This window comes from Molossus molossus, unplaced genomic scaffold, assembly GCF_014108415.1.
Source record: "Molossus molossus isolate mMolMol1 unplaced genomic scaffold, mMolMol1.p scaffold_m16_p_13, whole genome shotgun sequence".
NCBI lineage: Eukaryota > Metazoa > Chordata > Mammalia > Chiroptera > Molossidae > Molossus > Molossus molossus.
The window spans coordinates 52,915,582-53,059,760 of record NW_023425348.1 but is presented as its reverse complement, the minus strand read 5'-3'; the positions used below and the strand labels follow the sequence as shown (position 1 = coordinate 53,059,760).

Below are 144,179 nucleotides of genomic sequence, written 5' to 3'. Positions count from 1 at the left end.
CACATACCAATACCCTGAAACCTGAAAATGTGCAACAAAGGGAAATGATGAAGTGTGTCTGCATTCATTAAATACTAATTATGAATACAGCAAAATGTTATGGTATATTAAGGAAAAGTATTAGATTGTAAAAGAGAGCAGTTCTTAATGTATAATTACTATACCACTATAATCACAGTAATGCAAAAATGTGATTATATATTAAATGACAGCTAATATTAAAAACAAAATTTATAGTCTGGCCGGTGTGGCTCAGTGGTTGAGCATCGACCCATGCACCAAGAGGTTACCAGTTTGATTCCCGGTCAGAACACATGCCCAGGTTGTGCCCAATCCCCAGTGGGGGGCATGCAGGAGGTAGCCAGTCGATGTTCTCTCTGGACAGAAGGAGGCTGGTCAAAGGGGCCCAAAATCCTCCTGTGGGGACAGCACGACACATTCACCCGGGCTCGGAGAAGGTGAGCGCCCCTGGGGGGCTGCCCCACGCTTCCAGATCCTGGGGGACAACGGCCTCCTGCCTGCAGGAGGCAAAATGTTCTTTCCATTCTGCTGGGCTGGGGTGAGACCAGAGCCAAAAATAGAAGCTGAGATCAAGTGAAAGGAATGGGACTGAACAAACATACGCATCTCATCGATGTTTCCATCTCTCTCTCCCTCTCCCTTCCTCTCTCTAAAAAAACAATAAAGAGCCCTGGCTGGTTTGGCTCAGCGGTTGGAACGTCGGCCTGCGGTCCAGAGAGACCCGGGTTCGGTTTCTGCTAAGGGCATGTACCTTGGTTGCAGTTTGTCCCCGGCCCTGGTTGGGTAGTGCAGGTGGCAACCACTCAATGTGTCCCTTTCACATCAATGTTTCTCTCTCTCTCTCTCTCTCTCTCTCTCTCTCTCTCTTTCTCTCTCTCTCTCTTCTTCTCTCTCTCTTCCTCGCTCTCCCTCCCACCCTATCTGAACAAACAAAAAAACCAATAAAGAAAAAAATTTTTTTTAAACAACAAAATTAGTTACTGTGTTAGGCCTATCAGTGGGACTATGGGTAGCTTTGTAATCTATTTTTCTTCACAATTAAAAAAAAAACTTGTTTTTTTTAAATCTTGTATAATTTTTTCTATAAAAGGAACATGTTTTAACTCCCTGGGCACTCTGGCTGAGGAAAATCCCAGCCCAGTGAAGTCAGCACCCAAGTTCCCCCAGAGACTCCCATGGGAGGCAGAGAGTTCCCGGGCCAGGCCTGGTGCACTTGCTGAGTGGTAAGTGAAGCACAAAACGTTTGCATGACTAACCCCAGGGGGGAAGAAAAGAAAAAACCACCAGAGAGTTATTTCTATTTAAGCTCAGAGAAATGCAGAAGTAAATCTAGTTGAGTCTAACTCTAACTTGGCTTTAAAACGAAACCAACCCAACCATGCCAGTGGAGTCTTTGTGATGAGGGCAGGAGGAGGGAAAAGTCTGTAAGGAGGGAGAGTCAAATCCAGGCTCTAATGATACTCACAAAACCAAGCTCTTCCACAGGGGTCCAGATTAGTGTGCCCCGGTTGTTCAGCGGGGCCTCAGTGTTAGTGCAAAGGGTCTGCACCCATAAACCACAGAGCACTGAGACCAACGTTTCTTCACCAAACTGTTATAAATTCTTTGGTGATCGTACAAGCCTTGGAACTTCTTCCCAGAAAAATGCACATCGACCCAACTTTTTAAACAATTTTAGGGTTTCCATGGACCTCCTGAATTCTATCCCTCATACTTGTCCCTGTAACACCCTTAAGAATCTCTGCTGGGCTTCTATAAATACAGTGTCTTACACGTGATGCATACAACGTGCATGCTATTTTTCAAGTCTGTTGATTGGATTGTGGTGAATAGATACAAATTCATTTAAAAGAAACACTGAATTCAGAGACTTGTTGGTGTTGTTATGTATGTTCTCCAGAGAAAAGGTAACCGCCTGTGCAGGTCCAGGAGCATGTTTAGAGGGCTCTCCTACAGAGGGGTCCCCTATCCCCGCAGCAGGGCTGTCTCCCAGTGTCTCTTTCAAAAGAATGGGTTCAGCCCGTTCCTCTGCCCCAGGGCCCAGGCACTGCAGGGCGCAGGGCTCTCGGAGGACCCAAGGGCCCTGCTCAGAACCGACCTCGGCTTTTCGGGGGTTTTGTCACGGAAATGCTGTAGTCACTGGCTGGCTCATGTGTGTTTAAGTTTTATTCTCCATTTATGATTGGGTTTTCCGGACGGAGATTGCCAGCGCGTGTCCAAAGGGTTACCAGTGTGGCCTGGGCACGAGACACAGTCATTCGGGTCGCTCCGGGTGAGCGTCTCAGGATGAAGTCCCAAAGGCCCTGGCGTGGGCGGGTGTCACACGCCGCTGCAACCCGCAGAATGTCCTGCCCTCGAGCTCCCTCGCCTGGGCGCGCCGGGAGCTGAGCCCTGACCTGGGGAGCACACCGCCCGCACAGGAGGCGCGCAGTGCGCGGGCGGCGGCGCAGCGCCTTGGACCTCCACTGCCCACGTGCCCCCGCCTCCGGTTGGGCCATGCGGGACCCCAGGCTGTGTAGTCCCTGGACACCCTCCACTCCGCGGCTCGCAACTTAAAGGGGAGATAGTGGGGTGGAGAGGCGGGCGCATAGCCCAAGGCATCCGCTCCCCGTCACTGACCGCCCCAGGAGCATACCCCTCCCGGCTCTTCATCCCGAGATGCTCAGGCCTGATTTCGACTCTGGCAATCGAACTCGGTCGGTTCTAGGCTCCGGGCAGGCTCTGTATGGGGCTCCTTTGACAACAGTATCTGGCATACACAGTAGGTATGTGTACATCTTTTGAAAAAATAAAATATTTTATTTTCGTGCTTGGTCTGTTTCTGCTCCAACAACACTTCCAACAGTGGACCCTGCGCCGGAAAGAATGGAGGACAGCTGGGGAAGTGGAGGGAAATGCGCGGGCCCAGAGCGCAGCTCTGAGTGAGCTGGACGTGCACCGCCCTTTCTGGGCGCAGCGCCTCGGAATCCCGCGAGTGTCCAAACCCCTGGCCGCGGGCCCTGGGGTCAGGGAAGTGGAAAGGTGCGAGAGGAGAGCCCACAGGGGACAGACCCCACAGCTGGGTACAGGCCCGGCTCTACTGAGTACTAGAGACATAGGATCGGGGAAGCTCGAGGCCCTAGGAGACAGAAGGAGGCTGGTCAAAGGGGCCCGAAATCCTCCTGTGGGGACAGCACGACACATTCACCCGGGCTCGGAGAAGGTGAGCGCCCCTGGGGCTCTGCCCCACGCTTCCAGATCCTGGGGGACAATGGCCTCCTGCGTGCAGGAGGCAAAATGCTCTTTCCGTTCTGCTGGGCTGGAGCCAAAAATAGAAGCTGAGATCAAGTGAAAAGAATGCGACTGAGCAAACATACACGTATAGAATCCTGATGAAACACATAGTTAAGTAGTAGTGTTCCCAAACACAGCGGTAAGGAAAAATGACTTGGTAAGGCATGATCAGATAAATGAATGAAAATTTGGAGAGAGCCCTGGCCGGTTTGGCTCAGCGGTAGAGCGTCAGCCTGCGGTCCAGAGAGACCCAGGTTGGGTTCCCGCTAAGGGCATGTACCTCCGTTGCAGTTTGTCCCAGGCCCTGGTTGGGTCGTGCGGGTGGCAGCCACTCGATGTGTCCCTTTCACGTCGATGCTTCTCTGTCTCTCTCTCCCTCCCCATTCTATCCACATCATACTTCAAAATAAATTCCAAGTGGATCAAAGTACTAATTTTTCTTAAAATAGTCATCGAAAAACTATATAAGTATGATAAACAGTTTTATATTTATGGCTAAATGTGAGCTTTGAAACAACAGAAGAAATTGGAAAAGAAGACTAAAATTCAAAAATATAAAAACTTGACAGTATAAGAAAAAGCAAACGCAAAAACTTGAGAAAACTGTTTGCACCGAATACAAGCAGAAAATACCTCAACTATATAAATTACAATAGCTTGTTTAAATATATAAAAACAACCGACATACCAACAGCTAAATAGACAAAGGTGAGTATAAAATTCACAAGGAGAAATAAAATTATGCATGGGAAATGTTCATTGTCCTTGATAAGTAAAAATGTTAAACTTAACTTTGACATAGCACCTCACATCTAAAGTAGCAAAAGTGTTTTGAAATTGTAATGCATAATGTTAACAAAGTGGTAAAATAATAAAATCACCATAGCTTCATACAATTCTTTTGTTTTTAGTGTGTGTGTGTTTGTTTGTTTTTTCAGAGAGAGGAAAGGAGAGGCAGAGAGAAAACTATCGAAACCTGGGCATGAGCCCTTGATTGGTAATCAAATCAGTGACCTCCCAGTGCACTTGACCTTCAAGCAACTGAGCCACACCAGCCATGCCATACAATTCTTTTTTTTTTTTTTTCCACTTTTTTTCCCCCTTTATTGATTTTTAGAGAGAAAGGAAAGGAGAGGGAGAGATAGAAACATCAATGAGAGAGAACTTCGATTGGCCGCCTCCTGCTTGCCCCCCACTGGGTATTTGGCTCACAACCTGGGCATGTGCCCTGACCGGGAATCGAACCAGTGACCTCTTGGTGCATGGGTCAACACTCAACCACTGAGCCATACCAGCTAGGCATACAATTCTTTTTAACAGCAACCTAGTGCTCTTCATTCATTCAGCAAATAGCTATCAATGAGTTCATTGCAGTGAAGAGGAACAGACAATATACATAGTATAAGGTGGTGATAGTGCTAAGAGGAAAAATAGAACAGCAAGTGACAGGGGGTGCTATTTATTTGAATTGGTTAGGGTAGGCGTCTCTGATAAAATAACATCTGAACAGAGAGACTTGAAAGAATCGAGGGAGCAAATCTTGTTCACATCTGTGGGAAGAGTTCTCCTGGATAGTAGTAGGAACAGAAATTTAATGGCCCTAAAGCAAGAGGAAGTGACCAGTAGAATGCCATTCAATTTTTAAAAATCAGGCATGAAGTAGTACTTTGAATATTTTAAAAACTGATTTATTTTAGCCCTGGTCAGTTTGGCTCAGTGGTTAGAGCGTCGGCCTGCGGATCAAAGAATCCAGGGTTGGATTCCGACTAAGGGCACGTACCTCGGTTGCAGTTCGTCCAGGTCCGGTTTGGGGTCCTGCAGGAGGCAACCAATCAATATGACTCTCTCATATCGATGTTTCTCTCTCTCTCTTTCTCTTCCTCTCTCCCTCCTTCCTAGCCTATCTGAGGATGAGTGGAAAAATACCCTCGGGTGAGGATTTAGAAAAAATTGGTTTATTTTTTATACCTAGGAAGACAACAATGAATTTATTAAGCTAAAGTGATATAGTCAACTATCTGTTCTTTCGTCTTCACTAAACTAGCAAAACTTCAGTCCCGATGGAAGGTGACATTGCAACAAGATTGCTTCACCCCCTCCTCTTCTCAGCGCTGGAGTCAGCCGGACATGAAATGTTGTACTTCTTCCTTTTCAGCGCACTTGGTCCTTCTCTAAATAAAGGATCTAAAGCTATGAATTAAAGCATTGCCCAAGTCAGGGAAAGTGTTTTTCAAACTAATAGCAAAAAGTCTTGAGTGGGTTTATCCAGTTTTGTGGTTTTGAGTACCATCACTATCCTAATGATTCTCAAACAGATCCCTAACAGAACCTCTGCCCTGAACTCCAGACTCAAACATCCCTCTGTCCACTTGACCTGTCAAAATGAGTGTCATACTTAAATGTCCAAAACTGCCCATCTGTTCTCCATCCCTCCTCCCCAACACACACACACACACACACACACACACACACACACCCACAAAGTCGTTCTCTAACAGTCTTCATCTCAGTTCATGTGGCCAGAGAAAAGTCTACACGCAGAGGAGGGCAGAGCTGTCTTAGTCCTTTCCTTGAACCAGTCACTGGGCCAGGGTGATGGGGTTTCTCTAACTTGTTTAGGACACACCCCTGAGGCTGGAAGTGAAGTCAATCCCACCTAAAGAGTGTGGCCCTTCTATAGAGAAGAGAGGGTGGCATGGATGTGGGGACTCAGTCGAAAGAGCCATGGCAAAGGCACATCCACCCAGGTTCTGCAGAAGGTCGCAAACAATGCTACCAAACTTCTGTTGGGAATCTGGTGCAAAGTCCCAAACTGCACACTGGGCTGCAGACATAGCTGAGGGTCTCTGTCAGCACAGCAAGAAGGCCACTTCAATCATGGTCTCCTTTGTCACTGGTCAAACAGTCCCGCTGTGCTCACCTCCCTCTCTGTCCACTTACCGGCCCTTCCTGTGCTCTTGGGCAGATGTTGCACTTTGATCTTCCTGTCACTACTCCTAGCCTCCTGAGCCTGTATCACCTGGAACATTTGTTGACCTATAGAGAGGAGCTCCCTCCACTTTCTGCCTGAACTGAAATCTGGCTAATAACATGGCTTCCCTGGTTGATCTTGAGACACCAACCCATTCCTGTAGCCCACTTACCATGGGACAAGGAGGACGGTGGTCAGCTTCCTTTCACCTCTCATCGCCTCTTTAGGGCCATCTCTCTTCTTTGAGGCCCCCTTCCTCGGCTCTGCTATCTACCCACCTCCCAACATTCACTAAGGACTTGGGCCCCTGACTCACAGTCTCCCTAGGGGAAATAGTGCCAACATCCTGGATGATTAAATATCTCTGTGGATAGCACATTCTACATTTTAATCTTAGAGTCTCTGACTCCCTAGTCTCCAATGACCTTTGCTCTTCTTACCACTTGGGCCACTCAGCCCTTTGGCCACACTGAGCCTTTCATCACCTAGAAGTGCTACACGCTCTGACAAAATCCACTCTCCACACATAACCACCTGCTCTGCAGCTCTCCTTTCCCTACCTCACTTCCTCTTTGTCTCCCTACCCTTCCATCTTGTCCTCAAGAACTGCTGAGCCATGGCAGGGAAAATCCCTGTCCCCTGTGGATTTATGCCAGGGTCTCCGGTCTCAATCCCTTAACACCTGGATTCTCTCTCTACTACACCATTGAAGCTGCCCTTTCCAGGGTCACTGGAGAGTTCCATGTTGCTAAACGACAGGGACACTTCATTCCTTATCTTATTAGTCCTCTTCTCTACAATGACCATTTCCTCATTCTTGAAATTCTCTTCTGCTAGGACCATCAAGACACACACCCCTTTTCTTTTTTTTTTTAAATCCTCACCCGAGAATATTTTTCTATTTATCTTCAGATAGAGTGAGAGGGAAAAAGAGAGAGAAACATCGACATGAGAGGGACACATCAACTGGTTGCCTCCCGCAAGACCCGATCAGAACCAGGGATGAACATAACAAAGGTACATGCCCTTGGCCAGAATCAAATCTGTGACTCACTGGTCCACAGGCCGACACTCTACCGCTGAGCCAAACCAGCTAGGTCACTCTTCACTTTCTTCTATCTCCGTGGATGCCCTTTCTCCATTGTCCTCTCTAATTCCTTTTCCCTCAACCCATAAATAGTGCTGTTCCCAGGGTTCTGCCCTGGGTTTATTTCTCTCGTTTTACAAATTCCTCTCAGGCTATGGCTGGTTTGGCTCAGCGGTTAGAGTGTTGGGCCGCTCTTGGACTGAAGTGTCGTGGATTCAATTCCTGGTGAAGGGCACATACCTGGGTTGCAGGTTCGATCCCTGGCCCCAGTCGGGGTCATGTGAGAGGCAACCAATTGATGTGTCTCTCTCATATCAATGTTTCTTTCTCCCTCTTTCCCTTCCACTCTATTTAAAAACCAATGGAAAACTATCCTCACGTGAGGATTAACAAAACAAAACAAAAATTCCTCTCAGATTATCTGTTTCAATAACCACTCAAATAACAATGGCATACAAATCTAAATCTTGGGCATTGATATACAGCTGATAACCCATTGGATATTGCCACAGTGTGCCCCTCAGGGACCTTAAACCCAGCATGTCGCTTAAACCCAGCTGTGTGGCTCAATGGACTGAGTGTCACCCCATGCACCAAGAGGTCACTGGTTCATTTCCTGGTCAGGGCACATGCCCGGATTTCGGGCTTGATCCCCACTAGGGGGCATGCAGGATGCAGCTGATCTATGTTTATATCTCTCTCTTCCTCTCTCTCTAAAAATCAATAAAAACATATTAAAAACAAAAAACAAGCCCTGGCTGGTTTGGCTCAGTGGTTAGAGCATCGGCCTGCGGTCCTGAGAGACCCGGGTTCGGTTCCCGCTAAGGGCGCGTACCTCGGTTGCAGTTTGTCCCTGGCCCTGGTCGGTCGTGCGGGTGGCAGCCACTCGATGTGTCCCTTTCACATCGATGTTTCTCTCTCTCTCTCTGTTCCTCTCTCTCCCTCCCACTCTACCTGAACAAAAAATGGAAAAATGTCCTTGGTTGAGGATTAAAAAAATAAAAAATAAAAAATAAAAGAAAAACACAGAGTGCCCAAAACTAAACTCTATTCTGTAACCAGAACTCCCATTTCTCTTCATTAAAACATTATATACCCCATGTGAAAACATTGTAAACATTATGTACCTTGTGTGAAAACATCATAAACAGTACGTACCCTGTGTGAAATAGCAGAGTCTATATTAAGACGAGCAGATACCACCTCTCTGGGAAAAAAGGAAACTTAAACAATACTTATTATTATTAATTTAAGATGCATTAAAATGTCCCAAACGTTATTGTCATTCAGCAAGTTGGCGAATGAAAAAATTTATAATACTATTCTGCCCTTTAAGTCCTGAGTTGCTCAACTGTGGATTCTCCTCCTACAGATGGTTTCAGGAGGAAATGCTGGGCTTTGGTCAGCTGCCCAGCTTGGGTTGGCGGTTGACCTGAGTCATGGAGTCTGGAGGGAGTCTAGAAAAGCGGGTGCAGGGCATTTGTCTGCATGTTCAGAAATGAGTTCTGCTTTATTGCAGACATTAGCTTTCTATGAGAAGAGGCTATGTCACATGTAAAGCTAAACTTGATGTCCTCCGGGGATGCTCCAGGAAAATGCCTAGGTTTCTGGGTCTCATATCCTCTCCTGAACGGCAGTTCTCAGAGGCAGGTGCCAGGTCTTACATAAGTGGAGTTTTCTAGAAAGGCAGATGCCAGCTCTGGCAATGGAGCTTCCAAAACTGGCTGGGGGCACAGGAGTCCCCATTGACCCAGCTCTTCTTGGGTACTACTGTGACCAAGGGATGCAGAATAATCTGAGGGCCGAGGATGAACAGGGCTTTGGATAAGATTAATTTAACCTACTCAGCTTGTCATCAGTGTGAGATCTCTTGGTGCATGGTATAAGACATATAAAACTAACCAACTGCTTTCAGAAAGAAAAACAGGAATGGGGCTTATTGGAAGGATAATTGTCTCAAGTAGCCACTGAACTAGAGGAATGAGAGGGAAAACACTGAGTTTGAGCCTCAGTTGGACGTAACTGGAACCAAGAATTCAAAGTCTGGTTCTCTCTGGATGCTGGCTTTAACTTCCCCACTACAGACTGGACTCCTCAGTGTGGCTGAGTGTCAGTAGCTCCCTGGCCTGTCTTCCATCCCACCTGCTCCCAGCACAAAGGGATCAGCTTATTCTCTCTCTGCCCTGAGGGGGGACTCTGGCCTGGCTTGGATTGAGGCTGACCCCCATTCCACTGGTTAGACTGTGAAGAAATCTGATTAGCCCTCTTGATTCAAGTGTCTGCACCAGACCACTCAGCTATGTCATGGGGCAGAGTTACACAGTACAGACCTGGCAGGTGGGCACCCACTCCATGTAACAAAAACTTTCCAGAGTAGAAGGAAGTATTAGAATATTAGAGTTAGAATTACAATTAGAATATTCGAATTAGAATATAAACAGCCACTCCTTGTAGGGATTATCATTGCTAAGTGTTTTTCAATCCTCCCTCAAAACATAATCAAACAGCCTTAGTCCAGTTACCTGTGCTAAGTTCATGAGCCAAAGCTTGTGGGAACATGGCTGAGCCCTCTCTCCCTGCACACTGGAACATGGCCAAGCCCTCTGTCCCTGCACACAGGAACATGGCCGAGCCCTCTGTCCCTGCACACAGGAACATGGCCCAGCCCTCTGTCCCTGCACACGGGAACATGGCCCAGCCCTCTGTCCCTGAACACAGGAACATGGCCCAGCCCTCTGTCCCTGCACACGGGAACATGGCCCAGCCCTCTGTCCCTGCACATGGGAACATGGCCGAGCCCTCTCTCCTTGCCCTGCAGCCCACTCTGGCCCCTCAGCAACCCTCCCTTTGTTTTACCTCTAAGCCTCCGCCCCTCCCCTCTCTCCCAAGCTGCCTGTGTCAACTCACATGCTGCCTTCTGTATTTTCCTCCCTCTCACTCTCCTACCTGAGTTGTTCTCTTTTTATTATGCCCAAAGGAACGCCTTGAAGTTGCCTCCCTGAGAAGGGAAAATGTGTGCTAATCTAAATGCACATGGGCCCTAGTTTTACGTAAGAAGTCTGGTGGTTGAGGAAGGATTTCTTCCCAAGATCAGGTGCAGAAGAAAAGAAAGGGTGAGGGAAAGGAGCATTTGTGTCACAGACTTCCCACATGGGTCTGCGTCGCTCCCTGGGTGAAGCCAGGGTGTTCTCTGCCCTCCCCCATGTGTGAGCCAGTGTGTGCGAGCTCATGTGTGAGCCAGTGTGGCACACTAACCGCATACGGCTGACAACCAGTGAAGCAGCAGGTGGGGGTTGTGCCAGCCCGGTCTCACTGACTCTCCATCCAAGCCAGGATGCACGCCATCTGCTTCTGGCTTGCAAATGAATTTGGTTTGTGCACTGGCCCTTGTAGCTCTCTGAGCTTTTATCTCTCATTTGCCCTCTGGCCACTTTGCTTAGGGTCCCCCACCCCCACCCCCAGCCAACCTGCTTGACAAGCGCTCCAGCCAAGCTCACAGCAGCAACACCTTGGAGGCTCAACAGCAAAAATGCACGAGACTTTAGATGGGGGAGGCAGCTAGATTCTTCCTGGTCCTCTCTGGGCACCGAGGAGTGAGGAAAGAAGAGAAGCAGCTGCCCCTGCCAAAGGAAGAGAAGTTTAGCTTCCAAGTACAGCTCTGCCCTTCACCACTGACCCCTAGTCTTTTCTCTGCTGGGGCTGCTCAGCATTTAGGGACCAGGAGAGAGGAAGGGGCATGGGGGTGGCAATGCCCAAGGCTCAGGCACAAGGGCCCAGACACAGAGGAGGCAGCACCAGAAATACTGGGGCAGGAGGATGGTACAGGGGACAGGAGGGACAGTAACTAGAACTAGCCTGCTAAAGGAGGTCAATGTTGCACTAGGAAAAGATTCTCTGGGCCCTTGACGGGACAAGATGGGGCTTGGAAAAGGCCTACGTTGCAGTGGTGATAGCTCTTCTCTCCTTTTCCTCCCACACTTGTTGCAACTCATATTCCTTGACTGACAAGGCCTAGGACCTCTTATATACTTTTCTTTTCTTTCACTTCATTTGTTCATTCATCACTATTTTCAACTCTTTTCTGAATCAGAATAAAGAAAAGTCCTTATTTCTCAGCAGATTATTGCAAAATCAAAACCTAGAAATGGAAACCATGACAAAGTGAAGTTCTCAATATCATTGTGCAAAACTAGCTCGCTTCCTCTCCTCTAACACACGATATGTCCTCCCCAGCCTAATACCCCGTGCTCTTTCATTTCTGTGCCTTGTTCATGCTAATCACTCTACCTAGGAAACTCTTTACCTTACCCATTTGGCAAACTCTCAGTCATCTGTTAAGACCTTGATGAAGGATCACCTCTCCTGAAAACAGAAACATCCATCCCTCTATCCACTGGATTAATTACTTATCATTTGGTCCCCACAGTGACCTATGATGCCCTAAAACAGCAGACTTACTGTAGTTGTTTCTTTTTTTTTAATCCTCACCCGAGGACATTTTTTTATTTTTTGCACAGATAGAGTGGGAGGGAGAGAGAGGAAGAGAGAAAGAGAGGGAAACATCGATGTGAAAGGGACACATCGAGTGGCTGCCACCCGCACGACCAACCAGGGCCGGGGACAAACTGCAACTGAGGTACATGCCCTTAGCGGGAACCGAACCCGGGTCTCTCCAGACCGCAGGCAGATGCTTTAACCGCTGAACCAAACCGGCCAGGGCTGTAGTTGTTTCTAACACCTCCACATAATTCTGTGCAATGAAGAGGGTATATTTTTATCTAGCTAATAAACCCTAGCACAGTGCAGGTCCTCAAAATACATGTTGATTGAAAAAATGAACCAAGGAATGCAATCAACAAAGTAAACATGGGTGTAATTCCACTCTATACTTCAGTCCATTCAGTGTTGGAGCCAGGAATCTATTTGGGAAGCACATGGTGGAACTAGGTTTTCTGCCTTCCCCAACTTCAATATTCTCTCCACCCCTCAGAATGAAGAGGCTTAAAATACTACCTTTTCCCAAATTCATTTGTCAAATACAAATTCAAGACTCCTCGTTGGCTTTTACCTCCTGCTTCCTTAAGAATAGCATCTTTTGACAGGCGGTGTGGCTCAGTGGTTGAGCATTGACCCATGCACCAAGAGGTAGCTGGTTCAGTTCCTGGACAGGACACATGCCCAGGTGGTAGGCCCGATCCCTAGTGCGGGGCATGCAGGAGGCGGCTAATCAATGTTCTCTCTCATTGATGTTTCTATCTCTCTCCCTGACTTCCTCTCTCTCTAAAATCAATAAAGGAAAAAAATTTTTTGAAGAAAATGTTTTTTTAAAAAAGAATAGCATCTTTCATCCACCAGTGTGGCTCAGTCCGGTGGACTGAGAAGTCCCAGTTGGATTCCCCGCACATGCCTGGGCTGCAGGCTTGATCCCCCATAGGGGGCGTGCAGGCGGCAGCGGATCCATGTATCTATCACATTGATGTTTCTATCTCTCTCTAAAAAAATCAATAAAAACAGGCCGGTTGGTGTGGCTCAGTGGTTGAGCATCAACCCATGCACCAAGAGGTCACTGGTTTGATTCCCAGTCAGGACACATTCCCAGGTTATGGGCCAGATCCCCGTCGGGGGGCATGCAGGAGGTGGCCAGTCGGTGTTCCCTCTCATCAATGTTTCTATCTCTCTCTCCCTCTCCCTTCCTCACTCTCTAAAATCAATGAAGGAAAAAAAAATTTTTTAATCAATAAAAACATATTTTTTAAAAAAAGAAAAAAGAACAGGATCTTTCTCTTGCGTTCTCATGTTCATGGCGGACGGTGACTGCTGTCAGGGATGCAGACAACCGCTGCCCCGCCGGGAAGGCCTCCCCGCCTCTCCCCTTGCCGCTCACCGCCACTACTCGTCAGCAGGTCCATGGTGCCGCCCGATCACTCGCAGACCGCTGGCCCCTGGGGGACAACCTGTCCGGAAACAAGCACATCCGGCAGACCAAGCCCCTCACCTTGAAGCGCACTATTAACCTGTACCCTCTTACCAATTATACTTTTGGTACAAAAGAGCCCCTCTATGAGAAGGACAGCTCTGTGGCAGCCAGATGTCAATGCAGGAGGGAGGAATTTGGTAACATTGGAATGAGGAGGACTGTAGAAGGGGTTCTGATTGCACACGAGCATCGAGCATCGACCATCCCATGTGCTACTGCTACAGCTGGGAACAACTTTCTTCAAACTGCCTGGTGGTGAACTTCACCCAGGAGGAGATGAAGTTAAGGACTAAAGTGCTTAATGGCAGAGATACTCGGTGGTCAGAATGGAGTCCTGCAACACTGGGTCATTGGTGACTGCACTGGTAACTGATGGACATCAAATTTTGAACCTCCTCAGTACCCAAATATTCCTGCACATATTACAAAACTGAAGAAACATAAGGCATTGTTTTTGGTTCAACTTCAAGAGGAAGCCTTGTTTGTGGTCCCTAAAAATTACAAGCTGGTCGCCGCACCATTGTTTGAATTGCATGACAATGCACCAGGGTAGGACCCAGCATTTCTGGTCTCCTTCAGGTTTTGAGCAAGTTCAATTTTATATACAACTGAATTCCTGCACAACGGAGAAGTAAAAGAAAGTTTCTGTGAGCACGGCTTTACATAGCATTGAATAAATATGTTAGAAAAGTGGTGTTTTTTATTGTTGTTCTTTCCCAACCCCTAAATTGCCACCTTTCTATTGTTTGAATAGTAAAGTTGATATGAACAACTAGATGGTGGTGTAAACATGTCATAAGGTTTAATTTGCTTTTGTTTCTACTCATACACTTTTGTACATTAAAGTGGACCTCTAAAAAAAATAATAAAAGAGCACCTTTGACAGTCAGAGCAATAGTATGAGGCAAACAAGAAAATAAACCACATTATTATAATTATTATCCAAGTCACCTGGCTGCACAAGTCGCTTTCACTGTTAATGGAACTATGTGGTCTCTACTCCTGTTCTGCAGAGGTCAAGATCAGCAGAATTCTTTCTGGAACTGCTGTGTGTGGTGCTTTTTACACAAAGTAGTCACCAGTAAACTGATGTAACCAAGAAAATGAGGAGGGCCAGGAGATGCTGGGAAATCTCAGCAGGAGCCCCAACAAAGAAATTAATCCAGGAACCCTAGGATCTTTGGCATACATTTCTCAGATATACAAGACCTAGAATATATAGTTTATGGCTGACAGTTTAGAGAAATATGTTGTACCAGAAACTCACCTCAATATTGCTTAGGCCAAAAAAGAATCTAGTCATGAAAACAAACCAAGATTGGCTTCAGGGGCTAATACACAGTCAGATCATGCTCTTCCCCTTCCTCAAGTCCAGTCGTGTGTTGGCTCCTTCTCTTCTAGACAGGCTTTTTCCAAGCAGTGGAAAGCTTGGCTTCCCCATCTTTGCCAACATAGCAATTGGAGCATCTGCAAGATTCCAGGAAGAACTCTGTTTGGCCCAGGCCAGGACATACAGGGGCTCCTGTATTAAAGGGAGTGGTCTCTCCCCATTACCAGAAATTTGGGGGAGCAGAGGCATGATTACTGGACAAATCTTTGCCAGCCAGATGACTTGCCCAATTTATTTTGACTATATATGTTAATAACTTCAGATATTCTTTAAGTTTATTTTTTCTGATTACAAAATAGACTTGTGGGTAAAATGTAGAAAGTTCAGAAAAGAGCCCTGGCCGGTTTGGCTCAGAGATTAGTGTTGGCCTGTGGTCCATAGAGACCCAAGTTCAGTTCCCCCAAAGAGCACGTACCTCAGTTGCAGTTTGTCACCAGCCCCGGTTGTGTCGTGTGGGTGGCAACCATTCGATGTGTCCCTTTCACGTCGATGTTTCTCTCTTTCTCTCTTCCTCTCTCTCCCTCCCACTCTATCTGAACAAAAAATGGAAAAAAAAAAAAAGTCCTCAAGTGAGGATAAAAAAAAAAAGAAAAAGTAGTAGAAAACAACCCATATCCCACCACTCAAATGACAATCACTGTTAGCTTTCCGTTCTGTTTAATGCTTAAAAAAAAAAAAAATCCTCTATGTACCATTTTGCTTACTTTTCATTTTGATATTGTAACACATGCATTTCTCCAAGTAATAAAAGCTCCTGCAATCGCTTTACAGTGTACTCTGAAACCTTTTTAACCACCTCATTCAAAAGGAAAGAAGGCAGTGGAATGAGACGGCATTTTCAGTTCATAGAACTCAATTCCAGTGTCAGTGAAGAGGCCATCAGACTGGAATTCTCCTCCCCCACTTCCTGCATTCCTCCAAACACTTCCAAACTTGTCTCCTCCACACTCATTTTCCCTCTGCTCCAGAACTGGAGGACTCGCTTGTAAATTTGGCTAGTGGTTCAGCCAAAACTTTAGGTTTGAATCCTGACACTTCGTAGCTATGTAATCTGGGGAATTTGTCTTTTCATAAAATCATGTGCATTGTGGGGGTTTTGTCATAGTTCTTAAAAGGATTAAATTACATTATATATATATAAAACACTTAGCATAAATAGGTGATCAATGAGTGATCGTAATAAAAAAGAATTCCTCCCTTGCCCTTTTCAGCCGTTTCTTGAAAATGACTTATACTCACTCTCTACTTGTGCATCTCATGTTTACACTCCAACTCGGTGTAACCTGGCTTTTGTCCCTCCTCTACTGCCCTTGCTCACCAAAGCTCTCTTAATGAACTCTCGATGCCTTCGCGGAGCTTTGAGACATTCCTTAATCTTTTGTGTATAGTCAGTTAAGCAATTTCTGCTTCAAACGTCTCTCTTGGTCTCCATGACACCAGTCTTCCCAATTTTCCTCTCATTCCTTCTTACTCTTCTTTGCTGTCTAAACTCTAATTAGTATCTGTCCTCAACTTTCGAGTGTCTGGAAAAAGCATGATTCTTTCTTATAAGGTTGAAGTTAGAATTCTGGCTCTCCTACTTACCAAACTGAGTTCCTAAGTTGTTTAACTCACCCAAGCCTCCACCGTCTCATTGGAAGTCCAGGCTGGACATCCATTTCATAGCATAAGAATGTCAAAACTCAAAACAAATAATATACTCTCCAAAATATTTATTAACCATATAAAACTCGATAATATGAACTATGATATAAATGTTCTTTTGAGGTATTTTTCTTCATGGACTGGACTGGCTGAGGTTCCTTAGATTCTTAGTTTAATGAAGTTTGGACAGAACATGCCATCTTTTCCTGGTAAATCTTCCTAGAGTATAGATACTTTTCCTTACTCCAGAGACCTTTGAATTGCATTGAAAATTAGTGTCATCTGCCACAAAGGAAAAGAAAAGGTCAATGATGTTCAGATAAATGCCTCTCAACGTTTTAAGAGCTAAATGTTGGGAGAGGAACAGTTTCAATGATGTCTTACTTTTCCAGTTTTATAAAAATCTACTTTGCTGAGCTTCTGAGAAATTTCTAACAATACAACCAGGTTTGCAGGAGAAACTTCTAGATCCACTTACTCTGAAATGTCAATCAGTTTCAGTGATGCTTTTTACAGTAATACAAATGCCTTCAAAATACTGAATGACGCAGGTTCCTCCAAATTCCTAGTTTCAGGCTTCACTTACAATTTTCACAACATCCAAAACACTTCCCAAATGCCTTTTTCATCCATCCTCCTTCTTGATTGCTTTGACCTTTAAAAATTGCACAATAAAAATATCTTAAGGATGCAACAACTTATTTGATCTGTTGGCTAAAGTCAGTGAGATGCTCTGTGGAGATAAATGGGGAGGAAAAAAAACTGTCAGGATGCTACTGCTTAAGAATTCAAAGCAGGGGAGCAGGGGTGGGAGGAGGGGGGAAAAACAGAATTCAGAGCTGGCTTGAAGCTTTGCCCAAACACAGCTGTTATCAATTTTTTAAATGCCATTATTTCTTGACCTCTAGAACAAAGTAGAGAGAAAAATCAAAGCTTGAGGACTGGTTCAAAAGACATTAGTTCTTTAAAGGGGGCTGCCTTGGATTTTTGGCAAAATAAAGGTAAGGCAACAGTTTTAATTTGCAGTCAATTGTAAAATGTGATTTCTCCTACACAACTGCATAGTCAATATTTAAAAATAATTAGGCTCAAACAGTAACAGGCCTCTGCATTTTAATTAAATTTTCTAGAAAATTCTTCAATGCTTCAATATTAGCACTTGTAGCTTCCGCCAGATGTTATGCTAACAAATTCTCACTGTTACAGAAACAAACAAAAGCTGTTTAATGCACAGCGGTCTCATCTAATGAAATCCCTATCCCCTTGTTCCAGGGTCCTACCTAGTTCAGGCCCTTCTTACTCTTACCAAATTAGTTAGTACACAACAGTGGCTTTAAAACCAGTCTAAACAAAATTCTAAGAATCCAATTTTTAATCTACCACCAGTATCTTCCCAAGATATGTAATTGTCCTTTGAGCCATCACGCCACCTTGCAGAATCCCTCCAACACAGCACTCACCATATTTTATTACCATTTTATTTTTACATGGGTCTCCTCTATTTCATCCTAAGTCCCTGGTGAGCAAAGCCTATTTCTTACTGGTCTTTGTTCTACCAGTGAGCACACAGAAGGCACTCAACCTAAGTATCCTGTGTTGAATATGAACCCAACTCTAATATCAGCTTTCAAATACCTTAAGAATAAATTCCCTCTTTGAAAAATCAGAGCTTTCTAATCTAATATTCTGAGTAATGTGAAAAACACTGCATATTTTGATGAAAAACAACACCTGATTTTTCTTTGAAGCTAGTACACTAGGAAAAATGAACCTTAATGAGTTAAGAATAATCTATAAACAATTTATATTTTGTATAGCAGTCTTCAGTGGCTACTAAAACCTGCTCTAGCCTTCACAGCTTTTTAGGTTCTCTATCACCCACCCCTATCAGTTTTTAAATCTAGCTTACCTATTTACACCAATTCCTCTCACACCTCAAAACTGTACTTTTCAACATGCCATAGTCTAGAAAGCTAAAATAATCAAGCTTGTTAGAAATGTTTATGGCAGGAAGAAACAGCCCTAATCAAGAGAAATCATGTACCCATATTCAAAAAACAAGGATCTTGCGACATCCATTTTATCTGTTCAAAGGTCTGCATTGCTTACTCTCTGGCTCTAATCTATGCCAGAAAATGTCACACAGAATTAGCACTGTGTATCACTTAAATTTGCACTTACTTAAAAGCCAGCCTAGTTTAGTGAGTTAAAACCCTCCCCACTTTAAAACTCTCTTCTGTGTGATTCGGTTCACATTAGAAAGTTGAGTCATATTATATTCACTTAAATAGCTAAAGCTAGCCCAGTCAGTATAGCTCAGTGGACTGAGAGGTCCCAGTTTGATTCCTGGCCAGGGCACATGCCTCGGTTGCGGGCTCAATCCCCAGTGGGGGGTGTGTATGAGGCAACGAATCCATGTTTTTCTCTCACATTGATGTTTCTCTCTCTTTCTCTCGCTCTAAAAATAAATTAATAAAAACATATTTTAAAAAAGCTTAAGCTATTTTAAACTACCTTAATACTACATTTCTAGCAGATCAAAAGCATATTAAAATGACAAATTAAAAATATTCAAGATCGATGTGTAAATTTTTCTTAAATCCAAAAATGTAACTAATATGGACTAAAACACAGTATTAAATAATCAATGTTTCACATTCTATCAAAAATGTAGCCCTGGCCAGTTTGGCTCAGCGGTTAGAGTGTCGGCCTGCAGACCAGAGAGTCCTGGGTTCAGTTCCCACTAGGGGCATGTACAAAAAAAAATAGAAAGTGTCCTCTGCTTTTACTACTCTCTATAAAATGGAGATAAATAGAATATAAGCATCACAAAGATTTAGACAATTTAGGTAAGCTCAGAGTGACTTTTAATATGCCAATCAATGTTAATAAAACACAAGTCAAACAGACAAGTGCAAACATGTTTTAAACCCAAATAGGAAAATAAACAATATAAACAAATTCTTTTTTTTCCAACATGTTAGCCAGTACTATTTATTAGTCACATGGCTAATCACAGATAAAATATATTTTATGAAAAGCTTGCAATAGTCAGAAGTCATTCTGGCATTTCAAACAGCTATGTACAATATCACCAAGATTAGTTTATATACACAAATATTGAAGAGAAACTGGGCAGAACAGTTAAAAAGACTAACAATACAATCAAGTATAAAACTTGGGTGGAGAGAGGAAACATTTTTAAGAAATCAGGGAAGGGCAGTATAAGGAAAAATTACAAAACCAGTAATAATTACACTACATTAATACAGCATTCCAAAGGGGGAAGGGTACATTTCTCCAATGCACTAGCTTCAAAGTTCAAAAGGAAAATAGCTGCTTTTCATCAAGAGCAGCTATGTATTTCACATAATTGTTTTCAAAAGAAAGCCTATTAACAACAATGATTGTTTAATGCTACAATTTTACAGCAAAGACGAAACTAAAATAGCAGCAAATTCACAAGGCAATACTTCCACAGAATTATTCCATGGTTCATACAGTGCCTAAAAGTGCTCCCAGTTGGATATACAAGTATAATTCACAATTAAAAAAAAAGAAATGTTAAGACTGACACACAGGTACATTGAAGGCTGAGTAGTAACTGATTCTCTTACCATTTCCCTTTTCAAAGGAGTAATGTTTGGAATAAAGCCCTTGAGTCCTTTTTACAGGTCACTACAGGGAAGGATACCTTTCATCACATTGCAACAGCAAACTATCAGCAGCACACCACCACAGTGGTTAACCCTGGAAGGCTGATGTAACTTACATCCAACAGTGACTGACATCCTACAGAAGACACTGATAAACTAGACGAAAGCCTGATAGAGCACTGGTCAAAATACAGCTTTTAACTGTAATTCACAAATAAAAGTCCTAAAAAGTATTTCAGTAAAACTACTGACACCGATTTTGAGAAAGTAATTGCAAACTGAATTCTAGCAGTGATTTCAACCTAGCTTAGCTTCCTCTTGTCACAGTTTTTTGAGGGAGGTGGGAAATGAGTAGTTCAGTATATGGTAAGGCTGACAGAGCGGTTCATTTTCTTTCCAATAAGTCGAGATGTTCTATTACTCTGGGTGGTGGACCTAGTGGCCATCCGGTCAGTGAAGAGTGCTCTCTCCTCAGCTGCAGCTTTTGCCATCTGGGCTTTCTTGAGTTCTCTACAAACATAAACATAGAAAACAAGACTTTTCACCTACTGTATTAATCCTAGGAAGGGCCAAACACAAACTATATTATCAGCTGGGAGATCTTTGTATGTTATTATTATTCTAACATGCAATTGAGAAGAGGAAAAGTACAGTATAAAACTGTAGCTCTGCTCAAATAACTTAAATTTACAAAATAATCTTATTTTGTGCTATCAGAATTAAAATATCATATACACTTAGATACAAATAATAAAGATGCCAGCAATGACCAGATTTTAATAAAAACTTCAAAAAGAACTCTAATTAGATTGTGAAATACCTTTACATAACAGAGATGAAGGAAAAATTCTACTTCCTATTTGTATGAACAATGATATCAAACTAGTGGCAAGTAAACTTTTCATATTTCAAGTCAGATTAAGTTATAATCAAAATGGTAGTAATAAATGAATTAGAACTATCATTCCAATCAGTAATGAAAATGTCAAAGGTCATTCATATCAAATATTAAAACCAGCTACTAATCTAATTGACATTAATTTCATCATTTCATAAACATTAGTACAACAGAATGTTTAAAGAAATGTTCATTTATGCTGAGAGTTTGGGCGGGGGAGTATAGGTTCACTTAGCTTTTGATATGATTTAGGGTTTAGGGATTATCAGCACTTGCAAATATATGCCAGTCTTAAATACCTTAAGTCCATAATTTCAAAATTTAGAAACAACACAAATTTATAGGTCAAGTACTAATGTAAGGCAGAAGTCCCCAACTTTAACTGTATAACCTGCTAAAACCACTATAACCTTAACTGACAGAAAGCCTAAATTATCTCATTAAAATGTGTGAATTAATGAACAGAAAAAAGTAAAAACAAAACAAAAAACCCTCACTTACTTCTGCAGAAGTGAATTTTTGAACTTCTCAGCATTCAACTCTATTCGTAATTGTTCTGCGCTTTTTCTAGAAGCAGACAGCAATACTGAATGCTTTACCAGTGCCGTTGCTGAAGGTCTTCTCTCTGGATCTGGATGAATCATAACCTTAAAAAAGAGAAGTAAAATTAAGGTAAAAACATGCTATTTAATAAAATGTTGAACCATGTCAATACATAAAATACTCACTTTTAGCAACTCCATAAATTCTTGGGAAAGCACTTGTGGTATCCGAGGTAATCTACCCTGTCTAATTTCATGCCACTGGTCTCCATTTCTGGGAAGAGGTTCAGCACCAGCAGCACATACCACCGTGAGGGCAAGGGCAAAAATATCTGCTTTTGGTAGATGGGAATAGTTCTGTAAAATAAAAGTTAAAATTTAAGGAAATATAAAAATGGTCAAAATAAAGTAAGATTATGCCCCATAATGATTTAGGTGAGAAGCACCACTAAATTAAAATGTTCAATGCCACGTTTAAGATTTTAAGATCTACTCAGAGGACAAGTAAATTTGGGAAAAGTATCCTAATTACAAAGTAATATACACTCTGAGGTAGAGGGGTGGTAAACAGATTTCTAAAAGTGAATGCCTCATCTGTCACTAGCCCAGTTTAACTCTCAGAAGAAACTCCTATCCCTACTGGGGCTTGCATATGAAAACACAAAACATACATACACTGACAAGTGCACATATAAGATACAAATATACATAAAAGGAACAATGATCATACAATTTATTTGTTCTACTTATTCTATTTTCATTCAAAACTCTCATTGAGAAATATTTCATCACACTCTTTTTGAAAAAATACTATTAATAGGAGTCATAATTTACATAATCATTCCTGTGTTGCTAGGTACTTATTTATATTGTTCTTGGTTTGCACAAGAGTATTTCTGAAGGAGACTCTCAGAAATAGAAATTCTAGGTCAAACAGGACTTAATTTTAAAATGTTGATATCGATACTAATACTTAGCTCTCCAAAACTGCTATGCCATTTTAAAGTCCCACCAAAAGTGTGTGGAAACACCTCTTTTACCACAACTCCACCATGTTAAATATTACAAATCTTTGCCTTTACTGATTTTTGATAAACAATGGCTAATGGTTTAGTCTTTCTATTTTATATTTCTATTCTACTAGTTACTCCCTTAAAAATTTAGCACATCTGCATTTATATTCTATCAAATGGTAAATGCTGCAAAAACAAATGGCATTATTAATGGAGAAAAACTACCTCCTGCAAAACTTCATTTGCAAGAAAACGGCTATCACCCTCTTCAACTTGTGGACTGGAGATTCTTGTTACATGCCCAAGATCACCTAGAAGTATTAAAAAAAATACAGCCAAGAGTTAAAACACAATAGCCCCTCTCTATTTTAAGGTAATAATATGGTTAATCTTTCTTTCTTACCTATTTTAAAAATAACTTTGTTGGATACCCAGTCATCTTCATCTCCATCTTCAGAGGCAGCATTTGGGATTGAGGTTCGAGATATGAAAATATTACCTGTCAAAGAGATATTTATATAAGCCACACTAACAATTAACAGTATAACCAAAGTTCACAAACTGGCATACATCAGAATCATCCAAAAAGCTTTTAAATATATAGATTTTTTTATATGTTCTACCCCAAACCCAATGAGAGTGAGAGTCTCAGGATGGGAATTGGGGCTTTATTTTCTAGGAATATATTTTCTAGCCGAGCATTGGTCCTTGAACACTTAGAAACCACTATATTAGTCCCTTCACATCTACACATTGATCTTCGGCAGTTCTAATCACTTAGAAACAATACAGAAGGCAATAACACAGTAATTTGTAATGATGCCAAAGCACAAATTTTAACTTAGTGCTACAAGGCCGGTGTGAAAAGAACGAGTCACATAGCTATTGAGTTTGGCTGACCATACAGCATCTTTCCCCCAGTGTAGCTTTATGGTTCACTGTCTCAGCTAAATACACATTTTATCTATAAATTCAAGTAAGCTCATGAATAACAAGTTTTAGTAACATATTTCATTTTAATAATTTTATCAATATAGTATTGAATTTATAAATGTTATATTCATTGGAGTCATCTTTCCAGTTTCATTTTATTTATAAGACATCTGATATTTGTAAATTTGAAATTTTAAAAGTTATTATTTTCAACTTCTGTATTTGCAATATAAGGGTCTACTACTTTTGACACTTAATACAAGATGAATATAGGCAAACCTTACTAATTCACATTTATTGCCATCAGTCCAAATATAATTTTTTCTTTTTGCAAATAAAAATTCTGGTGTTGTCAATGTACAGATAAATTCTTCACATACTCTAGAATTAAAACAAACTGTGTAAAATGACTTAAATTCCCAATGATCACACACGTTTCCATAGGTTAAAAAAAAACCACCCAAAACTTATTAAATTCAACTTAAAAACACCTATCCTAAAATGTTTAACATGAATCCATCAACCTTTTAGTTGTAACTTCTAATGTATAAGAAATATAAGGGGAGAAAAAAATAAGCTAAATATTACAAGGAAGCAACCAAATACAAAAGAAACGACATTTTACAAGACAAGGTCTGTATCATTATTTTTAGAAGTAGAAGGTAAAACCTAAAAAATGGATATAACCAGATATAAGGCATAGTCCTGAAATCGATATAAGTTTGTACAAAAAACTGTTAAGAACTTGAGTTAAGACTTTCTTTGGAAGGCTCTAAAAAAAGTCCCAGCAGCCTCAGAGGGTGGCAAAGCAGCCAACAGTTAGAGACAGATTTCAAAGTGCCTTGGGCCTTTTACTGACCTGCCCAGGCTCGGAGCTGGTGAAAGCCAAGTCAACCCTCGTACACAGGTTGGGCCCTCCCACGTGTACTCAGGACCAGTAGAGATAGCCATAAACTACATTATCATTTGGTAGCTCCAGACAGGTAGCCCAAAGTAGTTACAGGCAGAATCTGACATCGACCTGCACTGGAGTCCCTCCCAAGGGGACCCAGAACAAAGCCAGTGGTGGGCTTCAGACAACACCAGAGCATGACCCAACTAGACACACAAGGGCATACCCAAAGGGAGATCCCAGCAGGCATCAGACCCTGTTGGGGCCAACTCTGCTTTGGGAGGAGGCACAGCTTCCACACAGCAGCTTATACACTATGGTGGGGGTCAACCCTCACAGTCAGCCAGCCTGAATAAACCCAACTCACAGACGGACCAATAGCATTCAAAACTCAACTACAACAGGGAGGCTCACATAACCCACACAAGAGACATTCCTGGAGCACCTAGCTTAGGTGATCAGGAAGATTGTGTCACTGAGCCCCACAAGACACCTACTACATTACGACCATTATAACAAGACTGGGAGACATAGAAGATCTACCTAATACACAGAAACAAACACAAAAAGAAAGACAAAATGGGGAGGAAAAAGAAACATGCCTCAAATGAAAAAAAAACAAGAGAATTCCTCCAATGAAATGGAGGCAACCAAAAGCTATCAGATGCAAGTTCAAAACAATGGTTATAAGGGTGCTCAAGGAAGAGAAGGAGTGAATGATCTCAGTGAGAACTTAAAGAGACATGCGGGAGGCAACCAATGTTGTCTCTCTCACATTGATGTTTTTTTTTTTTTCTCTCTCTCTCCTTTCCTCCCACTCTATCTGAAAATCAAAATCAATGGGAAAATATCCTCAGGTGAGGATTAAAAAATAAAGTAAAATTGAAGGCGAAATAAAGAGCTTCCCAGACAACAAAAAGCTAAAGGAGTTCATTACCACCAAACCAGTATTAACAAGAAATGTTAAAGGACCTTTTTTAAGAAGAAAAGAGGAACACAGTTATTAAGAATAAAATGGCGCCCAGCCAGTGTGACTGAACTAAAAATCAATGGAAAAATATCCTCTGGTGAGGATTAACAACAACAATGAAAAAGCTGGGGTAGCAATCTTATATCAGACAAAATAGACTTTAAAACAAAGGCTATATTTGCCCTGGCAGATTGGCCTGGCGGTAGAGTTTCAGCCCATGGACCAATGAGTTGCAGGTTCAATTCCAGCCAAGGGCACGTACCTCAGTTGCGGTTCGTCCCAGGCCCTGGTCAGGGTTCTGCAGGAGGCAACCAGTCGATGTGTCCCTCTCACATCGATGTTTTTCTCGCTCTCTCTCTCTCCCCCTTTCTCTCCCTCCCACTCTGTCTGAAGATAAATAGAAAAGCATCCTCTGGTGAGAATTAAAATAAATAAATAAAAATAAAACAAAGGCTATTGCCCTTGCCAGTGTGGTTCAATTGGTTGGAGTGTTGTCTCGTTCACCAGAAGGTGGCAGGTTTGATTCCCAGTAGGGACCATGCCCAGTTAAAGGTTCAATCCCTGGTTGGGGTGTGTACAGGAGGCAACTGATCGATGTTTCTCCCTCACATCAACATCTCTCTCTCTCTCTCTCTCTCTCTCTCTCTAAGATCAATTAAAAAAAAAAAAAAAACTAAAAAAAACCCAAAAAACTAAAAAGGCTATAATGAGAGTCAAAGAAGGACACTACATAATGATAAAAGGATCACTCCAACAAGAGGACATAACCCACATAAACATTTATACACCCAACACAGGAACACCTAAATATGTAAAACAAATCTTAATGGACATAAATAGAGAGATTGGAAGAAATACATTCATACTAGGGAAGATTTTAACACCCCGCTGACATCAATTGACAGATCTTACACACACACACATACACACCCCAGAAAGGAAACAGTGGCCTTAAACGACACACTAGAGTAGATTTCATTGATATTTTCAAAGCATGTCACCCCAAAGCAGCAGAATACATATTCTTTTCAAGTGTACATGGAACATTTACTAGGAATAGATCACAAGTTGGGTCACAAAACAAGCCTTAATAAATTCAAGACTGAAATCATATCAAGCATCTTCTCCAAAAACAATGAAACTAGACACCAATTACAATAAAAAAAAAATGAAAAAGACACAAACACATGGAGGCTAAATAACATGTTACTAAACAATGAATGGGTTAACAATGAGATCAAGGAAGAAATCAAAAGTTACCTTGAGACAAATGAAAATGAACACAAGTCCGACTGGTGTGGCTCAGTGGTTGAGCGTCGACCCATGCACCAAGAGGTTGTCGGTTCAATTCCCAGTCAGGACACATGCCCAGGTTGTGAGCCGATCCCCGGTGGGGGGCATGTAGGAGGCGACCAATTGATGTTCTCTCTCATTGATGTTTCTATCTCTCTCTTCCCTCCTCTCTCTAAAATCAATAAAGGAAGAAAATTTAAAAAAAAGAAAAGGAAAATGAACTCAAAACACAGAATCTATGGAGCACAGTGAAAGCAGTTCTAAGAGAGAAATCCAGAGCATTACAGGCCTATCTCAAGAAACAGAAAAAATCCAAAATAAACAATCTAACTGTACACTTAAAGGAACCTGAAAAAGAACAACAAACAAAGCCCAAACTGAGAAGTAGAAGGAAAGAAATAAAAGATCAACGAAACCAAGAGTAGGTTCTTTGAAAGGATAAACAAGATTGATAAACCTTTAACCAGATTCATCAAGAATCAAAGAGAGAAGACACAAATAAAATCAGAAATAAAAGGGGAGGAATAACAACTGAAATACAGAGAAACACAGAAAAACAAAGGATTTTAAGAAAGTATTACGAATAACTATATGCTTACAAATTGGACAATATGGAAGAAATGGAGCAACTCCTAGAAATATACAATCTTCCAAAACTGAATCAAGAAGAAAACAGAAAATCTGAACAGATCGATTACAACTAATAAATCAAAGTAGTAATCAAAAAAACTACCAGCAGCCCTAGTCAGTTGAGTTCACCAGTTAGAGGGTCGGCCCTGGAACCCAAGGGTCCCGTGTTCAATTCCAGTCAGGGGTACATAACTGGGTTGCAGGTTCATCCCTGGCCCAGGATGAGGTCATGCAGAAGCAACCAATGGATGTTTCTCTGTCTCTCCCTCCCCCTCTTCCTAAAAATCAACTTGAAAATATCCTCAAGTGAGGATTAACAACAACAAAAACCACCTCCCAGCAAACTAAAGTCCTGAACCAGATGGTTTCACAGGTGAATTTTACCAAACATTCATAATACCTACCCTTCTCAAACTATTCCAAAAAACTCAAGAGGAGGGAAGACTCTACTCCCAAGCTCATTTTACAAGACCAGCATTATCCTAATTCCAAAACCAGATAAGAGACACTACAAAGAAAGAAAATTATAAGCCAGTATCTCTGATGAATATAGACATAAAAATCCTCAACAGTATATTAGTAAACCAAATCCAGTAATACATTAAAAAAATCATATACCATGATCAAGTGGGATTCTGGGGATGCAAAGAATATCTGCAAATCAATTAACATGATACACCACATAACAAAATGAAGGATAAAATTCATCCAATCATATGAAAAATACAGAGAAAGCATTTGACAACATCCAGCACCCATACATGATAAAAACTCTCAGCAAAGTGGAAATACAGGGAACATACTGCAACATAGTAAAGACTATATCTATGACAAACCCACAGCCAATGGACAAAAACTTAAAGCCTTTCCTTTAAGATTGGGAACAAGACAGGGATGCCCACTTTCACCAGTTATTTAACATAGTAATGGAAGTCCCAGCCACAGCAATCAGACAAGAACAAGAAATAAAAGGCATCCAAATTGGAAAGGAAGAAATAAAACTGTCATTATTTGTAGATGACATGATACTGTATATACAGAACCCTAAAGATTCCACCAAAGCCCTGGCCAGTTTAGCTAAGTATTTACAACATGAGCCCACAGACCAAAGGTCACATACCTGGGTTGTACGTTCAATCCCCAGCCCTGGTTCTGTGTGAGGCAACCAATCAATGTGTTTCTCTCACACTGATGTTTCCCTCCCCACCTCCCTCCTGTCCCTTCCACTCTAAAAATCAATGCAGCCTGGCCTGTGTGGCTCAGTGGATTGAGTCGTCCCATGGCCTGAGAGGTCTGGGTCAGGATTGCAGGCTCAATCCCAAGTAGGAAGCAAGCAAGAAGCAGCCCATTGAAGTTTCTCTCTCACATCAATGTTTCTATTTCTCTCTTCCTTCCCTTCTCTGTAAAAATCAATAAAAACAGCCCTGGCCAGTTTGGCTCAGCAATAGAGCATCAGCCTGTGGACCAAAGAGTCACGGGTTTGATCCCAGTCAAGGGCACGTACCTCAGTTTTGGTTAGGGCCCTGGCCCTGGTAAGGGTCATACGGGAGGCAACCAATCAATGTGTCTTTCTCTTTCTCTCTCCCTTCCCATCCCTCCCACACTATCTGAAGATAAACAGAAAAATATCCTCAGGTGAGGACTGGAAAAAAAAACTTAGGTTTTTAGTCTCCCATCAGAGTCCTACTTAGAGACTAGTTTGCCCCAAATTTTTTCCAGCTTTTAATGAAAATGAGTTCATTAAATCAAATCTTTTGGAGTAACATGAGATGAATGGAAATCATAAAACAATATTAGTAAGTTGTCCAAAAGTCTTTTAAACTAATGATGAAAAAACATGCTAAGATGTATGTTTTCAGTGTTTTAATGAAGTCATTTATTCGCTATAATCCTACAGAACATAGGTCAAAGGATTTGTAATACTTACTAGGCTTTATATCCATGTGAACCAAAGACATTGAATGAATATACCTCAAGCCCCGGCCAACTTGCAAAAGGAGATCCTTCAACTCTGCTTCTATAAAGTAACTCATGCTTCTGTAGTTTATACTTATGGCATCAGCTAAACTTCCACCTACAAACACAAAAAATAAAATTAGCATTTTCTTCTTTAAGAAATATTCTTATTTTTCTTCCTTCTATCTTTACTGAATGACCACAGACTTAACCAATATAGTGACATTTTTAGGACCTATTCCCTTTAATCTGCTTGTGAAATAAAAATTTTGTTTGTTCTTTCAATAGGTAATATACTCACATGCGTAGAAAACATAATGTAAAGTCTCTGTAATCCATATACCCCAGAAACCCACCTGATTCTTTCCCCAAGAGTAAATCTATACTATCAGTTTCTTATTCATTCTTTTCAACTTGTTTTTATACAAATGATAATGTAATTTCATTATCTTTAGGATAGTTCGTTACCAGTACACAAAGACTACCCCCTTTATTGCGTCTCTGCTAAATTCCACTGTGTAACTGAATGGTGACGCATTAACTGATCTCCCGTTGGACAGACATTTTAAAATATTTTCTAAGCCTATGCTACTATATATACTATGGTCTAAAAAATAACTTTGTACATTGGTCATTTCACACATATTTAGTATACCTCCTAGAAACCCAATGCTGGGTTCAAAGGTATGTACAATGTAATATATACATGCATAGTGTGTACATAATACTATTTCGTTACATATAACATAAATTTGGGCCATTTCTCTGTTTATCCTCTGCAAAAGAGCTTCATATTGGTATTCATACCATCAGTGCCAAGACTTGATTGCCTCTGAAAGTTAACATAAAGAAATAACAGGCCCTGGCCAGGTAGCTCAGTTGGTTAAAGGGTCGTCCCAATATGCCAAGGTTGCAGGTTCGAACCAATGAGTGCATAAATAAGTGGAACAACAAATCGATGTTTCTTTCTCTTCTTCTCTCTCTAAAATCAATAAATAACAATTTAAAAGAAAGAACAGTATACTCAGTTTCCGATTTCAAAATGGCTAGTACTTAAACTCTATTAGCCGGTGCCTATGTGCATGTACACACACACACACACAGTCCTGATAGAGAAGGCTGTACCAATTTCTATTCCCATCATTAATGTATGAGAATACCTGTTTTCCCACACCCTTGACAGTCTATAAATTTTATAGGTAAAAACCAGTTATCTTGGTAGTTTTAATTTATACTACTCTTACCACAAACGAGAATAAAATCTTTTATAGAATCAGCCAAATCAATCAGCTAATTTGTTATTTTTATAAGTTTATACTTCACAAGTTTTCTTTAAAACTTTGAAGTTTATACTTTATCTCACAGGAAATGAATTATGCTGAAAAAAACTCACCACTTTTTTAAAATTCTTACTCGAGGACATGCTTAGAGAGAGAAACATCAATCGGTTGCCTTCTGTACACTCTCTGACTGGGGATCAAACCCGAAACCCACATACATGCCCTGACTGTGAATCAAACAGGTAGCTTTTAAAGCAAGGACAACACTCAATAGCTGAGCCACTCCGGGCAGGCCCACCACTTCTTTTTAAAGCTTAGTTAGGAAAAATAAAATCAAAACTAGGATAATAAAATCAGGTCAATGAAATATTAGTCAGGAAAAAAGGTAGTACAATTTAAACAAGACTGAATAACAAACAGCAAATGTGTCTTTTAAATAAAAACAAACCACACACCTAAATATCTTAGGCTTAAGTGCATTCTCCATACTTAACTTGTACAAATCTTAACTATGGGGGAATAAAGGGCTCTAAAAAGGAGCAGGTCAATAAGCCTGTCAGACAAGTGAGCTTGAAATCCTAGATCAAGTTTAATAAGAAAGAATATGGCCCGGCCAGCGTGGCTCAGTAGTTGAGCATTGACCCATGCACCAACAGGTCGCCAATTTGATTCCCAGTCAGGGCACATGCCCAGGTTGTGCACCAAATCCCTGGTAGGGGGCATGCAGGAGGTGGCCAATCGATGTTCTCATTCATCAATATTTCTATCTCTCTCTTCCTCTCCCTTCCTCTCTAAAATCAATAAAGGAAAAAATTTTAAAAAGAAAGAATATGGCCCTGGCCAGTTTGGCTCAGGGGTTGGAGCATTGGCCTGTGAACCAGAGTCCCGGGTTTGGTTCCTGCTAGGGGCACATACCAAAAAAAAAAAAGAAAGAAAGAAAGAATATGGCTGCTTTTTAGTCTAGCAACTGTAGCCAAGCCAGTTCTTTGTATCTCACTGTCAAAAGAGCAAGAGAGGTGAGAAGAGCAAAACATTCATCTGATTTTTAGGTTCTCTTCCCTTATCCATCAACATTTTTCTACATTTATTTATCAAGGTAAAAATTTCAATCCATCACCACACTGAAGACAAAAGGTGTAAAATGCAAATGAGACTGTTTGCCTTAATAAGGGATCTTAGTCACTGATAAAGGATATCAGTTCACCAACATATACAAATCCTTTCCCTGAAGATCAGGCTTACTGACAGTCAAAGCTTTTTGAAAGGGGAAACAAAAGATAAGAAAAGCTCAAGTGTATCAGTATAGTCTTATTTTCTTGCATCTAAGCAGAATAAACAACCATACAACAAGGCAGTCCTGTGTCACACAAGTCTACTTATTTTTTAGAGATCTTTAGTCTTTAAGTTTTACACTGCTCCAAAATAATAAACTGTTTCAAAAGGTTATTTTATAGACTAACTTTATTATAGGACAAGGTCTTTGTAATCTGAGAGGGTAGAAAGACCACTCACTCTCCCCTACCCTCCAGGATCAAATGAGTTTTCTCAAAGTCATGTGAATTATACAACCATGTATACTAGGTTGTTACAAATTGTCATCCCTGGACTACCACTGAAATACTTAAGAGAACCAGCCATATCCAAAAAGTGACAGGAAGGAAGGAACTAAAAGGTGATGGTGTCTAGAAGATATGGAGTGGAAAAGACATTATGGCTGAGTTGTACTATATTAAATGCAGTAACTGAAAAATAAAGAAACAGAATAGTCCACAAGTCATGGAAGACAGCTACATAAATATTTTGATGGTATGAATAGAAACATTCAAAAGATTTGTGAAACAAACTAACAGCAATACTATATACTGAGCACTTCCGTTCTTTCAATATAGAGTACTAATAAGATAATGAGAAATGAGGTATGGAAATAGATCTTTTACTTCTGTTTTGTCCAGTTTTGAAATAATGGAAAATCTGAATCCACTACTATACCACTTATTCACAAGCTATGAGATGACTGGTCTTGTTTAAGAAAAAAATGAAAACAATAATATAAAAATAACTCTTTGCTATCACCTCAAGTGTGCACCAAATTCTAAATTAAAAAAAAAAAATGTTTTTTCTTTATTGATTTTAGAGAGAGGGAAAAGGAGAGATAGAAACATCGATGAGAGAGAACATCAATTGGCTGCCTCCTGCATGCCCCCCACTGGGGATTTGGCCCACAACCTGGGCATGTGCCCTGACCAGGTATCAAACCAGCGACCTCTTGGTACATGGGTTGACGCTCAATGACTGAGCCACACCAGCCGGGCCCAAATTCTAAATTTTAATATTCACAGAAGATATACAGAAATAAAAATTATTATAAAGATTTAGATATTTAATAACATGTCTAAGAGAATCACAATTGAGACCGACTGTGGTAGAGGTTTAAGGAAAAAAGGGACCCAAGTTGGTCCTTGAAGGACTTGCTAAAATTGAAAGCTATACACAGGTCCAAAGTTGAACCTCTAAACATGCTTACTTTGTTTGTCTTTGCAGGGGGAGAGTGAGGGAGGCACAGCTAGAGAACAACTTATTTAATTAGAAAGTCTTAGTGGATTCTAGTGGTAAACTCGATTTGATAGATGGGAGGGGGTAAAGATTACAGAATGCCTTGAACAAATGGCTGAGTTTAGATCAATGGAGAGTCACTGTTACAAGTAACCAACATGAGTTTTAGTAGTTCATACAATGAAATGGAAAGGAAAAGCTATATGCGGGGAACCTGTATTTTAACTACTATATTCCACACACACTATAGTAGGTAGAGAATACCAAAATACATATGGCAAGACAAGTATCCTCTCAAGATCAGTTTAATTTGAGTAATTGGCATATACATAATTTGCACTGTTCTACTGAGGCAGAAGGGACATAGTTTCCAATCTTTAACATCAGGTAGGTGTTACTTGCCCTTGAAACGCACGTTAGGCTTCTGATCTTTGATTTTATAAGAGATAAAAGAAACAAACTTTAGATAAAACTAAGTATTGCCACAACGTTCATTCATTTGAGCTCACAAGTTTACAAGAGAATCATTATGTTACTCACCATTACAATACTCATTTTGTATAAGCATATGATCATCTTCTGCCCATGCAGAGAAATATCGAACTACATGAGAATGCTGTCCAAGCACTGCATGAGCATATACTTCTCTCAAAGCGTTCTGCCTAGGAAGAATTTGAGATTAATAGAATAATTTTTATTCATGTCTAAACTGAATTAATTTATCTGAAACTTCATAAAAGAAACTTGACTTCTGTATCTATTTTTTTTTTTTAATCCTCACCCAAGGACATTTTTTTGTCTAGAGTGGGAGGGAGGAAGAGAGAGAGAGAAACATTGACGTGAAAGGGACACCTCGAGTGGCTGACACCCGCAAGACCAACCAGGGCCAGGGACAAACTGCAACTGAGGTACGTGCCCTCAGCGGGAACCAAACCCGGGTCTCTCTGGACCACAGACCAACACTGAGCGAAACGGCCAGGGCTCTGTATCTATTATTATGCTGAAAAACCAACTTGAGAGAGAAGGAGTTAAGACTTTGTGCAGCCCTGGCCGGTTTGGCTCAGCAGTTGGAGCGTCAGCCTGTGGTCCAGAGAGACCGGGTTTGTTCCCACTGAGGGCACGTACCTCGGTTGCAGTTTGTCCCTGTCCCTGTCCCTGGTTGGTCGTGCGGGTGGCAGCCACTTGATGTGTCCCTTTCACGTCAATGTTTCTCTCTCTCTCTTCCTCTCTCTCCCTCCCACTCTATCTGAACAAAAAATGTAAAAATGTCCTCGGGTGAGGATAAAAAAAAACAAAACTTGGCAGATGTTCCCAAAGGCTTCCATTAAAGAATAGCAGTTAGAAAGAAGAAACCGTACTTGGACCTAGAAATCTGGAAAGATGAAACTCCCATTTAACTGTGAATTCATGGATGCTACTAGAAATGAGAAATTTAAGTTAGATTCCAAAATCAGACTGCTCATATTATTTTACCAATCCAATAAGAACTAATGGTACAAAATGAAAAGGATCTGATTATATCGTTATAACTTCTCAAAAGTTAAAGAATTAATTAAATTCAATGCGTGATTATCTAAAACCTTACTGTTTGTAACACCATAGGGAACAAAAGATCAAAAGACAAAATTTTTAATACATACTCATCAACAGAGCCGGCCAATGGCTTTTTTGATCTCTTAATGGCATAAATGCATCCATCCAGCCTCTTCACACATTTAAACACAGAACCAAATTCTCCAGAGCCAATTTTCTCTAGCTCATGAAATTCTGTTGTATACCGTGACTTCATATTGCTTTCAGTAATTGTAATTCTCTGTAATAAAAAGTGTATCCATATGTATAATACAAAGATATCAAAATTATTTTTTGCATGAAGATAGCACAGTGTGTAAAATTTTTAAATCATATGTTTTAATGCCTATTTAACATGTATATTTGGTAACCTGTTACAAAATAGAAAACCACATCTCAGAAACAATAAAAAGAAAATTAAAAGCTATTTACTTTAGCAGGTCTTGTTTCATCTTCAAACTCATAATCACTTGCTTCCATGTCTTCACCACAGGAACTGAAAAATATTATGTATTTTTTATCAATATAACTGAAAAATCAAGTAGAGATCCAAAACTTTGATAGGTGAAATGAAATTTTAACGAATAAAAAAACAGAAAGCATTTAATTTTGTAATCACAAGATACAGCTCAGGTGATGAAAATGTAATCCCTGCTTAAACATGCTCACTAACCAGAAGCAACACCACCAAGCACATCAAAATTAAAGCCTTTCTAAATCAACTCTCTGTGCCTGCCACTTTTTGACACCAGTGGATTTCCTACAAGCTATCTAAATATTTCACTCCTTCCTTTCTCATGGCACTCCTTTTCCACAGAGATTATTTCCCACCTATCTCTGCTGAGAATTAGATGCTAGTAATAGAAAAAAAAAATTCAGAGCATAAACTTCCATGTCATTCAGTTAAAAATTACATTTTGATAAGATACCCAAACAATCTTGGGTAGTTGGGGAACCAAATTATCGAATAACTAACTTACTCATTCCAGTATGTTCTCTTTCTTCTACGACACTGTCCTGAGGAATGAAGTAACAAAGAATCTGGAGTAAAAGGATTAATATTCACTTGAGGAGTCTGTCGAATATCAAATTCTCTTTTTCCTGATTTTTCTGTATCCATGAATAGAGAACCACCTCGGAGTTTAACAGAGCTGGAATCGATTCCTCGAGCTTTGGAGAGCAAACTCTAGGAGAGGAAAAATGTTTTTAGGATCCAAGTCCTAAAGGTCAAAGCAACACACAAGCCTTGAAATAGTACAGTATTTCAAGCAAAATAAAGTGGTTAACTTAGGAGTCTCAAGCTGGATACTAACCACCTTTTCTGAAAAAGTTAGCCAAGTAAAATAGGTCTAGAGCCCAAAAACATGAATGCATAGCAAAATTAAGTTCATTCTAGCTGGGCTGGTATGGCTCAGCGTGAACCCATGCACCAAGAGGTCACCAGTTCGGTTCTGATTGGGGGACCAGTCCATGTTCTCTCATCGATGTTTCTCTCTCTCTCTCCCCCTCTAAAATCAATAAAGAAAAAATACTTATAAAAAAATTAAGTTCATTCTAGAGGCCAGGAGTTAACAAACCCTTTCTAAAAATAGAAAGCAGTAGGGGAGGCCCCACAAAAGCTCCTCTTCCCTTTCCCCCACCCACCTTCATCTAAATAGGGCTTTGAAAGCCACCACCGCTGGGCTCCTCCCCTCACTTCTAGAGGAATCTTGCCTAGGGCAAGTCTGCTAATAACAGTCAAGCTCAAAAGCTTACATCTTCCTGAGGTTCTGAAACTTACTTTAAAAACTACGTCTCCTATATTATTCTTACAAATGCGACACTTGTCTTAATTTCAGGAAGTGTCCATTTATAACTCTGCTGTTAGTTCTAAAGTTCTAAGTGGTAATCGGCATATTTCTTACCATTTAACAAACAAACAAGTGTTGAGCACCTACTTCATGATGCATTAACATGAACACAGAAGGGTCCAAGCAACAATCCCAATGCTGACTTTTTAACAGCTGGATATTCCTAATCATCATACTTAGGTGACCAAACTTGGTCACTGCAAACCCAAAGGTGTAAACACACGCTGACCCAATAAAGATGCCCAGGAAGATTCTTAAGTGCTACCGTGACTTGTAAGTCTTTAAGAGCGTAAAAAGGGCCAGCCTTTTCTCCCTCCCTACCTCAAACGTTCCCCATTCAGAGGACACGACACGAAACGACAAGCGCATGAAAATTATTTTAACCGAACTCTTGAGTGCGCCGCCCAAATTACAGGACCGATCACAGCGTTTAAAAGGCACCGTAAGGCTTCGGCACTCGCGAGTGTCAGGTGGCGGGGCCAGCACCAGCCCAGCATCCTTCCAAACTATGTTATGGGTGCTACACTCCGGCTGACACGCTCCGGGGAGCCCCCATTCGGCGAGCGGTCAATCGTGAGCCACCTAGACGGCACCGACCAGCCCCTGTGAAAGACGAAGAAGTTCCAGACGAGACCCATTGTTCAGTTATATAATCTTAACGGACAACTTCTGGGCAGGGCCAAGAAGAAAGGCTGCCAACTTTTTGCTGCTGCGCAGGCGAGGGAGCCGGGGCGCGGCCGGGCGGTTATGTAACCGAACCCGGGAGGCGCCGCGCTCCACGCAAGGCGCCGTCGCCTTTTTAAAAGGCCGGCCCGGCGCGGGCTCGGGGCGCCCCCGCCGCGTCCTCACCTTGGGGGTGTGCGGGGTGTCAAACAGCCGCAGCTTGCGGAAGGTCTTGTGCGGCGGGGTGCCGGGGTGGTCCCGCAGCGGCGAACACGGGCCCTCGCCAGCCCTCCGCTCCCCGTACCCGCGCGGGGACGCGTCCTCCGGGCCGCCGCAGCGCACCGGCGAGAACGAGCTGCCCAGGAAATAGGCGGCCGCCGGCGACTTGACCGGCGACGAGGAGCCGAAACCCTCCTCCTCCCACGAGTCGCCCTCGGCCCCGCCGCCGGACGCGTCCGCGCCCGGAGAGGCGCCCCGCAGCAGCATGTCCTCTTCCAGCTCCCCGGGGCTGCCGGGGGCAGGGCTGGGCGAGCGGCGGCCCTCGGGCCCGGGCTCGGGGGGGCTCCGTGCGGGCGGCAGCGGCGAGTCAGGCTCTTGAAAGGCCGAGTCCTCCCCGGTGCTGTGGCCGCTGCCCTCCTCCTCCTCTTCCTCCTCCTCCTCCTCACAGTCGCTGCAGGGAGAGAAGATCAGCTTCTGCCGCAAAGTGCAGGAGGCCCCGGAGCGCCGCGGCGGCGGCGGCTGCTGCCGGCTCAGGAAGCTCATCGCGCCCCGGGGGCCGGGACGGAGAACGGGAGAGCCGGGACTCGCGGAGTCCAGGGCACAGCCTGCCCAGGGGGCGGGTCTGCCACGTGCGACTGGGCGCGTCTGTGGCCGCGGCGGCGGGTCTGCGTGGCGGTGGGCTGCGGCTCCCGGGCGCTCGGCGCTGCGGGCGGCGGCGGGGGCCGCGGCCGCGGCGACGTGGACTGTCCGGCGGAGGTGGGGCGGCCCGGGCGCCGAGGGTGAGGTCTCCGCAAGTCCAGCCGCGAGTTCGGGCTCCGCGGCTTCCCGCGACCGTTAACCACGTGACTGTCCAGCCCACCAATCCCCGCCCAGCCCCGGGTTTGAAAAAAAGAAGGGCGCGACGTAGCCCGCGGGGGAGGGATTAGCTACGTGATTTTGGCGCGAACCCGCTGGCTCCGTCCCCCCGTCGGCGCGGGGCCCGGCCTGGGCGGGTGCCGTGCGACCGGCCTATGGGACAGCCGGACCGCCGGGAGCCTGGGAGCCGAGGCGGCACGTCTGGGAGGGGGCGGATGGAGCTGGGCTGACTGGGCGGGACCGAACGCCGTCCTGAACTCGGCCTCCTCGCGGCCCCTCCGGCGCTGCGGGCTCTGAAGTGGGACTGAGGGCTTGGGGCGCCTCGGGGTCCCTGCAGGACCGCCATGGCCCTCGGGCCCTGCCCGGGGAGGCCGGCCTCCTGTGCCCCGTGCCGGGTGTTGTGGGCGTGGCTGAGGGCAGTCACGTTCCCGGGTGGAGGTCAGGGCCGGAAACATCGACCCGGGACTCGGGTCTTCCGGGCTGTGGGAGCTGAGTTCCCAGGTCGGACACCGAAATCGGCGAGAAGACGGAAGCGCGAGTTCTCGAGGCGAGGCCACCGGCTTCGGGGGCGGCCTCTGGGCCTGTTTTACAAAACCCAAGGTGGCCGTTAGGATGGGGTGTGCCTGTAGCGAGGTGAGCTCCCCCCAGACTGTGGTCCGCTCTGCAGCCCACCCCCGACTTGTGCAGAGCAAACATGAACGCGCGCCTGGCCCCAGCACGGAACCGAGCGCCCGCCGGCGGCCGCGGGGCTTGCCCGCACGTGGGCAAGGGTGGCACAGCGCATTGGCCCGGCTCGCTGCGAACTTAAACGCCACTTGAGAAAAAAAGTCCTCTTGTATTCCACCAAATTGTGACTTCATCCGTCTCTTATTGTCGCATATGCAAATTTATTAATTTTCCGGTTGTAAATAACCCCGTGGTGAAAATTGTACCTTCTCTTGTTTTTTCCTCTGTGTTGTGTGTGTGTGTGTGTGTGTGTGTGTGTGTGTGTGTGTTTTATTCTTTAGGATATCGTTTTAGAAGTGAGAATAGCTGGAACAAAGAGAAACTGCCAGATTGCCCTCCAGAAAACACACACACGCACACAATTTAAGTTCTCGGTAACAGTTGATTAGAGTACACTTTTCGTGCCCTGGCCGGTGAGGCTCAGTTGGTTGAGCATCATCTCCAGCGCCCAAAGGTTCAATTCTCAAATTGATATTTATCTCTATCCCTTTCCCTTCCTCTCTCTAAAATCAATAAAAACAATAAAAGTAGAGTACACTCTAAGGGAATTCTAGACATCACTGGGTATTTAAAGTTCATTATGTAGTTTTGTTGTTTTGATTGATTTCTATTGTCTGGTTTTCTTTTGTAGCACTTTCTGAATATTAACACTTTGCTGTATGTGTTGTTCTAACGCTTTTCTTTGTTTTTTGGTACGTGCCCCTAGCGAGAACCGAACCCAGGACTCTGGTCCACAGGCTGACGCTCCAACCACTGAGCAAAAACACTTTTCACAAGCTAAACTCAAGCTGGATTTTTAATAATGGAAACACATTTTAGTACTCATCACATGGGGAATTCACTGAAGACACAGTGAAGGGTGAATCACTGTCTTCTACAAGCATTTGCTAACATGTATAAAATGTCTTTTTTGCATGTTAATCCAAATTCAATTTTAAGCTCTTGGAAGACAGGAAATCTACCCTTTAATATGTTTCAAGAAGATTTACACCTGCCTTCCAATGCCTCCTCTTCTTCACTCCTCCTGATTACAAATAGAATTTTTTTAAGTTAAAATTTCTTTTTACTTTTTGCTAGTATTTTTTTAAACTTTATTTTTATTGTTGACTCTATTAACAGATGTCCTCATTGCCCACCTCCATCCATTCCCTGCTCCCCTTCCTCTGGCCATCACCACACCGTTTTCAGTATCTGGGTTATGCATAAACGTCCTTTGGCTAATCCTTTCACCTTTACTTTTTTATGTGGATAGTTGACAGTTTCCCCATTTCGTGTGAAATTAAGTAAAAATAACTTTAGAAAATTTCTCCTCTTTATTAATCTATAACATGAGTTGTGTATAAAAATAGTGTGCTTGCTTCCTAAGTAAATGGAAAATTTAAGCCCCATAGACACTCTTGCCCACTAGATTGTTGCTCCTAAGCCTCTACCATATAGGAATTCTTTATCCCCTGTTACTATCCATGCAAACTTACATCCCCTCCCCCTTCCCTCTTTCACAGCACCATGCTTTATATCCTCAACAGGCCTATATAGGTCTCAAAGGGTATTATTACTATCCCCTTCTAGAAAATGAAGTCCCTTGAGTGTAGGGACCTTTTCTACTTGCTTAATGCAGTATTCTGATGTAGCTTAAGTGCTCAGTATCTTCCTAGTGATAATAGATCCCTTAAATATTTATTGGTTTATCTTTCTAAATGTAAATTCAAATGGTACAGAAGTCCCACCTACCCCTTCAGCCCCCAGCCCAAGTTCCCTTTCTGGAGGTAAACACTCTTAACATGTATGGTATGTATGGTTTTTTTTTCAAATCTTAATTTGGCCACCTATCTGCTTCCCTAAACTGAGAGGTCCTTGAAGTAGGCTAGGACAAAGGGACTGGGTTCTTAATGGAAAGGGTTCTTGGTCCACAGCCCTAGTACTTTGAATTCTTGGCACCCAGGTCCTCATAACAGAATAGGAGAGAGAAATTCCCAACAAGTGTGTAGAATGACTGGTGGAAAGAGAAATTTCTTTAAAAGTTGAAAACAAGACTCAGTGTAAGAACCATTTCCTCTCTAAAACCTTCCCTTGACTTTCTCCACTTCCAGGTAAAAGGCATATTTTATACAGCAGACTTGCCACCACACCTGTAACAGTTTTTGATTATTTGTCTGGTTTCCCTCCCACCCTGGGCTGAGATCAAGTATTGTCTTTAGAGTTTCAGCAACCAGCAGTGTCCCTTGGCCCCTGAAAAGGTACTTAATAAACATTTCTGGAATAATTTAATAAAAATTTTGTGTTCCTTAAAACAAAAGTGCTAAAATGAGTAAGAAACCCAGGCCCTGCCTCCTCCAGCTAAAAACATGGCACAATGTTATGGTTTAATTGCAGCAGTGTCCTAACTGAAATTACAAATTATTGTTCTGATTTTTAAAATTTCTTGCTTCTGTTTACAGTACTCACTGTACTGGGGAAACAGGGTTACACCCACCTACCCTAGGGCATATCTAATTCAAATTTCCTGTTCTTTTCCTACCCAGTGTTGTTTCTAACTATAATGTTGCTAGGCAACTTTTACAGAATCCACGAGCTTGTGGTAATGTTGTAATAACTGAGTAAAAATCTTGCCTCTAGGTGTTGGCAGAACAAACTTAACCTGTTTATTCCCTTTAAAAGGCAGATGACTTAGCACTTTAATACCACTATTGTCAGCCCATTCACCTTACTTAGCAAAAGCAGCAAGGTTTCTGCCCTAAAGATTTGTGATTGAGATTCCTAAATCACCCTCTCAAATACTTTTTATACAATTACATGAATATATGTGCATATTATTAACATAAGAATGCACTTTTGAATGAAAGATACTTCAGAACTGGGAACTAATTTTTACAGTCTAGGAATGTTTCACAAAACTAGCCAGGCTTTACCCAAAGCTGAATTTTTTCTAGTTTATGTTTTGATTCTGGAGAAATAATAACTTTCTATAAACAAGAGCCTACTCTGATAGATTTCTAATTAAAATAAAATAAAAGAGTCATGTTGCTCAAATTTGTTTTTCACTTAAAAAGCAAACATGCCAAAAAAAGTTAAACGGTCTTTCTTCATCTTCCTTGTTATCGTTACCTTCCCCCTTCTGCTGGTTCTCTCAGCAAACCTCACAACTTCTGCCCGGCTCTAACTGCCAATTACCAACTGTCAGTTGGCCCCAGGAATCCAGATCTCAGGCTGGAATGTGGTAACTCCTACCACTGCTCCTGTTTGACTTCCCAGGTATAGATTTTTCTACTCTTGTCACTTGTCTTTTTATCCCTCAGATGGATGACGTTGTCTGACTATTTCAGCCCACGTTCATCAGCTCATCCTGAGAATATAGTACTATATAATCAATTCCTCCTTAGTTCAATGGAGTATGTCTGAAACTAGCATTGTTCCTTACAAATACTGTTCAATAATGTTATGTGTGCTTTTAATTATAGTAATATTGTTTGAAATCAGTCCACACTTATTAATGGCTTTGTATCCAATGAAATAACCAAATCAAAACAAGATGGTATTGATATAAGAATTTAAAAAGCATAGCTCAGGAAAAGTGACCAGTTGAGAGCTTGTATTTTAATGAAGTAAATATCATTTCTTGTCATGCCTAAATAATCTTTAAGGAATACTAATATACTATTTCTGTTTATCCTTCTAACATATCTATAAGGTAGATGAAGGGCAGATTTCATATATTTTAGGTATGGATTATATAAATTATATGGATTATATGCAAAAAGTCTGAGGATCTAAGATTCTCATACAGTTTTTGCTTGGGATCCTCAGCTATGACAAACCATACTAGGATGCGTACACAACACCTTGGCTATAATCAGCCATATTAGTGAAAGAAGCCCTCAGGACTGCTCCCAGTTATCTCAGCCCTTATTTACACTGGCCCTTAATCTTGAAAGATTTGATAGTCCATTGCAGTCAGCTAGCCCTGTGGCAATGATACTAACTTCAAGACTTTCCCAAGAGAAAATACTGATCTCTGACTGTCATTCCTAGATAAGAGAGTTTTTTTGTTTTTGTTTTTTCCTTTTTATTGAGAACATCGATTGGCCGCCTCCTACATGCCCCACCCTGAGAATTTGGCCCACAACCTGGGTATGTACCTTGACTGGGAATCAAACCAGCAACCTCTTGGTGCATGAGTCGACGCTCAACCACTGAGCCACACCGGCCGGACGAGAGTTATTTTTTTTAAATATTTTTGTTGTTGTTGTTGTTGTTTTAATTTTTTTATTTTATTTTTTTTAATCCTCATCCGAGGACATTTTTCCATTTTTTGTACAGACAGAGTGGGAGGGAGAGAGAGGAAGAGAGAGAGGGGGAAACATCGATGTGAAAGGGCCAGGGCCGGGGACAAACTGCAACCGAGGTACATGCCCTTAGCGGGAACCGAACCCGGGCCTCTCCGGACCACAGGTGGACATTCTAACCGCTGAGCCAAACCGGCCAGGGCTTAATTTATTTTTTATCCTCCCCAAGGACATTTTTTCCATTTTTTTGTCCAGATAGAGTGGGAGGGAGGGAGGGAGGGAGAGAGAGAGAGAGAGAGAGAAAGAAACATCGACGTGAAAGGGACACATCGAGTGGCTGCCACCCACACAACCCAACCAGGGCCGGGGACAAACTGCAACCAAGGTACGCGCCCCAGCGGGCACTGAACCCGGGTCTCTATGGACCGCAGGCTGACGCTCTAACTGCTGAGTCAAACAGGCCAGGACTTAAATATGTTTTTATTTAAATTTTTTTTCTCTTTATTGATTTTAGAGAGAGAGGAAGGGAGAGGGTGAGAGAGACAGAAACATTGATGTGAGGGAAACATGGATTGGCTGCCTCCTGCAGCCCCCCTACTGGAGATGGAGCCCTCAGCACTGGCATGTGCCCTGATCAGGAATCGAACTGGGACCTCTCAGTCTATGGGAGGAGACTCAATTCAATGAGCCACACCAGCTGGGCAATGAGAGAGTTCTTAACCAACGTATTTAAAACTATAGTTCTGTGAAACAGTTAGCCAAAACATTATGTTCCTATTTGCTCTTAAAACTCTTTCTACTGGAATGGAACTGAGTAGCCCCATTTTCTCCAAAATTCCCTTTTTATGTCCTTTAGAGAGGCACAAAAGACTGCTTTTATCTATATTCTTGAGGATTTTCAAAAACTGAAAAGGTCATCACAGAAATGCTATAAATAGGAAGAATCATAAGGGAGTGCCCAACAGAATACCAGTGCTTAATACACATTCGGGTAATTGATTAATTGCCTCTTGGGTTAGTGACATATACAGGAAATACCCACGATGACCATGAGGACTGCCAGTAGTTTGCTGGCTACACTGTGATTATTTAAACCAAGTTTGTTCAGATTACTGCAGCACAAAAGATCTGATGACTCTTCTCCAGTGAGTCAAGGGGCCCTGTGTCATTAGGACAGGGAAGGGAGGTTGAGCAGACATCCCATGCTGGTCTTTTGTGTAGCAACAGGAGTATGTTTGAGTATTGTGTTTTGATGACTCAGTGGTGAGTCAGTTTTAAAGTCCTGTAAAAGGCCTTGTTCAGCTCAGAAAGGATTAAGAGATGAGCTCATCCAGTAGCTATTTGGATAGAGAATACCCAATAGCGTATGATACAATCAGGCAATTGGTGGTATAAATGTATACATGGAAAAACATACCAGCCGGGGTAAACTAGTTCCTATATGCAGAAATCAACTTTGCATGGCAGTCATCTACTGAGTGCCTACTGTGCTCAGGCACCATCCATGTCCTACCCACTCCCCATTACCTTTCTATAGGTCAGAATATGAGAAATGTCCAAAGTACTACAAAGAGCTGGGTGCTTTTGAGGGAAATAGGAAAGGTATAGTGCCAGTGAAACGGTAGGCACTGAGCCAGATGCTTTACATCTTATCTTTACAGAACTTTTTGAGAGAGGTATTTTTATTCACATTTTACAGATGGAGAAAATGAAACCCAGGTCGGTTAATGCCTGCATCACACAGTCATGGAGCTAGTATTACTGAGACTTATTTCTGAGACTGTATTACTGGTTTAAAGACAGGCTCTTTCTACCCCAGCAAGAATGGCCAGGGTGAGCAGTAATGGGAGACTTGATGAAGGCAGGGTCACTGGACCCAGCTGCTGGGCCAGACACGTTATGCAATGTGATGCTAGGGTCCCTGGACAGCAGGGCATGCAGCTTGTATGGTATGAATGAGAGAAGTGGGATCTAGAGAGAGTCAGACTTGCACCTTTACTTTTTTGTTCTACCATAAAACCCACATATATTTTAAATTCTAAAATCAAGAGGAAAGTTCACAAAGATTGATACTATATTGTGGAAGATATGAGGAAATGCATTTTTATCTACTGTGGGGTGGGTATAAATGGGTACCATTTTAAAAAGATTGTTTTGATGATTTCTGTCTAATTTAAATATTGATACTCTTTTACCTAGCAGTTCTACCAAAACATTTGTACAGATTTGCAAAAATATGTCAAAGAATGTTTATCACCGTGTTAATTAAGTCAATAAATACTTAATGAGATTCTTCTATGGGCCTGGCACCACTCTGGGCACTAGCAACACGGCAGGTGAAACAAACTTTTACTTTCATGAAATTGTTGAGGTTTCTGGTGGATAAAGAAAATACATAAACTGCCCTGGCCAGTTTTGCTCAGCGGTTAGAACATCGGCCCATGGACCAATGAGCCTCGGGTTCTGTTCCATTCAAGGACACGTACCTCTGTTTCGGTTTGTCCCAGCCCTGATAGGGGTCATACGGAAGGCAACCAATTGATGTGTCTCTCTCACATCAATGTTTCTCTCTTTATCCCTTTCTCTCCCTCCCACTCTGAAAAAAAATGGAAAAATATCCTTGTGTGAGAATTTTAAAAAAGAATATATAAATAAATATATGGTGCTCTCCCTTTCCCCTCTTCTCGCCCCACTAGGCACCAGGCACTTTACCTTTGCCTTTCTCTTTCCTAACCTCCAGGGGCCCTTCTACTACCTCTGTAACTTTCTTTTTTACTTATTATTTATTTATTTATTTATTTATTTATTTATTTATTTGGGCACATGCCCTTAGCAGGAACCGAACCCCGGCCTCTTTGGTCCATGGGCTGGCGCTCTAACTGCTGAGACAAACTGGCCAGGGCTTATTTTATTTTATTTTATTTTATTTTTTTATCCTCACCCGAGGACACTTTTGCATTTATTTTTGCATTTATCTTCAGATGGAGTGGGAGGGAGACGGGGGCGGGGTGGGGGAAGAGAGAGAGAAAGAAACATCGATGTGAGAGACACACACTAATTGGTTGCCTCCTGAACCACCCCAACCAGGGCTGAGGATCAAAAGCAACTGAGGTATACGCCCTTGACTGGAATTGAACCCAAGACTCTTTGGTCCACAGGCTGACGCTCTCACCACTGAACCAAACCAGAAAGGGCTACTACCTCTGTAACTTTCTAAATTATCTTTCTCTTATAATTTGAAAAATAATATACCAAATATATCAAGTAATGATAAATTCTATTAAAAAAGAGGGAAGGGGAAAGGATTAGGAAATGGTAGATGGTTAGAGCAAATTACTATTTTCATTTCTTTATTTATTTAAACTTTTTTTCTTTTCTTTATTGATTGTAGAGAAAGAGGAAGGGAGAGGGAGAGAGAGATAGAAACATCAATGAGAGAACATTGATTGGCCGACTCCTGCATGTTTCCCACGGGGGACTGAGCCCACAACCTGGGCATGTGTCCTGACCTGGAATTGAACTGGCGGCCTCTTGGTACATGGGTCAACACTCAACCACTGAGCCACACTGGCTAGGCTGAATTGCTATTTTAAATAATGTGATCTAGGAAGGACTTTCTGAAGAAGTGGCATTTGAATAGGAACCTGAATGAAGTGAGGGAATCAGTCGAATAGAGATCTGGAAGAAGTATATTCTAGGCATTGTTTATAATACCAAAAATCCAAAGCCACACAAATGTCCATTAACTACTAAGTAACCACAGAATAATTAACTACTAAGTTCACAAAATAATGAAACAGAGCTATATGCACAAAATGAACAGATATCTAAGATATAATGAAAATAGTTACAAAACCCTATAATTTTTAAAATATATATTTTTTCTTTATTGATTTTAGAGAGAGAGGAAGGGAGAGAGAGAAAGAGATAGAAACATCAATGAGAGAGAACACTGATTGGCCACCTCCTGCATGCCTCCCGCTGGGGATCAGGCCCACAACCTCGGCATGTGCTCTGACCAGGAATCGAACCGGTGACCTCTTGGTGCATGGGTTGATGCTCAACTACTGAGCCACACCGGCCAGGCTATAATGATTTTATTTAAAAACAGTAAGAAAGTAACCTAAAGCAAATATATTTACCACAAGAAGACATCCAGAGAAATGCACAAAACTGTCAAAAAGCCTCACTTCTAAGGATTGCTGTGTGGATTGAATGAAAGAACAAGGCAAAGTGCCAAGGTGCCGAGTGAAGAGACAGCCAGGAGGAAGGCCTTATCATTGTCTCTAAAACAGAATAGGGCACGTAGAAGTATGACAAGTGCTGAAGACCCATACCCTTGCCTTTTGTGATGTACTTGGAGCCCTCCTCTCAGATCACTATGCCTGAGCCCTTCTTCCTTTTCCTCGCTTCTCCACACCCCTACCTCCTTCCTCTAGCTTTGCTCTTGGGAAGGAAGCCTGTGCTTCTGTTTTCTTGGCCTGGATACTTCATCTGGACTGGTCTCACTGCCTGTCTCAGACAACAAGCAGCTTTGTGCTCTGGCTGCGGTCTGTGCTGAGGTGCTGATAAGGAACAGGGCTTACAGGATTCTTCTAATTTATGATAGGCTCACTTCTTTTTTTTAAATTTTTTTTAAGTTTTTCAACTACAATTGACAGTATTATGTTCATTTTAGATATACAGCATAGTGGTTAGACATTTATATAATTTACCCAGTAATCCTCCTGGTAAGTCTAGTACCTACCTGGCACCGTACATAGTTATATTGTTATTGACTGTATTCCCTATGCTGTACTTTACAGCCCCGTGACCTTTGTAACTGCCATTTATACTTCTTTATCTTTTCACCCTTTTCACCCAGCCCCCAGCCCTCCTTCCATCTGGCAAACTTCCGTCTGTTCTCTACGCGGATAGTTTCTTTCAGCTTTGTTTATTGTTTTTTTTAGATTCCACATGAAAGTGAAATCATGTATTTGTCTTTCTCTGTTTGACTTCAGTTAGCATAATATTCTCTAGGGTCATCCATGTTGTCACAAGTGTTAAGATTTTATTCCTTTTTTTTTTTTTTTTAATTCCTCCCTGAGGATATTTTTCTATTTATCTTCAGATAGAGTAGGAGGGAGGGAGGCAGAGAGATAGAGAGAGAGAGAAACATCAATGTGAGAGAGACACATCGACTGGTTGCCTACTGCATGACCCCAACCAGGGCCCGGGACCAAACCACAACCCAGGTACATGCCCTTGACTGGAATCAACCTCATTGGTCTGTGGGCCAATGCTGTAACCGCTGAGCCAAACTGGCAAGGGCAAGATTTCATTCCTTTTTATAGCCAAGACATATTCCATTGCATATATGTACCACCTCTCTATCCATTTGTCTATCAGTGGAGACTTAGGTTGCTTCCATATGTTGGCTGTTGTAAATAATGCTGCAAAGAACATAGGGATGCATATACCTGTTATAGGCTCACTTCTACCTGCAGAAGCAAAGGCTTTGTCCCTGATTACCAGCTTCAGAATATTAACTGAGTGCGGAACTTCGTTTAGGGGATAGGACTGATCAATCACACACACTCTTGCCAGTGTTGATGGAATCACCTGTTTCCTTCAAGGTTTTTGAAGCAGCCAAGCCTTAAGTTTTGATACCCACCTCCACTGCCCCCGCTCACCGCCCAGCTCTGCTGACTCCCAGGGCCCTCAGTGTCCATGTGCTTGCCAACCAACTGTTGGAACAACACAAGACCACAGAAAAATGACCAGAATAAAATAAACACAAAAAGTTCTGTGCTCTTATGTTGTTTCTAACAATTTTTCAGTTGATTACTTTGAATCTCTATGTAGACATTCATATAATTGATAATTCTATCCTTCTTCCTAGTGTTTATGACTCTTATTTTGTTTTATTGTCTAATTGCATTAATTAGCACTTCCAGAACAACATTAAATAATAGGAGAGGTATTTAATGGCCAGTTAGCACAGTGGGATAGAGCATGGAGCTAAAAACAGAGGAGGTGAGCACCATTGTCTTGCTGCTGACTTTAATGGGGATACTAAGGATAATGTTGGTAGATGTGTATATGTATGTGTGTCATGTGCACAGGATTTATATCTGTTATATTAACAAAATGTTATCAGAATATAAAGAATGAATATTAAATTCTATCAAATTTTTAGCCTTTCTCTAAATTCTGCTTTTTCCTCTATTTATTTATATGGCAAATTCAATTAATAGATTTTCTTATATTTTACTACTCGACCCTTCCTGAAATAAATGTACTTAGTAAAGTTGCTTTTATTTTATTTAAAAAAATATTTTTTCTTTATTGTTCTTTTATTTTTATTTTTTTATCCTCACCCGAGGACATTTTTCCATTTTTTGTTCAGATAGAGCGGGAGGGAGAGAGAGAGAGAGAAACATCAATGTGAAGGGACACATCAAGTGGCTGCCACCCGCACGACCAACCAGGTCCGGGGACAAACTGCAACCAAGGGTACGTGCCCTTAGCAGGAACTGAACCCGGGTCTCTCTGTACCGCAGGCCGACGCTCCAACAGCTGAACCAAACCGGCCAGGGCTCTTTATTGTTTGTTTAGAGAGGAAGGGAGAGGGAGAGAGAGAGAGAAACACTGATGAGCCTGGACGGTGTGGCTCAGTGGTTGAGCTTCGACCCATGCACCAAGAGGTCACCAGTTCAATCCCCAGTTGGGTCACATGCCCAGGTTGTGGGCCTGATCCCTAGTAGGGAGCATGTAGGAGGCGGCCAATCGATGTTCTTTCTCAGCGATGTCTCTATCTCTTTATCCCTCTCCTTTCCTCTCTCTAACATCAATAAAGAAAAAAAAGTATTGCCCTGGCCGGTTTGGCTCAGTGGTTGGAGCGTCGGCATGCGGACCAGAGAGTCCCGGGTTTGGTTCTCGCTAGGGGCATATAAAAAAACAAAACAAAAAACCTGCTTTATAATAAAACCTTTGTTAAGGGAAAAAAAAGAAACACCGATGAGAGAGTACATAAATTGGTCACCTCCTGCATGCCCCCCACTGGGGATCAGGCCCACAACCTGGGCATGTGCCCCGACCAAGAATCGAACCAGCGACCTCTTGGTGCATAGGTTGACGCTCAACCACTGAGCCACACTGGCTGGGCTTAGTACAGTTGTTTTTAAACTATGCTGCAAATACACCTGAAACTAGCACAAAACAATATTGAATGTAAACTGTAATAGAAAAAGAAATTTTTTAAAATAATTTTTTTCTTTATTGGTTTTTAGAGAGAGAGGAAGGGAAAGGGAGAGAGATAGAAACATCGATGAGAAAGAATATTGATTGGCCACTCCTGTACTCCCCCCACTGGGGATTAGGCCCACAACCTGGGCATGTGCCCTGACTGGGAATCAAACCAGCAACCTCTTGGTGCATCGGGTTGATGCTCAACCAATGAGCCATACTGGCTGGACTATCATTTTCTTTTTTTTTTTTATCCTCACCCGAGGACATTCTTCCACTTTTTGTACAGACAGAGTGGGAGGGAGAGAGAGAGAGAGAGAGAGAGAGAGAGAGAGAGAGAGAGAGAGAGAGAGAGAAAGAAACATCGACGTGAAGGAACACATCGAGTGGCTGCCACCCGCACGACCAACCAGGGCCGGGGACAAACAGCAACCGAGGTACGTGCCCTTAGCGGGAACCGAACCCGGGTCTCTCCAGACCGCAGGTGGACGCTCTAACCGCTGAGCCAAACCGGCCAGGGCTGGACTATCATTTTCTTTTATTAATTTTAGAGAGAGGAAGGAAGAGAAAGGGAGGGAAGGAGAGAGAGAAACATTGATTTGTTGGCCCATTTATTTATGCATTTATTGGCTGATTCTTTTTTGTTTAATTGATTTGAGAGAGAGAGAAACAGAAACATCAATTTATTGTTCCACCCATTCATGCATTTATTGGCTGATTCTTCTATGTGCCCTGCCTTGAGATCGAACGCAAAACCTTGACATATCAGAATAATGCTCTAACCAGCTGAGCTACCTGGCCAGGGCCTGGTATATCATTTCTATTGTTTGCTTCCTCCTACTCCCAAATAACTAGATCTTAGATTTATTTATCAATTTTATTGTTTTTCTGATTTTGAAATAGTTCATTTTACTTTTATCTTTATTAATTTCTTCCTTTCACTTTTTTTAGACTTTGCTTGTCTTTGTCCTCCTCCCTTTCCAATATCCTGCATTGTCTTTGTTGTTTTTTTAAAATATGTTTTTATTGATATTTTTAAGAGAGGGAAAACCCTGGCCAGTTTGGCTCAGCAGTTAGAGCATCAGCCCATGGTCCACAGAGACTTAGGTTCGGTTCCTGTGAAGGGCACGTACTTCTGGTGCAGTTTGTCCCCAGCCCTGTTTGGGGTTGTGCGGGAGGCAGCCACCTGATGTGTCCCTTTCACATCGATGTTTCTCTGTCTCTCTCTCACTTCCTCTCTCTCCCTCCCACTCTATCTGGACAAAAATGAAAAAATGTCCTCGGGTGAGGATTAAAAAATAATAAATAAGTAAGTAAATAAATAAATAAATAAATAAGAGAGGGAGAGAGAGAAACATCATTCAACTGCCTCCTGCACGCCCCCTACTGGGGATCAAGCCTGCACCAGGCATGTGCCCTGACCCAGAATCGAACCAGGATCTCTGAGTCCATGGGTCGACGCTCAATTCACTGAACCACATCTGCTGGGCCATTGTCTGCGTTGTTAACGGACTTTTTTTTTTTAATTAAAAAACATTTTTTTTGCCCTGGCCAGTTTGGCTCAGCGGTTAGAGCGTCCGGAGAGACCCGGGTTCGGTTCCCGCGAAGGGCACGTACCTCGGTTGCAGTTTGTCCCCGGCCCTGGTTGGTTGTGCGGGTGGCAGCCACTCGATGTGTTCCTTCACGTCGATGTTTCTTTCTCTCTCTCTCTCTCTCTCTCTCTCCCTCCCTCCCTCCCACTCTATCTGGACAAAAAAAATGAAAAAATATCCTCGGGTAAGGATAAAAAAAAAACAAAACATTTTTTTCCCCTTTATTGATTTTAGAGAGAGAAGAAGTGAGAGGGAGAGAGAAGAGAAAAATCGGTCCTGCCCGGTCTGTCTGGCTCAGCGGTTGGAGCATCGGCCCGCTATCCAGAGAGACCTGGGTTTGGTTTCCGCTAAGGGCACGTGCTTCGGTTGCAGTTTGTCCAGCCCCAGTTGGGGTCGTGTGGGTGGTGGCCAGTCAATGTGTCTCTCTCACATTGATGTTTCTCTCTCTCTTCTTCCCTCTCTCCCTCTTGCTCTATCTGAAGATGAATGCAAAAATGTCCTCAGCTCTGGCCAGTTTGGCTGAGCGGTTAGAGCGTCGGCCTGTGGTCCAGAGAGACCCGGGTTCAGTTCCACCTAAGGGCACGTATCTCAGTTGCAGTTTCTCCCCGGCCCTGGTTGGGTCATGCGGGAGGCAGCCACTTGATGTGTCCCTTTCACATCAATGTTTCTCTCTCTCTCTCTCTCTTTCTCTCTTTCCCTCCTACTCTATCTGAACAAAAAATGGAAAAATGTCCTTGGGTGAGGATAAAAAAAAAAGAGAGAGAAAAATTGATGCGAGAGAACATCAGTTGGCCTCCTCCTGCATGCCTTCCACTGGGGATTGGGTCTACAACCTGGGCATGTGCCCTGACCGGGAATCAAACCCGCGACCTCCTGGTGCATGGGTCGACACTCAACCACTGAGCCACACCAGCTGGACTTAATGGACTTGTATATTTTCTTATTCAGCAATAAAAGTGTTTAAGGCCAGCCTGGCTGGTGTGGCTCAGTGGTTGAGCATTGACCCATGCATGAAGAGGTCCTAGTTCAATTCCTGGTCAGGGCACATGCCCAGGTTGTGGGGCATGCAGGTAGCGGCCAATCAATGTTCTCTGTCATCAGTGTTTCTCTCTCTCCCTCTTTCTTTCTCTCTGTCTAAAATCAATAAAGAAAAAAAAAATTTTTTTTAAGTGTTTAAGGCCATGCATTTTCTTGTGAATGTATCTTTGGCTGCATTCTATAAATAGTGTTTCACTAAATTTGTTTTAAAATAGTCCACAATACAATTTTTAAAACTTTGTACTTAAGTATATAACACAGACAGACAAACAAACATATCAAAATACATACAGTTTGGTGAGTATTCACAATTTCAACACCCAGGTTAAGAAACAGAACATTACCAACACTGAGGACCAGCTACATATTTTATGGGGCCAAATGACAGATGAAAATGCAGTATTCAAATTTTATTAAGGACTTGAAGACGTTGACAGCAGAGCATTAAATCAACTGCAGAGTCTTTCTAAGTGCCCATGAAGCTCCCCCTGCCTACCCTGCTCTGGGCTGTCTCTCATCCCTAACCTCACCTCCCACCATGGGTATCCACTGTCCTGGGGTCAGCACGAGAATTGCTTTGCCTGTACTCTTTTGTGTCTAGCTTCTTTTGCTCAGTGTTATATTTGTGAGGATCATCTATACTTTTACATGGAGTTGAAGGTCATACACTCTCATTCCTATAGAGTTCAAACTAGTCTGTAATTCAGTGTTTTAAAAAATTTTTTTTTCTTTATTGATTTTTAGAGAGAGAGGAAGAGAAAGGGAGAGAGAGATAGAAACATCAATGAGAGAACATCAAGATAAAAACATCGATTGGCCACCTCCTGCATGCCCCCCACTGGGGATTGGGCCCACAACCTGGGCATGTGCCCTGACCAGTAATCGAACCAGTGACCTCTTATTGCATGGGTCGATGCTCAACCACTGAGCCACACCAGCCGGGCTGTAATTCAGTTTTAGTTTGTCACTGATGGAAGAGTTTTCTAAGAGAACTTGACATTTTTTCCTAGTGGTTGAGTACATTAGGCTGACCAAGGACTAACTTCCTAGTTTCAGGCTCTTTTCCTCTGAGTGAATGGGTCCTTACTCATAGAACATGCAGTATGAGTAAGACGCAGTGAGCGTTACTCCCTCCTCATGTTCTTCTGATACCCAATAAGGAAAAAAGAGGCAGAAAGCTAGCCAAAGAAGGTAGTCAAAGGCAACAGTTTTTTTTTTTTAACCTCTCCAGGCAGAATTTTTTTAACTTCTCTAGAGTATAGTACACACTGATTGCAGGTTAAGTTGTCTTGTCAGCCTGTGAGTTGCTAAGGAAACAAAAGAAATCGAGTCCTTCCTTGTCAGGTCAGGGGAGGCACCCCACTTCTATCAGTATCTGAACAGGGGAAAGGTCCCTGTGCGTGTCCATTACCTCCCGTAGTCCTAGAGAAGTGAGCAGTGGGCCCTTGCTGACATTGAGCACGGCTGGATATGAGGGATGAATAGTCCAGATAAGTAGTACACCAGTAGTTAAAGAATATATCGCTAAAAGCCACTCATACTTTTACATTTAAACCTAATCCTACATTCAAGCTATTTTATTATAATCAACTTGTACCAGCCAGACTATAACTCATATTTGATGAGCAAACAGAAAATCTTTTGTTGTTGTTGTTAATCCTCACCTGAGGCTGTTTTTCCATTGATTTTCAGATAGAGTGGAAGGGAGAGAGGGAGGGAGGGAGATGGGTAGAGAGAGAGAGAGAGAAAGAGAGAGAGAAACATCCATATAGAGAGACACGTCAGTTGGTTGCCCCACACATGACCCCAACATGGGCTGGGGCTCAAACCTGCAACCCAGGTACGCGACCTTGACTAGGAATCGAACCGGAGACCCTTTGGTCCGAGGGCTGACGCTCTAACCGCTAGAGGGCTAGAAAATCTTTTAACAAAGTGTTTTGTTTGAAGTAGAGGACCTCAATAATGTCATTGGGATTCTTTCTTGAAAACAACAATTTTATTTATTTTCAAATAGATATTAATAAGTTCATAATACAAAATTCAAAAGGCACAAAAAGATATACAGTGAAAACTAAGTCTCCCTTTCACATCCAGCTTCCAGCCTAATACCCAGAGGCAATCAACATTATTATCTTCTTGGATATTGTTTCAGAAGTGGTCTATGCAAATATATGTAATCTTTTCAATATTTTTAAAAGAAATCGTAGCATATTATGCATACTGTTCTGCACCTTGCTTTTTTATTTTTTCCTTTCCTGGAGTGGACAGAGCAAGCTCCTATTCCATCTCCCTGCTCCAAAAATCCATTTAATATATTGTCCTTGGATAGAGGACGTATCAGATATTAAACTCATAAGAACAGATACTACACTTGATCTTAGCCAAAAGGCCGAGAAGCGATTGCGCCTTGCTTTTTCACTTAATATTTTTGGAGATTATTTCATGTTAATGCATAGAGGTCTGCCTCATTCTTTTTAAAGGATGAACCAAAATTTTTTAAAAAGGTTTTTCTGTTTTTCCCCCCAGCAGCTTCATTGAAGTAAATTAACATCCATAACATTCACCTGTTGAAAGTATACAATCCAACTATTGTAGTTAATTTATAGAATTAACCACAATCCAGTTTTAGAACATTTCTGTCACCCTAAGAAGTTTTCTTATACCTATAATGTATCTTTTAATCATTTAATTAAACTTTGTTTTTCCTTTTTACTCATTCATTTTAACATTGCCTGGGTCCTGCCCTGGTTGGTTTGGCTCAGTGGCTAGAGCATCGGCCTACGGTCCAGACATACCCTGGTTTGGTTCCCACTAAGGGCAAGTACCTCGGTTGCTGTTTGTCCCCGGTCCTGGTTGGGTTGTGCAGGTGGCAACCACTTGATGTGTCCCTTTCACATCGATGATTCTCTCTCTCTCTCCCTCCCAATCTATCTGAACAAGAAATGGAAAAATGTCCTCGGGTGAGGATTAAAAAAAAACATTTCCTGGGTCCTGATTCTTTGTTTTGCTATCCAGCACTCATAGGGCTTAGAATGAGGAAGCTGCTGTGTTAGGAGAGCATTCGAACCTCACATAGCATTGATTCTCATGTAAAAAGTAATTATTCTTGCCCTGCTGGTGTGGCTCAGTGAATTGAGTGTCCTCCCATGGAGTGAGAGGTCCTGGTTGGATTCTTGGTCAGGGCCCATGTCCGGGTTAAGGGCTTGATCCCCAGTAGGGGGCGTGCAAGAGGCAGCCAATCAACTTTTCTCTCTCAGGTTGATGTTTCTCTCTCTCTCTTCCCCTCTCTCTAAAGATAAATAAGTAAATAAAACATATTTAAGGGAGGAGGGTGTCAATAGGGGGAAAAGGAGAAGCATCTGTAACAAAAATAAATTAATTTAAATTAATAAATTTAAAAAGCATCTTTTAAAAAAGTAAAGAGTAGCTATTCTTTTCATTCAAGGCTGCTGTGCATTTGGAGAGTGAGATACAGGAGATCCTGAACATTCCGCCGGTGCTTGCTTTCCCTCCTTCTCTCTCTCTTCACGAAAATTAGTAGAGCCTTAAGAACAACAGATAGGTTGGAGGAGATGGGCAAGCTATCTGCTCTCTCCTTGGGGCGGCTAATCACGACAGACAGTAGCTAAGCCACAATGGCTGCAGAGACGAGGGAGTAGAAGGCAGGTGACCTCTCCATGTGTACTGACAAGCCGTCCTCCTCTGGCGGATGGGCCCCGGGCTGATCAGACCTGCCGTGGAATAGATGGTATGCACACCTGCGAGAGAACAATGCGACCGCTCTGTCCAGATGTGAATCCTTACAGGGGGGTCCGTTGCTGTGGTTTTGCATTTCTCCGCATCTCCCCTTGGTGCTACTCGCGACTCTCTCGCCTCCAATAAAATGTTGTCAAGTAGTTAGTGCTCCACAATGGGAAATATCACTAAAATATACAGTGTAAATACAAAGCATTCTTTTCTGATCCTGTTCTTCCAAAATCAGAGCATTTTTGTTTGTTTTTCTCAGGACGGACTTTTTTCCTCCTTGTTTTTAAAATAAGCGATATGTGCTCTTTCTCTTCAAGGAGGCGGGGGGCAGGCGCAGAGATGCAGATCTTCGTGAAGACCCTGACGGGCAAGACCATCACCCTGGAGGTCGAGCCCAGTGACACCACCGAGAGTGTCAAGGCTAAAATCCAAGACAGGGAGGGCATCCCGCCTGACCAGCAGCGCCTGATTTTTGCCGGCAAACAGCTGGAGGATGGCCGCACTCTCTCAGACTACAATGTCCAGAAAGAGTCCACCCTGCACTTGGTGCCTCGCCTGCGGGGCGGCGTCATGGAGCCCGCCCTCCGCCATCTCGAAGCCACCTGCAGGCCCAGCGCCATCAACTGCGGCGAGAAGCGCGGACACGCCACCAACCTGCGCGTCAAGAAGGTTCAATAAGGCCCCTCCACCATCTCCGAGGGCGCGGGGGCCGCGGCCTGAACCCTGTGACCCTGGGGCCTCAATAAAGTTTCCCTTTCAGTGGCTGGAAAAAATAAACAAAGAGTTATGTACCTGTTACTGTTAATATACAGCCTCATTTGTCTTTCTATTTTCAAAGTTAATAATTCTCCAGAAAAATTAAGTAGGTGGCTCTGGCTGGGTGGCTTAGTTGGTTGGAGCATTGTCCTGTGCACCAAAAATGTGGTGGGTTCCACTCCAGGTCAGGGCACATGCCCGGGTTTCAGGCTCGAGCCCTAGTAGGGGGTGAGTAGGAGGCAGTTTCTCTTTCTCCCTTCTTCTCTAAAAATCAATAAACTATTAATAATAAAAATAAAGAAATAAAATAAATTAGAATAAAAAAACAAAGTAGGTGGAGCCTGTTCCCTTCATCTCTAACAGGGAGAGAGGAGAGCAGGTACCCAGCATGATCCACACAGAGCCCTGGGGGAAGGGAAGGAGGGCTGGGGAGCCCTGCCCACCTGGGGACTCCCAGCAGGGTGTCCACTCCCACACTGGCAGGACAAAGTCACTTCCTGGCCATCCTTAGAGGGCTCCCTGCCAGGGTGCCCTCCCTCCTGCCTGGAAAGACTTGAGACAACTTATAAAAGAGAATGACTATCCAGCCAGAGATCATCTCCGTGCACCAGAAATCCAAACTCAGGGGCCAGAAAGACTGTGGAAATCTTTGTCAGAAGTGAAATTCCAATGGACCACTTGATACAGATGCCCTCATGAGAGCCACCAGTGTGGATGGTAAACTAACTGATCTCTGAGTAGAAGATCCGGCTGCCACTCCCTAAGGACTTGGACATCTGTGGTGTGACGTCTCTGTAGACTTCCTTGCTCCCGAAGGAGGTCAAACTCCATTGCTAATGAATGGATGGGACATGGAGAGTCAGAACAGGGATGGGGTTTCCCCTTCAGTAGGCACTGCCTTCAGAAGCAATACTTCCGAACAGAATCAGAGTCCACTTATTACACTTGGATCCACAGCAGGCCAGCAAAGGGCATTTATACAAATAATTGCTGTATAAGTTCATGGGATAGGAGCTATTGGAACCCTGTTGCCTCCCATCAAGATTGACACTGGGGCCCTGGACTGGTCTCTGACTTTGGGTAGCAAGTGACTTTCCCTGTGGGGCTGGAGGAAGGTGGACCTGTAGACCTCTCCCTGAGATTGTTGAGTGTGATGCAGAATGCCAAATACTGCCAGCAACCTGTCCATCCATTAGGACTGGGCTCAGGAGTGCTGAATATTGCTAGGAATAAGTGAACAGGGCTTAGGACTCAAGGCCTGGCAGAGACTTGTCCTGTAAATGCATGTGTGACAATGATATTTAGCCCCCGGCACCTTCCACTCACAAGGACTGCAACTGGCATTTCAGGACTGAATCTGAGATGACTTCAGAAGTATGTGTTTGGTCAACACAGGTTATAAAGCCAAAAATGGTTGTCAGATTGGGCAAGGAAACAAAACTAGTCTCCCAGATCTGGTTGGGCATTTCTTCTATTTTTTTTAATCCTCACCCGAGGACATTTTTCCACCTTTTTTGGTCAGATAGAGTGGGAGGGGGAGAGAGAGAGAGAGAGAGAGCGAGAAAGAGAGTAGAAGAGAGAAAAAAACATCGATGTGAGAGAGACACACCGAGTGGCCGCCACCAGCATGACCCAACCAGGGCAGGGGACAAACTGCAACCGAGGTACACGCAGGGACCGAACCCGAGTCTCTCCAGACCGCAGGCCAACGCTCTAACCGCTGAGCCAAACCAGCCAGGGCCAGTCCCTTTCTTTTTCACTTTTTATTTTTTTATCCTCATCCGAGGACATTTTTCCATTCTTTATTCAGACAGAGCAGAAGGGAGAGAGAAAGAAAGAGAAACATCGACGTGAAAGGGACACATCGAGTGGCTGCCACCCACACAACCAACCAGGGCCGGGGACAAACTGCAACCGAGATACATGCCCTTAGCGGGAACCAAACCCGGGTCTCTCCGGACCGCAGGCCAACGCTCCAACCGCTGAACCAAACCAGCAGGGCTCTTTTTCACTTTGAAATACAAGGCACAGCAAAAGAAACAACTATCAAAATGGAAAGGCAACCCACTGTAAGGGAGAACATCATTGCCAATCATACATCAGATAAGGGTTAATTTCCAAAATATATAGAGTATTCATACACCTCAACAAAAGGAAGACAAAGAACCCAATTAAAAAATGGGCAGAGGAGCTGAATAGACACCTCTCCAAACAGGACATACAAATGGCCAAGAGACATATGAAGAAATGCTCCACATCACTAATCATCAGAGAGATGCAAATTAAAACAACAATGAGGTATCACCTCACACCTGTCAGAATGGCCGCCATCAACAAATCATCAAACAAGTGTTGGTGAGGGTGTGGAGAAAAGGGGACTCTAATACACTGCTGGTGGGAATGCAGACTGGTGCAGCCACTATGGAAAACAATATGGTGTTACCTCAAAAAATTAAAAATTGAACTTCCATTTGACCCAGTGATTCCACTTCTAAGAATATACCCTAAGAAGCCTGAAACACCAGTCAGAACAAATATATGTACCCCCATGTTCGTAGCAGCACTATTTACAATACCTAAGATCTGGAAACAGCTCAAGTGTCCATCAGTAGACAAATGGATAAAAAAGCAGTGGTACATATACACAATGGAGTACTACGCAGTTGTAAGAAAGAAAGATCTCTTATCCTTTGAGACGACATGGAGGGACCTGGAAAGTATTATCCTAAGCAAAACAAGCCAAGCAGAAAAAGACAAATACCACATGATCTCACTTATATATGGAATATAATGAACATAACAGTCTGAGGAATAGGGTAGACCCAGAAACATGGAAGTGGGGCACAGACTGACAACCCTCAGAAGAGGGGGTGGGGGGTGGGAAGAGATAAACCACAGAACTTATATGCATGTATGCATGACCAATGGACATGGACAACAAAGCCGGGAATGGGGCGGGGGGGATGGGGAGGAGAGTGTCAATGGGGTAAAAAAGGAGAAACATCTGTAACAAAAATAAAATTAAAAATTAAAAAAATCTAAAAAAAAAAAAGAAATACTCACAAGGTTTCACCAGCTTCACCAGCTTAGGTAAAGAACACCTATGCAGAAAAAAATGGTTCACTCTCCTGGTGTTCCTGATTTTCTGTTTAAAAAAACATTAAGTGCCCTGGCCGGTTTGGCCCAGCGGTTAGAGCATCAGCCAGAGAGCCAGAGACACCCAAGGCTGGTTCCGCTAAAGGCACGTACCTGGGTTGCAGTTTGTCCCCTGCCCCAGTTGGGGTTGTGTGGGTGGCAACCAGTCGATGTGTCTCTCTCACATCCATGTTTCTTTCTCTTTCCCTTTCTCCCTCCTGCTTTATCTGAAGATAAATGCAAAAATGTCCGCCGGTGAGGATAAAAAAAATAAATAATAAAATAAAATAACATTAAGCAATTTCAAGATTCTAGAAAAGCCTTAAGGCATGGGGGTGGGGACCACTTGCCCAAAGACTTTTATCTGGGTAAAAGATCTGGTGAGTTTAAGAGCTGCTCCCAACTGGGCCTTATTGACCTCCTCAAAAAGCCCTGTCACTGGCTCAGAGTAAAACTTTTTTATTTATGAAGACGAGTCTTTGCTTTTTCCTTAGGAATTTCAGAATTTGTCTGGAGGGCACTACCTCTGCATCTGCAAGCCAGATTAGAGCTGTTTTCCAAGTCCCTTTCTCAGGCTCCTATCTGGGCCCGGGCTCTGGGGCAGATTAGTGAAGGTGTGCAGAGCTTTTGGATGTCTCCTGTGTGTCCAGGGGAACCCTGTGGAGGGAGGCAAACCAGGGACAAATTGGGGTTGACATTAGGAATCCCATTTTCTTTCACTTGAATGTAGAATGTGAAAAGACAAAGTTTTGCCATGATTTTCATTTTAGCTATTCATGCAATTAGCCTGAATCCTGAGCAAGTCTGTTCTCAGCATGACTTTCTGTCCTTCAAGTTTAGCGTGCTCTGGAAACAACGAAACTCCTGCACGAAGTGTGGATTCTCTGCACCTCTTAAGCCAGGGGAGTTTAGAGCCAGAGGGAACAGCCGGAGGTGACCTGCTGCTCTGCTAGGCCTCCAGAAGCTGTGGGGAAGTTGAATTCCTAGTTATCCTAAGGGAGCCCATAATCTAAAAGGTGTAACAGATAATGTGTTCCTAAAACACAAGTTGCACCTCCTGTGTGGCAGCGAGAAGAGGAGGGTTAATAGAACTTTCCTCTGCAGGGCAGGCTCAGTGATCTGGGGGCTCAGTGTAAAAAGAAAATGTGGGGCCTCTTGGTCAAAAAGCAGGAAACAAACTGCTGTTACGCTCTGGCTGGGTAGCTCAGTTGATTAGAGCATTGTCCCGACACACGAAGGTTGCGGGTTCAATTCCCGGTCAGGGCACATACAAGAACAACTAATGAATGCATGAATAAGTGAGACAACAGATTGATGTCTCTCTCTCTTTCTATAAAGGTGGTGTTAAAGGAACACATAAAGCCAGACACACAAGGACATTTATATGAGGCACCTAGGGGAGTCAAAGTCCTAGAAAGTAAAAGTGGAGAGGTGGTAGCAAGGCTGGGGAGGGCAGTGGGGAGTTCTTGTTTGAAAATGTTCTGGAGCTGAATAGTGGTGATGTTTGCACAACAATGTGAATATACTTAATGAGCCCTGGCCAGTTTGGCTCAGTGGTTGAGCGTCGGCCTGCGGACCAGAGAGTCCTGGGTTCGGTTCCCACTAGGGGCACGTACCACACACACACACACACACACACACACACACACACACTTAATGACACTGAACTATACACTAAGAAAATGATTAAAATGGTAAATTTTGTTATGTATATTTTATACCCCCACCCCCACTCTACTTCTCATGGTGTTTTCTCTTTTTTTTTAATCCTCACCCGAGGACATTTTTCCATTCTTTATTCAGACAGAGCAGAAGGGAGAGAGAGGAAGAGAGAGAGAGAGAAAAACATCGATGTGAAAGGGACACATCGAGTGGCTGCCACCCACACGACCCAACCAGGGCCGGGGACAAACTGCAACCGAAGTACATGCCCTTAGCGGGAACCAAACCCCGGTCTCTCTGGACCGCAGGCTGACGCTCTAACCACTGACCAAACCCGGCCAGGACCTCATGGTGTTTTCTATTTGCTATTTAACATCATTCTAAGAAAAATTAAAGATAAAACTTTAGCATGATTTTTTTTAAAAGTCTTTTTTTTTTTCTTTTCTCCCCCCCCCTTTATTGATTTTAGAGAGAGTGGAAGTGAGAGGAAGCGAGAGATAGAAACATCGATGAGAGAGAACATCGATTGGCTGCCTCCTGCATGCCCCCCACTGGGGATCAGGCCCACAACTTGGGCATGTGCCCTGACCAGGAATTGAACCGGCGACCCCCTGGTGCATGAGCCAATGCTCAACCATTGAGCCACACCAGCCAAACCATTTTTTTTTCTTTATTGATTTTTAGAGAGAGACGAAGGGAGAGGGAGAGAGAGATAGAAACATCAATGAGAGAGAATATCGATTGGCCACCACTGGGGATCAGGCCCACAATCTGGGCGTGTGCCCTGACTGGGAATCGAACTGGTGACCTCTTGGTGCAACCACCGAGCCACACTGGCTGGGCTTTAGCATGAATTTTTACCTTTCATCTTTATTTTATGCAATGCCAGTTTTACACGAAAATATCATAGTATTTAACTTGTATTTGGAATCACTGACATAACCCAACTGGAATTCTGTGGCTCATTCCAGGAAGCTATCTTGAGCTGGCTAGAAGGACAAACATGAGCCAGGTCCGAAGAGGTGGAGGGAGGAAGCAAGGATCCTCTGGCCACAGAGCCTGGAGAAAGCTGCTGAGGGCATGGACTCTCACAGGTGCTTGCGGCAGGTGATCTCTTGGGCCTGATAGGTCCCCTCACCCCTTCCCACAGGCCTGCCACCCCAGCCCACAGCTAACGAGCTATTCCCAAGTATCTTCAAAACTCAGAGCTGAGATAGGCAGGAGGCTTGCCCCTGTCAAGAATCAACTAACGCGCCCTGGCCGGTTTGGCTCAGCGGTTAGAGCATCGCAGAGAGATCCGGGTTCGGTTCCTGCTAAGGGCACGTACCTCGGTTGCAGTTTGTCCCCGGCCCTGGTTGGTCATGCAGGTGGCAGTCACGCGATATGTCCCTTTCACGTCGATATTTCTCTCTCTCTCTCTCTCTCTTCCTCTCTCTCCCTCCCACTCTACCTGAACAAAAAATGAAAAAATGTCCTCAGGTGAGGATAAAAAAGAAAAAAGCCAGCCCCCCACCAGCCGCCCACCAGGAACACTATGGTACTGCCAACCTAGGACAAGAATGGCCACCACCATGGTTGCCAACCTCCACAGGGTGCATGTGCCCATCACTGACCCTCCTGCACTGGCACCCATGCCCCTGCCAAAGACAGGCAGAGGGCATATAGCAGCAGTCACAGGGTGAGGGCTAGAAGGGGGAGGCCAGGCAAGGAAGTATTGTGAAGAGAACTCATTCAGGGAGGCCATCGGGGGTGGGACTGTGTAAGTTCAGGCTCCAAGCCCCCAGTGCCTTCTCCATTGTTCATGAGACTTCACTTACAGAACACAGTTCAAATATAAGGTGATTAAGAACTTCAAGACTGCAACCACAGTGTATTAACTTCCTAGTGCAGGGCCCTTTGGAGTTCAGGGTCTTGTTCAACTGCACTGGTCACACGTCCATGAAGCCAGCCCTGTTCCTCAGGCAAAAGAAAAGAAAGTATTTGGCCCCGGCCAGTTTGGCTCAGCGGTACAGCGTCAGCCCATGGACCAAAGAGTCGTGGGTTGGATTCCGGACAAGAGCCCGTACCCTGGTTGCAGTTCATCCCCGGCCCTGGTCGGGGTTGTGTGGGAGGCAACCAGTCAATGTGTCTCTCTCACATCAATGATTCTCTATCTCTCCCACTCTGTCTGAAGATAAATGGAAAAAAGTATCCTTGGGTGAGGATTAAAAAAAAGAAGAAAAGAAAAGAAGGTATTTGGCTGGAGTATTCTTTGAAAGATGTCCTCATCCCGAAATAAAACCTAAGTATAGAAAGTGCTTATAGCAGAGGGGGCTGAGGCAGCCTTTCTCCACCTCCCGGGGCTCCCTTTCCCTCCTGACAACAGACTTCAGCTGTGCCCCTTTCCTTTCCAGCCCCCCCCCCCTCACTGTTGGGGTCTGCTGATACTTGACTGGTCTACAATCACATTTGAACTAGGAACTACCAAACCCTAAATTCCTTGGGATGATACATGGAAATCTGAGTGCATGGGTTCCTGCGACCTACCCAGTCCCGGAGCTGCCATCCAGGAAGGCAGAAAGGAGACTGTCCAATTTGCCCGATGGCCTGGTGGCAGGGTTGGGGGGTGGGCAGGGAGTGGTGTGGCCCTCTGGGCAGCTGCCAGCTGTAGAGGATTAAGGAAGCCAAGCCCTTATTTTACTCTATTTCCTAAATTCTTGTGAGCACGGACTGTAGGCTATGTACTTTTTCTTTGCAGTAGCCTGGAGCTGTGTCTGGGATAGAGTGGGGGTGTTTTTCTTGGACTGAAAGATTTGTCTTGAGCTCTGTCTGCTTTGTATTGCACAGTTATACCTCCAGCAGCTCCATTTTTGCTAAAACATATTCTTGTTTCACCAAGAGCCTCTGGGGGACTTTTCAACTTTGGAGGCTCCTTCCTGCATCCTGCGCTGTGAAAAAAAAAAAAAAAAAACAACCCAAACCAGCCTCACTAAATAGCAAGTCAGCACAGAAGCTGGAGTCTTCCCTTGGGGGAGATCATGCCCCTCCCTATGCTCCTGAGGTCCCATTCCCAGGAAGGCAGGTAGGGGACACACCAGCAGCACCACTCTGCCATTTTCTCTGGTGCCAGTAGGAAGGCATTTTCTTTTGAGCCGAGTCCTGTCCAGTCCAGCCAGCAAAGGAGCTTGGGTGAGGGAGAAACACCCTGGAACCTGAGCAAAGGCAGATGTAAGAGGCCCAGGGAAGTCTACAGTATGGGTTTGGATCCTGGGAAGCACAACAGGCCTGGCTGGGCCCAGCCGAGGAGCACCCTATCAGCAGGACTGAGAGAGGGAGGCTGGTGCATGGCCTGTGACCTCCCAGAATGTTCTTCCTTTGTCCCCCGCATGAGATCTGGGCATGTGTAAATGTCTGTCAAGAATGAAGACGGCCCTGGCCGGTTTGGCTCTGCGGTTAGAGCGTTGGCCTGGGGTCCAGAGAGACCCAGGTTCGGTTCCTGCTAAGAGCACGTACCTCGGTTGCAGTTTGTTCCCAGCTCTGCTTGGGTCGTGTGGGAGGCAGCCACTCAATGTGGCCGGTTTGACTCAGCGGTTGGAGAGTCACCCTGTAGACCAGAGTCCTGGGTTCGGTTCCCGCTAGGGGCACGTACCAAAAAAATAAAAATAAAAAAGAATGAAGACTGGCCCTACCTGTGTGGCTCAGTGGATTGATAGGGCATCATCCCACGGAGTGAGAGGTCTTGGTTCAATTCTCAGTTAGGGTACATGCCCGGGCTGCAGGCTTGACCCCCAATAGGGGGTATGCAGGAGGCAACCCATCAATGTTTTTCTCTCTCTCCCCCAAAATCCATAAAAACATTAAAAAAAAAAAAAAAGAATAAGGACTGGCTCTGTGGGTGACTAAGACCTTTTCTAACGTTACATATCTAAGGAGAACTTTGAGGGGAAGCAACCAATTCTCCTGCTCAACCCTGAAAGGTTTCCCATGACCCTTTTTCTTAAGACTTCAAAGAACCTGATCAAAGATAACACTCATATTAAATAAAACGGCTCAACATTTCTTCCTTTTTTTACTGTAAAGCGGGAAATGAAAAACAGCCACATTTTAGCTCTCTGGCAGAGCATGGTGAATGACAGTGACGAAGTGGTTGTTGCAGGACAGCCCTCCACACCCCCCTTTTTTAGACCTTTAGCTGAATTTCTGACATTAGAGATGGTTTTTCAAGTGCTCAGGTCATTATGTAACCAGAAACCAAAGCTCATCTTGATAATCTCTGCCATAAATTATCATTTGAGAAGGCAGTTGTGGGGTGGTGAACACCGTGGTTTGGGAGTCAGAAAGTCTGGGCTCTCCAGACTCTGCCCTGTCCCTTCCAGCTGCACGGACTGGGGAAACACTAACCTCTGTGGACGCTCGGTTTCCTCCTGTACAAATATGAGGACTGTAAATCCCATATATCTCACAAAGCGGTTAGAGTACATAAAAATGTACAGAATAGTACTTATTCTGTGCTTGATATGCAATATACTTTCAATGTGTGTTGGGTTATAATCTATTACATTTGTGGTATTTTCTGTAATACTCCCCTCCCCCATACCAATTTAATAAAACAAATATAAAGGTAACATTTTAAAAATTACTGTATTCAAAATAATAAACTTTAGGGTAAATAAGCTTTAAAACAAAAGTACATAAGCAAAAAAATAAATAATTTACAACAACCCACTAACCTTAGAGTAAAGCCATTTCCAATTATAGCACTGTTATCGGGGCTCCAGACTATGGTCAAACTTTGATAGTTCATTATTTTTTTAAAAACAGTAACAAAAACATGAATACTAAGTAAAGTTTTTAACAAAACCAAAGCACTGGATTTAGTTTTTTAATTTTAAGTAACCAAACTTTATAATTTTATACATAATCCAATGTAGTGCTAATATAATTAGCATTTCAGCTTAAAGAGTTGGTCTTTAACAGGGGTGGAAAACTATAATGAACAGTTTTCAAACCATGAGATACAAATGAAAATGGACAAGTATACAGTAGAACAAAACCTGTAGACACTCTACTAACTGGAGGAAATATCTGAAGGCTTCATATCCTTTATTATCCATGATGGCTTTTGGAATTAAGATTGTGTGACATATAGAACCTTTGACATTGTAGATATAGCCTTTATTTGATTTTTTCACAGTAAGTTAAAAATCCACCATAAGACTCTGTAAGACTTCCCTGGTCTTGCATAAAGACTCTAGGAGTCTGCAAGGTGATAAAAGGGTAATGTGAAATTTTACTGTATTGCCCTAATTTCATACTTCCTTGTACACAATGAATCAATTTGGAAATCTATTCCAAGGGTTACAGAGACAAAAGTGTCAAGAATAAAATGTTCCCCACTCTTGCATAAAAATGTGTACAGTGTTTGAGGAATGGAAAAGTTCTTTCCCTGGGCCCCGGGCTTCACGGAGCTCTGCTGCCTGAAGATGAAAAGCTCCTCTTGCTTTATTGCTCTCAGGATTAGTCATCCAACCCTGGCGTTTCTCCTTGTTGGATCCTGGATGCTATTCTGATGGCTTCTTCCAGAGATGGCTGTTCTCCAAGCTGAAACAGGCACATACACAAACCCACAGTCAAGATAAAGCTAAAGAAATATTACATGCCAAAAGTGGAATTTCTCTGTGTTTCTGATACCTGGGCTTGTTAAGCTACTTCTGCTGATCCAATCAGTGAGAACAAAAAAGCCCAAATTCCTACAGGGGAGAATAATGTAGTTTCTTTATTTAGGATTTTGATAAACCTTAGAACAAGCAAGGGACAAAAGATAATTTGGAGAGCTTCCTGTTAGGGCCTCTAGCTTCTGTGCCCATAAACTAAATTAAAACCAATGGCTAGCATTTTCCTGAGTGTGTTCTAACCCTTCTCCAACTAAACACATGAAGGAAAACTTCCTAAGAGGAAAGGTAATGTGCACCTAGCATTCTAGATTCTCTGCTTGAATCCAGTGACTCCCCAGAGGATGGTGTTCTTCTGACACTGCCCACTGTAAAATAAGGCTGTGCAGTGAATCTCAGATGTAGGGTCTATGTTTACACTAGGTTCATTTCCAAGGAGTTTCTTCCCCCCCCCCCCCATTCTGGAACACAGAAAGTCCAGGGGCAAGGAGTAGTTCTTAAGTGCTTTACAGAATTCTGCCTAATTAGACTTTTATTTTGAGAGTTAAGATAGCTGGCTGGAGCCCTGGCCGGTTTGGCTCAGCGGTTAGAGCGTCGGCCTGCGGTCCTGAGAGACCGGTTTCGGTTCCTGCTAAGGGCATGTACCTCGGTTGCAGTTTGTCCCCGGCCCTGGTTGGTTGTGCGGGTGGCAGCCACTCGATGTGTCCCTTTCACGTCGATGTTTCTCTCTCTCTCTCTGTTCCTCTCTCTCCCTCCCACTCTACCTGAACAACAACAACAAAAAAAGATAGCTGGCTGGATGCACATGGAGATACATACTGGAAGCCTAATTTTTCTTGCTATAAATCCCCCTAGAATATGCAAGAATAGTAAAGAACAAAGTGTTGGTCTCTTTGAATCTACCTCAAACAGAGCAATTTCCTTAAACTGGCCAAGTGACACAGATTATTCGGCGCCTGCCTTCTGTGAAGCTTATGCAGAAAGCACAGTGCACAGGGCTGAGAGGTACGGACCGTGCTGCTGTTGATGGAGGACAGCTGCATCTGCACTCACCTGAACTGCAATCTGGGTGCCATTGGATGTTGCCACTAAGGTCAGAGGTCTGGTTTCTGTGGTTACTAAGTGATGGCTGTGCTGTTGGTGTCCCATTTCTGATGACGCAGTATGGAATGCTGCCAAGTCCTGAGCCACAATTGCAACCTTAAATAAAAAATACACAGAAGAATTAAAATATGATTTAAATAGGTTAAAATCCATTTAATAAAAATTAAATTCAAAAGGAAAAACTCCCTTCTGACCATAGAGCTGTAGAAGCTTAAAGCTGAAGAGACCTCATATACTGTCTGTTCTGGACTCCTCTTTTATTTGAGGAAGCTGAGGCGCAGAAAGAAGGGATTTATCTAAGGCTATGAAGTGCAGCAGTGGTAAGTCAGGGTAGAGGATACTGGAGAAGTGGATCCAGGCTCCATCAATCAGGGGAGACGTGACGGTACCTAGGACCTATTACCCCTAAAAGGATGCTTGGGAAGTTATTATATATGTGGACTAATTCACATCTCAAATGTCTCTTTATTCCCAAGTTTGGAGCAGTGATAGAGAATATACTATTTTCTGTTGCATTTTAATTAGACTTCATTTAACCAGGAAAACTGAAAGGACCAGTAGCATTACTCACAAATAGCAACATACCTTCATATACTCATTTCCTCTTTTAGATTCCATGGAATCTTTTTTTTATATAATTCTTTTTTTTAAATCCTCACCCAAGAACATTTTCTTTTTTTCTTTTTTTTTTTTTTGATATTTTGTTCAGATAGAGTGGGAGGGAGAGAGAGAGAGAGAAACATCAATGTGAAAGGGACACATTGAGTGGTTGCCACCCACGCAACCCAACCAGGGCCGGGGACAAACTGCAACCGAGGTACGTGCCCTGAGCGGGAACTGAACCCGGGTCTCTCTAGACCACAGGCCAACGCTCTAACCGCTGAGCCAAACCGGCCAGGGCCATGGAATCTTTCTATATTGTTCCTGAAGCACCCATCCAGAGTGGTTGAAAGTGCTTCATGGCTCTTAAACCACAAATGTCGCCTTTTCAATGTAGGTAACAGAAAATGGCATCAACTAGTTCTATGATACTCTAAAATTCTGCTCAGCCAAACTCAGAGGAAGTATAAGTTAAAAACCAAAATTTATATTTTACTTGGCCATTAATCCACTAAAATGCTATGTTGGATCACTCCCAGCAATGTTTCATAATCCAGAAACAGATTTCAGCCCAGCAAGGGCAGAGTGGTTTATACTGTCTAACTTCTGCAGATAACAATCACAAACTGTGGACAGAAATATAAAAAAGCAACTGTTTGAAGGGATTGGAGAATGAGGAAAAGCAGGCAGAAACTGTAGGGGATCCTCAAAGAAAGGGAACCATATTAGGTCACATCTATGCTGAAACAGCTTTTTCACTGAGGCCACTCCCCTAAGCAGCACAGGGTAACTTAGGGTATCTTAGATAATGGAGTCTAGGGCTGCCCGCATGGCTATACATTGAGAGGAATATTCTAGAAAGGAGAAAACCAGAGGGGGGCCCAAATCTCTGTGTAAACTCTCCCCAATTCCTTAAGACCCCAGAACTGCAAATGTGTGGGGCAGCTCCAACAATTCCAGAAGAAAGCAGCAGCTGGACGGCCGAAAAAGCCAAGAAGAGATTTCAGCAAAGGAGAGACAGAATTTAGAATTTCAATCCCGCCAAGTCAGAGGGGCTGTACTATAAATAGTGCTAAAGTATACCCTTCAGGTAATTCACAGGTGGAGCCCCAACATCCCATGTGGATGGTCAACATCATCTGCCCAATGGCCCACAGTTGCAGCAAAAGGAGCAAGCAGAGGCAGCAGCTAGTCCTCAAGTAAAACCCCCACCCTGTTGTGATATCCCTAGTTGCTGGAAGCGGAATGATTTCATTCCAGTCCTCAAAGCCTTCCCTCCTGAGAATTTTCCTATCTCTCCTGGGAATTCTCCTACCCACAGGCTACAGATAAGCTGCATAAGAATGTTTGCTTTAGGGTCACTATCTTTGCAGACCTGCAATAGTAACTAGTACAAGGTCTATTTATCCAAATTGGGCTATAAACCCATCCAGGTATTCTAGAGCAATGGAGATGGCTGCGAACTGATTAGGTGGAAACATTCTGTAAAACAGCCCAAAAGCTCATGTTTGGATTTTTTGTTTGTCTGTTTATTTGACATAAGGTATGATTAGCAAACAATATAAAAGTATCCATCTAGGTGTTCTATTGAGTTTTGACAGCTACATCTATGAAACCATTACCTAATATAAGACACAGTATAGTTCCTTCATATTTCATGCCATCAATGTCCTTCCCTAGACAAGCAGCACTTTGTGATTTCTATCAGATGGATTTGTTTTGTCTGTTCTTGGATTTCATGTAGGTGAAATCATTACAGTATGTATTCATACAGTGGAATTTCTGGGTCAAAGGGTAGAGGTATGTTCAACTTTATAAAAAACTGCCAAACTGTTCTAAGTGGCTGTATCATTTTACACTCCCATTAGAGTGTATGAATGTTCTAGTTACTTCACATCTTTGCCACCATTTGGTTTTAAGTCTTCTTTTATTTTAGCCATTTTCCTGTGTCTGAAAAGGTACCTCATTGTAATTTTAATCTGCATTTCTTTGATGACTAAAGATGTTAAGTACTTTTTGTATTATTGCCATTCATGAATCTTCTTTTGTAAGGGGTCTATTCAAATAAGCAATCAAATGATTTGCTCATTTAAAAAAAATTTATTTATTTTGCTCATTTTTAATGGGCTATTGATTTTTTTTTTTTATCCTCACCCGAGGATATTTTTCCATTTTTTGTACAGATAGAGTGGGAGGGAAAGAGAGGAAGGGAGAGAAAGACAGAAACATCGACGTGAAGGGACACATCGAGTGGCCGCCACCCGCACGACCAACCAGGGCCGGGGACAGACTGCAACCGAGGTACGTGCCCTTAGCGGGAACCGAACCCGGGTCTCTCTGTACTGCAGGCCAACGCTCCAACCGCTGAGCCAAGCAGGCCAGGGCTATTGATTTTTTTTAATTGTTGATTTGTAGAGGTTATATAGTCTCAGTATAAGTTCACTGTCAGATATATATACTATGAGTAACTTTTTCCCAGTTTGGTGCTTTTTCTTTTTTTTTTTTTATCCTCACCCGAGGACATTTTTCCATTTTTTGTTCAGGTAGAGTAGGAGGGGGAGAGAGGAACAGAGAGAGAGAGAAACATCGACGTGAAGGGACACATCGAATGGCTGCCACCCGCACGACTGACCAGAGCCGGGGACAAACTGCAACCGAGGTACATGCCCTTAGCGGGAACTGAACCCGGGTCTCTCGGGACCGCAGGCCGACGCTCTAACCGCTGAGCCAAACCGGCCAGGGCAGGTGCTTTTTCTTAATGGTGTCTTTTGGTGAGTGGAATTAATTTTGACGAAGTTCAACTTATTAGTATTTTTTCTTTCTTTCTTTTTATCCTCATCTGAGGACATTTTTCTATTTCTGTTCAGACAGAGTGGTAGGGGGGAGATAAACATCGACGTGAAAGGGACACATCGAGTGGCTGCCTCCTGCACAACCCCAACCGGGGCCGGGGACAAACTGCAACTGAGGTACGTGCCCTTAGTGGAAACCAAACCAGGATCTCTCTGGACCACAGGCCGAAGCTCCAACCGCTGAGCAAAACCAGCCAGGGCTCAGTTTTTTTCTTTTATGGTTAGTGTGTTCTGTATCCTGTCTAAGAAATCTTTACTCTAAAGCTGCAAAAATACTTTTCCAGAAGCTTTTATGATTCTGAGTTTTGTATTTCAAGGTGTAGAAGACCTTCAACTTTGTTTTTGTTTTTTTTCCCCAAGAATTTTTTGGACTATTATAGGTCCTTTGCATTTTCAGGTAAATTTTAGAATCATATTATCTATACCAGCAAAAAAGCCTGCCTAAATTTTGATTATGATGGTATGAAGTCTATACATGAATTGAGGAAGAATGAGAGCTACTAATTTTGACAGACTTATTGAACAGGGTAAGATAGCTGCAGTAAAACTTAACTAACGCCTTCAGCATCGTACAAGAACAGTTTTTAAATGTATTAATCAATACCATTTTATTTTAATGAAAATGAAAAATTACAACTATAAGAAATACATCAAACTGACAAAAATCCAAAAGGATTTTTTCCACGGAAGGGGAAGAGCAGCTTGGTGCTCTCAAATACTGCAGGCGGGAATGCAGACTGGAAAGAAAGTTTGCCAACACTTACCACAATTACAAACTCATATATCTTTTCACCCAGCAATTCCACTCTGGGGATTTACCTAAGAGATATACTCACAAACAGGCAAAATCACATGTGCAAAAGGTTATGTTACTTGAAATGGCAGAAAACCAAAGTATGGCATGTCCATACAGTGGAATACAATATTGCTTTAAAAAAGAAAGACGAGCCTTGATGGGTGTTGCTCATGATCAGAGTGGAGCCCGTGCACCAAAGGGTTGCAGGTTCTATTCCCAGTCCAAGGCATGTACCTGAGTTGCAGGTTTGATCCCTGGCCCCAGTTAGGGTGTGTGTGGGAGGCAACCAATCAATGTGTCTCTATCACATCAGTGTTTCTTTCTCTCTGTCCCTCCCTCCCTCCTTTCCACTCTTTTAAAAAATCAATGGAAAAAATACCCTCAGGTGTGGAAGAATACACAAGAAACAAATAAAAGTGGGTTATCTCTATGGGGACAAGAACTCGGTTCACAGAGGCAGGGAGGGGTGAAGAGGAAAACTTTTCAATGCATACCTGTATACACTTTTTGACTTCTGAACTATGTGAATATATTACATATTCAAAAAATTAAATAGCTCTGGCTTGTTTAACTCAGTGATTAGAGTGTTGGCCCACAAACCGAAGAGTAGTAGGCTCGATTCTTGGTCAAGGGCATGTATCTTGGTTGCAGGTTTGATCCCTGGCCCCACTTAAAATCGTGTGGGAGGCAACCAGTCAATGTGTCTCTCTCACATCAATGTTTCTCTCTCTCTCTCTCTCTCTCTCTCTCTCTCTCTCTCTCTCTCTCTCTCCCTTCCTCCCTCCCACTCTAGCTAAAAAAATCGATGGAAAAGTATCCTGTGAGGATTTTTTTAAAAATTAAGCCCTGGGCATTTTGGCTCAGCAGCAAGAGCATTGGCCTGTGGACCAATGAGTCACAGGTTCGATTCCAGTCAAGGGCACGTACCTTGACTGCAGTTCATCCCTGGCCCTGGTCGGGGCCATGTGGGAGGTGGCCAGTCGGTGTGTCTCTCTCACATCAATCAATCAATCTCTCTCTCTCTCCCCCTCCCTCACAGTCTATCTGAGGATAAATGGAAGAATGTCTTTGGGTGAGGATAAAAAACAACAGCAAAAAATTAAATAAAGTAAATTTTGCCAGTGAATTTTCCCCTAAGAATCTGATGATGATGATTGTAGGAAGAGCTATCACTAATGAACACTGAGTAGTTTAAATGCATTATCTCATTAGATCCTTATATTAACCTTATGGGGCAGATGCAACAATTACTCCTATTTTATACATGATGAAAACAGACTCAGAGGGTTATGTAGCTTAGAAGTTGTAAAACTGGGATCAATCTGAAGTTTCTGTGCTTAACCACTATATCACATTGTATGTTTGTTAACAATTTTGATATTGTTATGTCTTGATTGATATAAAAGAAAAAAAGCAATTACCTGCTGCCCTTCTGTACCCTCGGCAGTTACCATAGCAACAGAGTGTGTCCCTGCTGAGGAGATGACTGCATCATGAGCAGGGACTGTGATGGGCGTGCCATCCTGCGTTACCATTGTGATGGTATTGCCAATGGCTTGCATGTCAGCTTGAGATATGTTGACCTGCAATATAATACATTTTACAAATGGGTCAATGTTTCCTCCTATATTTGGCAATCTTTAATAAGTACTAGGCCTAACACTTGTATAAATCTACTCTGTGGAAGCAAATAAGCATTTTATATTTCAGAAAGAGGTCATCAGAAAAACTGAGTATCTCTTAAATACATTTTCTCCTCTCCATCTCTACTGCCAATTTAGACCCTTATTTTTCTCTCATCTGACTTCCACGTATCCAATCTAATCCTTCCTTAATCATCCTCTTCCTTGACCCCTTTCTGAAAAAATAAATTTCTTTTTCTTCCTTTTAAGAAACAAATTTCAGCCCTGGCCGGTTTGGCTCAGCGGTTAGAGCGTCAGCCTGTGGTCCACAGAGACCCGGGTTCGGTTCCCGCTAAGGGCATGTACCTTGGCTGCAGTTTGTCCCCGGCCCTGGTTGGGTCGTGTGGGTGGCGGCCACTCGATGTGTCCCTTTCACATCGATGTTTCTCTCTCTTCCCGCTCTATCTGAGTAAAAAATGGAAAAATGTCCTCGGGTGAGGATAAAAAAAAAAAAGAAAGAAAGAAACAAATTTCAGCCCAGCTGATATGGTTCAGTGGTTAAGAGTCAACCCATGCACCAAGAGGTCACCAGTTTGATTCCTGGTCAGGGCACATGCCCAGGTTGTGGGTCAAATCCCCAGTGGGGGGCATGCAGGGGGTGACCAATCAATGTTCTCTTTCACTGATGTTTCGCGCTCTCTCTCTCCCTCTTCCTTCCTATCTAAAATCAACAAAGAAAAAAAAAAAAAAAAAAAACACAAACAAATTTCAATATGCTCCCTACTTAAATCTCCAGTGACTCCCTATCATGGCATTCATGACCTTTCACAGCTTCTCCAGACTCTTCTTCCACTACTTCCCAACCTGCAACTGGCACGCCAGCCACAACTAACCGTTTGTAGTCCCAGACAGTGTATATCCTGTTATATCTTCATGACTCTGCCCTTCCCTTCACTCTCTGCCTTGCAAACTCATGCAAACATTTCAAGGTACAATTGAATGGCCATTCTCTAGAAGGGCCTCCAAGATTCCTTCAGAAAAAATAATTTACTCCTTTCTCCAGACTGCCACAGCACTCAACTATATACTAATCTTTATGAGAAGTTATTGTTCATTTAGGAATGTCTCTCTTCTATTAGACTATGATATTCCCTTCCTATACTCCCCACACTAAGTCCACCAAAAAGTGTAGCATTGGGTAGATATTCAATAAATGTTTGTCGTTTAACTGACTAAAGGAATGAAACAGAAATCTAATTCCTGTTTAGGAATTGGGAAGGTTACATCTATAGAAAATACAACATTATGGTGGGGGGAATAGTTATTTGGGAGCACATGAAGAGGGATCAACTCATTCTACATGGTCAGAGAGGAGCCATGATTAGATGACATGGCAGTAAGTTCCTGTGTGATAAACACTAGAATTATACAAGAATGGAACAGGCTGCCCCCTTTTTTTAAAAAAAATCCTCACCCGAGCCCAGCCAGTATGGTTCAGTGGTTGAGCATCGACCCATGCACCGAGAGGTTGCTGGTTCAATTCCCGATCAGGGCACATGCCTAGGTTATGGGCCTCATTCCCAGTGGGGGGCATGCAGGAGACAGCCAATCAATGTTCTCTCTCATTGGTGTTTCTATTTCTCTCTCCCTCTCCCTCCCTCTCTCTCTAAAATCAACAACAACAACAACAACAAAATCCTTACCCGAGGATATTTTTCCATTTATTCTCAGACAGAGTGGGAGCAGAGAGTGAGAGTTAGTGCGAGAGCGAGAGTGAGAAAGAGAAACATCACTGTGAGATAGACACATCAACTGGTTGCCTCCCACAGGACCCCAACCAGGGTCAGGGACCAAACCACAACCGAGGTATGTGCCCTTGACTGGAATTGAACTTGGGACTCCTTGGTCCGCGGGCCAACGCTCTAACTCCTGAGCCAGACTGCCTCTTAAGAGAACAACTGCCTCATGTATTTTAGGGCTACTTTGGAGGGAATTTCTCCTGTATAGGGAGGGAGAGGGGGGTTAGATCAAATGACCTCCAGAGGGCCTCTGTCTATGGAATTAATGATATTAAAAGTGAACCCTGCCCTGGCCGGTTTGGCTCAGCGGTTAGAGTGCCGGCCCATGAACCAGAGGCCTGGGTTCGGTTCCCACTAAAGGGCATGTACCTCGGTTGCAGTTTGTCTCCACCACGGTTGGGGTCCTGTGGGTGGCAACCTCTCGATGTGTCTCTCTCATGTTGATGTTTCTCTCTCTCTCTCTTCCGCCTGCTCTATCTGAAGATAAACGCAAAAATGTCCTCAGGTGAAGATTAAAAAAAAAAAAGTGAGCCCTAGCTGGTTTAGCTCAGTGATTAGTGTCAGCTCAAGGACCGACACTCAACCACTGAGCCACACTGGCTGGGGTCGGGTGATATTAAAGGATTTCCTCAACTGGGACCCAATCTGACTTTCAAGCCTAGGTTCAGAGGAATATTATTAACTTGTTTTGGTTTTTGGTGCATACTTACATGCTGAGTCCCATCCTGGGATATGAGTGTAACTTGTTGACTCAACCCAGACTGGGTTACCGTGGCCACTTGTGTAGACACAACATCATCCCCTTCTACACCTGTAACATATGTGATCTGAGGCCCTTTAAGAACATCTTCACCTTGACCTGTTTAAAAGAAATGAATCATTTATTTGACCAACCAACCAAGATGTTTAGAAAACAGAGGATATTTTACATATTATAAAGAAACTTACAGAAATTAAAGTATATATATATTATGGTCCACATACTAAAAATGGTTTCTAGCACCTCCTTCCAATTCTTCAACCTCCATTTTTGTAAAGTCAAACCAAATCTAAGCAGACCAAACCAAACATTTCCATATTAAAGTTAAGTGTTCCAATTTTGGGAGACCTCTTATTCTCTTATTCACTGCTACTATACATATATGTTGGGTAGGGGAACTATACAGGAAGACTGATTAGCAAATAACAATTTCTTACAGTCACTTAAGAAGCTGTTAAAAATGATAAGATAATCTTCATATACATTAACCACAAATCCGAATGGTGTGTAAATACAAACTACTAATACTAAGTTACTTATTCTTTAACACAAGTGATTGATTGCAAGTCATCAGTACACAATGACATCACTGTGTAAAGACAATGTAATGGCATGTTATCTGGTGTAAGGTTAATCATTTAGTAAGTGCAAGAACAGGAACTACCATCCACTTCTTCATTTCATAAAGAACCAGCAAGTAAACGGAAATGTCAACAGTCCATTACTGCTATACTTGGCAACCAGTGAGATTACCGATCCTTCTCTTCTTCTATCATGATCCACCTCTAATCAAGGCAGAAACAGTAAATATACAAAGGGGGACTTAATATGCTAATTTAAGAGTAATTTTTTTTTTTTTTTTGGTATGTGCCCCTAGTGGGAACCGAACCTGGGACTCTCTGGTCTGCAGACCAATGCTCCAACTGCTGAGCTAAACCAGCCAGGGCTGAGTACTTCTTAAAATTAGTGGTGGATGCATGTGCTCATGTGGCTATAATCATCTTGGTGTAATCTCCATGGCAGTCATTACTTCGTTTTTCTTTTTTTTGTCCTATTCCATAGGTATTTATATATCATTATTTCAATAGGTTATAAAACTTAGGGGATCATATGAGAGAGAAGGTATACAAATCCATCCTTATTCTTGGAAAAACAATCTTAGTTTAGCTTTTTAAAAAACAGAATGTATATTATATTATAGACTATTTTCTTGGGTACAAGAAATTCTGATAGTCTGAAATATCAATATTTAAGGAAAAGACTGAGGAAGCTTAAAGAAAGAAAGAATCTAAAAACTTAAGTTTGACACCATTAAAGCCTGCTTTCTAACTGCAAGGATTCAGCAGTTGTAATATTTAACCATGCACACTTACAGTGCTTTGGCTAGAAAACAATATAGCATTCAAGATGAAAGGATTTATTATTTCCTTACTATCACATGACAGATATCTGAGAAGACAAATTAGAATCACAGAGAATCATAAGTAGTAAGTGATCTGTTCTTTCTCTTTTCTCCAACCAACTTTTTCACCTGAGTGTTTTCAGTCCTTTATTATCAGTTGTTAAGAATGGGACAGGTTTTTAAATTTTCTTTAAAAAATTTTTTTTTCCTTTATTGATTTTAGAGAGAGGACGTGGAAGGGAGAAAGAGATAGAAACATCGGTGAGAGAGAACATTGACTGGCTACCTTCTGCATGCCCACCACCTGGGATTGGGCCCACAACCTGGGCATGTGTCCTGACTGGGAATCGAACTGGTGACCTCTTGGTGCATGGGCTGACGTTCAACCACTGAGCCACAATAGATGGACTGTTTTTTATTGATTTTTTTTTTTTAGAGAGTGAGGAAGGGAGAGGGAGATATAGAAACATCGATGAGAGAGAACACTGATTGGCCGCCTCCTGCATGATCCCACTGGGGACTTGGCCCACAACCTGGGCATGTGCCCTGACTAGGAAATGAACGGGTGACCTCGTGGTGCATGGGTTGATGCTCAACCACTGAGCCACACTGGCCGGGGTAGACTGTATTTTAATTTTCAAATTTATTTCACGTAGGAGGTACTCAATGAAAAATCAACTTCATTCTTCCTATTTACCTATACTGAGTTATTTAACTGAAATAATAGAATGTAGTTCATTGAAATATTTTTTAAGAGTTTATTCTTGCCCAACTGGTGTGGCTCAGTGGTTGATCATCGACCCATGCACCAGGAGGTTGCCGGTTCGATTCCTGGTCAGGACACATGCCCAGGTTGCGGGGGCCAGATCCCCAGTGGGAGGCATGTAGGAGGCAGCCAATTGATGTTCTCTCTCATCGATGTTTCTCTCGCTCCCTCTCCCTTTCTCTCTAAAATCAATAAAGAAAAAAAAAGTTTATTCTTAATGTTTTTTTACTTTAATTTTTTTATTTACTAATTTTTGTTACAGATGTTTCTCATCCCCCCCTATCCCCAGCGTTGTTGTCTATGTTCATTGGTCATGCATATATGCATGTAAGTTCTGTGGTTTATCTCTTCTCCCACAAACCCCCCCTCCTCTGAGGTTTGTCAGTCTGTACCCCACCTCTATGTCTCTGGGTTAATTTTGTTCAGCAGTTTGTTTAGTTCATTATATTCCACAAATAAGTAAGATCATGTGACATTTGTCTTTCTCTGCTTGGCTTGTTTTGCTTAGCATAATACTCTCCAGGTCCTTCCATGCCATCTCAAAGGATAAGAGATCTTTCTTTTTTACAGCTGCATAGTATTCCACTGTGTACATGTACCACGGCTTTTTAATCCACTCATCTACTGATGGACACTTGGGCTGTTTCCAGATCTTAGCTATTGTAAATAGTGCTGCTATAAACATAGGGTTACATATATTCTTCCTGATTGGTGTTTCGGGCTTCTTAGGGTATATTCCTAGAAGTGGAATCACTGGATCAAATGGCAGTTCAATTTTTAACTTTTTGAGGTAACACCATAGTGTTTTCCACAGTGGCTGCACCAGTCTGCATTCCCACCAGCAGTGTACTAGAGTCCTCTTTTCTCCACACCCTCGCCAACACTTGTTATTTGATGATTTGTTGATGGGGGCCATTCTGACAGGTGTGAGGTGATACCTCATTGTTGTTTTAATTTGCATCTCTCTGATGATTAGTGATGTTGAGCATTTCTTCACATGTCTCTTGGCCATTTGTATGTCCTTTTTGGAGAGGTGTCTATTCAGCTCCTCTGCCCATTTTTTAATTAGGTTCTTTGTCTTCCTTTTGTTGAGTTGTATGAGCACTCTATATATTTTAGAAATTAACCCCTTATCTGATGTATCATTAATGAATATTTTTGTCTTCTACACTACCTAATAGCACTTGAATCATCTAAGAGTTACAGTCGTCCCTCGTTTATCATGGTTAATCTGTTCCAGACTCTAGCGGTTGCACTTGGCGTTAAAGGATTCCTGGGGTGCTCGAATACACAGGCCCACAATCCATATGTACAGTAATTTTAATTGTAATACAGGGGTGTATAATTGACTCAGACAACTGAGCACATGCTGTATCATTTTCACTGTCTCAATCAACTTTTTAATTAATATATTTGAAAAAATCACGATAGTCCTGGCCAGTTTGGCTCAGTGGTTGGAGCGTCGGCCTGTGGACCTGAGAGTCCCAGGTTTGGTTCACACTAGGGGCACATACCAAAAAAGATAAAAGAAAAAGAAAAAATCATGATAGAGTGAAGCTGCGAAAGTCGAAGCGTGAAGTGGTGAGGGACGACTGTATTTGGGAGTGCTTTACTGCTTTTATGATTAAGATCAACATCCTTAACACACCCCAATAATGGAGCTGCCCCCTCCTGGCTCTCCAACTTCTTTTCATGTCACCTTCCCAGGCAGAACTGCCACATTGGCCAGGCTTCTTTCAGTCTCCAATTTACCTCCCTCTCAGGGTTTTATCCATGTGACATTCCCTCTATCTGAAATATTTTCTGGCCTTGGCTCCCTGTTTCCCTCCCCCAACCCCTGCCTCTCCACCTAGTTAATCCTCTAGATTTCTCCAACAATCACTTCCTCAGGGACGCTTTCTCTGATGTCCGACTAGACAAAGTCCCCTTCTTATACATCCTGAAGCACCAAGCACTTTCTTTGATAGCACTTACTGCAACCATAAATTACATGGTTGTGTGATTATTTGAATGAAACTTTATGATTTGAGAAAACACACTAGACAAAATCCTCACCTGGGGGAGGCTCAAAGAAGGCTTCCTGCTCCTCCTCAATGGGCTCTGTGTCATTGTGGGCGGTCCGTTTATGCATGGCCAGCGTGGAGATCTGCTTATACGTCTTCCCACAGTGGTTACAGTTGTATGGTTTGGAGTGAGTGTGAACAACATGATGCTTATACAAACTGGAATATTCTGTAAACCTTTTGTCACACCCAGGGACTGTACAAACATATGGCTTTTCCCCTAAGTAAAAAACAACAACAAAAATTAACTTTAACATATGAAGGCATAATTATTCCATACCTGGGGAGTGGAAGTAGGGAACTCTATAATGGCAAAAAGTAGTTGCCAAATCCCTTTCTGACCTGACATAAGGCAGCTCACAAGAAAAGACTCCCTAACCATGCTTTTGATTTGGTTAAAAAGGTAGTCAGCATGTAAAGTGTTGTCCTGTGTCTAAATAAAAATGTAATTTACGCCCTGGCTGGTTTGGCTCAGCGGTTAGATCATCAGCCTGTGGTCCGGAGAGACCCGGGTTCGGTTCCCGCTAAGGGCATGTACCTCGGTTGCAGTTTGTCCCCAGCCCTGGTTGGGTCGTGTGGGTGGCAGCCACTCGATGTGTCCCTTTCACATCGATGTTTCTCTCTCTCTCTCTTCCTCCCACTCTATCTCAACAAAGTGTTGAAAAATGTCCTCTGGTGAGGATTAAAAAAAAAGAAAAATGTAATTTACCATCCTGGCCAGTTTGGCCCAGCAGTTAGAGCATCAGCCCTCAGACCAGAGAGTCCTGGGTTCGGTTCCCACTAAGGACACGTACCTCGGTTGCAGTTTGTCCCTGGCCCTGGTTGGGGTTGTGTGGGTGGCAACCAGTTGATGTGTCTCTCTCATATCAATGTTTCACTCTCTCTCTCTTCCCTTTCTCCCTCCCACTCTATGTGAAGATAAATGCAAATATGTCCTTGGGTGAGAATTTAAAAAAAAATTAAATTTACCTATTACTAGATAATCTAGATATGATTAATGATATCACACTAATAATGACAATAGTAAATGCAATTATTATGATAACTAATGCCGTTTATCCTAAGGATTTTATAAGGAAAATAAAAAAGAATTTTCTAAAAAGCCTGTATAGTTTGGACATGCAGTAAATCTAAAAGGATATACATGTTTCATATTAACTTCATCTGATTTCCATTCAAAAGGTACTGAATATTCACTAAAAACAACTATAAATCTTTTTCCATGAAACAATTTGAGAACAATATATGCGGTACAACCATTTTTAGAACTTTTTATTATAGAAAATTTCAAACATACACAAAAGTATAGAGAAACAGTGTAAACCTCCATGTACTAATCACCCAAGCTTTAACTATCAATTCATGGCCAATAAATACTGTTTCATTTATTCACTACACCCTCCCGTCTCCTTCCCTGAATTATTCTGAAACAGCTCCAGATAGCATTCCATTTTATCTATAAATATTTCAGACTGTGATAGATCCTTAAGACTATACTTCCAGGGATCACTTCTATAGTTTGACAGATCCTTTTTTAAAAAATTAATAACTACTTAGTATCATAAACTATCTAAACAGTATTAACATATGGTGGTGGTGGGGATCTAAAACCAAAAGCAAACTGAAATGAATTAACCTAATTGTGGTTTAAATGACTACTTTAAACCACATTGAGGGGTCGGGTTAAGGGAGAATGAATAAACTAATTAAAGTAACTCATACCACAATATTTGCCTAACGCTCAATCTTGGACTAGGTAGTGGGTGGGGGGAGAACTGTATAAAACAATTTCAACTCTTTTTATTAGGCTTGTTTATTGTAATAGTATGGGCAAGGTGATTCTGAAACTATTTTAGATGTAATAAAAGATTGAGCAAATAAGTACATGTGTCAATGCTGTTTGAAGCCAGGGCTCTTGCTGTGGAAGTAGGGATATACACATATGAAATGGAGGAAGAAGAAAAGAGCTCTGCTGTGGTGCATTGGAGGCACGGGTATATACTCATATCATTTCTAAAATGTGCATATGCATAAGTGTATACATGTGCATGTCCTATTTTATTCTCACTTTACACCTTTCTGGGTAACTGCATCTTTTCCCATGGTTCTAAACAGTAAAACCACCTACAAAGAGTAATTTAACTCTTGGACATAGAGTAAATGAAGGCTGCCTCCTGTCCTCTGCCCAGTCCCACTCTCAAAGCAGGGCAAATTAAAGTTCTTATCTTGGTAGATGGCTACGGGGCAGATGCAGTGCAGGCCAAAGTCAGGCAGGGAAATGAGCAATTCTAACTCAGAAATCAGTCCTATCCACATGTAGGCTGGAGCATAAACCACCACCAGGTGGCACCAAACCACAGTCAAGGGATAAAGAGACTTGAAGTGGGTTTTTGAGTAGTGTGGACATTTACTGTTTCATATACATATATATATTTTTATCCTCACCCGAGGACATTTTTTCCACTTTTCATTCAGATAGAGTGGGAGGGAGAGAGAGAAAGAGAAACATCGATGTGAAAGAGACACATTGAGTGGTTGCCACCCACACGACCCAACCAAGGCTGGGGACAAACTGCAACTGAGGTACATGTCCTTAGTGGAACCGAACCCGGATTGCTCCAGACCGCAGGCCAACACTCTCACCGCTAAGCCAAACCGGCCAGAGCCTGTTTCATTTTTTTGATGATCATTAGCAAATGCTTTCTTCCAGCCTAGAAATTCTTCTTGAGTCAGGCCAACATTTATCACTACCTGCTGGATCTCTCTACTTCGATGATCCTCAACCATTTATGCATATAAAAGACCTGATGAGTTTAATACATACTGATACCTGGGCCTCACCCCAGTAGAAATATGTAGGAATCTTTGCACACAGAATATGGGAAATCAGTCTGTTTTTAAAAAGCGAACCCAATGTGCAGCCTCAACTGAAAGCAGTGTTCTACCTGAATGTTCCAAAGATCAATATGGCCAAACTTAATGGAAGCATCCCTCTTACCAAAATCGAATTTGCATGCCCGGCCACATGCAGGAGGCAGCCAATCACAGGAGGTGGCTAATGGATGTTTTCTCTCGTGGATGTTTCTCTCTCTCTCTCTCTCTCTCTCTCTCTCTCTCTCTCTCTCCCTCCCTCCCTCCCTCCCTCCCTCCCTCTCCATCGGAAGATAAATGCAAAAATGTTCTCGGGTGAGGATAAGAAAATTAAAAAATAAATAAGTAAAATCAATAAAGAAAAAAAAAATTAATTTGCCCTTAAAACATACTGATTGAAAAAGACAAATACCACATGATCTCACTTATTTATGGGATATAATGAACATAACAGTCTGAGGAATAGGGCAGACCCAGAAACATGGAAGTAGGGTACAGACTAACAACCCTCAGAAGAGAGGGTGGTGGGGGGAGGGAAGAGATAAACCACAGAACTTATATGCATGTATGCATAATCAATGGACAGGAACAACAAAGCTGGGGATGGGGGGGGGGAGGAGGAGGAGGGTGTCAATGGGGTAAAAAAGGAGAAACATCTGTAACAAAAATAAAATTTAAAAACACAAAAAACAAAAAACAACATACAAAATGGCAACCTTTCAGATAATAGGTCTATAGTCCATTACTTTAAATAGAAACAATGTTTTCTCAGCCCATATAAAAATCCAATTTCCCCAAATATCATTTTTAAAAAGCTCCTAAGCATAACCAATGGACATAGGCAACAAAGCCGGGGAGAGGGTGGGGGGATGGGGAGGAGTGTGTCAATGGAGTAAAAAAGGAGAAACATCTGTAACAAAAATAAAATTAAAAATAAAATAATAAAATAAAATAAAAAAGCTCCTAAGCACTTGTATTATAACCCACCAATAATGTCACATAATATGAAGCACTTAAAACACCAAATTACCTAATTATTTAGCATTCAATGACCTCAGCCGTAGGTATATTTGTATGTAATACACAATGATATGGCATAGTATCAAATAGGAATTTTGTTTTCCTTCTAAATTGCAAACATGTACTGTAATTAAAAAAATAAATATCTTGCCCTGGCCGGTTTGGCTCAGCGTTTGGAGCATCAGCCTGTGGACCAGAGAGTCCCGGGTTCAGTTCCCGCTAGGGGCACGTACCAAAATAAATAAATAAATAAATATCTTAAAGGTATAAAAGAAATCCGCCCTGGCCAGTTTGGCTCAGCAGTTAGAGCGTCAGCCCGAGGACCAAAGAGTTCCGGGTTCAGTTCCCGTTAAGGGCACATACCTCTCCCACATCAATGTTTCCCTATCTCTCTTCCTTCTTCCCTCCCTCCTGCTCTATGTGAAGATAAATGCAAAAATGTCCTCAGGTGAGGATGAAAAAAAAAAAAAGGATCTAAAAGGAATGCAAATTATATTAGCAAAATGTAATTTTTCTTCTTATATACAGCCACCTTTTCTAGTCCTCTTAAGTTTTCACAGGCTTTTCCACTTTTTAGAAAACACATTAACTTAATTATGCAGGAAAGATAATAGCAATAATGCATAATACATAATGTAAGCATAAGATACAATTGTATCAGAAATAGGACTTCGGTGTACTGTGTGTTCTCTCACTTAGAATCACACACAATTTAATATTTTTTCCTTTCACAGAAAAATGCACCCATAAGTAGACTTACTGTAGTGGTTTTCAATTTGGATCATGAATTTTGAGTAAAAATTCTGCAAATCATACTATATATACAGATGCTAAGAGTTCAGGTGTTGAGGGATGCCTAGAGACATATACTCCAAACTGACATTGCTATCTTCCCTTTCCAACCTGCTTTTCCCCATTTTAGCATCATCCAGCTTTATCATACAAGCAAGATAGCTTCTTTATTCCTCATGACTAACTTGGTCACTAAGTCCTTTGCTGATACCGCTTTAATGTCTTTCATTTGTATCCTTCTCCACCTCACTTCAAATATTCTAACTGACCTTGATCAGTCTCCTTGCTTATCATTTCAACTCCCTTTAATTTCTTTTTATATTATTGATTGAGTGATTTTCTAAAAAAGTAAATTTTCTTTACATTATTTTAAGGCTCCCCTCTGCCCATAGCTATATTCAAACTTGTTAATGTCACCTTTTCAAAGGAAAGAGATTGTTGTGGATTCCTGAAAATACTTCCAGAAATCCCCAGAGATCTGTGGAATACAATCTGGGAAACATTGATTTAAGTAACTGAAGTTCCAGTCTATAAAAACGTCTTTTAATTTTGAATGATCACTTTTACTCTTAATATCAGTAATAAAAAGTTTTTTTTTTTCTTTATTGATTTTTAGAGAGAGAGGAAGGGAGAGGGAGAAAGAGAGACAAACATCAATGAGAGAGAACATCGATTGGCCGCCTCCTGCATGCCCCCCACTGGGGATTTGGCCCACAACCTGGGCATGTGCCCTGACTGGGAATTGAACTGGCGACCACTTGGTGCATGGGGAAAACACTCAATCACTGAGCCACACTGGCCGAGTAGTAATAAAAATAGTTTAAAGTTCCTTGTAAAACTAATGCACATTCTGCCCCCCATTCCACTCACCTTTCCGTTTGTACCCACCAAAATTACATCCACAATGTGGGACATCAAAATTCTCTTTCTCTCCTTCCCTCCTACTCTATCTAAAGATAAAAAGATAAACTTTTTGCCCTGGCGGGGTCTGCTCAATGGTTAGAGCATCAGCCCACAGACCAAAGAGCCTCAGGTTTGATTCCAGTCAAGGGCATGAACCTTGATTGCAGTTAAATCCCTGGCCATGGTCGGGGTCATGCAGGAGGCAACTAGTCGATGTGTCCCTCTCACGTCAATGTTTCTCTCTCTCTCTCCTTCCCTCCTACTCTATCTAAAGATAAACAGAAAAATTAAAAAGTAATAAAAAAACTTCTGTGCCACAAACGGTATTGTCAAGAAAATGAAGCCAACCCACAAGATGGGAGAGAATATCTGTTAAATCATATATCAGAAAAGAGACTTGTATCCAGAATATATAATAAGGAATTCTTACAACTTGCCTGACTGGTATGGCTCAGTGGCTGAGCATCAACCCATGCACCAAAAGGTTGCCAGTTCAATTCCCAGTCAGGACACATGCCCAGGTTGTAGGCCCGATGCCCAGTGAGGGGCATGCAGGAGGCAGCCAGTTGATGTTCTCTGTCATCGATGTTTCTCTCTCTCTCTCTCTCCCTTCCTTTCTCTCTAAAATCAGTAAAGAAAAAAAAAAAAAGGAATGCTTATAACTCAACAATAAAAGACAACCCAATTAAAAAACAAAAAGCCCTGGCCAGTTAGGCTCAGTGGTTAGAGCGTTAGCCCATGGACCAAAGAGTCGTGGGTTCAATTTTAGCCGAGGGCATGTACCTCAGTTTCAGTTCATCCCTAGCCCTGGTCAGGGTCATGCAGGAGGCAACCAACTGATGTGTCTTTCTCACATTGATGTTTCTCCCTCTCTCCCTCTCTCCCTCCCAATCTACCTGAAGATATGGAAAAATATCCTCAGGTGAGAATTAAACAAAACAAAACAAAACAAAAAAAACAGGCAAAGAATCTGAAGACATTTCTCCAAAAAAGATACAAATAACCAAGTGCATAAAATGATACTCAATATCAGCACATCATGCAAATGAAAATCAATAGCACAATGAGACAGATATCACTTCAAACACAGTAGAATGGCTATAACAAAAAAGACGTATAATAACAACGGTTAGCTAGGATATGAAGAAATTGAAATCCTCATACATTGCTGGAGAAATTGTAAAGTGGTGCAGCCACTTTGGAAAACAGTTCAGAAGTTATACACAGAGTTACTGTATGACCCATCACCATCCACTCCTAGGTATATACTCAAGAGAAATGGAAACGTTATGCCCACACAAAAACTTGTACATGAGTGCTCACAACATTATTCATAATAGCCAAGAAGTAAAAACAAGTGGTGAATAAAAAAATAAAATGTGATACATTCATATGATCAAATACTATTCAGTAATTAAAAAGGAAAGAATTACTGATATATGCTATGACATAGCTGAGCCACAAAAACATTATGCTGAGACAGAAGCCAGATGAAAAACAACACATACTATATGATTCCATCTATATAAAGTGTCCAGAATAGGCAGACCCATAGGACTGAAAATAGATTAGTGACTGCTTATGGCTAGGGGGTGGGCTGGGAGAAGACTGCTAATGATTATGGAGTTTCTTTTAGGTGGGATGAAAATGTTATAAAATTGGATTGTGATAATGGTTGGACAATGATGTGAATATACTAAAACACATTAAATAATATACTTTTAAAAAATGTTTTTATTGATTTTTTATTTTTAGAGAAAGAGGAAGAAAGAGAGAGAAATATCAATCGGCTGCCTCCTACACTTCCCCTACTGGGGATTGAGCCCACAACCCAGTCATGTGCCCTGACCAGGAATGGAACCGGGGACCTCTAACTCCATTGGACAACACTCAATTCTCTGAGTCACACTGGCTGGGCTAAATTGTATACTTAAAAGAGATGAATTTAGTATGTGAATTATATGTCAATAAAGGTGTTTTTTCTATTGCCCTGGCTGGTTTGGCTCAGCAGTTGGAGCATCGGCCTGCAGTCCAGAGAGACCCAGGTTCGGTTCCCACTAAGGGCACATACCTTGGTTGCAGTTTGTCCCAGGCCCTTGTTGGGTTGTGTGGGTGGAAACCACTCGATGTGTCCCTTTCGCATGTTTCTCTCTCTCTCCCTCCCTCCCACTCTATCTGAACAAAAAATGGAAAAATGTCCTTGGGTGAGGATAAAAATAAATAGAATCAATAAAACTTAGGGAAAAAAAAAAAAAGAATTGATCCATAGACCACCTCTCCCACACCGTCCCACAGGCCCAGTTTATTTTTTTTTCTTAATAGGTTGGTTTATTATTTTTTTTAATTTAATTTTTTTCTTTATAAATTTTAGAGAGAGAGAGGAAGGGAGAGGGAGAGAGAGATAGAAACATTGATGAGAAAGGACATCGAGCCCTGGCTGGTTTGGCTCAGCAGTTACAGCGTTGGCCTGCAGACCAGAGAGTCCCGGGTGTACCTGCTGAGGGCACATACCTTGGTTGCAGTTTGTCCCCAGCCCCGGTTGGGGTTGTGTGGGTAGCAACCAATCAAAGTGTCTCTCTCACATCGATGTTTCTCTCTCTCTCTTCCTCCCTCTCCTTCTCCCACTCTATCTGAAGATGAATGCAAAAATGTCCTCGGGTGAGGATTAAAACAAGAACGAACGAACGAACGAAAGAACGAACGACCGAAAGAAAGAAAGAAAGAAAGAAAGAAAGAAAGAAAGAAAGAAAGAGAGAGAGAACATCAACTGGCCACCACCTACATGTCCCTCACTGGGGATTTGGCCCACAACCTGGGCATGTGCCCTGACTGGGAATCAAACCAGCAACCTCTTGGTGCATGGGTCGATGTTCAACCACTGAGCCGTACCGGCTAGGCCCACAAGCCCAGTTTAAGAAACACTCTTACCATGACACCACACATACAATGCCCCTGCCTAGCCCTCTGACCTCACTTCACACTACACTTTTTTTATTTTTATTTTTATTTTATTTTTTTATCCTCACCCGAGGACATTTTTCCATTTTTTACTCAGATAGAGCGGGAAGGAGAGAGAGGAAGAGAGAGAAACATGGATGTGAAAGGGACACATCGAGTGGTCGCCACCCACACGACCCAACCAGGGCCGGGGACAAACTGCAGCCAAGGTACATGCCCCTAGCGGGAACTGAACCCGGGTCTCTGTGGACCGCAGGCCGATGCTCTAACCGCTGAGCCAAACCGGCCAGGGCCACTACACTTTTTTTAAACTGAATTTATTGGGGTAACATTGGTTAATAAAATTACATAGGTTTCAGGTGTACAATTCTGTAATACATCATCTGTGTACTGTATTATGTGTTCACCACTACACGTCAAGTCTTCTTCCATAACCATTTATCCCCCTTATACCCTTTTCTACTTCCCCCACCCCCTTTTCCCTCTGGTAATCACCAGGTTGTTGCCTGTGTCTATGAGTTTTGTTTTTTTCTTAATCCCTTCATCATTTTCACCTAACCCCACAACCTCCTCCCCCTTTAACAGCTGTCAGTCTGTTCTCTATGAGACTGTTTCTATTTTGTTTGCTAGTTTGTTTTGTGCATTAGATTCCATATGAGTGAAATCATATGGTACTTGTCTTTCTCTGACTGCCTTATTTCACTTAGTATTAGACTCTCCAGGACCATCCATGCTGTTGCAAATGGTAAGATTTTATTCTTTGCTACAGTCAAGTAGTATTCCATTGTTTAAATATATCACAGCTTTTTAATACATTCATCTACTGATGGGCACTTGGGTTGCTTCCAAATCTTTGCTCTTGTAAATAATGCTGCAATGAACATGGGGGTGCATATATTCTTTTGAATTCATATTTTGGGTTTCTTCAGATATATTCTCAGAAGTGGAATCGCTGGGTCATAAGGCCACACTACTCTTCTATAGGTGCTTTATGCTTCTAGTCATATGGAACCACACAATATTAACCAAATAAGTCACACTTTTTCATACTGTTGTGGCTTTATTCATGACATTTCCCCTGCCAGGAATACCCTCCTCTGCTAGCAAACTCTAGGATTCAGTCTAAAAGTCAATTCCCCTTCAAGCCTTCCCTGAATATTTCTTCCACAGAGATGGCTGCTTCCCCCCCTACTCCCACGGCATCTTGTTCATGTAAATGGGAGACGTTCTGCACTCTGCAGCAACTGTATGTCTCTTACCTCTCCCCAACTCAACTGCCCTTGACAATGTCTTATCTGTGTCTGTATCTCTGCTGCCTAGCAAGGCAACACACAGCAGATGCTCAATAACTATTGAATAAATGAATGTACAAAAGCTAAGGTGAAGTTTTTTTTTAAGTTGCTTAATCCCTCTCCACCAAGCCAAGTGGTAGGAAGGAAAGAAGAGATTACTTGGAAATGGTTTATGGAAGAAACAGGAGTTAAACTGACCCTTGAATATTAGAAGACTAGCTCTTTCCAGCCAAGCCTTGGGCATCTCTCAGAACAACTGGCACAACACCACAAGACTGGGGCAAAAGACATACCACATGGCTCTGGCCAGTTTGGCTCAGCGGTTGGAGTGTCGGCCTGCGGTACAGAGAGACCCGGGTTCGGTTCCCGCTGGGGGCGCATGCCTCGGTTGCAGTTTGTCCCCGGCCCTGGTAGGTCGTGTGGGTGGTAGCCACTCGATGTGTCCCTTCACGTCGATGTTTCTCTCTCTCTCTCTGTTCCTCTCTCTCCCTCCCACTCTATCTGAACAAAAAATGGAAAAATGTCCTCGGGTGAGGATAAAAAAGGAAAAAAAAAAAAAAAAGACATACCACATGAAGCAAAAACACGAGCTGGGATACCCCGCTGCCAGTACTAAGATTGGTCCCTGCCGCATATACACAGTCTGGGCACATGGAGGCAACAAGAAGTACCGAGCCTTGGGGCAGGACATGGGCAACTTCTCCTGGGACTCAGAGTGTTGCATGTAAAACAAAGATTATTGGTCTACAATGCGTCCAACAACAAACTGGTCCGCACCACGCCCGAGTAAAGGACATGCGCACTGGCAGCATACTGTATGGACAGTGGTACAAGTCGCACTATGTACAGCCCTGGGCTGCAAGAAGGGGTCCAGCTGATCCCTGAGGAAGAAGAGATTTTAAACAACAAAAACTTTTTTAAATTAAGAAATATGATGAAAGGAAAAAGAATGTTAAAATCAGTAGTTTTCTCCAGGAGCAGTTTCAGCAGGGCAAGCTGCTTGTATGTGTTGCTTCAAGACGAGGTCAATGTGGCCGTGCAGATGCTAGGTGCTAGCGAGCGAGCGAGAAGCTGGAGTTCTAACTGAAGAAAATCAAGGTCCGAAAAGGCAAATAAATCCTCTTCTCTCCTATCTTAGCTCATGTAAGAAAGGTATTTATTCTTTTTTTTTTTTTTATCCTCACCGAGGACATTTTTTTCCATTTTTTGTTCAGATAGAGTGGGAGGGGGAGAGAGAGAGAGAAACATCGATGTAAAAGGGACATATCGAGTGGCTGCCACCCGCACGACCCAACCAGGCCCGGGGACAAACTGCAACCGAGGTACGTGCCTTAGCGGGAACCGAACCTGGGTCTCTCTGGACCACAGGCCGATGCTCTAACCGCTGAGCCAGACCGGCCAGGGCAGAAAGGTATTTATTCTTAAAAAAAAAAAAAAAACAGTTAGAAGACCAAGAAATCAGAGACTATTACCTGTGTGTATCCTCACATGGTTTTTATAATTGGTTGCACTGGCAAATGCCCTTCCACATCCTGGCTCTGTGCAGTAATAAGGTCTTTCTCCTGTGTGTGTCCTAATATGCACTTTTCTGATATTTGATGTTGTAAAAGACCGACCGCAGCCTTCAAAGTGACATTTAAAGGGTCTTTCTCCTGAAAACACAAAAAGGAATAAATTAAATGGTGCAAAAACACATAGAAAGTTAGAATGTCTTATCCTTCAATTTTTCTTAGGGTCATGCTCAAGACTCTAGCCTTCTTGTACATAAACTTCCCTTTCAGATTGTTCCCCTCCCCCCATATACACCATCTTCTACTCCAAACTTTAATAGGAAAAACTAAATAGTATTCAAAACTCATCACTGATTACATGACTCTCCAAGATGAAATCATTCAGAGGGGTATATTTAAAAATAAGCTGAGCCCTGGCCGGTTTGGCTCAGCGGTTAGAGCATCGGCCTGCGGTCCCGAGAGACCCAGGTTCGGTTCCCGCTAAGGGCATGTACCTCGGTTGCAGTTTGTCCCCGGCCCTGGTTGGTCGTGTGGGTGGCAGCCACTCGATGTGTCCCTTCACATCGATGTTTCTCTCTCTCTCTCCCTTCCTCTCTCTCCCTCCCACTCTATCTGTACAAAAAATGGAAAAATATCCTCGGGTGAGGATTAAAAAAAAAAAAAAAAAAAAAATAAAAATAAGCTGAGAAAAGCAAAGAAAGAAATGTCAAAAAATTTTTTAAAATGGAGTAAAAAAACAGGAATAAGTGAGAACAAGCCTAGATTAAGTTAGAACTCTAGAATTCCCTAAAAGTCGATATTATCCCCTATTTTATAATACCTTGAAGAAAAATAATTTTTGATATTTTTAAAATCTAGTGTCTAGCATGTAAGATACATAAAAAATCCTTGCTGAATATATTAGTATTCTCATTCTAATCTAATGAAAATGTCTACTTTGCCAGTATAATCCTTTTCTTCATATTTGCTGTAATACAGCCTCGGAACCAAAAGGGCCTTTAAACTGCCAATAAGAAAAGAGCCTTTGCTTTGGATTCCCATGTGCCCCTTTCTCAAAAGAACAAACAACTTCTAGGACAGGGGAAAAAAATCTCTCTCTCTAAATGTGTGTGTATAGATAAAAAAATAGAGATATTTATCTATATATATTTTTCTTTTGGTCAAGTGAAATTATGATTTGCCGGCTGATGGAATCAATTCCTAAAGATTTCTGCCCTCAAGTATAAAATCATTTTATTTTATTTTAGCCTCACCCGAGGAACCTGAGGATTTTTTTTTTTTTTTTTTTCATTTATCTTCTGATAGATCAGGAGGCAGAGAGGGAGGAAGAGAGAGAGAAACAATGTGTGAGAGAAAGACATCAAGTGGCTGCCACCCACACGACCCCAACCGGGGCCAGGGACAAACTGCAACCGAGGTACGTGCCCTTAGTGGGAAACGAACACGGGTCTCTCTGGACCACAGGCCGCTGAGCCAAACCGGCCAGGGCTATAAAACCATTTTAATAGGAGCAGGAATATTTGATCCTTTCTTTATATATCTATATCTATATATTTTTTAATTGATTTTTCAGGGAGAGAGAGAGAGAAACATCGATGTGAGAGAGAAACATTAATCGGCTACTTCCTTCATGCCCCCCACTGGGGTTCAAGCCTGCAACCCAGGCATGTGCCCTGACCAGGAATCGAACAGGGACCTCTCAGTCCATGGGAGGACTTTCAATCCACTAAACCACACCAGCCAGTTGATCCTTTTTTTAATGAGTCTTGTTCAATATGTTAACCTAAAGAGAACAAAGAGTTTATCTTGGGTAAATCTCTTCTCTCTGGATCTAAAATTGACCACTCATGTTTTCCCAGCTCTGACATGCTATGATAAGATATTAAGTGTTCTAACAATTTTCATTGTGCAATATATACTACTCCTCTGACTCTGTAGTACCTCGCTTTCTTTTTGCACCGAAATAACTTGTGTTTATAATAGAAGTCCCTGAAGCCCCTTACTCAATCCAACATTATACCAATAAAATACTCATAATATAAAAACCATGAGCCCTGGTCAGTGTGACTCAGTTAACTGGGTGTAGTCCTGTGCACTGAAAGGTTGTGGTTTGATTCCTGGTCAGGGCACATGCCCAGGTTGTGGGCTCGATCCCCGATTGCAAGAGGCAGCCTATCGATGTTTCCCTCTAACATCGATGTTTCTTCCTCGCTCTCTAAAAACCACACAGATAGGTGGTGTGCTGAATAAATATTAGTAAAGAAATCACAATTCTGATGTTCTGATCAAATATTATTGGAACTAAATTATAGTTTTATGGTACCTTTTATATAAAAAGTTGGCATTATATAGCAAATCCAAATAGAATTTTCAGGAGCTTGGAAACATTTGCTTCTGATACAATAGACAAAAGTAAGTGCATGAATGGAATCAAAGCACAGACCTACAATTCTGTTCCTGAACATTATAAAATCCAATTTTGGACCATATTTAAACTAAAAGTTAAATGACTGAAAGAATTCTCCATGGAAATTTGTTAAACTATTTCAGAATGCTTAAAAGTATTTGAGGGACAAACTTACACTATATTTAAAATATCTAAAGTAGCCCTGGCCAGTTTGGCTCAGCAGTTAGAGCGTCGGCCTGCGATCTGGAGAGATGCGGGTTCGGTTCCCACTAGGGGCATGTACCTCGGTTGCAGTTTGTGCCCGGCCCTGGTTGGGTTGTGTGGGTGGCGACCACTCGATGTGTCCCTTTCACGTCGATGTTTCTCTCTCTCTCCCTCCATCCCACTATATCTGAACAAAATGTTGAGAAATGTCCTCAGGTGAGGATTAAAAAAAAAAAAATCCATAAAATATCTAAAGTAAATTTCAAACAAAATTACCTTATGCTATATTAGTCAAGAGCTTATTATAGCATCTCTTATCAACAGTTTTTGAAATTCTTCCAGCTCTGATCTAAAGGAAATAATTTACCTTTAAAACACTAATTCTGCCCTGGCCGGTTTGGCTCAGCGGTTAGAGCGTCGGCCTGCGGTCCGGAGAGACCCGGGTTCGGTTCCCGCTAAGGGCACATACCTCGGTTGTAGTTTGTCCCCGGCCCTGGTTGGTCGTGTGGGTGGCAGCCACTCGATGTGTTCCTTTCACATCGATGTTTCTCTCTCTCTCTCTGTTCCTCTCTCTCCCTCCCACTCTACCTGAAAAATGTCCTCTGGTGAGGATAAAAAAAAAAACAACACTAATTCCACAAATAATCAAGTACAAGGAAGAGAGGGGAGGAGAGGGAGGAGAGATAAGAACAAAGTACTCTTTTAGAAAAGGAGAAAAGAAAATTTAAAGGGGAGGAGAAATGTTCACAAGGAATTAACAAGCCTTTCTTTCTGTGGGGCTGTTAGGGGCTCAGACTTTTTTTTTTTTTAATCCTCACCAGAGGACATTTTTCCATTTTTTGGTACAGATAGAGTGGGAGGGAGGGAGAGAGAGAGAGAAACATCGACGTGAAAGAGACACATCGAGTGGCTGCCACCCGCACAACCAACCAGGGCCGGGGACAAACTGCAACCGAGGTACATGCCCTTAGCGGGAACTGAACCCGGGTCTCTCCAGACCGCAGGCCGATGCTCTAACCGCTGAGCCAAACTGGCCAGGGCCAGACTTTTTTTTTAAGCAGCAGATTAATGCATGAGAAGCAACAATAAATTGAGAAGCAACTGGGTTCCTTAGGTTCTGGCCTCAGTTTGGCTATTAAGTAGATATGTAATCCTAGGTAAATAAGCCTGTTACTGTCTGGTCGGTGTGGCTCAGTGGTTGAAGGTTGACCCATGCGCCGAAAGATTGAGGGTTTGATTCTCAGTCAGGGCACATGCCCAGGTCGTGGGGCCCAAACTCCAGGAAGAGGAATACAGGAGGCAGCCAATCGATATTCTCTCTCATAGATGTTTCTATCTCTCTCCCTCTCCCTTCCTCTCTCTCTCTAACATCAATAAAGAAAAAAAAATTTGCTAAAATAAATAAATAAGCCTGTTATTTAGATAGTCCCTTTTCCATACTGAGAGTGTTGGGGCCACTTAATCTTTTTTTGTGACATGAACCCATTTGAGAATCTAACCAAGTTATGGGCCCTCGTCATGTAAAAAAGCATACATGTCCAAATGGCAAAAAGCATGGAGTTTCATTCAAGAGAAACTCTTGAGCCCTGGCAGGCTTTGCTCAGTGGTTAGAGCGCTGGCCTGAAGAACGAAGGTCACAGGTTCATTTTCAGTCAAGGGCATGTGCCTTGGTTGCGGTTTGGTTCCTGGCCCTGGTTGGGGTTGTGCAGAAGGCAACCAATTGATGTCTCTCTCTCACATCGATGTCCCCCCCCCGCCTCTCTCTTCACCCAAGAACATTTTTCCATTTTTTGCTCAGATAGAGTGGGAGGGAGAGAGAGGGAGAGAAAGAGAGAAACATCGATGTGAAAGGGACACATCGAGTGGCTGCCAACCACACGACCCAACCAGGGCCGGGGACAAACTGCAACCGAAGTATATGCCCTTAGTGGGAACCGAACCCGGGTCTCTCTGGAGCACAGGCCAACACTCTAACCGCTGAGCCAAACCGGCCAGGGCTCTCTCTCTCTCTCTCTTCTCTCTCTCCCCCTCCCACTCTATCTGAAGATAAATGGAAAAATATCCTGGGATGAGGATTTAAAAAAAAGAGAGAGAGAAACCCTTGAGGATGACTCCCTAAAACTTTTCCAGAGACTCCTTCCCCAATTCCCCTCCCTGGAGGTAAGAGCTGCCTAGACTGATCTGCTCACACCAGTACCTGTATGAGTTCTGATATGTTTCTGTAGATCTCCTGAAGTTTTAAAGGATTTAGTACAATTATCTTCTGAACACCGATATGGCTTTTCTCCTGTATGAGTTCTTACATGACTTTTTAATCCATAACCTTTAAGAAAAATTTAAAAGAAATATAATTACATGAGACCCTTCTAACCACGTTCATTGAGATTAAGCTAATGAAAAATACAGTAAACACCAAGAATACTAGGCAAGCACAACAGAATAACTATTAAAAGTATACAAGAGTATGACAGCTCAGGACTGTCCTGCTGAAAATTCAATAGTTCATCTCTGTCTAGAAGTGTCTCTATCTTATTAGATGTTCATGACCCATAACCCAAAAGCCTGAAGTGGAATCAAGACAGGGAATGAGGAACAGGGTGGAAGTCAAGATGCCTCGCACCAGTCCTGGTCCTGCTGGATGTGTGCCAGTTCCCCATGGTTCCCTAAGGCCTGTCCTAATGTTAAATTCTGTGTCAGCTTTTATCGCTCCGCTTTCATTTTTCCTGCTAAAAGAAAGCAGGGTGTGGAGTGAAAAACTGAACACAGTAGGTAGAAACAAAACAGGCCTGAGGAGAAAAATGGGAACAGAGAGAGAGAATAGAGCAAGCAGAACTACAGGTAATTAAGGGAGAGACTGAAAAACTGGTCATTGTGTGTATGCTTTTCAGAGAAAGGCAAGGGGTCAATCCCTGCCTCAGGCCTGTCTCTGCTTGACCCCTAAGTGAAACCAAGAAACAAAGGAAATTCATGTTTTTACCTGTTGCAAATGCTTTCCCGCAGCCCGCATGCTCACATTGATAAGGCCGGTCTCCTGTGTGTGACCTCTCATGAACCTGTCATTAAAACATAGCACGGTTCTATTTCCTCAGTCATTCCTTAGGTAGATGCTCTCAACAAAGATTTGTTTTTTGCCCCCCACTGCTGCATTATTTTGTTGTTTGTATGTTATTTTGGAGGGGGAAGGGATAGCTTTTCTTTTCTCAAAAACTACAGCCCAGTAATTCTCAATATAGACCAAGATGTTACATGTTAAAAGTATTCATTTTAAATAAGATCAGGAAGACTGGAGGGGTTTTTCTAGAGTGGTCAAAGGTGTCTGTATGGAACACATACAGATGTGAGCTAGGAGCAGAGTCTAGAGAGGGGTTACACAGTGTAAGGGGAAGAATGGAGAGGCTGCTGGCAAGGCTTCAACACTGACTAGTGGTGTGGCCATGAAACTTGCCTTCTCTAAGCCTCAAAATCCTCTCTGTAAAGTGGGGACAACAGTATCTACCATAGAGTGTTGCTGTGACAACTGAATGATCATGACAATGGCCAACATTTACTGAACTTCTACCACATGCCAGGCCATTCTTTTTGATCCTTTAACTGTAGTTTTATTTTATTCTCACAACCACTCTGGAATGTACCTTTTATCATCCAATTTTATAGATAAGAAAAATGAGGTACTAGGAAGTCAGGTAACATGTTAAAGTTACACACTGATAAGTAGTGGAGACGGGCTCTGACACTGCTACTCCAAATATGTAAATGCACACAGTAAGGTATTCAATAATTGTTAGCTATTATTTCTTTTTATTAAATTTTTTAATTTATTTTTTTGTTACAGATGTTTCTCCTTTTTTACCCCATTGGCACCCCCTGCCCCACCCCACGCCCACCCCGTCCCCGGCTTTGTTGTCCATGTCCTTTGGTCATGCATACGTGCATATAAGTTTATCTCTTCCCACCCCCCACCCCCTCTTCTGAGGGTTGTCAGTCTGTGCCCTACTTCCATGTTTCTGGGTCTACCGTATTCCTCAGAATGTTTATGTTCATTATATTCCGTATATAAGTGAGATCATGTGGTATCGGTCTTATTCTGCTTGGCTTATTTCGCTTAGGATAATACTTTCCAGGTCCCTCCATGTGGTCTCAAAGGATAAGAGATCTTTCTTTCTTACAGCTACATAGTACTCCATTGTGTATATGTACCACTGCTTTTGTATCCATTCATCTACTGATGGACACTTGGGTTGTTTCCAGATCTTAGCTATTGTAAATAGTGCTGCTATGAACATGGGGGTACATATATTCTTTCTGATTGGTGTTTCAGGCTTCTTAGGGTATATTCCTAGAAGTGGAATCACTGGGTCAAATGGAAGTTCAATTTTGAATTTTTTGATGTAACACCATATTGTTTTCTATACTGGCTGCACCAGTCTGCATTCCCACCAGCAGTGTATTAGAGTCCCCTTTACTCCACACCCTCGCCAACACTTGTTGTTTGATGATGTTGATGGCGACCATTCTGACAAGTGTGAGGTGATAACTCATTGTTGTTTTAATTTGCATCTCTCTGATGATTAGTGATGTTGAGCATTTCTTCATATGTCTCTTGGCTATTTGTATGTCCTGTCTGGAGAGGTGTCTATTCAGCTCCTCTGCCCATTTTTTAATTGGGTTTTTTTTTGTACAGATAGAGTGGGAGGGAGAGAGAGGAAGAGAGAGAGAGAAACATCGACATGAAAGGGACACATCGAGTGGCTGCCACCCGCACAACCAACCAGGGCTGGGGACAAACTGCAACCGAGGTACATGCCCTTAGCGGGAACCGAACTCGGGTCTCTCCGGACCACAGGCCGATGCTCTAACCGCTGAGCCAAACCGGCCAGGGCTTTAATTGGGTTTTTTGTCTTCCTTTTGTTGAGTTGTATGAGTACTCTATATATATTGGAAATTAACCCCTTATCTGATATATCATTGGCAATGATGTTCTCCCATACAGTGGGTTGCCTTTCCATTTTGATGGTTGTTTCTTTTGCTGTGAAGAAGCTTTTTAGTTTGATGTAGTCCCATGTGTTCATTTTTTCCTTTGTTTCTGTTGCCTTAGGTGATGTATCAGTGAAAATTCTGCTCCGTATGATGTCCAAAATTTTGTTGCCTACATTTTCTTCTAGAATTTTTATGGATTCACGGGTCACATTTAAGTCTTTTATCCATTTTGAGTTTATTTTTGTGTATGGTGTAAGTTGATGGTCTAGTTTCATTTTTTTGCATGTAGCTGTCCAATTTTCCCAACACTTTATTAAAGAGGCTGTCTTTACTCCACTGTATGCTCTTGCCACCTTTGTCAAACATTAATTGAGCATATTGCCTTGGGTCCATTTCTGGGTTTTCAGTTCTGTTCCACTGGTCTATATACCTGTTCTTGTGCCAGTACCAGGCTGTTTTGGTTACAGTTGCTTTGTAGTATAACCTGATATCTGGTATTGTGATCCCACCTACTTTGTCCTTCGTTTTCAAAATTGCTGTGGCTATTTGGGAACTTTTTTGGTTACATATGAACTTTTGAAGTATTTGTTCTAGATCTGTAAAATACGTCGTTGGTATTTATTTATTTTTTTATCCTCACCCGAGGACATTTTTCCATATTTTGTTCAGATAGAGTGGGAGGGAGAGAGAGGAAGAGAGAGAGAGAGAAACATCGATGTGAAGAGACACATCGAGTGGCTGCCACCCGCACGACCAACCAGGGACGGGGACAAACTGCAACCGAGGTACGTGCCCTTAGCAGGAACTGAACCCGGGTCTCTCTGGACCGCAGGCCGATGCTCCAACCGCTGAGCCAAACCGGCCAGGGCCGTCATTGGTATTTTGATGGGGATTGCATTTCATCTATAGATTGCTTTGGGTAGTATGGACATTTTAATGATGTTAATTCTTTTTTTTTTTATCCTCATTGGAGGACATTTTTCCATTTTTTGTACAGACAGAGTGGGAGGGAGAGAGAGGGAGAGAGAGGGAAACATCGATGTGAAAGGGACACATCGAGTGGCTGCCACCCGCACGACCAACCAGGGCCGGGGACAAACTGCAACCGAGGTACATGCCCTTAGCGGGAACCGAACCCGGGACTCTCCGGACCACAGGCGGACGCTCTAACTGCTGAGCCAAACCGGCCAGGGCAATGATGTTAATTCTTCCAATCCATGAACAAGGTATGTGCTCCCACTTTTTTATATCTTCCTCTATTTCTTTTTCAAGGGCCTGTAGTTTTCTGTAAATAGGTCCTTTACTTCTTCGGTTAAGTTTATTCCTAGGTATCTTAATGTTTTTGCTGCGATGGTAAATGGGATTGTTTTTTCAGTTTCTCTTTCTGTGAGTTCATCATTGGTGTATAAGAATGCCGTTGATTTCTTGATTTTAATTTTGTATCCTGCTACTTTGCCAAATTCATTTATTAAATCTAGTAGATTTTTGATGGAGTCTTTAGGGTTTTCTATGTACAATATCATGTCATCTCCAAATAATGACAGTTTTACTTCCTCTTTTCCAATTTGGATCCCTTTTATTTTTTCCTCACGTCTGATTGCTGTGGCTAAGACTTCCAGTACTATGTTAAATAAGAGTGGCGAAAGTGGGCATCCCTGTCTTGTTCCTGTTCTTAATGGAAATGTTTTTAGTTTCTGCCCATTGAGTATGATGTTGGCTGTAGGTCTTTCATATATAGCCTTTATTATGTCAATATATGATCCCTCTATTCCCATATTGCTCAGCGTTTTTATCAGAAATGGATGCTGGATTTTGTCGAATGCTTTTCCAACATCTATTGATATGATCATGTGGTTTTTATCTTTCATTTTGTTTATGTGGTGTATCACATTTATTGATTTGCGAATACTGCACCAGCCTTGCATCCCTGGAATGAATCCCACTTGGTCATGGTGAATAATTTTTTTGATGTATTTCTGGATCCGATTTGCTAATATTTTGTTCAGATTTTGGCATCTATGTTCATCAGGGATATTGGCCTGTAGTTTTCTCTCTTTGAAGTGTCTTTTTCTGGTTTTGGAATTAGAATTATGCTGGCCTCATAGAACGTGTTTGGAAGCCTTCCTTCTTCTTGAATTTTTTGAAATAGTTTGTGGAGAATGGGTGTTAGTTCTTTTTTGAATGTTCGGTAAAACTCCCCCGTGAAGCCATCTGGGCCTGGGCTTCTGTTTGCTGGGAGAGTCTTGATTACCTCTTCAATTTCCTTAGTTGTTATTGGTCTGTTCAAGTTTTCTATTTCTTCCCAGTCCAGTTATAGGAGACTGTGTGTTTCTAGAAATTTGTCCATTTCACGTAGACTGTCGAATTTGTTGCCATATAGTTATTCATAGTAGCTGTTAACGATCTTTTGTATTTCTGTGGTGTATCAGTTGTTACTTCTCCTCTTTCATTTCTGATTTTGTGTATTTGGGTTCTCTCTCTCTGTTTCTTGGTGAGTCTAGCTAAAGGTCCATCAATCTTGTTTATCTTTTAGAAAAACCAGCTCTTTGTTTCATTGATCCTTTGAATTGTTTTTTTGGTCTCTATGTCATTTATTTCTGCTCTGATCTTTACTATTTCCTTCCTTCTACTTGCTCTGGGGTCTTCTTTTTGTTTGCTTTCTAATTCTTTAAGTTGTGAGGGTAGACGATCAATTAGAAATTTTTCTTGTTTCCTGAGGTAGGCCTGTAGTGCTATGAACTTCCCTCTCAGAACTGCTTTCGCTGCATCCCATAGATTTTGTGTTGTTGTGTGTTCATTTTCATTGGTTTCCAGGAAGTTTTTGATTTCTTCCTTGAACTCCTCGGTAGCCCATTCATTGTTTAATAACATGCTATTTAGCCTCCATGTGTTCAAATGTCTTTCCATGTTCTTGTTGCAATTGATTTCTAGTTTCATGCCATTGTGATCTGAGAAGATGCTTGATATGATTTCAATCTTCTTGAACTTGTAGAGATTTAGTTTGTGTCCTAACATGTGGTCTATCTTTGAGAATGTCCCATGTGCACTTGAGAAGAATGTGTATTCTGTAGTTTTTAGGGTGTAATTCTCTGTAGATATCTATTAAATCCATTTGGTCTAGTGCTTCATTTAGAGTCTCTGTTTCCTTGCTAATTTTTTGTCTAGAGGATCTATCTAGTGCTGTCAATGGGGTGCTGAAGTCCCCTGCTATGGTTGTATTGCTGTCGATTACTCCTTGGAAGTCCTCCAGAAAATTTTTAATATATTTTGGTGCTCCTATATTAGGTGCATATGTTTATCAAGGTTATATCTTCCTGTTGGATAGATCTTTTCAATATTATGTAGTGGCCTTCTTTGTCTCTAGTTATGGCCTTCATTTTGAAATCTATTTTATCAGATATGAGTATTTATACCCCAGCTTTTTATTGCTTTCCACTTGCTTGGAAAATTTTTTTCCATCTCTTTGCTTTCAACCTATGTGAGTCTTTTGTTGTGAGGCGGGTCTCTTGTAAACAACACAAAGATGAGTCATGATTTCTTATCCAATCAGCTACTCTGTGTCTTTTTATGGGAGCATTCAATCCATTTACATTTAAGGTGACTATTGATATATACTTATTTATTGCCATTTTTGTTTAGTTTGGTTCTATTTTTCTTCCCATTCCTCCTGCTAATTACAGCAGTCCTTTTAACATTTCTTGCAATGCTGGTTTGGTGCTAATGTATTCCTTTAGCCTTTTTTTGTCTGGGAAGCTCTTTATTTGACCTTCTTGCTGGGTAGAGTAGTCTTGGATTCAGATTCTTGTTTTTCATGACCTTGACTACTTCATGCCATTCCCTTCTGGCCTGTAGTGTTTCTTGTGAGAAGTCAGCTGAGAGCTTTATGGGGTTTCCTTTGTAGGTAACCTGTTGCTTATCTCTTGCTGCTTTTAGGATTCTCTCTTTGTCTTTAATTTGTGGCATTTTAATTACTATGTGTCTTGGTGTGGGCCTGTTTGGGTTCTTCTTACTTGGGATTCTCTGTGCTTCTTGAACTTGAATGCCTTCTTCCTTCACCAAATTATGGAAGTTTTCTGTCACTATTTTTTTGAATATATTCTCTATCCCTTGCTCATTTTCTTCTTCGGGGACTCCTGTGATGCAAATATTATTATGTTTCCAGTTGTCCCACAGTTCTCTTAAGCTGTCTTCCTGTTTTTTAATCGTTTTTTCCTTTTGGTTTTCTGGTTGGTTGATTTTTTTCTACCCTGTCTTCTAATTCACTGATCCATTCCTCAGCTTCCTCTACTCTGCTTTATAAACCTTCCAATGTGTTTTTCATCTCTGATATGTCATTTTTTATCTCTTCTTGATGGTTTTTAATTTCCAATTGGCTCATTTTCAGCATCTCTATGTCCTTACTCATGCTGTTGAGCTTCCTTAAGATCATGGCTCTGAATTCTAGCTCTGTTAGCATGCCTAACTGCTCCACATTGATCTCATCTTCGGTGGAGGTCTCTTCCTCTTTCATTTGGCTTCTGTTTCTGTGTTTCACCATTTTGGCTATCACTGTGGGCTTTGGAGCCTGTCAAGTTTTCCCTGTGGGTGTTGGTGTTCTGGTGTTTGTGGCTCCCTCTCCTGGGTTTAGATGAGTGAGGGAGGACCCACGTTAAATACCACTGTCAAGTCTTACTTTCCTGGTTAAAGTTGCTAGCACCGGAAAGGTAATGTTATCCTCTAGCTTTTTGCCTGAAGGCTAGCAGTCGAGGTTACTTGATGAGTTTTGGGTTGTCAGTTGATTGAAAAACTCCCTCAGGTGCTCAGCATAAGGGCATTTCACCAGGGTGGGGCAGATGCTGGTTGTTAATGAGCTTCAATTAGCACTTCAGTGGCCCACAGGGTGGGGTTGGATCTCCGAGGGAGGGGCTCCTGCCTCTCCCCAGAGCCCTGGGAAGGAGCAATATGGCCACTGTCCTGCGTGGCAGCAACTCGGCAAAAGCTCTGAATGCCCTTCAAATCCCAAGTGTCCCCACACAGTTCCAGTCCAGTCTGCCCTCCCTCTGCCGGAACCCAAGGTGAGTGGCTGTGGCTTTTTTAGCCTCTGTCCCGGCTCTGAGCTGTGGAGCCACTTGGGAGTGGAACCCGAAGGCGCTGCTCCCAGCTAAGGCTGCTGCCGAGCTGCCGACTGTGGGCTCCCAGCCCCCGTTTCGCGCCTTCGCAAGCCTACCAGGATCGAGTCAGTGTCCCTGGTTATATGGTCCTCGCAAGCTGCTTTTCTGTTGGTTTTTCCTGTCGATTTGTCTGTGTTATAGTTGTAATTCCAGTTTGGTTCTGGGAGATGGTCTGTGTAGCTTCCGTTCACTGCGCTGCCATTTTGGAATCCCCTTAGCTATTATTTTTGAGTCATGGTATATTGTGTTTAGCTGCAATGAAAGTATTTGGCCTATCTTCTTTGGAAGATAGGACAAACTAACACAACTTTTAATAGATTTCAGCAAATCACTGTTAACACAGTGACTACCCACACTGCTCATATAATTATGTAAATCTCACATTTAACAAAAATGCATTCAAATATATAGAGTATCTACCATGTGCTGGTAGGGAGACAGAGATGAAGTAAACATAGTATGAGCCCTCAAAAAACTGACATTTTCTAAAATCTGCATAGGCATTTGTGTATCTGTGTATGAGTTTAAGTGTGTCTATACCTTGATAAGTGGGAAAAACAATGGCATTTGAATGCAACAAGTATATCATGTTGGCATTTAATGTCCTAGGTATTCTCATAAATAGAGCCAGAATTTCTTTATATATACCTTAAGATGATGAGCTGTTGTATATAATTTTCCACATCCATCATATTCACATCGAAATGCCTTCTCTCCACTCTGTTGAGATTTAGCAGTTACTCTTGTTGCATGTCCTTGTAAGACAATCTAGACGAAACAAAAAGTATAATTTAAATTACTACACAGAGATAATTCAGCTAAAATTACAATTTTCATAATAAAAAAAATAAAACTATAATGTAGGTTTCTAGACTTGGATCATCATTTTACAATGATTCTGTCATGCTGATCTAATTAGGCTAATTCAGTTCCATGGCTGAAGCCAGTGACTCTGGAAGAAGCTGAAAGGAGACCCATGAGGAGGTGTAGCTAGAGCTCCCAAATCTGTTGTAACAGTCCCCCTTTACCACAGAGGATACATTCCAAGACTCTCAGTGGATACCTGAAACTGCAGATTGGACCAAACCCTATATACACTATGTTTTCTTCTGTATATACATACTTATGATAAAGTTTAATTTATAAAATAGGCACAGTTAAGAGATGAACAACAATAACTAATAATAAAAAAGAACATGTATAACAGTATGTAATAAAGTTATGTGAATGTGGACTCTCTCTCTAAATACCGTACTGTACTGTAATCACACTTCTTATGATGATGTTGTGAGATGACAAAGTACCTTATTAAGCTGAGAACTTACAACTTTCACTTAAAGTACTTTATGACTTCTCTCTGGCTTATCTAAATTATCAGCATCCCTACTCTTGTGCTTTGGGGCCATTATTAAGTACTTGAACACAAGTACTATAATACAATGACAGTGTATATTCTGATAATTGAGACAGCTATACAGTGACTAATAGGCGGGTAGTGTATACAGTGTGGATACACTGTACTAAGGGATGATTCATATCCTAGGCAGGATGGAGCAGGGCATTGTGAGATTTCATCATGCTACTCAGAACAGTACACAATTTAAAACTTATGAATCATTCATTTCTAAAATTTCCCACTTAATATTTTTGGACTGCAGTTGACCATGCATAACTGAAATTGCATTTAAAGGGGCACTACTGTATTGCCACTCTTAAAAAATCAACCCAAGTATCATCCCCATTGTATGCAGATATTCCTGACATACTCAAGGGACATATATATATTTTTAGAACATGTATCCTAAAAACAATGTAAAAAGCATTTTCATGCCCTGGCCGGTTTGGCTCAGCAGCTAGAGCGTCAGTCTGCGGTCCAGGGAGACCCGGGTTCGGTTCCCACTAAGGGCACGTACCTCGGTTGCAGTTTGTCCCCGGCCCTGGTTGGGTCATGTGGGTGACAACCACTCGATGTGTCCCTTTCACGTTGATGTTCTCTCTCTCTCTCTCTCTCTCTTCCCCTCCCACTCTATCTGAACAAAATACAGAAAAATGTCCTCAGGTGAGGATAAAAAAAGCATTTTCAACTTAAAATAATAAATTAGAAATGATCCCTGCCTTAGTAGGGCTCTCATTCTAGTTAGTGAAACTGTCCTATAAATTAGGGATTATAACAGAATACAACAATTGCTATCACAGCAGTCCATGCAAAGTTTTAGGGGGGACAAAACTGGAAAGTGGGCAGAGATGCAGGTTAGGGTGAGCTGTTTAGAGGTGAAATTTGAAGGCTGAAGACGGGTAGGGAGAGCAATCCAGGCAGAAGTAATAGTAGAACCAAAAGTATGGAAGTATGTCTAAAAGAAATGGAAACTTAATATGAGTACTATGTCGCCCTGGCCGGTTTGGCTCAGCAGTTAGAGCGTTGGCCTATGGTCCAGAGAGACCCAGGTTCAGTTCCCGCTAAGGGCACGTACTTTGGTTACAGTCTGTCCCCGGCCCTGGTTGGGTCAGGGCCGTGCAGGAGGCAGCCACTCGATGTGTCCTTTCACATTGATGTTTCTCTCTCTCTCTCTTCCTCTCCCTCCCTCCCATTCTGCCTGAACAAAAAATGGGAAAATGTCCTCAGGTGAGGATAAATTAAAAAAAAATGTAATGGATTGACCAAGATCAGCACTTTGTTTTAGAAAGAGAACTCCGGTAATGGTGTGGAACAGAGTGAAAGAAGAGGCTGGGAGACTAAAAGAAGTGTGGATAATCATAAATACAGAAGAAAGAAGTAACAAAAACAAGCCTAGGACAATGACTATGGAATAAAAAGCAATAGATGATTCTGTAGATTATTTTAAGGGTGAAAATAGGCAGAATCCAAAATTCGAAAGCTAAATTAATAAGCCAAAGCTATAAATGGTATTGCAGGGTTACACAGTACTGGATATATACAGTCTCTATCAACTTCTAAAACCATCTATAGAAAATGACTTCATTATTTAGGCTTAATATATGTTCTGAGAATTAAAAGGCAATGTAAGCTCTGCAATATATATAATATGTGGCCTTGTGCATCTTGTAGGGCCTGTTTGCCTGTCTGTATAAAGAAATCAGTGGTTTTTTTCTTTTTAAGGAGTCAAAATCCTTTGCCAGATGAAATCTTATACAGCATTCTACTGTGTAACACAGATAAAGGTATTCCTGCTACTGTTGGTCCAGGCAGGTGTGGGTGGCACAGAGCTCTGCCAGTCCTCAAGAGACCACAAAGAAACCCTAGAGCCTCCCCAAATTGGAGTTTATTACTATTATTATTTTTTTAATCCTCATCCGAGGATGTTTTTCAATTTATCTTCAGATAGAGTAGAAGGGAGGGAGAGAGAGAGAGAAACATCAACGTGGGAGACACACATCAACTGGTTGTCTTCCTTATGACCCTGACCAGAACCGGGGCTGAATTGCAACTGAGGTATGTGCCACGACTGGAATCGAACCTGGGTCTCATTGGTCCAGTGGGCCGAAGCTCTAACCACTGAGCAAACCCGACCAGGGCCCCAAATCAGAGTTTAACAACCACTGTACAAATAGATAATGCTAAGTCCCTTCAAGCTTTAACATTCTAGGATTCGGAGGAGATGCAAATCACAGTGGTAAATAAATGGCTAGATGTAAGCCTGGATTCCAAAATGCCTTCAATAATGAAGGTTAACTACCATTAATTTAGGAGGTTCATTTATGGGATGCACTGTGGTGGGTGCTTTGCATGTGCTGTCTTATTAGTCCTTCATGACTGCCCAATAAATTAGATATTATCCACGATTTACAAATTAAAAAATGAGGGCCAGACCTGGCCAGTTTGGCTCAGCGGTAAGAGTGTCAGCCCGTGGACCAGAGCCCCAGGTTCGGTTCCACTAAGGGCACGTGCCTCCGTTGCGGTCCATCCCTGGCCCCGGTTGGGGTTGTGCAGGTGGCAACCAGTCGATGTTTCTCTCTCTCTCTTTCTTCCTCTCTCCCACCTTCAGCTCTATCTGAAGATAAATGCAAAAAAAAAAAAAAAGTCCTCCAGTGAGGATAAAAAAAAAAGAGGGCTAACATGTTTAGGTAATATGGACCTACCCTTGGGTCAAAGGGTGGGAAGTAGGATTTCAAGCAGATTGGTTCTAGAGCTCAAACTTCAGAATGCTATAGCCCAGTGGTAATTGACTGGCAGAGCTTCTGTAGCCATAGAGTAAGGGGAAGGACCTGGTAGGGTTAAGGGTAACTGGCTTTTTACCCTTTGGTACAGCACTTGAAATTCCATTTACCATAATGGCCTAATGCACATGTCAGGTAAACTCTTGTTATTTGATGTGTGTAAACTTGTATATTAGGATATAAATAATTTATACTCTTGGGGAAGGATAAAATAAAAGCAACCTGAAGAATTTTTAAAGTATGTTCTGTCTTGTTTGGGTGGCTCAGTTGGTTGGAGCATTGTTCCATACACCAAAAGGTTGCGGGTTTGATTCTGGTCAGGGTACATACCTAGGTTTTGGGTTCAATCCCCAGTTGGGGTGAATACTGGGAGGTCGCTGGTCGATATTTTTCTTTCTCCCCACTCCCTCCATCTCCCTTCCTCTCTCTGAAATCAGTAATAATATATCCTCAGGTAAGGAAAATAATAAAATAAACTATTTTTTTTCAAGAAATGAATTAAGCATAGAAGCGTGGCAACAGAGGAACCTGTAGGGAACCATGGGACACATCAACTTTGCTAGAAAGATTTAAAACACAAACAAATCCCACAGATTTCTAATAATGATTACTCCTGGTCAGTGGGCCTTAACTTTATATTTTTACCTCTTTATACCATATAGATTTTCTAAATATACACGATACCTTTTTAAAAAAAGTATGAAATAGCTATCTTTATAGTAAGATAATCGATCATTTATTTTGTTGTTGCTTTTTTTTTTGTACTTCTCTTAATTAAAAAGAAAAAAACTATTAAAAATATTTTTTAAAAAAAAATTCTGGGTTCCATTCCAGACCTACTTATCAAATCTCTGGAAGCTGGTCTTGGTCATGGGTTATTTTTAAAAAGTTCCACAGCTTCCCCTGGCCGAGTGGCTCAGCTGGTTGGAGTAGCGTCATGTACACCAAAAAGTTGCGGGTTCAGCCCTGGCTGGTTTGGCTCAACGATTAGAATGTCGACCCTCAGACCAATGGGTCTTGGGTTCGATTCCAGTCAAGGGTACAAGCTTCAGTTTCGGTTCATCCCTGGCCCAGGTCGGGGTCATGTGGGAGGCAACCAGTCTATGGGTCTCTCTCATGTCTATGTTTCTCTCTCTTTCCCTCCCTCCTACTCTATCTGAAGATAAAATGGCTAGATAAAAGTACAGAAAATATACATGAAATATAATTCACATTCAAACTGCCTATACTAAACAGGCTATGGGGTGATCATCTTATGTTCTGGGAGAAGATGCTACCCCATCCATATACTCTGATAACCAGAAAAGATGATATATCTAAGTCTGGCCAGTGATCTATGCCTTATGTGGCCTGGCTTAAAAAGTTAATTGACTCCACAAATCCTCCTTTACTGGAATTTGACCTAAGAAATCTTGAGTTTACCATGGGTGGTAAACCTGATAAAGCATGGCTGTGCTAAGCCATATGCAAACTCAACAAAGATGCAAAGGAGGCCTGTTTGCAGAGAAAAAAGGGAATAGAAATGCCATGGAAGAGGGAGGAGAAAGAAAAAGGAAGACTGAAATCAATTTTTACTGATGACTCCTTTGCAATTCTGGTTCCTGTGAAGCCCAACTGTTCCGCAGTTCCTATTCTTGGCTTCTTGTATAGCCTTACAATATATATTTTTCTTGAGCTAGTTTGACTACCTTTTTGTGTTATTATAGCTCTTATTAAAACTGGCAAGACAAAGAACCTTGATAGCCAACGTAAAAAAATTAGTTTTGAATGAAGTAGAAACTAATGGAAACAATGAAAAAGGCCTGGTATTCTAACAGAACACATAAGTACCAACAATGCTATTATCAGGCTTATACATTTACAAAAATTATGTTCTCATGTATTACCTAAAATATTAATCAAATGAAGATCTCATCTGATTTTCATAACCCCATGAGATGGGTAAGGCAAAAATTATTCACATTTAGCAGATAAGAAATCCAGAGAAGTGAATAATAATATCCAAAGAGGTTAATTTGCTCACAGTCATACAGCTACTACATAGTAGAGTAGAAACTCAACTCATATTTTATTACAAATTATGTGCCACTTTAATACTATGCTGTTTTGTCGCCCAGCCAGTGTGGCTCAATGGTTGAGCACTGACCTATGCACCAGGAAGTCGCCAGTTCAATTCCTGGTCAGGGCACATGCCCAGGTTGTAGGCCAAATCTCTGGTGGGGGGGCATGTAGGAGGCAGCCAATCCATGTTCTCTCTCATCAATGGTTCTATCTCTCTCTCCCTCTCCCTTCCTCTCTCTCTAAAACTCAATAAAGAAAAAAAAAATTATTGATGGTAATAGACTTTTATGGCAAGAGTATATTATGTTATACAGCTCAATGTTGTAGGACGCATTCTATATTAGTATATTACAAGTGTAGTTACAACTGTCTTTCATTTACTTTTTTACTTCTTAAAAAATTATTAACTGATTGGTTTGAGAGAGAGAGGAAGGGAGGGAAAAAGTGAGAGAAGGGGAGGGAAGAAGAGAGAGAGAGAGAGAAACATCAATTGTGTTGTTCCACTTATTTATGCATTCATTGGTTGATTCTTTTATGTGCCCTGAATGGGAGATTGAACCCGAAACCTTGGCCTAATGGGACGCCGCTCTAACCAACTGAGCTAGCTGGTCAGGGAACTACTGTCTTTCTTTTACAATAATCTATTATTTAAAAACTTAATTGTTAGTCACAAATAAGAAATAAAACCCTTAGTGGGTGATCCCAAGGCACTGACCTACATCTTTTGTATATATTTACACTGTGTTTAAATTTCAGAAGAGGCTGACTTCCTAGATGGATATGACATACTGCAATATAAAAAAAGATTAAAGTCTCATTTCATAAATTCAAAGACTTTAAAAATTTGCCAAGAATCAGTTTCAAAGCTAATGGGCTTAGTGAATTGCAAGCAGTGTTTATGCTACTGCAACTTCATGGAAAACAGAAATACTGGCTATTCAGCAATGTTTAGAAGCAACAAATTTCTACCAGTGATTTCAGTTATTCCTGTTACTGTATCATTTACTATTATTATAAATGTAAAATCTCCTTAATAACCCCTAACAGTATCACTCAATGTCATTAAGTGATGTTAATGCTCAAGTTAAGAAGTGTGACCCTGCCTTGGGCAGTTTTTCCAAGTGGTTAGAGCATCGGCCTGCAGACTGGATCGTCCCGGGTTCGGTTCTTGCTAAGGGCATGTACCTTGGTTGCAGTTTGTCCTTGGCCCTGGTTGGGGTCATGTGGGTGGCAACCACTCAGTGTGTGTCTCTCTCACATCAATGTTTCTCTCTCTCTCTTTCCCTACCTACCTTCCACTCAATCAAAAACATCAATGGAAAAATATCCATGGGTGCCCTGGCCAGTTTTGCTCAGTGGTTGGAGCGTCGGCCTGCAAACCAGAGAGTCCTGGGTTGGGTTCCCGCTAGGGGCACGTACCAAAAAAAAAAAGAAAGAAAGAAAGAAAAATATCCATGGGTGAGAATTAACAAACAAACAAAAAGTATTAGAAAAAAAAATTTTTTTAAACACTAAGATAAAGAGATTCTTAAATAAAAAGGTAGCTTTAGCCCTGACAGGTTTGGCGCAGTGGTTAGAGCGTTGGCTGTGGACCAAAGAATCGAGGGTTCAATTCTAGCCAAGGGTACGAAGCTCAGTTGCAGTTTGGTCTCTGGCCCTGGTCGGGGTCCTGCGGGAAGCAACCGATCAATGTCTCTCTCTCACATCGATGTTTCTCTCTCTCAGTGATTTCCCTCCCTCCCTCCCACTCTATCTGAAGATAAATGGAAAAAAATATTGAGTGAGGATTAAAAATAAAAAGGTAGCTGTAGCCCTGGCTGGTTTGCTCAGTGGTTAGAACATGAGGCCGTGGAACAATGAGTCATGGGTTGGATTCTGGTCAAGGGCATGTACCCGGTTGCAGTTTGGCCCTGGCCCTGGCGAGGATTGTGCGGGAGGCAACCTGTCGATATGTCACTCTCGCAACAATGTCTCTTTCTCTCTCCCTTCTTCTCACTTGATCTAAAGATAAATGGAAAAGTATCCTCAGGTGAGAATTTAAAAAAAAAAAGCTTTACATACCTGCATTTTTTTCTCTTGCTCATTTTCTCCAATCATTCCAGTACCTGTTATACTTTCACTTCCATCAATGGATACCTACAGAATAAAATAAAGCTTAAAAAAGTTTCACATTTTCATAATTGTTTAGACTGGGTGATAAGTACATAGAGACTCATTATTATTTCTGTGTATGTTTGAAGTTTTTCATAATTAAAAGTGGGAAAACACCTTTTAAATTGTATGAAAGATGTATCTTCAATGCAGGGGAAAAACCCAGCCCTTTTGATGTAAAAATTGAGAATTTCCTTTACCTTTTCCAATCTCTAATTTCTACTTCTTCTTTTTTTCTGCAATTATCTTTATTTTACTCTTTTTTATAAAAATTTATTTATTTAGTTTTGTTATAGATGTTTCTTTTCCCCCCACTGATTCCCCATCCCCCTCCCTCCCCGCCCTGTCCCTAACTTTGTTGTCCATTGTTCATGCATACATGCATGTATCTGTGGTTTATCTTTACCCCCCCACCCCCTCTTCTGGGGATTGTCACTCTGTACCCCACTTCCACGTCTCTGGGACTACCTTCTTAATTTATAAGTAGTTCTACCTATACTTTCTTATTTCTCTTATGGCACTCACTCATCGGACTCATCCTCAAATATAACTTCTGTGAGTTACTTGCTATCCATTTCTTTTCTATAAGCTCTTATCCCATTCCCTTATTTTTCTTCCAATATTTCTTTCTACCTACTTCTTTAAAGATAAATGCTGGTCTTCTCCTTGACTCTGTCGGATTTTGACTCTGAATTGCTCGTTTCTAACTGGAAAAATATATACTTTTTTTTCTTCTTTTCTTTGAACGAAAAATAAAGAAGGTTGTTCTTGATATGGTAAAATGATGTACCTTTGCTGCATACTGTTCCAAAGCACTGATGGTTTCAGGGTCAATTGTAGCATCCCCAGTATGCAGACCTGCCACTGTGCCGTCAGCCTGAATTGCTAAGATGGTATCAGACTGTGGGACTTGCACTGCATGGTGAATGTAAGCTGTGGTGCCATCTTCCAGTTGAACTGCCTGTAATGCGCTCTGGTCATAACTATCTGAGGGAATTGAAGAGAATGGCATTAAATTACAGGTAGTCTGATAAACAGTTACATATTTATTTTGTTATTTATCCTCACCCAGGAACATTTTTCCATTTTTTGTTCAGATAGAGTAGGAGGGAGAGAGAGAGAGAGAAATATCGACGTGAAAGGGACACATCGAGTGGCTGCCACCCACACAATCCAACCAGGGCCAGGGACTAACTGCAACTGAGGTACGTGCTCTTAGTGGGAACCAAATCCGGGTCTCTCTGGACCACAGGTCAATGCTCTAACAGCTGAGCCAAACGGGCCAGGGCAACAGATACATATTTAAAGGAAGAAATGTTATTTCATTCAATCCTCATGATTCTGAAAGGCAGATATATTTACCACCCCAACTGTACAGATGGAAACTGAGATTTGGGAAGTAAAGTTACTTTTCTTAGGAACCAGAAAATACACAAAACTAATTAACAATCAAAATCAGGATGTCAAAAAACAAGGATCTGAATTCTTGTCAGTATGACTCCAAAGTCCATGGTTCTTCTTCCGTCTAAATAACCACACAAGCCCTAGCCAGTTTGACTCAGCAGTTAGAGCACTGGCCCGTGGACCACAGAGTCCTGGGTTCGGTTCCTGCTACGGGTGCGTACCTCAGTGGCAGTTTGTCCCCGGACCCAGTTGGGGTCGTGTGGGTGGCAGCCAGTCGATGTGTCTCTGTAACATCGATGTTTCTCTCTCTCTCTTCCCATGTCTCTCCCTCCTGCTCTCTCTGAAGATAAATGCAAAAATGTCCTCGGGCGAGGAATGAGTAAATAAAGAAAGAAATAAAGAACCACACAAAACTATATACAGTGTTGTAAAATAGTAAATCTATACAACTAAAATAAACCCATGATTAACTCCTACTGCTAAAGGAAAAAATATATATATATTTTTTTCTTTTAATCCTCACCTGAGGACATTTTTCCATTTTTTGTTCAGATAGAGTGGGAGGGAGAGAGAGAGAGAGAAACAGCAACGCAAAAGGGACACATCAAGTGGTCGCCACCCACATTACCCAACCAGAGCTGGGGACAAACCGCAACCGAGGTACATGCCCTTAGCAGGAACCGAACCCAGGTCTCTCTGGACCGCAGGCCAATGCTCTAACCGCTGAGCCAAACCGCCTAGGGCGGAAAAAAAATTTTTTTAAGACTTTCTTTTTCCCCTGGTGGGTTTGGCTCAGCAGTTAGAGTGTTGGTCCTCGGACGCGAGTCCCCGGTTCAATTCCGGTCAAGGGCACGTACCTTGTTTTGGTTCCTGTCCTTGGTTGGGGTCATGAAGGAAGCAACCAATCAATGTGTGCACGTACCTTGTTTTGGTTCCTGTCCTTGGTTGGGGTCATGAGGGAGGCAACCAATCGATGTGTCTCTCACATCAATGTCTGTCTCTCTCTCTCTCTCTCTCTCTTTTTCTCTCTCTCTCTCCCTCCCTCCCTCCCTCCCTCCCTCCCTTCCACTCTATCTGAAGATAAATGGAAAAATAGCCTCAAGTGAGGATTTAAAAAAAGAAAAGATGCCCTGGCCGGTTTGGCTCAGCGGTTAGAGCATTGGCCTGCGGTCCCAAGAGACCCGGGTTCGGTTCCCTCTAAGGGCACATACCTCGGTTGCAGTTTGTCCCTGGCCCTGGTTGGGTTGTGCGGGTGGCAACCACTCGATGTGTCCCTTTCACATCGATGTTTCTCTCTCTCTCTCTCCCTCCCACTCTATCCGAACAAAATATCGAAAAATGTCTTCTGGATTAGTTATTTTTTAATTTATTTATTTTGAGAGAAAGGAAGGGGGCAGGGGGTAGAGGGAGAGAAACGTAAATTTGTTGTTCTACCCATTCTTGCACTCATTGGTTGATTTCCTTTTTTTTTATTTTTTTTTATTTTTTTAAATCCTCACCCGAGGACATTTTTCCATTTTTTGTTCAGATAGAGCGGGAGGGAGGGAGAGGAAGAGAGAGAGAGAGAAACATCGATGTGAAGGGACACATCGAGTGGCTGCCACCCGCACGACCAACCAGGGCCGGGGACAAACTGCAACCGAGGTACATGCCCTTAGCGGGAACCGAACCCGGGTCTCTCTGGACCGCAGGCCAACGCTCCAACCGCTGAGCCAAACCGGCCAGGGCGATTTCCTTTTTTTTAATCCTCACCCGAGGACATTTGTTTTTGCATTTATCTTCAGATAGTGCGGGAGGGAGAGAGAGAGAAACATCGATGTGAGAGAGACACATGGAGTGGTTGCCACCCACATGACCCCAACCAGGACCGAGGACAAACTGTAACCGATGTATGTGCCCCTAGTGGGAACTGAACCCGGGACTCTCTGGTCCTCCGGCCGATGCTCTAACCATTGAGCAAACTGCCCAGGGCTCATTGGTTGCTTCTTATATGTGCCCCAACCAGGGATAGAATCCACAACCCTGGCTATTTGGAATGATGTTCTAACCATAACCAACTGAGCCCAGCCAGGGCTAAAGAAAAATTTCAGAGCTTACTTTTTCTCATCTGTAATTAAACAAATTTACTTACAAATTTAAGTATTCTAAAATTTTCCTAAATAAAACAATCTATATGGAACAAAAAAAAATTTTTTTAACTTCCCCTTTTGGTTTCACAACCAGTTTTCCTAAAACATGTTACATCATTCTATAATAAAATATTTTATAAAGTAATAATAAATGGCATTTATTAAGCATTTACTGTGTGACAAGTATTGTTCTAAATGCTTTGTTTTTGTTTTGGTACGTGCCCCTTGCGGGAACCAAACCTGGGACTCTCTGGTCTGCAGGCCGATGCTCCAACCGCTGAGCCAAACCAGCCAGGGCTGTTCTAAATGCTTTACATATGTTTGTACATTCTGTCATCACAACAACCCTATGATATGGATACTGATTATAATCCTCATTTTAGATGATGAAACTGAAGCACAGAGAGGTTAAGTAATTTGCTCAAAGTCACACAGCTAAAGAATGTAGACCAAGATTTGAATGCAGATAGTTTGGCTGCAGACGCGTGCTCATTACTCCTATGCATTCCATCTCAAATCCCTGGTCCTTTCCACACAAAATTAATAAACATTAACATTTTTCTATATATGCTTCAGATATATTTTCTTTATTTTTAATATGTTTTTATTGATTTTTTAGAAAGACAGGAAAGGAGAGAGAGATAGAAATATCAATGTGAGAGAGAAACATCGATTGGGCTACCTCCTGCATGCCCCCTTACTGGGGATCGAAGCCACAACCCGGGCATGTGCCCTGACCAGGAATCAAACCAGAACCTCTTAGTCCATGAAATGATGCTCAGTCCACTGAGCCACACCGGCTGGGCTACTTCAGATATTTAAATTTTTTCATTTAGTTTTAATTAAAGATCAACACAACAGGGAAAAGAGTTGTATTTAAGAGGAAGAAAACAGTCAACAATTTAACTTTCAAATATTTAATTTCATATTTTAAAAGCAGCCTCTATTTGGCCTTGGCCAGTTAGGCTCAGCGGTTAAAGCACAGGCCTGTGGACCAATGACATACGTGTTCTATTTCTGTCAGGGGCACATACCTCAGCTGAGATTCATCCCTGGCACTGCTTGGACCGTGTGGGAGGCAAACAGTCAATGTGTCTCTTTCACATCAATGTTTCTCTCTCTCTCTGTCTCCTTCTCTCTCCCTCTCTCCCACTCTACCTTATGATAAATAGAAAAATATCCTCGGGTAAGGAATTAAAAGAAAAAAAGCAGCCTCTATTTGAAGTCCTCCTGGGAACAGGGGTTTGCTATTCCTACCTGTTACTAGCTCAAATTATTAGAAAGTTCTGTCCCACCGGTGTGCCTCAGTAGTTGTCAACCCATGCACCAAGGGGTCACCAGTTCAGTTCCCGGTCAGGACACATGCCCAGGTTATGGGCCCAATCCCTAGTGGGGAGCAAGCAGGAGGTGGCCAGTCAATATTGTCTCTCATTGATGTTTCTATCTCTCTCTCTCTCCCTTTCACTTCCTCTCTCTCTAAAATCAATAAAGGGAAAAAAATTATTAGAAAGTTTTTCCTTAGATTGTGCTAAAATCTACCATCTTGTACTTGAAGACAAGCATAATTCTTCTTTTACATGACAGCACTTCAGTAACTAAAGGCAGGTCTTATTTTCCCACATCCCTATATCTTCCTTATTTTATTCATATTTCCAAAACTATTTTACCTTTGGATGTATGGTGAATAAATGCTGTAGTTCCATCTTCTAACTGTACTGCTTGACCATCCTCTAGACGTAAACTGTCCCCTGCTCGAGAACAATGCTTACATTTAGATCCCATGTTTTCTGATAACTCAAGAACAACAGAGTGAATAAATCATTAAACACATTTTAAAAACTACACTTGCTTTATGAGTCCTTGAATATTTTAGTAATTTCAGCAAAACTGCTCTAAGTATTTAATGGTAAAAAGACATTAAGATACTTGTTTTAGGAATATATGCCAGGGGATCAGAGCTGAAAGAAAGAAAAGAAAAAAATCAGAGACATGGAGGATTTAGCTCAAATAATAGAAATATTTACTTAGGACCGTTACACATTTATCTCCAGTGTTCAGACCAATAATTTCTTTTTTATTATTATTTTTTAAAACATACTTTTACTGATTTTTTGAGAGAGAGAGAAACATTGATGTGAGAAAGAAACATGGATAGGCTGCCTCCTACACACCCCTCACTGGGGATTGAGCCTGAAACTGGGGTGTGTGTCCCGACTGGGAATCTAACTGGGACCTCTCAGTCCATGGAACAACAGTTAATCCACTGAGCCACAACGGCCAAGTGTTTTCTATTATTTTTGAGAAAAAGTCTCAATTCGGTTAAAATGGTTTTTAGATGCTCTGTGTGACATCTACTGATCTTCCTTTTCAGAAGGAGAACCAGAAATCAGGACTAAGTTTAAGTAGTAACAGGAGCTGGAGGTCACAAATACTGATTACAGAAAGCAGGAAAGTAAGTAGTATCAAATACTTACTACTTTTAGGTATGGGTACATGTTGAACATAAGCAGCAGAACCATCTTCCAACTGAATGACCTGGCCATCTATGAGTTTTCCATCTGGAACAAAACATTCAAGCCAATAAATGAGCACAAGCTAAAACTTTAAACATTATACAATTTCAAAATGATATCAACTATAAAAACATACACTACTTAAGATCATGTTCATCTTGATTCTTCCCTCAATTGTTCTGAGGCAATTCAATAACACATCCAGTGATCCTACAGAAAGCAGAAAATCCTCCCTCAGCCATCCTTCCTCCCCTCCAATATTCAATTAGACAAGTTCAAGAGGAAGAGTGGCTCATCACAGCAGGCTACATGAGTTGAATTTCTTTATACCTTTCAGAGCCATCTAGGAACAGTAACTCTGACCAGGGGGAAGCTGAAGCTGGGAAGAACAGACAGATATATCAATGTATGAGGCCACCTATCATTCTCATCCCTGGGGCAGAAATCCCTTGACTACGTATATACATGCTCAGTAGGCTGCCATAAAAACAAGGAGTTTGAAAACTAGGCTGTTTCTTGGAGTAAAGTAAACACTGATTCAGAGACAATGTTATAAAAGTAAAACCAAGTATCTTTTTAAATTTTTTTTTTTATCCTCACCCAGGACATTTTTCCAGTTTTTGTTGTTGTTGTTGTTCAGATAGAGTGGGAAGGAGAGAGAGAGAAAAAAACATCAATGTGAAAGGGACACATCGAGTGGCTGCCACCCGCACAACCAACCAGGACCAGGGACAAACTGCAACGGAGGTACATGCCCTTAGTGGGAACTGAACCCGGGTGTCTCCCAGGCCGATGCTCTAACTGCAGAGCAAACCGGCCAGGGCGTAAAACCAAGTATCTTTACTCTTAACGTGTATTTCTTAAAAATATTGCCCTGGCCGGTTTGGCTCAGTGGTTAGAGCATTGGCCTGCGGTCCAGAGAGACCCGAGTTCGGTTCCCGTAAGGGCATGTACCTCGGTTGCAGTTTGTCCCCGGCCCTGGTTGGTCGTGCAGGTGGCAGCCACTCGATGTGTCCCTTTCACGTCGATATTTTTCTCTCTCTCTCTCTCTTCCTCTCCCTCCCTCCCACTCTATCTGAACAAAAAATGGAAAAATGTCCTCGGGTGAGGATAAAAAAAAAAAAAATTAAATAATAACGAACTAAAAATGCAAGAAAAGTCTTACTATAATTAGGTTGGGGATACTCCTCCCTTCCTCACTAATTTTGATACCCCACAGTATCTTTCAAATATTTCAAAGGGTTGTCCTCAAATTATTAAAACAATATTTAAGTTAAACTGAAACTACTGAAAATTAACACATTCAATACAGCATCTTTAGGAGGGATTAGGAAGGGGTTATAGTTGGTAAGTGCTCCAACTCTGAGGTTATTATGCATTGCTGGTAAAAACCAATAGGATGTGTATGAGGCACATACCTTTGGAATTGTGTTGTATATAAGCGGTAGAACCGTCTGCAAGTGTTACTGCTTGCAAGCTTACACCTTCCATATTTTCTAAATTGTCACCATCTATTATAAAAAGATAGTTATTTTCTTTAGATAACTATCATATGTAAATGCTGTTTAAATTAAAATTGTTTAATAAAAATTAGGCAAAAGGTAGACTGCTTAACGTAGACTCAAATGGGATTTCTTCTAGTATTTATAAAAACATTTTCCTGCCCTACTGTACCCAGCATACACATCAAGGTAAAACTGCTCATTGAAAGGCTTAGCTTTAGGTTGTCTTCAGCTAAACAAGAAAAGGGAAGTAAGCACAGTGTTGTGATTTTCCATTTTCCCTTAAGATAAATGGTATTTCCAAACCCACATGATCCCCTCAAACAAGATTGCTCACCTGCCACAGTTACTGCCTCTGTCAGGCACAAGGTAACATGCTGAGCCTCCATTCCTCCTCCAGGAAACTCTGTCATTCCCTGAGAATCTCGATTTATTTGGGCTAACAACATTTTTTACCTTGAAAAAAAATATAGACACTTGAGAACAAGGACAATGCATATGAAATAAAAACTACAAAGAATATTTATGAATCATAAAAAAAATGCTAAGAAGTCCACAGTGTTTGAAATAAGCTGAAATTTCACTTAATATGCAGGGTAAATGTATGAACCCAAAGTCCAAGGCATGCTTTTCATAATTCATCAGTAAATTATTGACACACTGACAAGTCTTGCCTATCAGTTTTGTACCATGTCTGAAATTCCCATAGAGTTCTTCAGGTTTAACATGGTTGAAGATTCCCACTTATAATCCATCAGCAATCCTGTTGACTCAGTCTTTAGAAATCTATCATGAATCTGGCTACTTCTCACAACTTTCACCATTATCCAAGCCCCTACCATCTCCCACCCACATTACTGCAAAAGCATCCTAACTGGTCTCCCTGCTTCTGCTGAGACCTCCCCACAGTCTCAACACAGCAGGCAGAGTGCCTTTTGTTAGATCACGTCTCTCCTCTGCTCAAAACCTTCCGATGACTTCTCAGAGCAAAACCAAAATCTTTTTTTTTTTTAATTAAACAAAAAAAAATTTTTGTCTTTATTGATTTTACAAAGAGAGGAAGGGACAGAGGGACAGAAACATCTATGAGTGAGAACACTGATTAGCCGACTCCTGCATGCCCCTGACTGGAGATCAGACCCACAACCTGGATACGTGTCCTGAGCAGGAATTGAACTGGTGACCTCTTGGTGCATGGGTCGACACTCAACCACTGAGCCACACTGGCCAGGCAAAAACCAAAGTCTTTATAGTAGCCTATGAGGCCAGTGATCTTGCTCCTCATTTCCTACTACTCTCCATCTCATTCATTCTATTTCAGCCACACTGGTGTCCTTGCTTTTCATCAAACATACAGGTGTTCTGCTGCCTCAAGACCTTTACATTTGATGTTCCTTCTGCCTGAAACATACTTTCCAGTATTTTTATTATTATTCCCTCATCTTCTTCAAGTCTTTGTTCAATGCTACTGCAATGAGAGCTTCCTTGTTCACTTCATTTCCAACCGCACCTCCCACCTCTAACCATGACATCCCTATCCCTCTGCCCTCCTTCATTATTTCTGCATAGTAGTTATTGACATATTATTTATTTTGCTTGTTTTTTTTTCATCTATTTCCCCCCTCCACTAGAACGAACAGGGATTTTTATCTGTTTGCTCACTCTGACTCAAGTGCCTAATAAGTAGTTGTCACATAGAAAACACAATAGGTGCTGAATAAATAGATGAATGAATGGCTCTAGTACCAATCACCACCACAACCCCCTTCCTCCCTTCTCCTACCTTCAGTGCCCTTTACCTCTATGGTCTCTTGACTGGTCTCAAACAGGAGCTGGAATAATTTAGCTGCCCTGAGCCAGGGAACTGGACCAGAGTATCTCTTGAAAATCATGCCAGATCTGAAGATCTGATTTTTAGTGTCAATATTTAAAAGCACAATATGCTGCCCAGCTGGTGTGGCTCAGTGGTTGGGCGTCGACTCATGCACCAAGAGGTCACGGGTTCAATTCCCAGTCAGGGCACATGCCCAGGTTGTGGGACAAATCCCCAGTGGTGGGCATGCAGGAGGCAGCCAATCGATGTTCTCTCTCATCAATGTTTCTATCTCTTTCTCCCTCTCCCCTCCTTTCTAAAATCAATAAAAAAAGTTTTTTAAATAAAACAAAAGCACCATATGTAGATAGTAGTAATAATTTGCAATTATATTTATTTTATGTTTAGGACTTCTTAAAGATGTTTGTTTTAGAAACTCTATAAACTATTTCTACTGACAATAAAAATAATCTTTAAGAAAAAAAAAGAAAAGAAACTCTATAACTGTACCTTCTTTGGGCTAACGCTAGGGACTGTGGTTTAGAATCACAGAAAGGTATCAATGCTGTGATAAAACTCAATCCAGGGTTGACTTTTCAGGGAATCCTGAAAGATTCATAGAGCAGACTGAAACTTCAACACTTTCTTGCTACCTCTGAAGGCTGACAGAGAAGCCTCAAAGTAATACTGGTACTCTGCTGTTAAGACACCTGATGAGTATAGGATTGGAACAGACTAACTTTCAGAACAAGTACTGCCACTATTTAACAAATAAATTATGATGAGAAAATGGAAAGGAAAACACCTATATTGATATAGCAAGCAATGGATGATTTTGGAGATATATTTTGAAAAAGGCAGATTACAAGATAATTTGGGTGATGATATTAAGAAACGCCTGGCGAGCTCTCTCGAGCATGCCTACGCCTTTTTTCTCTCTCTGGTGTATCTTTACTTTTCTCTCCTAAACACTTATAGGGGAGCAACCGGCAGTGGCAGCTTGTTACAGGCTTACCCCCTGAACCTGATTCCAAGACCCCCTTTTCTCTGACCTTTCAGTGAGCTAACAGCAGCCCTGTCATGCTCACATCTTTCCTATAATGCTTTTAAAAAAAAAATTTTTTTTCTTTATTCATTTCCAGAGAGGAAGGGAGAGATAGAAACATTGATGAGAGAGAACATCAATTGGTCGCCTCTTGCAAGTCCCCCACTGGGGATCAGGCCCATAACCAGGAATCGAACTGGCGACCTTTTGGTGCATGGGTCAATGCTCAACCACTGAGCCACACTGGCTGGGCTCCTATAACGTTTCTAAAGAGCCAAAGCAGAGTATAGCCTAGGCTCTCGCTTGTTGCTTCTTCTATCCTAGACTATTGAGTGAGCTAAGAGCAGCCCAGCACAGCTCAATTCTTTCACTGTGACTTTTACGTCACAGAGGGCCCACACAGCCCAGTGTGGCCCACTTCTTTCCTATAACGTTTCTAAAGAACCAAAGCAGTGCACTGCCTAGGCTCTCCCATGTTGCTTCTTCTTCCCTAAGCCATTCCTTTGTTTCACTGTCCTCAGCTTTTATAAATATACTCTCAAAATAAAATAAAAGAAAAGCCTAAGGTTTGATCATAACTCAAGCATTTGTCCTTTTCATTCAATTATTTATAAATCTTCAAATAACCACAATACATAGCATCAACAGATAGAAAACAGATCTGCAATAAATACAAGTTCTCTCTTGTCTGAAACCTGGTCAACTGTTCAATTTCTTTATAAAGCCTTATCACCTATACTTTCAATCCTAATGAAAAAAAAATCTACATTAACTGAAAGATGAAGAAACAGGTGTTTCCTAGATGCAAAATTCTGGCAAATACCTGGTGTAGGGAAGGGAGAAAGGACTCAGAAGAGTTCAAATGAGCACTAAGATTACCAGAGATAACAAGTGATGACAGGTACACAGCCCACCTCATTTTTTTTTTTTTAATTTCTTTTTATCCTCACCCGAGGACATTTTTGCATCTATCTTCAGATAGAGTGGGAGGGAGAGAGGGAGGAAGAGAGAGAGAGAAACATCAATGTGAGAGAGACACATCAAGTGGCTGCCACCCACACGACCCCAACCAGGGCCGGGGACAAACCTCAACCAAGCTACATGCCCTTAGCAGGAACTGAACCTGGGACTCTCCGGTCTGTGGGCCAATGGTCTAACCGCTGAGCCAAACTGGCCAGGGCGAGCCCATCTTATTTTAAAGTCTTCAAAAAGACTCTGTGATACAATTAATGCCCCCTGTTAGAAAATGATCAAATGAGGAAAATCTGATAGTGAAGAAAAGGAATGAGGCCGGCCAGTGTGGCTCAGTGGTTTGAGCACTGAGAGGTCCCAGTTTGATTCCCCAGGTTGTGGGCTCAATCCCTGGTGGTGGTGGTGGGCATGCAGGAGGCAGGCAATTGATGTTTCTATCTCTCTCTCCCTTAAAAAAAAAAATCAATAAAAAACATATTAAAAAAAAAGAAAAGGAATGAAACAAGCCAGAGATCACTCTACAGTTGTTCACACCATACCCATCATGTCTTGATGATACCTATCACCAATATTTTCAGGTTGTATGAAAATGAGCATGTAAGACACTTTGTGACATTTTTAGAAAGGGACACCTTGTGAAAGTGAAGTCAACTTCATGTGCTTTAAAAATAGCCCTGGCCAGTTTTCCTCAGCGGTTAGAGCCTTGGCCTGCGGACCAGAGAGTCCTGGGTTCGGTTCCCGCTAAGGGCACGTAGCGGTTAGAGCCTTGGCCTGCGGACCAGAGAGTCCTGGGTTCGGTTCCCGCTAAGGGCACGTTCCTCGGTTGCAGTTTGTCCCCTGCCTCGGTTGGGGTCATGTGGGTGGCAGCTAGTCGATGTATCTCTCTTGCATCAATGTTTTTCTCTCTCTCTCTCTCTCTTCCCCCCTCCTCTGTCCCACTCTATCTGAAGATAAATTCAAAAATGTCCTGGGGTGAGGATTAAAAAAAATAATAATAACAACAACAACAATAACAATAAAATAAATCATGGGCCCGGTTGGTGTGGCTCAGTGGTTGAGCATCAACCCATGCACCAAGAGGTCACCAGTCAGGGGCACATGCCCAGATTGTGGGCCAAATCTCCAGTGGGGGGCATGCATGAGGCAGCCAATTGATGTTCTCTCTCATTGATGTTTCTCTCTAACCCCCCCCTTCCACTCTCTCTAAAAGGAATAAAGAAAAAAATAATAATGAAAATAATCATGGGCTAAAATCAGACACAGAAGAGGCTGTCCTTAAACATTATAGGAATCTCCAATAAAGACATGATGTGTATAATAAATAAAGTTCTTGCCTTTCTGGAACGTGATGATGTATGTGTTAGCTTAAGGAAAAAAAAACCATACAGAAATATAACAAATGTTATATCCACAATATATAAAGAACTACTACAACTCAACAATAAAAAGCAAAATATCATGATCTGGACTCTACTAACTTCTCGAGTGAATAATCATCCTGGTTTGCCTAAAACTGAGGAGTTTCCCAGGACATGGGACTTTCAGGTTTATTTCTCTTTTGGGGGAAGTGGGGAGCTTTGTTTTAAAACTGGGATAGTTGCACCCTGGCCGGTTTGGCTCAGCGGTTGCAGAGTCGGCCTGCGGACCGGAGAGTCCTGGGTTCAGTTACTGTTAGGGGCACGTACAAAACAAAACAAAACAAAGTAAAAAAAAAAAATTGGGCTAGTTGCCCTGGCTGGTATTCAGCGGTTGGAGCATTGGCCTGTGGACCAGAGAGTCCCGGGTTTGGTTCCTGCTAAGGGGCATGTACCAAAACAAACAAACAAACAAACAAACAAACAAACAAAACAAAACTGGGATAGTCACCCTGGCCAGTTTTGCTCAGCGGTTAGAGCCTCGACCTGCAGACCAAAGAGTCTCAGGTTCAATTCTTGGTCAAGGGCATGTGCCTCGGTTGCAGTTTGATCCCTGGCCCTGGTCAGGTCATTCAGGATTCAACCAATCGATGTGTGTGTGTGTCTCTCTCTCTGTCCCCTTCCCCCCTACTCTATCTGAAAATCAATAGAAAAATATCCTTGGGTGAGGATTAAAAAATAATAAAATAAAATAAAATTGGGAGTCTTGGGCAAATCAAGGTAAGTTGGTCACTCTATCCTCAAGACTTGTTCTAGATACACCTCCTCCTCATATTCTACACCCCAGGAATATTGATTAATATTCTAATAGCTAATGATACTAATATAATTTAATAATATATTAAATAGAAAATGATAATAATGATAATTAACCCTTCCATAAAATACTTACTATATGCCAGGTATTAGGACTAATTCAGTTAATCCTCCTAGCAATCCTATGAATTAAGTATCAGTTTACCCTAATTTTGCAGATGAAGAAAATGAAGCTCAGAAGGTTAAATGGCATCCTTAACTTCACAACATAAATAAATAGCAAAATCTACCTTCTAACCATTCGGTTCAAAAACTCTTATATGGTCCGGTCGGTGTGGCTCAGTAGTTGAGCATAGACCCATGCACCAAGAGGTCGCCGGTTTGATTCCTGGTCAGGGCACATGCCCAGGTTGGGGGCTTGATCCCCAGTAGGGGTGTGTGGGAGGCAGCTGATTGATGTATCTCTCTCACACCAATATTTCTCTCCCTTCCTCTCTCTCTAAAAAAAAAAAATCAAAAACATGTTCTAAAAAAAAAGAAGAAAACAGCTTTAAAAAAAACAAAAAACACTTAAATGAACTACCAGATTATTTGCCACCCCCAGAACAGTCTCACATATCTCTTGTATCTGGGCCTCTAAACACTGCTATTCATACCATCTAGAATACTCTTCCTCATCTGTTTACTTAGCTAAATTTTTGGGTCTAAGATTCCACCTGGCATTACATATGTTTGCTATTAATGCTTATCAATAGTTTTAAGCTAAATGAGCCTGGCTGGTGTGGCTCAGTGCTTGAGCATCGACCCATGCACCAAGAGGTCGCCAGTTTGATTCCTGGTCAGGGGGCATGCCCAGGTTGTGGGCCCGATCCCTAGTGGGGGGCATGCAGGAGGTGGCCCATCGATGTTCTCTCTCATCGATGTTTCTATCTCTCCCTTTCCCTTTAATGTCAATTTAAAACATTTTTTTTTAAAAACAACAAAAAAATAGTTTTAAGCTAAACAAGAAGAAATTATACAGCTCTATGTCTCTGTCTTATTCACTATTTTCTCCTACAACTAGCTTTTGGGGGTGAACGGTGGAGTAGATTACATCCGGGTAACTCAGTTGGTTAGAGTATCATTCTGATACGCCAAGGTTTCGGGTTCAACCTCCAGTGAGGGCACATACAAGAATCAACCAGTGCCGTGGCCAGTTTGGTTCAGTGGTTAGAGCGTCAGCCTGCGGTCCAGAGAGACCTGGGTTCGGTTCCCGCTAAGGGCATGTACCTCGGTTGCAGTCTGTCCCCGGCCCAGTTTGGGTCGTGTGGGTGGCAACCATTTTATGTGTACCTTTCATGTCGATGTTTCTCTCCTTCTCTCTCTTCTTCTCTCTCCCTCCCGCTCTATCTGAACAAAAAATGAAAAAAATGTCCTCGGGTGGGATTAAAAAAAAAAAGAATCAACCCGTGAGGCCCTGGCCTGGTGGCTCGGTGAATTGGAGCATCCTCCCATACACCAAAAAGGTTGCAGGCAACTTGGGCATGTGCCTTGACCAGAAATCAAACCAGGAATCGAACCAGGACCTCTCAGTTCATGGGATGATGCTCAATCCACTGAGCCATACTGGCTGGGCTACCTTAAATATTTTATATTAAACATACATTCATTAGTCAATTTTTTGTCATTAATTTCAGAAAGAGGAAGGGAGGAAAGAGATAAACATCAATCGGTTGCTTTCCATATGTGTTCCCATTGGGATGGGCCACAACCTGGGTATGTACCTTGACTGGAAATCGAACCGGGGACCCTTTAGTACTCGAGATGATGCTCTAACCACTGAGTACACTGAGTCACACCAGCCAGGGCCATTTGCCAATTTTTGATAGAAGGCCAAGGCTTTTTCTCTGAGAACTGGTCTATGGATCTGTTTAGCACTGTGTTTTGGTAAAAATAACTAGCATGAGGCATTCCAGTTTGGGTTACTTTAAAGAAGAGCAAGAACTTAAGATCCTTGCAAAGGAATTTTAAGACAGAATCCTTCCAGATTTAAACATGTTTTTTCTCTCTGAGTTTTTATAGTTGTACTACTTACAGGACTAAGTCCAATTCCTTATTCTGTTTTAATTACCCGTTTCACTTTGTCTGTCACCATGGAATGAGTTTCCTAAAAGCAAGGGCCACTTCTTTTTTACTACTCTGTATCCCTAAAAGTATGCATATTGTCTGATGTGTGTGTGCACACATACATATACTATCCAAAATATCATTTCTGGATATTTATCCAACGGACATATATATTTTTTAGTAGTTTGCCCATTACTAAAGTAGTTAGGTAAATGCTGTGCTCACCTCCTCTGACAAGCACATCAAAATTACAACTAAGTTAAAGAACCTCTACCCTCGAGAACCACCTGAAGATTAGCTACACAGAACTCCTATAACTAAGAATATAAAGCCACATGACTGGAAAAAAAAAACAAAAAATTTGAGAAAAAAAACCCTACAGCCTAGGATGGTTTGAGTGGTTAGAGCGACGGCCTGCAGACCAGAGACTCCTGGGTTCAGTTCCTGCTAAGGGCACGTACCTCATTTGCAGTTTGACCCCGCCCCGGTTGGGGTGGTATGGGTGGCAACCAGTCGATGTGTCTCTCTCACATTGATGTTTCTCTCTCTTCCCCCCTCTCTACCTCCCGCTCTATCTGAAGATAAAAATACAAAAATGTCCTCAGGTGAGGACAAACAAACAAAACAAACAAACAAACAAAAAAACAGTACAATGATTAGGACAACTTGGCATTACCTATCAAAATTTTAAATTCAAGTCTTAAACCAAGTAATTCTTCTTGGAATTTATTAAACAGACACTCTCCTAAGTGTGTAAAATTCATTGTAATATTATTTATAATAGCAAAAAATACAATCTAAAAGTTCATCAAGCCCTGGCCGGTTTGGTTCAGCGGTTAGAGCATCGGCCTGCGGTCCTGAGAGACCCGGGTTCGGTTCCCGCTAAGGGCGCGTACCTCGGTTGCAGTTTGTCCCCGGCCCTGGTCGGTCGTGCGGGTGGCAGCCACTCGATGTGTTCCTTTCACATCGATGTTTCTCTCTCTCTCTCTGTTCCTCTCTCTCCCTCCCACTCTACCTGAACAAAATAAATAAATAAATAAAAGTTCATCAATTAGGACAGGTTAAATAAATTATAGGAGATCCATAAATGAAAAATGGAGACATTAAAAAGAACAGGATGGATCTATATGAAATGGTGGAAAATAATGTCCAAGATATTAAGTGGGGAAAAAGCAAACTGCAGACTGTATATAGTATGACAGTATGGTGGCTCAGAACAAGCCACCCAAGATGTGCCTCTGTGATATGCAGATTACTTTGAGCTAAAGGCAATTTTAGTTTCAGGCTCAAGAACTTAAATTAGGGACTTTGCCCATAATAAGAGATGATCAGAGATAACCTCTTTTGACCTATCTATAAAGCAGAACAAATTTCTATCTCCTAAATGCCTGTTCTTCTTATCATCCTGCAATGACCCTCTGAAGCTCCCAAAGATGTCTTATAGACCTCGGGGGCTTCAAAGGTATATAAGACATATACCTCAATCCCTCTTTTTCTCTGAACCTCTCATGCATGTGAGGTTCATGCATGTTTGCCGTGGTTTGTATTAGATTTGGTTATTTTCTCTTGCTAATCTGTGTCATGTCTGTTTGATCATTAGACCAGCCAGAAGGACCTTTAGGGTAGAGGCAAATTTGTTATTCCCCCATAACTACATTCATGGTTTTTAAAATGTATATAAATATCTATATATGCTTGTTTATGCATTTAAAACTTCAAATTGCCCAGCTGGTGTGGCTCAGTGGTTGAGCGTCAACCCATGCACCAAGAGGTTGCCAGTTCAATTCCTGGTCAGGGCACATGCCCAGGTTGTGGGCCTGATCCCCAGTGGGGGGCATGCAGGAGACAGCCAACTGATATTCTCTCTCATCGATGTTTCTATCTCTCTCTCTCAAATCAATAAAGAAAAAATAAATAAATAAAAATAAAATTTCAAGTAGTTACCTCCCAGAAATAGGACTGGAAGACCAAGGGTAGAGTGGGGAAAGGGACTTAATTTTACTGTACACCTTCTATAAGTTAAACATTGTTTACCATGATTATGTCCATGATTTAAAAAAATAAAAGTAGTTACTATAAACAGAAGCAGAAATAGAGAAAACAGCACCTAACTTTGCCTCAGGGATACAAAGACCAGGACACGTAAATTTGGGCAAAAAAAAGATAAGTAAGCATTTTCTAGAGGTAGAAAAGAATAGAAAGAGCTGTCCAAACACAGGGAACAGCCTTTAACTGTCACTGGGCCCTCACTATCCAGATCTCAGTCATCATTTGAATCCTATAGTATGTGCTGTTACGTGGCTTTGTAGCCCAGGTCACTTTGAATTACTAACCAGGTTTTCATTATCATAGATTTCATCTACATTGTGGCTTTATAACTTTCTGGTGTGCTATGCTATGCATTTGTTTTTTGTTGTTTGTTTTTATGTGCTATGCTCTGAATCCTGCTCAGTTCCTGGGCAATTAACCTGCTGCTGAGCTTCCATTTCCTCTTTTGAAAAAATGGAAGAACACCTGCCTGACAGGGCTGTTGTAAGAATTAAGTGAATAATGTATTTAAAGCCCTTAGCACTCAAGATGTACTCTTGTGCCAGTTTTCTTTCTACAGCTGAGAAAAGTGAGGCTTATAGAACCTTATTTTTGGCTGAAAGGCTGATTCCTGATGTCTAGTGTTCTTCTCTCCTATTACCAGTCCTTTAACTACTACATCCAGTCTGCCCATAGACTATAAGCCTTCTAAGGTATGTGCTGTGTCCTCTGGGTCTCTGGAATTTTGACGCCTAAGATTGTATGTTCAATAAATATCCAATGAGTTTAACATATCCCACTGTTGCAGAGTGCTTTACAACTGTCCTCTATTTCATACATCCAGTCATGCTGACCTTCTAGTTCCTAGTAACATGCCCAACTCTTCTTGCTTTTGCACGTATTGTCCAGTGTCACCTCTTATCTGAAATATCCATTCTACCATTATCTCCATCACAGAACTGTATCTCCTTCATAGGGGAATTTCACTTACCATAATTTCTAAGTGGAACAGAATTTCTTGTTCCACTTATTTATGCATCCATTGGTTGATTTTTATATGTGCCCTGCCTAGGGACTGAATCCATAACATTAACAGAAGGGGAAGACGTACTAACCAACTGAGCTACCCCACCAGAGACACAACAAAGTTTAAAATACTGTCTCACAAATTAAGCATAGAAAGGAGCAATGACACATGCAACCCAACTCTTATTTAAAAAAAAAAAAAAATCACTGTGTCCTGAAATAAAGCCAGGAGCAAAAGACTCAGAACACAGTGAAACCTCAGATTAAAACAAAAACAAAAATTAGATTAAAAACCTCAAAATTGAGTAATGATGAAAACCTCAGGACTCAGAAAATTCTCACGATCTTAAACTGCATGTACACTATAAATAATTACAGCTGAAGTAATAGTAGAGGTACAATTCCCCAATCCAGGTAGGTCATCTTTCCATGAAGAACACACTACAGTGATACCTTGGTTCTCGAACATAATTCGTTCCAGGACGGTCGAGAACCAAATTGTTCGAGAACCGAAGCAATGAAACCCAATAGGAAATAATGGAAACTGGATTAATTCGTTCCAAGCCCCAGAAAATGCCTATTTACTGGCTTAATTTGTATATAATATGTAGAAAAACATAAGTCTCAACAAGAAATAAAAGTGTACAGTATGTCTAAGGGTTAAATTCAGTGCAAAGCGTGACTCTCTCTCTGCACTCACACTGATGACGCAAGCAAGGCGCGCTGGGCCGAATGAACGCCATTCGGCTCAACTCGGCTCATCTCGGAAGTTCGAGTTCCAAATATTTGTTCGGATTCCAAGACAAAAGTTTCTCGAATCTCCTGGTCAAATACCGATTTGGTCGAAAGTCAAGGCGTTCGAGAACCGAGGTATCACTGTAAATCCTTACTTCACAGTAATATCTCCACTTGCAGCAAAGGGCTATGGACATTTTACAAATCATGTATCTGATAAGGGACTTTTATATAAAGATGACTTCTTACAACTCCGTAATAGACAAACATTCCAATTTAAAAATGGGGAAAAGAGCAAAATCAACATTCCTCTAAAGAAGATAAACAAATGGCCAATAAACACTAAATGAAAAAATGCTCCATACCATTAGCTTTTGGGAAATGCAAATTAAAATCCCTGAGAGATATCACTTCATTCCCACTAAAATGGCTACTATCAAAAAGACTTATAATAACCAGTACTTAAAATGATATGAAGAAATGGGAACTCGCATACACTGCTGGTAGGAATGTAAAATGGTGCAGCCACTTTGGAAAACAATTTGACAGTTCCTCAAAAGGCTGAATGTAGTTACCAACCATATGATCAAGAAATTCTACTCCTAGGTTTATATATTCAAGAGAAATAAAAACATGTCCACATAAAAGCTGTACATGATGTTCATAGCAGCATTATCCTAATAGACAAACGGTGGAAACAACCCATATGACCATCAACAGATGATGGGTAAATAAAACATGTTATGTCCATACATGAAATAAATGGCAATAGAAAGAAATGAAATATTGATAATGCTATAACATGAAGGAAGCTTCCAAATATTTTATTAAGTGAAAGAAGCCAGTCACAAAAGCCCACATACTGGAAATTCATATGAAATGTTCAGAATAGGCAAATCTGTAGATTAGTGGTTGGCGATGGGGTGAGGGGTTAAAGTGAATGGGTAATAACTTAATGGGTAAGTTCTTTTTGGAGTGATGAACATTTTAAAATTGATGGTGGTTGCCTGGCTGGTGTGGCTCAGCGGCTGAGAGTCGACCTGTGCACCAGAAGGTCACTGGTTCAATTCCTGGTCAGGGCATATGCCCAGGTTGTGGGCCCAGTCCCCAGTGGGGGGCATGAAGGAGGCGGCCACCTGATGTTCTCTCATCGATGTTTCTCTCTCTCTCTTCCTCTCTAACATCAATAAAGAAAAAAACCCAAAAACCTCATAAAATTAATGGTGGTGATGGTTGCACAAACCTGAATATACCAGACCAATTTAATTACACACTTTAAATGGGTGAAATGTAAGGTATGTGAATTATATCAATAAGGCTATTATTTAAAAAGGGGGGGTATGAAATTTCCAAAATACACCCGAATTAATGGCAAATCTGACCATCTCATCAGTTTTTGGATGACCTTATCACCTATTCTCTTTTAACTAAACATTTAATCATGAACTGAAACTACACTGTCAACAAAATAGTTTTAAGTGTTGCACACATTTTTGTCAACTACAGCAAAACCTACTTATTTTCCAGTAAGATGCAGGACAAAGCTGACCACAACCACGACCTAAAATTTTTCACCCCACCCCACGATTGTACCAGGTGATTAGACACAAAGCAAAGTCTTAAGTTCATTTTAAACAAATAATGGGTTTTTAGACACTTACAAAGCAAAGGCTTAAGTTCAGCTTAAACAAATAATGGGTTTAGTAATGGTATTATTTTTCCCTACTTGCTTGACTTCGTTAATGCATGGGTGAAAAACTTATTTAAAAAATCCTAAGAGGAGGGAATACATTGGTTCAAGTTCCACAAAATGTTACATAAACCGAAGGAGTCGTTCACTCTAGCAAAAAGGGACAAAAAAAGAGGAATGATAAAATTTACAACTTCTAATATTCGGTGTTAGGTCTCAGTGACCTAACTTTTTTTTTTTTTTCTTTAAGTGGGGGAAACAAGTAATCTGTGCACGATCCGAGGGGGAGGAAATTCCAGGAGCGATCTTCAGGCGGGGTCCGAGCGGGCCCACGGTCAGTCTTGCCGCTGGCGCCACTGCTGGGGCCTGGTGCGGACCGTGGCCCGCCGTCCCAGCCGGAGGAGCTTCGCCACGGGAGCGCCTGGGGACTCGCCCCGCGTGGAGGTCAAGCCGAAAGGCGCCGCCAGGTTCCCGAGGGCTCCACCCTCCCATCCCTGTCCTCGGCGGTCCCCAGAGGGGAACAGGCGGGGCACGGCGCACAGGCAACCGCGGGGGAGGGGGGGCGTCCTCGGCGAGAAAAGCTCCGCCGCCCCAGAGTGGCGGCCGCGGGTTATTAATAAACTCCGCTTCTGCCCAGGCGCCGCTGCCCCAACCGGCCGTAAAATCAGAAGGGCCTGCGGCAGAGGCTAAGCAGCCGGAGTCAGGGCCAGGGCCCGAGCGGGCCCGCGCCGCCGCGCTAAGGGCGGCGGCCGGGCGGAGAATAATGCACACTGGGTAAAAACACATTTATATACGAACCTCCGAGAAAATTTTCCAACAATTCCTTCGTCCGACCACCATGCACCAGGACAGGAAACAGCCGCCCGGCCCCCAGGCCCCGCAACCCGCATACCCAGTCTGAAGCCCGCCCCTAGCCTCCATTGGGCTGTCACTACGTCACTCACTAGACGCTTCCTGCTTATCATTGGTTCAAATTTAGGTGACTCGAGAGACCAGTTTACCCACGCCCCGTTTTCGTGACGTCACGCCCTAAAGCCAGCGCCTGAGTGGCCTGCCTCAAGTGCGGAATCAAAGTTCCTGTGACTGAGTGGTTGGTAGAACCGCTCATCCCAGCCAGACACCGCCTCGCTGACAAGTGAATTACTCCGATTCGGGGGCCCCAGCGGGAGACGCCATTTTGTAGCGAGGGAGGGAGGTTGGTCCTTGTGACTAGGAGGGAGGGAGAAAAGGTGACTGGCGCCATTTTCCCCTCAGGGGCTAGGAGGTGTCCCTGGTTCTCCCGGTGGGCCTATTGGAGCGGGTTCTGGAGACCGGTGGTGCTTTGCTTAGTGATTGCAGAGTGTCGCCACGTTGGGAAGGGAATGGTGGGAGGGCTAGGACAGGATGGGACCACTCACAGCTCCCTGGGGGCTCTCGGTGCCAGCCGAGGCCTTTGGTCTTGGATGAGGGCTCTGCTTTCCTGGGAGCTGCTGTGTGTCAGTCAGTGACTGCCAGGCCTCTCCGCGCTTGTCCAGTCTCCGGGGCCTCACTGTTCGGTCGGAGGGTGAGCTTCGTAACCCTGCGGAAGCTCCGGAGGAGCTTGGCAATGGGGCGATGGTTTGGGAATCTGCTGGGAGACACTGCAGATCTCTTCGCACTTTCTTGTTGTTGAGGTTCAAAATTAGAAGGCGCCTGTAATTGGTGTCGTTATTTCCTTTTTCACTTTATCTTTTGTACGTGTCGAGAATTAAGGGAAAGCCAAAACGGGGGGGAAAGCGTTTCCTCGGGTTCCTGGAACTAGTAAGACTGAGTACAAATAATTAAGTTTAGGTGATATTTTTATAGGCCTCAGCCCCAACTTAAACAATTGGAGCCCAGCCCGGGTGGCTCAGTTGGTTGGAGCTTCCTTACACAGAAAGGTTGTGGGTTTGATCCCTAATCAGGGCACATACCTAGGTTCCGGGTTCGATACCCGGTCGCCCGGGGCGCCTACGGGAAACCGACCAGTGTAGCTGGCTTACCCTTTCCCTTCCTTTCTCTAATACATATCCTCGGGTAAGGGTTAAAGAAAAAAAAAACTATTGGGAATAGTAGCCATTTCAGGAGTACTCAGTTCATTTGCTTTGCGACCAGGCTGAGTAGAGATGAGATAAAAGTGTGTAGACTCAAGGTTTGTTAAATCTGACATTCCAGGTGTAGAATTGAGTTGCTAAGAGAATGAGGAAGTCACTCCTAACAGGAGGTTCGTGTTCTGCTTGCAAAAATTAGAGAGCTGCATGGTGTTAGATTTAGTGTCTTTGGCTTTTCAGGTGGTTATGAGATGTCCAAGGGGTTACATCAAAACAAAAAGAAGTTAAAAATAGCCCACTAAAGGGAGGATAATTAAAATGTTTTGATTGACAGTTGAACCTAGTTGAGATTTTAATGGTACCTTATTTCTTGGTGAGGTATGAGGGACAAGCTGATCCTAACCAAAGTTTAGTTGCGTAATCGATGCCGAAACGCCATTAGAAGGAAAATAGAAGACTTTTGAGTTCCATTTGAATACATATTATTTAGACATTTAAAGCAGTTATTTTTTTATGCCTTTATAAAAATGAAAAAATATCACACAAAATTGGATCAGGTTACTTAAACTGGAGGAATAGGCTCATTTAAAACAGTCTCGTACTCCTTGGATAGATTCCTTTTGTCATAAGGGAGTACAATATAAGAGCTCAATGAGCCCTGGCCGGTTTGGCTCAGGGGTTATAGCCTCGGCCTGGGATCCAGAGAGACCTGGGTTTGGTTCCCGCCAAGGGCACGCACCTCAGTTGCAGTTTGTCCCCGGCCCTGGTTGGGTTGTGCAGGTGGCAACCACTCAGTGTGTCCCTTTCACGTCGATGTCTGTCTCTCCCTCCCTCCCACTCTATCTGAACAAAAAAATGGAAAAATGTCCTCCGGTGAGGGTAAAAAAAAAAAAAGAATGCCTCTCTCACTCTGTTTGTTTGTTTAAACATCTACTGACTCCTTCCCATACACACTTTGAATGGGGATTGAAACCGAAACCTAGATATGTACGCTGACCAGGAATTGAACCTGCAACCTTTCGGTGTAAGGGACATGCTCCAGTCAACTGAACCACACTCAGCCTGAGCTCTTTTAGTCCCCCTATTAAAAATATATGTATTTTTAATTAGTTTACATTCAATATTATTTTGTGTTAGTTTCAGGTGTACATCATAGTGGTTAGCCAATCATATACTTTACATCGTGTTCCTCCTATTTCCAGCCAACTGGCACTATAGTTATTACAATATTATAGACTATATTCCCTATGCTGTACTTTACATCCCATGACTTTTTTTTTTATCCTCACCCGAGGACTTTTTTTTTCCATTTTTTGTTCAGATAGGGAGGGAGGGAGAGAGAGAGAGAAACATCGATGTGAAAGGGACACATCGAGTGGCTGCCACCTGCACGACCAACCAGGGCCAGGGACAAACTGCAACTGAGGTATGCGCCCTTAGCAGGAACCAAACCCGGGTCTCTCTGGACCGCAGGCCGACGCTACCAACTGCTGAGCCGAACCGGCCAGGGCCCCATGACTATTTTGTAACTACCAATCTGTACTTCTCAATCCCTTCACCTTTTTCACTATCCCTCAACTCCCTTCCTGTTTGGCAACCATCAGTCTGTTCTGATTCCTTTTTTTTTATTTATTTTTTTAATTCTCACCCGAGGATATTTTTTCAAATATCTTCAGATAGAGTGGGAGGGGGAGAGAGAAACATCCACGTGTGAGAGACATATCAACTGGTTGCCCCCCGCACAACGCCGACCAGGGTCAGGGACAAGCCGGAATCGAGGTGCGTGCCCTTGACTGAAATCAAACACAGGTGGACACTCTAACCCCTGAGCCAAACTGACCAGAGCTGTTCTGTTTCTGAGTCTGTTTTCTTTCCTTTTTAAAAAATTTTTTTCTTCATTGATTTTTAGAGAGAGAGGAAGGGAGAGGGAGAGAGAGAAACATCAATTGGTCACCTCCTGCATGCCCCTCCACTGGGGATCTGGCCCACAACCAGGGCATGTGCCCTGACCAGGAATCAAACCAGTGACCTCTTCGTGCATGGGTCGACGCTCAACCACTGAGCCACACCAGCCGGGCTATGAGTCTGTTTTCTTTTTCTTTTTTTTTATCCTCACTCGAGGACATTTGTCCATTTTTTGTTCAGATAGGGTGGGAGGAAGAGAGAGAGAAACATTGACGTGAAAGGGACACATTGAGTGGTTGCCACCCGCATGACCCAACCAGGGCCGGGGACAAACTGCAACTGAGGTACGTGCTCTTAGTGGGAACTGAACCTAGGTCTTTGGACTATAGGCCGACGCTATAACCACTGAGCCAAATCAGCCAGCCAGGGCGGTAATGGAACTTTGTATTAACAGTATTTACCAGTGACTATAGATTTCAAATGTACAAAGTATTCAGGGTGATCCATAATCTTCATATTTTCTCTAGATCACCACCTGTCCCTTATATCCTGTATCTTGAATTAAAAGCTTGAAAATTCACTTCCACCCAGTACTAGTCCAAATGGCCAAAGCTGGGCCATTTGGCCAATTTTCTCAATAGGCTAATGTATTTCTAGCCTCTAAAAACTATTACCATTGTTTTTAAGAACATTTCAGTAACAAAACTTTCTGGAGAATTGGTTGAATTTAGCATATTTATACCATGACAACCATCAAAGTATTATATGTGTAGAAAAAAGATACAAATTATGCATTAAATCATTAAAGTATCTCTGGAAGAATGTGTTATAGAGATGACATAGGCCTGGCCGGTGTGGCTCAGTGGTTGAGTGTCCACCCATGCACCAAGAGGTCGCTCTTTCGATTCCTGGTCAAGGCACATGCCCAGGTTCTGGGCCCAATCCCCAGTGGGGGCATGCAGGAGGCAGCCAATTGATGGTCTCTCTTATTAATGTTTCTGTCTTTCCTCTCCTCCCTTCCTCTCTCTCTAAAATCAATAAAGAAAAAATATATTTAAAAAATTTGCTCTTTGTCTTTAACCTTTGGCATTTTGATGATGTGTCTTGGTGTGGACTTCTTTGGGGTCATCTTGTTTGGGACTCTCTGTGCTTCCTGTACTTGTATGTCTGTTTCCTTCACCAAGTTAGGGAAGTTTTCTGTCATTATTTTTACAAATAAGTTTTCAATTTCTTGCTCTCTTCTTCTGGCATCCCCATGATGCAAATGTTGGCACACTTGAAGTTGTCCCAGAGGCTCCTTACACTATTTTTTAAAATTCTTTTTGCTTTTCACTTTTCTGATTGGGTGTTTTTTGCTTCCTTGTATTCCAAACTGATGATTTGCTTCTTGGCTTTACTTACTACTATTGATTTTCTGAATTATTTTTTTATTTCAGTTAGTGCCTTCATTTCTGACTGGTCCTTTTTTATGTTGTTGATGTTCTCATTAAGTTCCTTGGAGTTCTCCTTAAGTTCCTTGAAGGTCTCACTAAGTTCCTTGAGCATCCTTATAAACCAGTGTTTTGAACTCAGCATCTGATTGATTATCACTATTTTGTTTAGTTCTTTTCCTGGAGTTTTCATTCGTTTGGGACATGTTTGTCTCCTCAATTTGGCTGCTTCCCTGTGTTTGTTTCTACATATTAGGTAGAGTTGTTATGTCTCATAGGTTGGTCTATTATTGTAGGTGTCCTGTAGGGTCCAGTGGCACAGCCTCCCTAGTCACCCCAGCTGGGCCCTTGAGATGCACTCCTCATGTGGACTTTACACCCTTCTGTTGTAATCGAGTCTTGGTTGCTGTTGGCACATCAATGGGAGGGATTTACTCAGGCTGATCAGCTGCAAGGACTGGCTGTGCCCATTGACCACTGGCCTCTGATTACTTTGGAGGGACAGCTGTGCAGGGGCCCACCACACAGAGCAAGATTTACTTCAGTAGGGCTCTGGTACCCACTGAGTCCACTCACTGAATACGTCATTTGTGGAGGTGGTTGGGTGGTGGTGTTTCGATGTGTTCTGAAGGCGTCCACTGGGTGTGCTGGCTCTGGGGCAAGATCAGTCACTGCCTGTGTTCTGCCTGGGGCCACCCAGCATAAGCTACAGTGATCTGCTGATGGCTGCTTCTTGTGCTGGGCTTGGAGGTGCCCAGGAAAAGCCAAGTTGTGAACCAAAGCTGGCTGCTTCTAGTGCCAGGCCTGGGGCCACTTAACCAGAGGTATGGGGCTGGATAAGACCAGATGCTGCTTGTTTGAGAGATTTTAGGAAAATCTGAAGCAGGATAGAAGATGGGCTAATCCTTTGGTAAAGCCTTTGGGTGGGCCAAAAGTTGAGTGGGGCAGGGCCCCAGGGAATCATCAAGGCAGGACAGACAGTGTGAGCCAGGTTGCTGGAGTCCCAGATAAGGTGGCTGTCTGCTGCCCCGCGGAAGGGCTAACCAAAGAAACAATGGCCTCCTCCAGCAAGTCTGTCCAGGAAAAAGCTGCTCCTCCAGCTTTTGCCCCAGGCTGAACAACTCAGTTCTTCTCAGTAGGTCTTGGGTGCCTTTCAAGGTGCCTCCCCCACACTGGAGTTTGGAGGGTGCGAGTCCCAAGTAAGTCTGTGCTTGGGCCCTTTAAGAGGAACTGCCTGGGGCTCCAGCAGCCTTAGCCTCAGTTTGTGCTGGTTTTATCAGCCAGAAGTTGTGGGGATTCTTTTCCTGGCCCTGGAACCCTGACCTGGGCGTCGGTGTGGGACAGGGACCCCCCCCCCCCCTCAGGAAGGACTTTCCGAGCCAAGGTAGCCTCCTGATTTTTATCCACCACAAGTGGGTGTGGGACCAGCCTGTCCCTACCTCCACCCCTCCTACCAATCTCTAAGTGGCTTCTTTGTAGTTGTGGGACTTGCATTCAGCTCGATTTCAGGCGGTTCTGAATGATTGTTCTGTAGTAGTTATAATTTTGATGTGGTTGTGGGAGGAGGTGAGTGCTGCATTTACCTAGGCCACCACATTGACCGAAGTTGAGTTTGTAGATTTTTAAACACTCAAGAATTTCTTTTTAAATTTTTTTCTTTTCTTTATTGATGTTTAGAGAGGAAGGGAGAGGGAGAGATAGAAACAGTTGAGAGAGAACATCGATTGGCTGCCTCTTGCATGCTCCCCACTGAGGATCAGGCCCACAACTTGGGCATGTACCCTGACCGGGAATCAAACCGGCGACCTCTTGGTGCATGGGTTGATGCTCAACCACTGGGACACACCAGCCGGGCTAAACACTCCAGAATTTTAAACCAAACTAGTAGCTTGCTCTGCACTGGAAGGTGTGGCTGTATAGGTGTATCACTTGTCTCAGAACCTGTTGCCTCATCTGTAAAGTAAAACCACTATGCCATGGCATGATTGGCAGGATATATGAGAGTGTAGGTAAACAAATATAGCACAGTGCCTATCAGATGTTCTTAAGTACTTAATAAATGTGAGCCCATCTTTCTCCAATTCTCACTTCAATGGTCTCTACATTTCTTTCTTTCTTTTTTTTTTTTTAATTATTTTTGGTACATGCCCCTAGCGGGGGAACCAAACCCGGGACACTCCAACCGCTGAGCCAGACCAGCGAGAGCTCTACAACAATTCCTAAGCATTTTGATAATAACTCCTTTGAGATTCAGATGAAAGGTATGAAAAATATGCTAAAGTTTGTGGTTTCATAGGGCTCATGGGAGCCCTTGGCCTGTGGAATAAACTGATTCAGTTAATCTCACTCAGTTTCCACACTGAAAGCATTAATCAGAACATATTTTGGAAGTGTATGATTAGGTCACTTAAAATGTTCCTTTCCCAATCTCAGATAAATGGTTCTCAGTATATATTATGACTTAAGTATTGGTATACTACAGCTGGTAATGTTGTTAGTGGCTAATTGCATGATTCCCCTCATTTCAAGCTGATGTAATTCCAGTATGAATGCAAGTCTTCAATTTTACCAACTCTGCCCTGTGACCACTTGTTAACCCCCATTCATTCTATCTTTGAAAAATCACCCAGTAGTGAGCTCCTAGTTTACCTCAATTTACAAATTAAAAAAATTTTTCTTTTTCTTTTTAGAGAGGGAGAGATAGAAACATCGATGAGAAAGTACATCAATTGGCCACCTCCTGCATGCCCTCCACTGGGGACTGTGCCCTGACCAGGAACCGAATTGGCGATCTCTTGGTGCATGCGTCAACGCTTAACCACTGAGCCAAAATCTTGCAAAGCCCCTGAAGATTCCAGGTGTCCCTTTGAAACAGGCTCCTTCAAGAGTCTAGCTTCATGTTGGCTTCTAATTACATTTGTTTAAATCTAAAGTAGAGCATTCCAAACAAGGAAAACCAAGTTTCATTAATATACACAAGTGCAGTGTTTCAGCAGAATAGTGGATAGTACATGAATGAAACCACTGTTTTTAACATGATTTTATTTTTCTCGAGACAACACTTTTTTAAAAGGTGAAGTTCATGTCCCTAAATAAGCAATAAGATTGCTACCATTTTACAGAAAAAACAAATGCTATAGTTTTTTGGGGCTCAGTCTTAAACTCCTAATACTATGTATTACATTGAAAGATAAAACAGCCCTGGCCGGTTTGGCTCAGCGGTTAGAGCGTCCGCCTGCAGTCCGGAGAGACCCGGGTTCGGTTCCCGCTAAGGGCATGTACCTCGGTTGCAGTTTGTCCCCGGCCCTGGTTGGTCGTGCGGGTGGCAGCCACTCGATGTGTCCCTTTCACATTGATGTTTCCCTCTCTCTCTCTTCCTCTCTCTCCCTCCTACTCTGTCTGTACAAAAAATGAAAAAATGTCCTCGGATGAGGATTAAAAAAAAAAAAAAAAAAAAGATAAAACAGATG

At 42.4% G+C, this 144,179-nt stretch overlaps 3 protein-coding genes and 2 pseudogenes across 7 annotated transcripts; 2 read left to right on the top strand and 3 right to left on the bottom strand.

The window, feature by feature from the left end:
• Nucleotides 1-13,259: 13,259 nt before the first annotated feature.
• LOC118628125 lies at nt 13,260-13,941 on the top strand (annotated as a pseudogene).
• A 5,272-nt stretch (nt 13,942-19,213) lies between these two features.
• On the bottom strand, nt 19,214-38,077 carry WEE1 (WEE1 G2 checkpoint kinase). The gene is made up of 11 exons (XM_036258865.1): nt 37,251-38,077; nt 35,532-35,737; nt 34,984-35,047; nt 34,620-34,792; nt 33,520-33,641; nt 29,118-29,264; nt 22,876-22,971; nt 22,698-22,783; nt 21,646-21,816; nt 21,419-21,564; nt 19,214-20,529 (listed from the first exon to the last, which is right to left on the bottom strand). The coding sequence occupies exons 1-11, from the start codon at nt 37,824-37,826 to the stop codon at nt 20,376-20,378; spliced, it is 1,941 nt and encodes a 646-aa protein (XP_036114758.1). The 5' UTR covers nt 37,827-38,077; the 3' UTR covers nt 19,214-20,375.
• A 478-nt stretch (nt 38,078-38,555) lies between these two features.
• On the top strand, nt 38,556-57,526 carry LOC118627687 (ubiquitin-like). Of its 2 annotated transcripts, none has more exons than XM_036258145.1 (2): nt 38,556-38,771; nt 57,069-57,526. In XM_036258145.1, exon 2 carries the CDS (start codon nt 57,091-57,093, stop codon nt 57,427-57,429), a length of 339 nt encoding a protein of 112 aa, XP_036114038.1. In that variant the 5' UTR covers nt 38,556-38,771; nt 57,069-57,090; the 3' UTR covers nt 57,430-57,526. The 2 variants fall into 2 exon arrangements, with proteins under 2 accessions (XP_036114038.1, XP_036114036.1); XM_036258143.1 differs by lacking the exon at nt 38,556-38,771 and adding an exon at nt 41,948-42,116.
• LOC118629204 lies at nt 55,247-55,405 on the bottom strand (annotated as a pseudogene).
• A 9,379-nt stretch (nt 57,527-66,905) lies between the features above and the next one.
• Nucleotides 66,906-136,235, bottom strand: ZNF143 (zinc finger protein 143). Of its 4 annotated transcripts, none has more exons than XM_036258139.1 (16): nt 136,125-136,201; nt 122,078-122,196; nt 121,657-121,749; nt 120,200-120,283; nt 119,393-119,473; nt 114,983-115,179; nt 114,103-114,177; nt 106,453-106,572; nt 98,655-98,730; nt 97,875-98,000; nt 93,028-93,207; nt 81,712-81,939; nt 77,439-77,587; nt 74,729-74,890; nt 69,009-69,155; nt 66,906-67,884 (listed from the first exon to the last, which is right to left on the bottom strand). In XM_036258139.1, the coding sequence occupies exons 2-16, from the start codon at nt 122,187-122,189 to the stop codon at nt 67,801-67,803; spliced, it is 1,914 nt and encodes a 637-aa protein (XP_036114032.1). In that variant the 5' UTR covers nt 122,190-122,196; nt 136,125-136,201; the 3' UTR covers nt 66,906-67,800. The 4 variants fall into 4 exon arrangements, with proteins under 4 accessions (XP_036114032.1, XP_036114035.1, XP_036114033.1 ...); XM_036258140.1 differs by having other exon boundaries at nt 67,361-67,884; nt 119,393-119,476; nt 136,125-136,235; XM_036258142.1 differs by lacking the exon at nt 121,657-121,749 and having other exon boundaries at nt 67,235-67,884.
• Between the last annotated feature and the right edge of the window lie 7,944 nt (nt 136,236-144,179).

What these genes read in the sequence shown, in the direction of transcription:
- WEE1 (XM_036258865.1), bottom strand. Translation starts at nt 37,826, where the DNA reads ATGAGCTTCCTGAGCCGGCAGCAGCCGCCGCCGCCGCGGCGCTCCGGG. An exon ending in ACAAAATGAGTATTGTAATG is followed by an intron (nt 29,265 to 33,519) that starts GTGAGTAACATA and finishes TTGTGTTTGTAG; the next exon opens with GTGGAAGTTTAGCTGATGCC. An exon ending in CAAATGAAGTTTTGCAGGAG is followed by an intron (nt 21,817 to 22,697) that starts GTAGTTTTTCTC and finishes TTTATTTTACAG; the next exon opens with AACTATTCCCATCTACCAAA.
- LOC118627687 (XM_036258145.1), top strand. Translation starts at nt 57,091, where the DNA reads ATGCAGATCTTCGTGAAGACCCTGACGGGCAAGACCATCACCCTGGAG.
- ZNF143 (XM_036258140.1), bottom strand. Translation starts at nt 122,189, where the DNA reads ATGTTGTTAGCCCAAATAAATCGAGATTCTCAGGGAATGACAGAGTTT. An exon ending in TGGAACAGTATGCAGCAAAG is followed by an intron (nt 114,178 to 114,982) that starts GTACATCATTTT and finishes TTTATTCTGTAG; the next exon opens with GTATCCATTGATGGAAGTGA. An exon ending in CTTCTTTGAGCCTCCCCCAG is followed by an intron (nt 77,588 to 81,711) that starts GTGAGGATTTTG and finishes TCTTTTAAACAG; the next exon opens with GTCAAGGTGAAGATGTTCTT.